This window comes from Euleptes europaea, chromosome 17, assembly GCF_029931775.1.
Source record: "Euleptes europaea isolate rEulEur1 chromosome 17, rEulEur1.hap1, whole genome shotgun sequence".
Taxonomy (NCBI): Eukaryota; Metazoa; Chordata; class Lepidosauria; order Squamata; family Sphaerodactylidae; genus Euleptes; species Euleptes europaea.
Genome location: NC_079328.1, coordinates 23749643 through 23885342, shown reverse-complemented (window position 1 = coordinate 23885342; position 135700 = coordinate 23749643). Strand labels below are relative to the sequence as shown.

Sequence of the window (135700 nt, the reverse complement as noted above, 5' to 3'; positions counted from 1 at the left end):
GCATTGGAGATGAGCAGAAAGGCAAAATAAATTTAATTGGTTAATCAATCCATTATTCATTTTAGTCAACAGCCAGGAAGTTAAATGGCTAAAAGAGCCACTTACCATCAACTATTAAATGTGTGGGGCAGGAGGGGGGTGGGGGAAGGCAGGCTCCTAAGCAGAGTTATTGAAGGGCTACCTCTTAGGCTATATCTTCACAGCAGACTGAAAGCAGTTTGACACTCATCATCTGTCCTGGGAACCTTGAGAAATGTAACTCAGGCAACAAATCTCATGTGGAATTTCTCACCATCCTCATAAAACTACAATGCCCAGGATTCTTAGGCAGAAGCTATGACAAAAAAACCGGCACAAGTTTGTAGTTTGATGCATCTACACCTTTCCACTTACCTTTTGTGACGCCAGTTTCTTCTCATATCTACAGAAGAATATGATTTGCTTGTTGTCTCGGCAGCGCCGCTGAGTTTTATGACTAAAGCAACCACCAGATGTTCAATCCATTGCTGTGATAGCCAGGCACTTAAAAGAGTGCTGGGATGCAAATGGAAGTCTCTTCTATTTAGAGAAGAGTTCCATCAATGGAAATTTGTCAGAATTCCTCACAATGTGCCTGCAAGTTACAATCCCTGTTTTGCATCCAAAATCCCCTTTGATCAGGTTTGTAGGTTGTATTTTTCCTGTTTGCATTTTGAAAGCACACCTAGGGAAGCAGCCAAATGTGTGAGAGAGCAGACAAATGAGGCTCCTATCATGGACAGTCCCCAGGATATCTTCTGCTGTTCCCATGTCTTGCACTCATACATAACTGCTTTATAGCATTATGGGTCACTCCACTCTAACAGAGTCAACTCAGCCTGTTACCATTTATGATCAGGGAGACACACATGTACGGGTACACAGGAAGTATGCGTTCATTGTGCCAGGGTCCTTCTCTTTGGGTTCATCATGAATTTTCCAATCTAGCCTTAGTGCCCCAGAAGCTGAAATACATGCTGGCTAAGTGTCTGCCCAACCTATTCTTCAGCCAACGTACCTCCCTTTATTTCTGTAAATATTAGGTTTGCCATTTGCCCTCTGCCCCAATCCCCTGCCCTTGAGAAACTGAGGAGCAGGAGAAAAAATGACCAGAAAATTGCCTCCACACACGCTCTAGAAATTTCACCGACTCTATGGGCTTTGCCATTAGGGTTGCCAGGTCCCTCTTTACCACCGGCGGGAGGTTTTTGGGGCAGAGCCTGAGGAGGGCAGGGTTTGGGGAGGGACTTCAATGCCATAGAGTCCAACTGCCAAAGTGGCCATTTTCTCCAGATGAACGGATCTCTATTGGCTGGAGATCAGTGGTAATAGCAGGAGATCTCCAGCTAGTACTTGAAGGTTGGCAACCCTAGGAGAACCAGAATGGAGGTCCTCTGAAGATAGCTGAGGGTGTGGCTGTTCACAGCAACCAGTACCAGGGACAGCAAGAGTCAGAGAACCAGCAACCATGGAGGCCAGAAGCCCATCCAAGGAAGAGGCAAGAGAAACCAGGCAACAGGGGATACAGGCATTTGAACTCACGGATGATGGAACCACTGCTCAAACTACACCCCAGGCCAGTGTTTCTGTCCTGGCCTGGTCATTAGAAGTTGATGGCCTGTCTTTGACTATGCAGAATCATGCAAGCATTCTCCATGCTTCTTCCTCCAATAAACTACTCTCTATTAGAAGTACCATCACAGAGATCCACAGGCTGCTACTGCAAAGCCTAGTAGATCCTGACTCAAGCATTTTAAAAAAAAACTCAGATGGTTCTTGCGGGTCATCAGACATTCCCTTCTGAAGCCAGAGATAGGACATAGCCTGAATCTCTGCCTGGACTGTTCAGATACCTGCTGTCAGAGAACCAGCAACCATGGAGGACAGTAAGGCTTCTGAAATATCCTCCAGCTACTAGTTCTCCACCCTGGCACTGTGTCGTTGAGATGTTTGGCTCCACAGTGTGTGGCTTGGCTCACTTCCTTGGGTCGTCTAAAGGTATCTGCGGGACAGGCACATCTCTAGGGTGCTGTTTAAAATGCACAGGTTCATCAAACACAAACCTTTTGACTGCTGTGCTGCTTCACTCCAAGCAAGGTGTAAAAGAGGGTGAAGCAGATCTCACCTGAGGTGAGAGGTGTATCCTCTAGAGTCCCAGCCCCTCTGCTTTGCACACTGTTAAAATGCAAGGGATGGAGAACTGCAAGAGATTCACACTTTGGAATGTGTGTATTAGATATGCCAGTTCCTAATTTCCGCTGCTTAATTGTGCTGGGTTACTCATGCGGTTTGTTTTTCTGTCCTCTGGCTGGGAGTGAGCCCAGGAGAGTCAGCATGGTGTGGTGGTTAAGAGCGGTGGACTCTACTCTGGGTTTGATTCCCTGCTCCTCCACATGAAGCCTGCTGGGTGACCTTGGGCCAGTCACAGTTCTCTCTGACCTCTCTCAGCCCCACCTACCTCACAAGGTGCCTGTTGTGGAAAGAGGGAGTGTGGCTGTATGCTGCTTTGAGACTCCTTGAGGTAGAGAAAAGGGGAGTATAAAAACCTACTCTTCTTCTTCTTCAGGACAACTGAGACAGAGACCAAGCAAAACATATTTGGCCATTCAGCAGAAGTACCAAGCAATAGTCTCTTTGGCCTCTGATGCAGGATGTATTCTGGTCACAAATGAAGAATGTATGCCCCAGAATTAAAATATGATAGGCATTTTGATTGTGTACATATGCTGATGCCAGCAGCCAGGGCTCAGTTATCAAGGGGTTGTTACTCAGTAGTAGAGCATTTGCTTGGCATGCTGAAAGTCCCAGGTTCAATCCCCAGTGCCTCCAGGTGAAAGGATCATGTGGTAGGTGGTGTGAAGGACCTGAGACCTCCCTGAATACCCCGTCAAGCTGCTGCTGGTCAGATTAGACAATACTGACCCCAATGGACCAAGGGCAGTTTCATGTGTTCATGTGTGTGCATGGCCGGAACCATGTTGTGTCTGCAAACTGTCCCAAGCTCAGTCCATGACATGTGAAAGGATCTCAAGTAGCAAGCCTTGAAAGAATCACTGCTTGAGATCCACTGCCAGTTGGACTAAATGCTGTCATTAATTTTTACAGCATCATCTGTGTCCATGGTGTTTATCTGAGTTTCACAGACAACAGCAGAGACCACTCTGTTGGGAGCATCAAAGGTAGTACTTGAGATTAGGTCCCGTCATTTACTGGCATCCATCTTTTGACCCTCCTTGCTGAACCTGGTGCATCAGACACTCCGAATCTCTACACTGGATTCCCTACATGGCCAAATGGTAAAAGAAGTGATATAGCTCCATGTGCGCAATACCTCAAATACCCCCAGTCACATAATGTTGATGCCCTAGGTAAAGCCTGCTCTAGGATGAAGGTCAATTACATAGACATTGGCCAGCCTCTGATGTTTACTAGTATTTCTGAGCACAATAAACATATGAAGCTGAATTATACTAAGTCAGACTTTTGGTGTGTTAAGGTCAGTCTTATCTACTCTGACTGGCAGCGGCTCTCCGGGGTCCCAGTTAGAAGTCTTTCATATCATCTACAACGGGACCCTTTTAACAGAAGATGCTGGAGAATTGAACCTGGGAACTTCTGCATGTAGAAGCTCTACCACTGATCCATGGCCCTTTAGCGAAGCTATCTTATACCAGTCTGATAATTAGTCTAGGGCCATTTACCTGTTTTATCTGGCATACTAGCCACGATTAAAATGTATTTATTATAGTCTAGTGCCTTTTATGCAGGGATGTTTCCCCACGGTCACCCCGCCGACTGCTTCGGGGCTTCCTTTTGATTATACATGCCTTTTCTGCCCGTCAGAGGCCGTCTTGCTCTCCCCGCATGTTTTGCCCACATTTTCCAGATTCAGGCTAAAACAGCATCCAGAAAACACAGGCAAAACACACGGGGAGAGTGAGCTGACCTCTGACTGTCAGAAAAGGCAAGCCTCATCAAAAGGAAGCCCCAAAGCAGTCGGCGGGGGTGACCACGGGGAAACGTCCCTGCATAAAAGGCCTACTAAGGTCAGTCTTACGTCTTAAGGTCAGAGCCCTGGCAGCAGCTCTCCAAGGGCCTCATGTTGAGGTCTTTCACATCACCTACAACCTGATCCTTTTGACTGGAAATGCTGTGGAATGGGGATTGAACCTGGCATCTACTGCATGCTAAGCAGATGGTCTACCACTGAGCTATGGCACCCAGCCTGTAAAAATTTACTGACCAGACTAATAGAAATAACCTGATCCCCACAGGTCCCGGGGCAAGGAAGAAGTAGCATTAGTGGGACTCTGGTCTCACGCATAAGAACATAAGAAAAGCCATGTTGAATCAGACCAAGGCCCATCAAGTCCAGCAGTCTGTATACACACTGGCCAACTAGGTGCTTCAAGGAAGCCTGCAAACAAGACGACTGCAGCAGCATTATCCTGCTTGTATTCCACAGCACCTAATATAATAGGCATGCTCCTCTGATACTGGAGAGTTGACTCCTTTGCAAGAAGACACAAGCACAGAACTGGGCCACAAAGTAGAGATCAGAAGATGCTATTGTTTGCTGAAGATGCTTTCCTCAATTAGAGGACGGCTGTATTTGTAGCTTCAAAAAGGGGGCAGACCAATTCATGGAGGAGGCAGCTAGGGATGCCCTGAATTTTGCATTACCCTTGTTAGACTGGCAAATGCACCTTGTTTAACAGTGATCAGATGGGAGCCAATCGCTGGGTCTCTTTGGTTCAGTCCAAATTACTCGATTGCCTGCTGAACAGGCTCGCATCAGGTTTTTTCCAAAGCTGTGCTTGCACCAAAATGCTGCCAAGCCAGATTGGCAGCCATTAATGTTGCCAAGGACTACTTAGACAAACACTAAATGGTAGGATTTTTTAAAAACGTGTTTATTTATGATGGATTTATATGATGTGTGGCTGATTTGTTTATGGCTGCTCCCACACTGTGTAGTTCCATGTAAAGGCATTTGGGGGCGATTGTGGTGTACTGGTTAGAAAGTCGGTCTAGGAGCTGGGAGACCCAGGTTCAAATCCCCACTCTGCTATGGTAGCTTGTGGGGTGACCTTGGGCCAACACACAGTCTCGGTGTAACCTACCTCACAGGGCTGTGATGAGGATAAAATAGCTGCATGAGAATGCACATCCTCAGAAAGCTGATTGTGTTACACCGCTCAATGAGGAATACAGTAGAGCAATCTGTCGAACAGAAATGGGTCAGAGAACAAACCTTATGCCAAAAAAAGATAAATGACTCCCTGTTCATGACTAGTCAACAGGCAGTGAGCCAAACCAGCAGGTGTTCCAACATCCCTACTATCAACAGCTATTGGCCATGATCCACCCCTGCATACCAGATGCTGGAGACAATAACTAGGGTAGGCCATCATCCCATATTTCCATAGGCATTGTCTGATCAGTTGGCAACAGAAATCTGCTCTGATTACTACTAGAAACAGAAATCCATTGGTCTGATCCGGCAGGGTGTTTCTTATGTTCCAAAACCAAATCCAAATTGCTCTGAACCCACCGAGTGAATGCAAGCATAATGCACTGTGGGGTACAATCTATTGGGATCATCTCTGCCACCGCCCCCAGCTTATGGCATTTCTACTTATGGGGTTTGAGTTTTCTAAGTACTTTAAGGATCACGTCCTGCATATCTCTTCAATCAGAGTTTTCTGTGCAGAATAGCACAGAACACAGATTAAAGACAACTGTAAGAAATTCCTCATCAGCGACTAATATTTCATCCTCAAAGCAATCCAGCTCCGCCACAGATGTAAAATACACAGCGTAGTGTGGGTCTGTTTGCAATTAAATATCTCCAGCAAGAAATCTTAAGGATATGTTGATTGGAAAAGGGTGAAACATCATAGTAATTTTTTCCCTTTTGATATTGCTGTTTAATTCTTATTTGTCATCTTGCTTGTTTAGCAGTAAATTTTAAAGAACAAAATCCATGCTAAATCACATCCTATCCTAACATTTTTAATAGTGAGATTCTGTTTATAAGATCACAAGTTTTATGTCATGAATTTGGATGTATTTTATAAAGGCCACAATAGTTTCTACTTGGAAGACATGCCTCCTTTTAAAATGGTTTCTTTTCTTTTTTTCTTGGATGCGGCGCGATATTTAATATTTTCCTTTGTACAGTTTTTTAAATAGTTGAGCTTTAAATACAATTCTGGGGGAGGGGAGGCCACAGCATTGGTGAAAGATTTTTATTTTTCAGGGTCACAAGTACCACAGCGCGATTTCTTTCTTAAAACAATGACACTTTAGTATCTCTGTAGTTCTATGAATACTTTTGAAGTGTCATATTAAAACCAATCTTTTGGCCTTCAGGCAAAGAGAAGCAATTAGTCTTAGAGTTGTGAATAAATAAAACTCCATTTATACACCCGTCCTTGACATGTACCTTGCAAATCTTAGAAACTTCATCTAGTGGGAAAAGAAATGTTAGATTGAAAACACCAATACTTAATCACATTGCAATGTTACTTCCAGATACTATTTAGTTTGGATTACATCTTTGAAAGATTAATTCATATGTATGTATTCATTCGCAGCCACAAAAGAGGCTCCAATACAACGAAGAAGAAAGAGAACATAAAACAGGACTTTGTGCACATCTAGATTTTTGAGATAGCCATTGGATCCTCCAAACCTAGTACAGAACAGATCTGCTTAATTTTTTTTCCAGCACTAGCTATTTCAAAACATTATTTGGTTCTTTTTGAAAAAGTCATATAAACCCATTGTTTTATATCTTACCATGCTTTTTAGCCATGCTCGAAGCCTTCTTCTGGGCCTTCCTTAGATGGAAGAGGTTCATAACAATCTCTTCCATCAGAGGAAGGCTCAGTAGCCCAGAGCAAGGATTCAAACTAGAACAGCCTCTACCATTGGAAGAGAGCTCTTGAGCCTAGAGCCTCTTCCACTGAAGGAAGGCACCTTAGGCTAGAGGAAATCTATGAACTTGAAGAGCATCTTCCATTGGAGGAAAGCTTCTTAGGCCAGAAGGAAGCTACAGAGTAGAAGAGCTTCTTCCATTGGAGGATTGCTTCTTAGGCCAGAAGGAAGCTACAGATTAAAAGAGCCTCTTCTATTGGAGGTAGGCACCTTAGCCCAGAGGAAATCTATGAACTTGAAGAGCTTCTTCCGTTGGAGGAAGGCTTCTTAGATCAGAAGAAATCTATGCACTTGAAGAGTTTCTTCCATTGAGGGAAGGCTTCTTAGGAAGCTACGGAGTAGAAGAGGAAGGCTTCTTAGCCCCTTACATGGGAGGAAGCCTCCATAGGCCAGAGAAAGGCTTTCTACCAGAAGAGCCTCTTCAGTTGGAGGAAGGCACCTTAGGCCAGAGAAAGGCTTCAGACTTGGCTGAGTGGAATGTTAGGGGTACAATCCAGGGTCTCTTTTACCAGTTGAAGGCACCACAAATATCTGAGCAAAATAGTAGGATACGATCCAACATGTTAGCTCCACAATTTAAATCATGGTTAACTAAACAGATGATTTAGTATGAATATCCATTTGAGTACCACTGTACAGATAAAGGAAAGCTACTTACACCATACCCAAACCTATTGCAGACCCAATTGTTTTTAATCACCACCCTCTATTAGCCATGGAGTTCCAGCATTAAGATTTTGCAGAGAATCACTATTTCTTCCCATTTGATTGCCCACCAGGGAAAGAAAAGATGCATTGCCCAGTTGTAGATAGTCACCGGTCTATCGACTCTGATCTGGAGAACCGGGTTAGATTCCCTACTCCTCCACATGAGTGGCGGAGGCTAATCTGGTGAACTGGGTTGGTTTCGCCACTCCTCCACATGAAGCCAGCTGAGTGGCCTTGGGCTGGTCACAGCTCTCTTAGAGCTCTCTCAGTCCCACCTACCTCACAGGGTGTCTGTTGGGAGGTGAAGGAAAGGTGATTGTAAGCCGTTTTGATTCTTCCTTAAGTGGAAGAGAAAGTCGGCATATAAAACCAACTCTTCTTCTTCATAACGAGGAAAGGATGGACCCTGCCCATGAATTCTACATGCCCCCCTCTAAAATATGCAAGTTAAAAGGGTGGGGGAGCCTGCTAAAATGGGAAGCGTGTTCAGCTCCCAATCCCATGGAAGAAGCTGTTTGCAAACAGGGCCCTGTTTTAGATGTTAAGAGTTTCCCATCCACTCCTTCTTTCCAGAACTGGTGAGCGAGAGACTCCAGTATCGGCTTCCCAGTTCCACAGCTAGGCAGTGCTGGGGAGGTGGGCCAGACAAACCAATCCAGCAGTCTAGAGCTGGATGCAAATCTCTCCATTGACCTAGTTCTCTTTTTCTTTTCTTCTCCCCCCCCCCATTTTAGAAGCTGAGCTAAAAAATCCATAAATTAAGGAAATTAACTGATGGAGCCTCCGGCATCTTTGTAAGCTATTTAAATCTTTAAATTTACAACATCTTCTGCATATATCAAGTAATTGAACTAACTGCAGGGATGTTACTTTAATGAGAAAATTTCCCTCTTCTCCTGTAGTTTGTACTTGGGAAATAAATAAATAAATAAACCTTCCCCTTAGGAAAAAAAGTTTCTGTTTATCCCTGTTACGGAAGATAACTTTTTTTTTAAAAAAAAGCTCTGTTTTTTTTTAAAAGGGGGCTTTCCCGTCCTTTTCTCTGTGCTCCTCAGAAGCGGAATCAGGGACCGCAGGACAGCCAGCCCTTCCTGTTCCTTCCCACCCCGCAAGGTGTCAGGAAAATCAAGGGGAGGAAATCTTCATTTATTCTTTCATCTTCCTCGCTCAAATTTTCTTTTCTTTTTGGCAGAAGAGGACTCTAACAAAGGCGGGGGCTTCTCGTCCTTTGGCCCCTGAACGTGGCTTGACCTTTTGCAGCCAAAATGTGGGTTTTTTTTTAATTACATAACTTTTCTGCAGTTGCACCACTTTGCAGCTAGCAGGCGCTGAAGATGTACACTTCGTTTCATTCTCACATACTTAGTGATTTACAAGAATTTGAAGGATTTGATTGAAGGGGTTGATGCTATGATCCTGAAGCTGGAGAGGAGGAGCCACATTCTCGGGATCAATACCCCACAGAAGACCTGCTGCTGAACTTGTATACAAAGATGTGTGAAAGCACAGGGCAGCAACCGAGGGGAGATATCAAGTAGCCCGCAGAGTCAAACCTGCGTGGGAAAAGCAGAGAGGATGTGATGCCAGGCATCCGTGAGTAGTGTTTCATTAATTGGATGAACTCCTTAACAAGAGATATACATTCTGGCTCTGCTTTTTGAAAGGGAAATGTGTTGAGCTAAAGATCCCCCCCTTCTCCAGGCACACGCACATTCGTCCCTCCGGATTCGAATTGCAATAGTTAGTTCGGTGGTTCCCAACCTGGCGTGCACGTACCCCTACGGGTACGAACCAGGACATTTAGGGGTACACGAAAAACAATTGAATAATGGCAGGGAAAGGCAACTATAGTAATTACAACTATTTTGGTAATGTAAGGGGTACAATTTATGGAAATGGGCTGCCAAGGGTTTCGCAAGTGACAGGGCCGGTGCCAGTCTTTTTTGTGCCCTAGGTGAGGCTAACAACTTGTGCCCCCCCACAATTGCTAACCAATTTTCAAAAACAGACGTCTTGTAGGAAAAAAATAAAAGCCTGATGCATTCCTACAGAACTTTTTAAAGACATTATAATTAATTATATTCCACAGCATTGTTGTGGTACTTATCTTAAAATAAAAAAATATATAAATTGTCAGTTGCATTTTTTCAAGAAACTAATCTGTTTAAAGCTGTGCCCCTCAGGCCAGTTCTGCGCCCCTCTGAGGTGTGCGCCCTAGGCGACCGCCTAGTTCGCCTAATGGTAGCACCGGCCCTGGCAAGTGAAAAAAGGTTGGCAACCATTGAGTTCAGTGAATGGTTAAGGAGCATCCCAGTTACCTGAGTCAAATTCCTGATATACATTATAACTTTGCCAATAAGGAATGCATGAATAATGCCCCATGTTTATTCCAGATCCACATTTGCACATTTATTGTATTTTAATGCGCATATTGTAGATTTATAAATTTAAACGTTTATTCTGGAGACTGGAGTAATAAAACAGAGACACGGAGCTAGTAATCTTAAGAGGGGAATCCACATCTTCACAGAAGATCAGCCTGGCCTAACTTCACATCTGGAATTGATTTCAAGCTGTATTGCCAGGAAAAGAGAAGGTGAGGCCTGGTAGGCGATACTTGTGGGGACACACTGCTCCAGTTTTTAACTGAAGACTCTTCCCTGGGGTGATATGCCTCTCTTAACACTATTGCAATTTATCAGAGGGGAGTGTGTGTGTGTGTGTGTGTGTGTGGGCGGTAGAGATCTACTAACTTCGGAAGAGAAAGAAAAGGGTTATCTATATGGAAAGAAAGAAAGAAAGAAAGAAAGAAAGAAAGAAAGAAAGAAAGAAAGAAAGAAAGAAAGAAAGAAAGAAAAGGAAGGGAAGAGAGAGAGAGAGGAAGGAAGGAAGGAAGGAAGGAAGGAAGGAAGGAAGGAAGGAAGGAAGGAAGGGAAAGAAGAGAGAGAGAGAAAGAGAGAGAAAGAAAAAAGGAAGGAAGGAAGGAAGGAAGGAAGAGAAAGAAGAGAGAAAGAGAGAAAGAGAGAAAGAGAGAAAGAAGGAAGGAAGACAAGGAAAGGAGAGAGAAAGAAAGAAAGAAAGAAAGAAAGAAAGAAAGAAAGAAAGAAAGAAAGAAAGAAAAGGAAGGGAAGGAAGAGAAGAGAGAAAGAGAGAGAGAGAGAGAGAGAGAGAGAGAGAGAGAGAGAGAGAGAGAGAGAGAGAGAGAGAAAGAAAGAGAGAGAGAGAGAGAGAGAGAGAGAGAGAGAGACGCTCCAGTGGGTCGCAGCCCGCCTGCTCCTCTTTTCCGAGAGCAGCCCGGGGGCCGGCTGCGGGCGGGCCCGGGGGGGGGGGGAAGAGAGCTCTGCAGAACCGCCTGGCCCCCACTCGAGCTGCTTTTGTTCAAAGTTTATGGAGAGGGCTGGAGGCGCAGGGCGGAGGGGCGGGGAGAGGCTCCAAGGAGGGGGGGGGGAGGGAAGGCTGGTCTCGCCTGCCGCTCCTGCCGGGCCGGCGGAGGGAGGGAGCTCCCGCCCGCACTCCCTCCCTCCCTCCCGCCCGCCTCTTCGGCCGAGCGCGGCGGCGGCGGCGGCGGCGGCCCTCTCCATCTCGCCGCGCGCCATCAATTGCAATGGCGCATTTGGCCGCCGGCGGCCTGCCAGGGCCCTTTCACCACTCGCACAATGCAAGTCCGGGGACGTCATTTGCGCTCAAGGGCCTGCAGGAAATGTGGCGTTTGCAAGGCGAGACATTGGCGAAGGGGGTAAAAAACAAAGGGGGGGGGGGACACGACGCACACAGGCACGGGGAGGGGGCAGCCAGGAGAGGGAGGGGGGAGAAATCAGGGCATCTTCCGCCCCCTCTCCGTCGCCACGTTTCTCTTGCCCCCCCCCCCCGCTCTGCATCCTGACGGCTGTGCAACATTTATTTATTTATTTTGCAATAAAAAAAAAAATCCCCAAACTTGTTTTAGTTTCTCAACAAGTGCAGCTCGGGGTGCGACCCCAATGTACTCGGGGAGGAGGGCTCCAGCGATGTGCGAAACGTGCCCCGCGTTACTTCTTAGGAAGCTGGCGATTGATGCCTAGTTGCAAAACGCCCCGGGAAGTATTACATCAGCCCAAATGACAGCGATTAAAATCAGCTTTTCCCTCTCTCTCGCTCTCCCCCTGCCTCCTTTACCATCAAGTCTACGTAAGGACGTGACTTCGGCCCTGCTACTTCGGCGGCGTTAAACCGTTATCCCCCCAGCCAAGAGGGGAAAAAGGAGAGCCGGGCAATTCAGGACCGTTGGGGTGGAAGAAAGGGGGGGGATTTCTGCACGCAGCCGAGACGGGGAGCTTGGAGAGGGGGGGGGATCAGCGTCGCAGGAAGGGAAAAGTCGCTAGAGGTTCCGGGGAGGGGGGGAGAGAAAGGTGAGATTGCAACCTGAATTTTAAAAAAAACAAAACAGGCAAAGAAATTCCTGCTGGAGAAAGAGTTAATTTTTTTTGCAAAAGCAGCCACAGGAAATCTGAGGGGGGGGAGAGGCTCGAGACCCCCATTGGCCTCGCAAAACCAGCCCAGGCGAGAGCAGAAAGGGGCCGCGCTCATTGCAACCCAGCGCCGCGCCCGGGAGGCGTTTGCAGAGCCCGGGGCGAGAATCCGGGCTCCCCCCCCCCCCACCGCGCGCGCCTTCCCCTCTCCCTCCCCACGTTATTTAGAGGAGATTACAGCCTTTCTTCTCGCCGCCGCCTCGGCCGTTTCGTTGCAAGGGCTCTTCTTCCCTTCCCCCCCCCGGCTCCTTTTTCCTTCCCCCCAACACAGACAAAAACAACCCGAAAGGCGCGCGGCGGGGCGGGGGAGCCGGGAGCAAGAGACGGACCCCGACCTCTCCATGCACGAGCCCGGGGAAGGAGTGGGGGCAGGGGGAGGCTTGCAAAACCTCTAATAGTCCATCGCGGCGGCGGCAGGAGGAGGAGGAGGAGGCGGCAGCAGCCGGCGAGCTGCAAAGGGACCCCGCGGCCCCAGCTCGCTCCGAAAGGGCAGCAGGCGGCGGTGCGCGGAGCCCGGAGCGCCCAGGGGGGGCTCCGCACGTCTTCTGGGGCGCGCAAGGTAAGGGCGAGCTTGCTGGCTTTTAGGCTGGCTTGCAGACTGGCTTTAAGGAGGTCGCCTCCCTCCCCGGCCCTTCGCACAAGCCCTTTGCACCGAGCCCTTTGCACGGCGCTGCCTGCCCTCGCGTTGCATGGGGATTGCAATTGTATTTTTTTAATTTTTGGGAAAGTGCTTCTTGCAACTTGGGGCTTGACGGTGTGGGGCGAGGCTGGGCTGTTTTTTTTGTTTTTTTCCCCCCTTCTTTTAAAGCGACAGCCGCCCTCCCTTCCCTTCCCCTTCCCTCCGCGGTGGGGCTGGCGCGCCTCCGACGCGGTGCGCTCCGGCGGCGGCTGCCTCCTTCCCGCCCCCCCCAAAAACGAGGCCAAACGGCAGCATGGAGGGCTCGACCCCGGTGCCCGGCTGGCTCCTGCTGCCCTCCTAGCGCCGATCCGCCCCCCACCCCACCCCCCGGTTGGCGAGGAGGGGAGGAACCGAGGGGCGCGTCTGGGGTCGTCCCGGCTGCGCGTGGAGGGTACGGAGCGGGAGCGCACGGAATCGGGCGGGGTGGGGGGCAAGAAGGGCTTGCTGCTGGGTGGGTGGGTGGGTGGGGGAAGGCCTGGAGGTGGGGGTTAAAGGAGGACTGGGGGGGGGGTCCGTGCCTTAGGGTTCCCCCCCAACCCAGGCCGGCACAAAAGGCCAGAGAGATGGAGAGAGATGCTGACAATGGGGAGGCGCTTTGGGTGCTTTTTTGGGTGCTTTTTTTTTTCCCCTTTGGTTTTCCCTAAGGGAAGAGGGGAGGGGGGGGAACACACACAGTGAATGAAACTCTGGCGCCAGGCTGGGGGCAGGGGGGGCAAACCCCCCCCCCCGGCCCGCCAGCCAGCCAGCCGGCTTCGCTTGGAGACTTTGCCCAGCACTGTAGGCGATGCTTAGGATGTGTGTTGGTACACGCAGGCGGTGGCACCACGCTGCTGCCTCCCTGGTTCAGGTGCTTGGCCTGGCCCGGTGGTGCTCCACCGTTGGCTGCATCTGGGCTAGAGGAAAGAGCGAGAGTCCAGGAGCACCTTGAAGGCTAGCAAAAATGTTTTCTGGCAGGGTGCGAGCTTTCGGGAGCCACAGCTCACTTCTTCAGATACAGCTAGAATGTGAATCCACAGATGTCTTTTAGGGGCTGCTGGGCTCTTGCTCTTTTCTACTACTGCAGGCAGACTAACACGGCGACCCACTGTGAATTATCTGAAGAAGTGAGCTGTGGCTCACGAAAGCTCATTCCCTACCAGAAAGTATTTTTATTAGTCTTTAAGGTGCTACTGGACTCTTGCTCTTTTCTACTACTGCAGGCGGACTGACACGGCGACCCGCTGTGAATTATCTTTGCTGGAAAGAGAGAGAGGTCCTCTCTCTCCCCCCTCCCAAATCCATCCCTCCTTTTAATCTACCTTACCTTGCTTGCGGGGTGGGAGAATTAGTAAAGGCGCCATGTTGTGATTGTAATTTAATTTTTATTTTATTATTTTTTTGGCTCTCCCCGAGCGTGGCTGGCTTCTTCTGCCCCAAGAAGGTTGGGGGTGTGTGTGTGTGTTAAGCGAAAAGTTTTGGTTTGGGGTTCAGAACGGGCAGCCAGAGACTTGAGAGGAAACTTCCTGTGGAAGCGTCTGCCCTTTGCTTGGTAGGAAGTCCCCTGGACTCTGGCCAGCCCGGGGCCCCGTGGGGATGTGTGTGTACATGCACAGAAGATGGGCAGGAGAAGGCGAGCGCCTTGCCTAACGGGTCCTATGGATGGGTCGCTGGAAAGCTTCCAGGCCGCTCTGGCGGGAGTCTTCCGGGGGTTTGTCAAAACACACAGAGGTTTTTGCCTTGCACCTCAAACACAATTGGAAAAAACCTTCCAAGGGCCCTGGGCATCTGTGGGTTATTGTGGAGGCGTCTGGCGCCTGGATCGTTGGGTTTCCAAAGGTGGTGGGTGCTGAAGAGCTGAGCATCCTTTGCACTGGAGGAGGGGATGGGTCCGCCGGAGCTTTGCCTCGGGCGTGTTTCTAGGGAGGACCGCACAGGCAAGGTCCTCGGCAGCTGTGTGTTCTTCAGAGTTGCTTGAGGAGGTACAAGAAGAGGCCGGGGTCCTTCCTATCCAAGTCATCTGCAGCAGAGCTCCCTACGTGACCTGCCCCTGGGGTTTTGGAAAGGGCCTGGGTGAGATCCAACAGGTAGATCTCTGGCACAACCCAGCCCCCCCCTTCAAGAAAGGGGAGCTGTGTGGTTTCAGTGGCGCTTGAGCGGGAGAACTCCTTGTTGGACTGGCATGTCCACCAGTCCATTGGGGTCGACCTGGATGCCCAGGAGGGAGAGTTTAGGGGGCAGGCTGTGGGCATCCCTTGGCTGGAAGGATGCCTCTTTTGGCTGGGCAGAGGCAGCTTTGCCTGGATCGACCCGTGCGCAGCTTCAAACCCACCCACCCCCGCCTGGAAAACCTGCCGTTTCCATTCCACGTCTTAAATAGGCATGAAGGAATTAAAACGGCACCGAGTGAATAACAGCATTAGTTTCAATTAATTCTCTCCTCTCTCTTTTTTTTTTAATTCCTGGCAACAATAAAACTTCGGCAACAAAAGCCGTTTTACATTCGTAATTAGCTGTGCTTCCCATCTGTGGGCTTTTATTTAATTCCCCCCCTTCTTTAAGTGCCTGTGTGCCTCGCTTTTAAACTTTGCCCCTCCTTGGGAGATGCTGCCTTTCCCCTCCTCCTCCTTCATGTTTTGAATCGTCCCTTGCAGATGGATGCCTTGTTTCTTTGGGGCGACCTTTCACCTCCCTGGGCCCTGGCCTGCTTGGAGAGCCTCCATCTCTGCAGCCCCCCCCCATCATCAGCGGTATAGGATACTGCGGCCCCCAAGCTGTTTGCACAGGAGGGAAAGCATCATCCACCCCAAACTTCTCTTGCACTTTTGAAGTCTTTTCTTTCTTTCTTTTTTTTTGATAGCAGAATTGCATATTGTATCATCTGGAGAGGGTGTATTAAATGAAGGATTTTCCTGTAGGCTGAACAGAGAGAAGGGAGAGAGAGAGGAAGGGAGGCGGGCAGGCAGCCCTGGAAAATTCTGCAGTGTTTCAGCATTCTCTGCCCTAGGGCGATCCGCCGTGGGCCTGCGGTTGAATTGGAGCTCTTACAAATGCCTTCTGTTTACCTTTTATGGTTAAAATAACAGCTTAGCAAAGAAGCAGCTTCGTGGAGGGGGAGGGAAAAGGGTGGGGGGAGAACCATTCGGTGAAATAATCTCAAGCTGTAGCAGCCTAGCTAGTTTAATCACCCCTAGAGTGCTGAACAACTGTGTGCTCAATGGGACACAAAATCATTTTGTGTGTAAATGAGCATGGGAGGGTGATTATTTCACTTTCCATGGGCAAATAGTTTTTACAAGCAGCGCGCTCGGAGGAGGGAAGGCGGGGAGAGGCGAGCCGCCTGTGCAGAGGTCCTGGGGAGGGATGCTTTGGAAGCGGGTACATGCCACCGAGAGGGAGACAGTTTTGGGATGGGCTGTCTCTCGGCTTGGGGTGCCACGCCGGTTTGCGTAGCCATCCCTGCCTTCTCCGCCTTCTGCGGTGGCTGGAGTCGCGGGGAAGTTCTCCTTTGTCAACCCCACTGAAAGCAATCTGTGCTCTTGCTCCCCATTGTAGTGGGGCTGGCTCAGGGGACTTCCAGTGGACTGTGCCCTCCTGCCCTCCGCACTGTGCCCTCCTGCCCTCTGCAAAGAGTCATGACAGGCTCTTGTCTTAGGCAAACTACGAAGATCTGAAGTGTGTATTACACTTGTTGGGGCGATATTTATTTATTTTTAATTGAATCTTGATGACCCATGTCGGCTTTATCAGGACTGTAAAAAGGCCTTAACTGGAGTGTACCTTGTATGATTTTGAAAGCCATAAGTAGACAAGGAGTCTAACCCCCACCTTCCCAAAAGACATTCTTTTAGTGAGTGTTGTATAGGGAAATTAATACCAAAAATTTTTTATTTAGGCAGGGTGAGAATTTTCTTTGTAGTGTATAGGTCACGCTTGACCAAAAAAATTACCTTTGTGATTGACCTAGAATGAAGTTGTGGGCTGCATGTTCAGAGCATAGCATCCCTCTTCTTGGACAGAACCATAAACCTGGTGGGTTCCTCAGGGGATTTTGTTTGTTTGTTTGGAATCTCTGCACCCATTCAGACCAGATTTAGATTGAGATCTGCTCAACTTCCATTCTGGTCTGCAGAGTCTGAGACGTCTGCATCCGGTGTGTGAGAGAGGAGATGTCAAAAAATGCACCAGGGTGGATTGAGAAATCCCACATGGGTATGAATTGCTTTGCGATTAACCTCTTGAATAGGAACCTGGGCTGCCATCCTGATTAGAAGTACTTAAAAACTAGTCTCTTTGGAAGTGAGGAGGCTTACTTCTATTGTAAACGTGCTTGGGGTTGGGCTGTGAAGCTGCATTTCTATTCAGACGGGACCGGAAGTAAGCTCCCTACTGTGGGACATCCTTCCAGATAAATGGACTTGGGCAGAGACGTGCGATAGGCTTTGCAGAGGAAGGAATGCGTTGGTGGGTAAACGTGAGACAAATCTGTAGGCATCGCGAGTGTGCGCAAATCGATCCCGGACTCCAGGGCTGTAATCCTGCTCCATTACGATCAGCAGGAGTCCAGCTGCTTACTTTAGTAAGGGAAGAGTGGCACCTCTGCTCTTCACCTGGCTGTAGTGATTTCTAGCCCCGGAAACTGTAAGATTGTAGGGGGGTGGGATGTTTTGGAGGTTCCCTGAATGTTACGATATCAAGGCAAATGAGCAAGAATTTGCAAGGGAGCTTCCTCTGTAGCAAAAATAATAATAAAATACTGCCTGAAATTATAGGGATTTCTAAGAGAGCTCCTAAAACTCTGAAAACAGCCTGTACCTTCATTAGGGATAATAAGCTACCCAGGGCAAGAACAAAGATGAAGCATCATGCTCCTGGCTAGAGACCCTGAGACCGAAGTCCAGGAAGCCAGCCGGACAAAGAACTGATAATGTTGGCACTGGATCAGTACGTAGTTTCATGTGCACCCACACAAGTCTAAACAGAAGAGGACAGGGGTTAAAGTGTATAATTATTTATTTTGTAAAAAAAGGGGGGGGGAAAGCAGAAATTGTGATAGGTCGCTGCTTGCAAGTCCTGCTAGGGACGGGAGAAAGCAGGACTCCTCCCGCGCGCATTCAAAGCCTTCCTCCTTGCCCCTTGAAGGTGGTGCTATTGTCAAAATGCTGATTGCCTGTCAAGTGGCTAAAGTTTTGGGACAGCGCGCAGGGTAGATGTCTGTTCTGCGTGTCCAGAGAAATCGAAAAAGCATGTGGATTCATAATTGGGTGATGTATTGCCGGAGCTGCAAGAGAGCTGCTCCTTTTCTTACCACGATGTCCAAAAATGATATCCTTGTTCCTTTGCTGGGTATTTCGGAAGTGGAGAGGGGGAAGGAAGCGCTTTCTAAGGAATTTTGTCCGTTGCACGGCAGAATGGTTTTGCTTGGGCTAGTGGCGGCAATCTGATGCTGTTTAAAACCGGGGGGGAGGGGGTATTCTAAGAAACATGGTCCATGTAGTCGAAATTACAGTTTGCTGTGGAATATGGTATAGGAAGAGTCTGAGATTTACCAGAGCGTAGCTGCTTTGTGAACCTACCACAAACCAAAATACCAAGAAAATTAAATTACCGTCAGTAACGTTGAATGGCTATGATGTTTGGCACATTTTCCTTCACCGTGCGAGAAGTGTGATGGGTTTGCTTTGCCAATTCCAAGATCGGGCAGGATTATCAGCTTGGTTACCTGTCTCTGCTACAGAATTGTCTTTTTCCAGTTTAGAGAGGTGTGCTGTTTGTCGGCACTTAAAAATTGATGCTCACCAGTCTCTGGGCGCCAGAGGGTATGCCAAAGTGTTTTCGTTATTGCATTTATCAGAGCCCTGTAATGTTTTCAAATCAATGAGGATGTTGGTGCATACCTTTCTTTCCAGTGTCTTTGAGTTTAAACTGGCCTTGAAAAAGTATTCCAATATAACTAGGATCGTCATGGAAATATATGTGTTTCTGGTGTCATAAGAGATTACACGGTAATTTGAGATGGCATATGGGGTGGTCACTTATTTTAAAAAAACTTGGTCGGACTCTGGTGCTTCTATTCCGTTGGAAATATTATTGTGTAGATAACGACTGGGTGTCACTTTGTTGGGCAAGTTTTTATTTATTTTTTAAGAAAAATTATTCCAAAGAAAATAGTTTTTTAAGTTTAATGTGAATTTTACTACATGTCTAAATGAAATGCCTTAGGTACTGAGGAAGTCACTAATTTAGAGGTGTCTCGTTACTGAGGCAAACTTGCAAAAACCCCTGAATCCCAATTCACAAATTGGTTATTCGTTTGTCAGGGGATATTTCACATCTAACACATAAGCCCGCGACCTTTAATTAGAATTTTGCAGTTTGTTTTATGCCCCTTGAGGCTGACACCTTGAAAAAGATTTTTTCCCCTTGATTTCTTATTGCTAATAAGCATCTTTTTCTTTGCCTCTGGTCCTTTGAAGAGTATGATGCAAATACACTTAATTACGGAGGTGGCAATAATTTGTTAGCTGAATATGTGATCAGGCAGATGCAAAAATGATCTTATTAGATCTGTGATCACGCTATGGAATCAAGGTAATGCACAGCTGCATTTAAGAGAGAAAAACCTGTTCTTTTTTTTCCCCTTTCTCTAGGAGGAAGGAAGAGCTATGTCCCGGCTGTCTTTAACACGGTCTCCAGTTTCTCCCCTGGCTGCCCAAGGAATTCCTCTCCCAGCTCAGCTGACCAAATCTAATGCTCCTGTGCACATTGATGTAGGCGGACACATGTATACCAGCAGCTTGGCAACATTGACAAAGTACCCAGATTCCAGGTAAGGCTGCTACGTTTTCTGCCAATGTCTTTTCATTGCATGAGAATAGACTTGATACCTGAAGGGCAGTTGGGTAATCATAATTCAGTTTTTGGGATTATGGGGGTGGGGGAACAACAAAGCATCTCTGGGATTTTCACAGCAGCTCTATTTTTCCCCCTTTCCTTTTATTTAAACAATGCTATCTTGGAAGCACCTTCTGAAGACGTTTTTTCCTCTCTAATAGATACCTCTGTGTGAAAGCTAAAGATATATTTTTTTTGAAAACTGGTTTTTAACTTGGGCATGTCAGCAACTCCCAAGAGACCTCTCACAGGACTGGCCGTTCCTTTTTTTTTTTTAGCAGAGTTGTCCTGTGGGAATCACTCCTTGTTGCCTCGGTCACCTTTATTATGAAATCTTATTTATTTCCATGGAGCTTGCTTCCGAGACAGGTTTGTTTGCGGTAATACTAACCTCGGAGGTAAAATCAGCTGGAGGGAGAAAATAGTATTCATACTCAAAGAAACATGCTTAGGATTGACATGTCTATTGTGAACTCTCCACTGCAACGTTCGTCTAGTCCTGATCCTTGTGAGCTTATGTGTGTTGCCGCGGGCCAGAATCTTTGACCCAGCATACCATGAATGGAAATGTCCCAGAATGAGTCAGTTTTCCAAGCGAATATGTTGCACCAGGAAGCGTCCACGAATGTGTTAGCACCTGTCTGGATATGTGTCCATTAAATCCTCTATTGGGTTATTCTTTACCATCCCTATTGAGTCTGGGTTTGGGAGCTTGTGAGCTAATGAAAATTGCAGTTGTATGTAGCATTTGGGATGTTTATTTTGCACGATGCTGCATTCTTTTGCAATAGGGTCTTTTCAGGTGGTGCTTAGGTTGGGTTTTGGGATGGTTGAGAGGGGTTTTACAGTGGGCGTATCAGAGAATGGTATTGTCAGATGTGTCAGGCTGGGGAGAATGGTACCTGAGTACTGCATAGTCCCACTTCGGCATGAGTCAAAGGCTCATAGGTCCATGACAGCCTAATCCTGACCAAAGTTGCACCCTTCTGATCCCATCGTAACTCGGCTTAGGGTTGCCCTGTGAAGCTCTGTATGCAAGACTTGCAAAGGGAGACCTGGTAGATCTCAAATGAGGGCATCCAGTCGGCAAGTTTAGGGCAAGATCCCACTGGGGAATTCTCTTGCACAGATCCTAATGAAAGGAAGGGATGTTGTGCCACTGAAGAAAATCCCACGGATTTTAACTGGCTGCACTCTGCAGAAACGCGGCAGTGGATTTCAGGTCTGTTGAGCAAACGCCCTCCAAGATTTCACTTCACACGTTGCAGTTCCAAAGCCTACAGCTAAGACTTTTCAAGTGTGTACCTAAACATTCCATGTGTGAATGAGACAAATGTATATTTGCAAACACATCAACTGTATAGGTGTACTCAGGAGAGATCCGGGATTGGTTGCAGCTCTGGTTCTTGTCTAACATATGAAATGGCCCCCAGTGACTGAAGCTTTGGGTTTGGCTGTGGGATTCTTAGCCTGCAGTCAGTCAGTTGCAAACATGATTGCTGTGGGAATGCTCAAAGTACATGAGTGTTTCCCACAGCAGCCTTATAACATGTGCAAGTCATCTTTGAACTCTCAGCTATACATGTCTGGGAAATGCAGTTGGGCCGGGGTTTCCATGGGTATTTACATGAGGGTTTAAAGGTGTGTGTACAGCATTCTCCTGTTACAGGTTGATGCAGGGAACCTGCTCGTATGATAATAGCTGCTGCAGTCAGTGCAGGGGCTTTGGGTACGAAAGATGCTGTCTTTCAGCCTAGCCTTCCTCACAGGGTTGTTGTGAGGCTAATAGGTCTTGAGGAAGGTTGGGATGGAAGTGGGCGAAACACAATGAGCCACCATTCATTCTGCAGTAAGGAGAAATGATTTTCCACCCACCTCTCCCCCAAAGTGCAAAAGATCTGCATAAATTCAGTAGTTTTGTTTGGAAGAAAGTCCGTATTTCTGTACCAGCAGGACTCCAGACTGCCCGAAATGGTTTGTTTGTTTGTTCATTTTCTATCGTTATACCCCACTTTTCTCCTCAAAAGGGGCCCAGAGCCTCTTACAACATAATTTTCTTCTCTCCTCAGTTTTATTCTCATCACAACAACCCTGTGAGGTATGATACGCTGACAGTGACAGGCCCAAAGTCATCCAGTGAGCTTTCCAGGCAGAACGGGGATTTGTACCTGGGTTTCCCAGATCCTCTTCCAACACTCTTAAACACAACATTAGGCTAGCTTTTGACCTCATAATGCAGACTGCTGTGATTTAGCTCCCTCAGGCTCCTATGGACCTGGACCAGGGGAGAGTGCAGGAGACAAATGTATAAATCAGTGAACAAGTTGAATGATTTTGTTTCAAGGACAGGTTGAACTCTGCAGTCATAGCTTGGCCATTTACACTATGAAGTTAGTGAAGATGGGGTTAGAGTTTCACCCAAATTGGACATTTTATACTTCATACTTTTAGGATGCTGTCAACTACACATTGGATTGGAGAGCCACTTACTTACACTTAACAACCGCTTGCCGATTACAGTTTTCATTCTCTAATTAAAAAAAAGCAACCGGGATACAAAAGAAACGCAGAAATCTACTTACAGTATTTACTCAAATGCAAGACTAGGTTTTCTCACAGGTATGCTATCAAAAATAGAGGTAGTTGTCCTGCGTTTGTGTACAAGTAGCACTTCTGTCAAATAATAATTGTGTGTGTGTGGGATCATCTTTAAAGGGGGGGTCATTGTACATTCAGGGTTGTCTTCTTTTGGACTATAAATGGTATTTTGCATTTGAGGTGCTTTTATACCTCCGCTCGTCAGTTGTATTCGGGGTAAAAAGTACCCCATGAGGTTTCCCTCCAGAAAACACTGCTCCAGTGAAGTTTTTTGAAGTCCTTTGGCGAGAAATAGCCACTCCTGATAGCCTCACCACCGATCGATGTGTTCCTGTGGTACAAAAATACACATAAAATTGGCGATTATTAGTGTTATCATTAATGCAGTTCCCCCCCACCCACCCCATGACAAAGTGTGTTTTCAGCCTTTGCTGTTTCGGTATTGTGAAATGCAGTGTCTTCACCACCACAAAGCACTGTAGGACATTTTCTATCTCAAGATACTTTCAAATTTGGCTTGGGATATGAATATATCCCAAGATAATGCAACGTGTGAAAGTTTTTTCAGAGAATGGTGGCGGGATTAAACCCGCCGCCACCCCAAAAATGCCTATTTTGGTGGTGTTAACTTAGGGCTTTTTGGAAAGGGGTACATTTAGTGCACAAAAGCTTTCTAAAGTGGCAATCGTGTTTTACCTCAGTGGTGTTCAAGCTGTGTTCTGAGGGAACCCGTTGGACCCTTCCCAGGGCGGACAAAGGTCTCAGAAAAACAGTGTGAGCCATGTCCTCTGCACCTCCTCTTCCCCTCCAATGCGCCGCCACATGTGGGAGTGTTGAGTGCAATCTGGGGCACACTTTCATGGCCTCAGAGGGGTCAGCAGAAGAGCTGGAACAGCTGCTGACCCCTCTGAGTCACTCGCAGGTAAGGCCATGACACACACTTTCAATTCACACAGGGCAATGGCAGGGCCCCAGCGGCCTGACCAGCACTCTGCTGGAGCTAAGTGTGCGCTGGGAACATTTCCCAGAAGCCTTTGCAGCACGCAGGAAAGCAAAGCGGAGGAAAGGTAGCTGGTTTCAAGGCAGCTACGGAGACCGAGCTGCCGTTCCAAACATCTGTTTTACGACTCAAAGAACAACAAAAAGAATTCACAACTGGTGGTATTGAAAGTATTCCCCCATCCTGGAGTTATTTAAAAAAAAAAAAAAGCACAGCAAGTCTGAAATGGAGAAGACAGAATTCCTCAGTTTAATTTGGGGGCAGCTCAGTCAAAGAATTGAGTACAAAGAGAGCCCCATGAAAGAGGATGGCGTAAGAGAAACACGAACATTCAGAGAATCAGCAGACCAAATCGATCAAGGAATTTGTGACGAGGGGTTGTCACGGCAGAGTTACATCTGATTCCCAGTCCTGTATTTGCCCCATAAAACGAATACAGGGGAGAATTGTCAAGCCAGGGCTCACGACCCTTTCCTCTCTGTATTCTCCCCGGAAACCCCTCCCTTCACTGTGTTTGCATTTTCTTGGCTCTGCAACCAATATATGGTTTATTTAAAACGTTTGTAAAGCTGCCTTTTTCTCCCCAACCAGTTGGGACCCGAGGTGGGGGAAAAACAGAAATAAAGTGGTAATGCACAGATACCTGCATTTGTAAACCTGTCTGCCCATAAAATCCTCATCCCTTTAACTGCCCCCCCCCAAAAAAAAACCATTCTGTCTTACAGAACAACCTCTTGGGAAGGCAGCGACAAAAAAAGTTAATGCGATCTTGGGGTGCATCAACAAAGGCATAACATCCAAATTGCAAGATGTCATAGTTCCGCTGTGTACAGCCTTGGTCAGGCCGCACCTGGAGTATTGTGTGCAGTTCTGGAGGCCCACCTTCAAAAAAGGATGTGGTCGGAATGGAGCGGGTGCACAGGAGAGCGATGAGGATGATCAGGGGCCTGGAGACCAATCCCTATGAAGAAAGGCTGAGGGAGTTGGGAAAGTGTAGCCTGGAGAAGAGGACGTTGAGGGGGGACATTATTGCTCTCTAAGTATTTGAAGGGCTGTCACTTAGAGGAGGGCAGGGAGCTGTTCCTGTTGGCAGCAGAGGATAGGTCTCGCAATAATGGGTTTAAATTGCAGAAGGAAAGGTTATTAGGGGGAAAATGTTTACAGTAAGACTTGTTCGGCAGTGGAATCAGCTACCTGGGGAGGTGGTGAGCTCCCCCTCACTGGCAGTCTGTAAGCAGAGGCTGGAGAAGCACTTGTCAGGGATGCTCTAGGCTGATCTGGCATTAAGCAGGGGGTTGGACTAGATGGCCTGTATGGCCCCTTCCAACTTGATGATTCTTTAATGCTAAAGTAGGAACTTTCCTTTGTCCCTTCCTGGAGACTCTTCTGAGTGTCCACTACTAAAACCCAAGGTTCGAATCATAGAATCATACAGTTGGAAGGGACCACCAGGGTCATCTAGTCCAACGCCCTGCACAATGCAGGAAATTCACAACTACCTCCACCCACACACATACCCAGTGACCCCTACTCCATGCCCAGAAGATGGCCAAGATGCCCTCCTTCTCATCATCTGCTTAAGATGATAGAATCAACCTTGCTGACAGATGGCCATCTAGCCTCTTAAAAACCTCCAGGGAAGGAGAGCTTACCACCTCCCAAGGAAGCCTTTTCCACTGCAGAACCGCTCTAACTGTTAGAAAATTCTTCCTAATGTCTAGACGGAAACTCTTTTGACATTAGGAAAAAAATTCTATCGGTTAGAGCGTTTCCTCGGTGGTTCCTTAGGTTGTGGCTTTGCACCCTCTTCTGATGGACTCATCTTGGCACTCCGGCCCACGACGGTAACACCCACAAGCCAGGTGGCAAACATCTCAAGTAGAAATGGTTCTCAATAAAATTTTGTGGGGGAAAAAGGAATGGGGATGTAGTTGCTATAACTGCTCACGGGTGGGGGAAGGTAGGCAGATTCTTCAAGCTATTGAAATTTTAACACCAGTTCGTTAGGAAGTGCGTGGAAAACAACTTGCCTTCTTTCAAGCTGGACTCAATCCTCGGATTTCCCTCCCCTTCTAACTATCCTACATGTTTCTTACGCTCTTTCCATCGTTGCGGTCTTCATCGCCGTGACTTCTGCCTAGTCTCACTGAGTTCAGTGGCACTTACTCCTTAGTAAATATGCCTCTGACTGCCGCCCAGGGCTGCAATTGTGTGCACACTGTCTGGTGCATCCCATTGAAGACAGCAGGGCTTATGCCGGTGATATAGTGTGGTGTTTAGGGTCTCAGGCGAGGACCCAGGGACTGTGGGTTCAAATCCCTGTTTTTCAACTCATTTGGTGACCTTGGCGCCAGTCACTCTTTCAGCCTAAGCTACCTCCCAGGTTGGCACACAGTACCTATGAGGAAAGATTGCAGAGGTTGTGACTTAGTCTAGAAAAAGATGTCTAGTGGAGACATGAGAAGAGGTTTATCAGATTATGCATAGAGTGAAGAAAGTTGATTTTTTTTCTTTTTCCATCAAGTCACATCTGACTTATGGTAAGCCCTGGTGGGGGTTTCAAGGCAAGAGAAGTTCAGAGGTGGTTTGCCATTCCCTGCCTCCACGTCACACCCCTGGTATTCCTTGGAGGTCTCCCATCCAAATACTAGCCAGGGTTGACCCTGCATAGCTTCTGAGATCTGGTGAGATCAGGCTAGCCTGGGCTATCAAGGTCAGGGCAGAAGATAGTGGATAGAGGGAGCTTTTCCTCCCTCTCCCATAATAGTGAATCTCAGGGGCCACCGAACGAAATCGGTGGGCAGTAGGTTCAGGACGGACAAAAGGAAGTAGTGCTTCATTCAATGAGTAATTAAATTGTGCAATTCACTAACAGCGGATGCAGTTATGGCCACGAGCATAGCAAAGCTAGCTTTAAAAGGGGGTTAGAGGGATTCAACTGAGCCCCGTGGCGCAGAGTAGTAAGCTGCAGTACTGCAGTCCAAGCTCTGCTCACGACCGGAGTTCGATCCTGACGGAAGACGGTTTCAGGTAGCCGTCACAAGGTTGACTCAGCCTTCCATCCTTCCAAGGTCGGCAAAATGAGTACCCAGCTTGCTGGGGGTAAAAGGAAGATGACTGGGGAAGGCACTGGCAAACCACCCCATAAACAAAGTCTGCCTCGTAAACGTCGGGATGTGACGTCACCCAATGGGTCAGGACTGACCCGGTGCTTGCACAGGGGACCTTTACCTTTTAGAGGGATTCATGGAGGAGAGTCCATCAATGTCTACTATCTACGGTGAGTGAAGGGAGCATCCATCTACAGAGGCAGCAAACATATGAATGCCAAAGCTGGGAAGCAGAAGCAGGGGAGGGCCTTGGCCTCTCAGCCCTGTTCATTGACCATGCAGGGCAACTGGTTGGCCACTGTGTGAAACAGCATGCTGGACTAGTGGTCTGATCCAACAGGCTCTACTTGTGTTCTTATGGTTTTAGGCATTTTATAAAGTGGAGGGGAGGAGAACCTTGTATACCTCTGTAATCTGGGAGGAAGGATGGGATAAAACACAGAGAGGAATGCATGGAATTGATCTTTCCAGGGGTTTTGCCAGTATTTTTTTCTGCCTTTAAAAGACTGAAATTTGACATTATACCGTATATACTCGCATATAAGCCGAGTTTTTCAGCCCCCAAAAAGGGCTGAAAAAGCCGAACTCGGCTTATACGTGGGTCAATACGGGAGGGGGGAGGAGGGAACTTACTGCTGCCACCGCTGGGCCCGCGCCGCTTCCTGCTGCCGAGAGTGGCCTGGGGCGGCGTCCTGCAGCTGCCCTGGCGCCTGGCTGTGCCGTCGCCGCCGCCAGGCCCGCGCCGCTTGCTGCCGGGAGCCCAGGTAAGCCTGGGGGGGGGGGGGGGGTTATAAGCCGACCCTCAGCTTATACACGGTGCCTAATTTTTCCCCATTTTTGGGGAGAAATTAGGCACCTCAACTTATACACGGGTATATACGGTAGGTTTAAAAGGTAAAGGTAGTTCCCTGTGCAAGAACCGGGTCATTACTGACCCATGGGGTGACATCAAATCACGAGGTTTACTAGGCAGACTATGTTTACAGGGTGGTTTGCCATTGCCTTCCCCAGTCATCTACACTACCCCCAGCAAGCTGGGTACTCATTTTATCCCCCTAGGAAGGATGGAAGGCCGAGTCAACCTTGAGTCTTGAGCTGGCTACCTGAAACCAACTTCTGTCAGGATCGAACTCAGGTCCTGAGAAGAGCTTTGATTGCAGCTTTTTAAAATGAAAGATGGATAATTCCTAGTGTCAAAAGTATGATACCCAATCGCTTTATACAGTTGAGCTGGTATATAACATCTATGATGCGCTGTTTTAAGAGCGTTTCCCTTAAAATGGGCTACTGTTTACATACCGTATTTTTCGCTCCATAAGACGCACCTGACCATAAGACGCCCCCCCCCCCCAGCTGGCTGTCGGATTGGGGAATGCCGGCTTGCCCCGTCCCGATGCGCCCAGCGGGCTCTGTGCGGGCCCGCCCGCCTCCCAGTTGGCCGACGGGGCGGGGAATGCCGGCTCGCGCCCTCCCGACGCGCCCAGCTTTGTGCACCCTTCCCGCCTCCCAGCTGGCCGTCGGGGCGGGAAACGCCGGCTTGCGATGTTCCAGCGCACCCAGCCGGCTCTGTGCGCCCCGCCCGCCTCCCAGCTGGCCGTTGGGGCGGGGAACGCCGGCTCGCATCATTCCGGCGCGCCCAGCCGGCTGGCGAGAGGGGAGGGGGTCCCTCCGCCCGGCTCTGGGAGTCCCCGATGGACCGGGCTAGTGTCCATAAGACGCACATTCACTCCATAAGACGCACAGACAGTTCCCCTCACTTTTGAGGAGGAAAAAAGTGCGTCTTATGGAGCGAAAAATACGGTATACCATCCGTTACAAATGTTTTCATCACGTTTGCCTCTCACTTCTAGCTTGGTCTGTTTTGTGAATCTTCCCCCTTGCTAATAATCTTCTCAACCTCAGGCAACTGCCCTCTTCTGCTTTATTGATCCTCTTATAATTCCTTCAAAGGTGGTTAGTCTCATAATCTCTGAAGTTTGAATGAACTGAAGAGCATGGAAGGTTGTTTCCTTTTCCACTTCTCCCCCCACCCCCGATATTTCAAATGGGTTGAATCCAAAGCTCCTGTTGCTCAGCTGTTTTCCACCAGTGGAAGGCACCTTCCCCTGATAGAGAAAACCGCCTCTGCTGCAGGAATGGTTCTGTAAGGTCCAACCCCCACTAGAAGACAGTAGCAGACTTGTCACTCCCTTTGTTAAGCACTTCTGAAGACCATGGCTGGCTCCAGAGCATAGCCCCTGTGAACAGAGCCGATAGATCCTCTGAGCAAAGGATCCTCATGGACTCTGCTAGTCTTATATAGTCTTCTTGCTGCCTTTAATTGAAAGAAACAGATACCAGATTAGTATGCAAAAACTTCTTGATCAGTCTGGTATTTTGCATGTGGTTTGGCTTGCTTGCTCAAAGGACTCTGGCGTGGTCCCTCGGTTTACCCATCCGGCTCAACAGCAGAGAGTGGTTGAAGGATGAAGGAGTCCATTGGAATCCTGCCCAAGACCAAGGAAACCTTTTCATCCAGCGTGCAGCATGTTTGTGAGAGGAGCATTGTGTTGTGGTTCAATCAGGAGTTGCTCTTTTAAAATCGCTTTTACAGGCTGTTTCTAAGCCTGAGAACTGTTTCACAAGACTCATTTTATTCTGTTTTTACTCTTGCTGGGTTTGGTTTTTAATGCTGGCTTCTGGGGCTTTAATTGTTAATAACGTTCATGGCTTATGTTTTCATTGTGTTCTACTTTCTCTGGAAAGGTGGCATAGAAATTCTTGAAATAAATACATGTCATAGGGGACAAACCCCGATTTCCTGTCGATTTCTGTATGCAAACTCCCCGATGTTCTTGCGGTGCGGGCATCAGTTGCCTCTTGCACAAGTCAGGTGGGACTGGTCTGGGCAGCCTCGGCCATCACAACACCTTTGTGACACCTACCGATCAAGTTGATTTATTTATTTGCCTTGTTATCGGTGATTCTTCACTTTGAATCCGCTACCGGCCCACCAAGCATGCCACATAAAACAGTCTGATGGCTCCTTAAAGGCAAACAACATTTATTCATCCTGAGCTTTCATGAGCCAGAGCTCACTTCCTTAGACACATCACTACAATGCATCTGATGAAATGAGCTATTTATTTATTTAGAACATTTCTGTGCCACCTCCTTAGAGTCCTGCTCAAGGTGGCTTACAATAAAGAACATATTTTTTTAAAGCCATTTAAAACACACACACACACACAAGCCATGATTCAGGAAAGTTTATGCAAAAATAAATTTTGTTAGTCTTCAGGTATGCGGCAGTATCACTGAATGCCCCCTCCCCAAGCTATGAGTTTTAAAAAATTAGGATATAGAAACAATACCCCACCACAGTTTGGCCACTGTGTGAACAGACTGCTAAATCTGATGGGCCTTGGTCTGATCCAACATGGCCTTTCTTATGTTGGGTCCTGAATTGCAAGTCAGGAGAAAGGGAAGCATATAAAATCTGGAAATGAATTAAATAGATGGATGCTGATAATATAGGTATATAATTCCCATTGCCCTGTTCACACAAAATGGTGACCGTGGGTACTGAGCTTGCCTAAAGGCCCAGGCAGAAGTACCAAAATTGTAAGGTTGAAAAGGACTCAGTGACATATCTGGCGATGGCAGAGAGACCTCCCTGAAGTTCAGAGAAATTAGAAGTCCACTTTCCAGGCTGGTTATGAGGATTATGGAGACACTCAACACAGCTAGGTAAATGCTTAACTGTTCCAGTTATTACTGTGAAATTTCAGTGTCTTTGTTTAGTGCCTGTCAGATCTTCAGGGACTCTTCTGTACTGATTTATCTATTGAAGAAGCCTCCATCTCTCACAGAATTTTAGCACATCGCACAGGATTCTGGGCTATGTTTTAGGGCCTAGGTAAAGGTCCCCTGTGCAAGCACCAGGTCATTCCTGACCCATGGGATGATGTCACATCCCAACCTTTACTAGGCAGACTTTGTTTACGGGGTGGTTTGCCAGTGCCTTCCCCAGTCATCTTCCCTTTACCTCCAGCAAGCTGGGTACTCATTTTACTGACCTCGGAAGGATGGAAGGCTGAGTCAACCTTGAGCCGGCTCCCTGAAACTGACTTCCGTTGGGATCGAACTCAGGTCGTGAGCAGAGCTTGGACTGCAGTACTGCAGCTTACCACTCTGCTCCAGAAAAAAAAAAAATCTAAAAGTGTATACTTGAGTAAACCTAAAGTTGCATGGCTGGGTATGCCTTTCCTAATAAAAGTCCTCCTTAGAGCATCTGTGTTTTGGAGCAGACTCCTCGTCGTTCATGTTTTCACCTTTGCTACTAAAGAGGCCAAATTTACACATTGACATCTGGGTGGAGATTGACACGACAGGTTGAGATTGATGTGCAAAAAAAAGAGGTGAAGACTCATAACATCAAAGGTGACATTTTAAAAAAGCTACCTACTACACACCTACATATGTCCAGTTGTTTCCGTAGGTAACTTATTCACCGGGGCAGTGACTGAATAATTAAAGCTACACAAGTAGTTGTTGTTAGTTAGTTAGTTAGTTCCTGAAGCTTGTTTGGACAGCCCACAGCCTGACCAGGGGATGCGACACAGTTCGAATGACAGAAAATTATCTACCAAACGGGTAGTCATGCAGTTTAAATCCCAGCCTCCATTGCCTACTCACTGGGTGACCACAGGCAACCTGCTGCCCCTCAGCCTCACCTGTCCTGCCCTCCCTGTAATAGCAATACAGGTTTACCCCACAGGGTTCTTTTAAGGATTAGGGATGCTTGCACACCCTCCAGTTCAGCTCACATCCTCTTCCAGTCGCAAACTGGGGGACAATTTTTCAGTGGGCTCTTTGTTTGCTGGCCTGTTTGCGGCTTTTCCCAAAAGTGGTTTTATCATATTCTTTCCAAAGGGAGCAGCACAGCACAGTCAGCACGAATGTATTGAGTTCCGTAGCCCCTGTCCTTCCTTCTCCACTGCTCTGCTTGGCAGGCAGTAGTTAATTTTTTACAAAATTGGTCTGATTCATCAGCTCTGGCATTTACAGTGCCATCCTAAGCAGAATCCATTGGGCTTAGAAGGGGATAACTTTGCTTAGGATGAACACGTGAACACAAAAAGCTGCTGTATACTGAATCAGACCCTTGGTCCATCAAAGTCAGTATTGTCTTCTCAGACCAGCAGCAGCTCTCCTGGGTCTCAGGCAGAGGTCTTTCACATCACCTATTTGCCTGGTTCCTTTAACTGGAGATGCTGGGGATTGAACCTGGGACCATCAAGCAGATGCTCTACAACTGAGCCACAGCCCCTCCTCTCAGTGTCTGATGAGGTCAAAAATGCAGGCCAGTGACAAAAGCTCACCCTGCTCCATGCACAGTTAAAGCATAAATATAATTCAAATGCCAAAATGCAAGGGGAATGTGGAACCAAGCAGTTCCGGGGGGGGGGGGGGGGAGGCCTTGCAACATGAGCTGGTCAACGGGAATCACAGCCTGTACCAAGATGAGACAAACTCCCCAAGGGGTAGGTGTGTCCGTCTCTTGCAATCAAAAGTAAGCAAGCATCTCCTGGCCTGAATTTGCTATAGAAAAGCTTTCACGAGCCTCTTGGACTCCTGCTCACAAAGGTTTCTGCTACACAAACCTGCCACTCTTCAAAGTGCCACACGACTCTTCGTGACAAAATTCAGAGGATTCTAGTTCAGCCATCACAGCAAACATGTAATTGTTGTTAGTTTTAGACACATATGTTGGAGGAGGGGGGAGCGAGTCACATCCCCCATGTATTATGTGGGTTGTGGTTTGGCTGAACAAAGGTCAGACACGGGTAACGGAGAGGGAGTTCAAATATATATTCTCCTAGAATCAGATCACACCCTTGCCAGATGCCAAGCCCTTCCCTCGGCAATTGTGGATGCGAGAAACAGAAAGGTTCCCCTGGAGGATAGGGTATGTCCCTGTGCTCTAAAGGAAATTGAAACATCGGAGCAAGTTCTACTGCGCTGTCCACTATATCAAGAGGTTCGTTCTAAGTTTATCTCCCCCTGGCTTAGTCAGCATTCCAGCCATACAGGTCAGGAGTACACTAAAAAGCTGTTTATAGACTCAAATCCACAGGTTACAGTAGGAACGGCTAAGTTTTGTGCAGCGACCTGTAGAATCCGTCAGACGCTGCTGAGAACATAGGTCAGTAATTTTAAAGGGTAGTATATATAGTTTGCAAAGAGTGCAAACAACTTTTTTTAGTATTTGTATAAACTTGTGGGAAGAGCTTAATACTAAGGGTTTTAGTGGTAAATTGTGAAGAGCTGTGCTGGTCTCTTGATTGTTTTTTAACAAAGATTAAGAATCAGATCACACTGTGTCACCTCCCCTTCTCTGTAGGCCTAGTTTTTTGAATTGCAAATGTCCAGTTAATGTCCTGCCTATGAGTGTGTAACGGTGAGTGTCTGTGATAGTTTCCTGCTCACCTCAAAGCGGAGTTTTGCCGTCATGTCAGAGTGCGACCCACGGGGATGGCAGGCTTGTGAATCAGCTCCACGTACACGATGCGGCTTCTTTGTCGACCATTGCCCACAGCACACTACATTTGGCGGATTGCACTCTGGGAATGGGGAAGCCCGAAAGATTGCAACCGAATGTGCCTGTATCTTCTCAGGGATTTCATGCGTCAAGCGCGGAATCCCCCTGTTGTGAAGTAGGAATGTAAAACAATAAGGATTTGTTTACTGTTTATATGTCACGGTAAGACATCTTCCAAGAGTTGGAAGCCAGGCAAAGCAGTTACCTGTGCATTCCAGGATCGTCCGTGCCTGCAGCACATGATTTCTAGTGCTGGATTTACCGTTAATTATCTGTGCATGAGATTGACTCCAGAACCACATTAGCATGGATAAGGATACTTAACAAAAAATCAGTAGCAGAGCTGATACTATGTCAGGGTTTGTATATGGTCTAGATCAGGCTTGTCCAAACTGCGGCCCCCGGGCCGCATGCGGCCCAGGAGGGCTATGAATGCGGCCCAACTCAAAATCGTAAACTTCTCTAAAACATTAGGAATCAGCTGTCGTTAGTGTATTTTATGTGTGGCCCAAGACAGTTCTTCTTTTTCCAATGTGGCCCAGGGAAGCTAAAAGATTAGACACCCCTAATCTAGATAGACTTTAAGTTTTTTGCGTAAAAACCTTTAGTAGGGGGAGTAGTTTAAAATGCCTATTAGGTGCTGTGGAACACAGGCAGGACAGTGTTGCTACAGTCATCTTGTTTGTGGGCTTCCTAGAGGCACCCGGTTGGCCACTGTACGGACAGACTGCTGGACTTGATGGACCTTGGTCTGATGTTGCTTTATTAGTAAAAATTTGCATCCATACTTTTGGCATCAGCGTTCTGTGGAAGCCCTTGGCACACCACTGCACCGCCTGTAACAGTGGTACACAATCAGTGGCACTGGATCCATGGAAGCACTGTGGCTCTTCTGAGCACTGTTCTACAATGTGGCACCCAACTAGAGTTGCCAGGCCAACTAGAAGGAGAGTGAGGGGGTGGGGACAAAGGGGGGCAGTATTGCCTGCACGAGAATGTCACTCCCAGAGAATACCCAGAAGCGATGGCCATAGCTGTAGGAATAGGGAACCTAAGGGTTGAGCTGAGAACTAAAAAAACCTTTAAAAGTAATATATTTATTAGGTGTACACAATTAAATAGGAGCCCTGTGGCGCAGAGTGGTAAGCTGTAGTAATGCAGTCCAAAGCTTTGCTCACGACCTGAGTTCGATCCCGATGGAAGTGGGTTTCAGGTAGCCAGCTCAAAGTTGACTCAGCCTTCCATCCTTCCGAGGTCGGTAAAATGAGTTGCCAACTTGCTGGGAGTAAAGGGAAGATGACTGGGGAAGGCACTGGCAAACCACCCCGTAAACAAAGTCTGCCTAGAATATGTCGGGATGTGACATCACCCCATGGGTCAAGAATGACCTGGTGCTTGCACAGGGGACCTTTACCTTTTTTACACAATTAAATGGATAAAACGCTGGGCCTGGACTGCAGGCTACATATAAAACCACAAGTATAAACCATTACAAAAATAACACCGTTGATATGTAAAATATAAATATAAATGACCAATAAACCATTCGCATTTCGGCCTCTTGGGTATTCCTCAGTGGTCAAATTATACAAATTATACAAAACATAATTATTCAAAAACACATCTGGAAATGCAGTTTGCAAAGTTTTTTATCTGAAATTTGTAAACCTAATATCCTTGGTGTGAGTTAATAACACCAATCATAGGTCTTTCAGCGCAGTAATTTGCTCGCACAAGAATCTGGTGCAAAAAAAATTTATGTCTCCAGATATGTTAATAACATCAACAGGTGACAAAATCCATTAGCCTGCTGTAGGAGTAGCCAGAAACTTTATGGTTTTACCATAGGTTTTGGACAGTTCCTACAGCCACCACCATCATTTTCAGGTATTCCTTGGAAGTGACGTCCTCATCAGAGTGTAACTGGTGAGCCTTTTTTAAAAAAATTAATTTTTTGTTTATTATAATTTTTCATTTTTCCTCCTCCGTTGCTCCAAGCAGCAGCGAGGAACAGGAAATGAGCTCAAGGGATTTTCCGCCCCGACTGGGGACTTGCCAGCCCTACACCCAACCCATGTCCCAGGAAAGTGAGCAAAACTATTGCCCAGTAGGACTTGTGGTTGGCAGGTGGTTCCCACCTTGAAACAGTATTTGGTCTGTAATGGTCGATTTCTGCTCCAAACAAAAACAACAGAATATTTCTCCTGTATTGATTTTTCTGTTTTAATTCCTACACTGACTTCCTCCTAGAGGCAGTGTCAGCCGATGAAAATGAGTTGTACTTCAGTGGGAATCCTGTCCCAGGGTTACTGTAGAAGTGTGGGAGACGAGGTCTTGACTCTAGATCGCTGGGCTTCGCATGCATTTCGCTGTGTGTGTGTGTGGGGGGGGGTCTCCGCAAATCCTGTTTTGTTGTGCACGGATCCCTTCCCAAGCATACGCTGTGAAGCACTGAGGGGACATACAAGGATGCTTAGAGGGAAAGTGGCCGGGTAATATTACTGTGCTGTGTGTTAGAAATTAAGCATCTGCCTTCCATTGGCAGTCATTCAGGAGTTTCTGGGAAGTGCCCAAATATTTCTGAAAACTGTGTGTGTGTCCCATTCCTTCAAGAACCTCGGGTTATGAGAGGAATTCCTGGTTCTCCCCCCAATCCATTTAGAGCAGGGGTGTCAAACATACGGCCCGCGGGCTGCATCTGGCCCCTCGAGAGCTCTTATCCGGCCTGCAAGCCAGCCGAGGCAGCCACCCCCACCAGTCTTGATCTGGGCTGGCAAGCCCATTGCTGGCTCGCCAGCCGAGGCAACCCCCCGCTCCCAATCTGGGCTGGCTGTGCATGGCCCATCCCAACCAAGTGACATGTCATATCCAGTCCTCATAACAAATGAGTTAGAAACCCCTGATTTAGAGATCCTGTATGATGTAGTGGATAGCATGTCAGACTAGGAACTGGGAGACTTGGGTTCAAGGTTTGAATCCCCATTTAGTTGTGGAAGCTCGCCAGGTAACCTTGGGCCAGTCTCTCTCACTCATACTCGCACTCGCTATCTCTCACACTCACAGAGTCAGTCTCACCTGCCTCGCTGGGTTGTTGTGAGAGGAGGCAAGGCCAATATACTGGGAAGGGCTGTGACTCAGTGGCAGACCATCTGCTTGGTTGGCAGAAGGTCCCTGGTTCAATCCTTGGCATCTCCAATGAAAGGGACTAGGCAGTAGGTGATGTGAAATAACTCTACTTCCGATGCTGGAGAAGTGCTGCCAGTCTCAGTAGACAATATTGACCTTGATCTGATTTAGTGTAAGGCAGCTTCATTTGTGTTTGCCGCTCTGAGCTCCCTGGAAGAAGAGCAGGATGAAATGTATACAATAAATGGATCATTACAACAAGCTTGTGAGGTAGGTTTGGCTGAGAGCAGAGATTTAAACTTGGGTCTCTCAGGTCCTCATCCAACATGCTCGCCTCTCACCTGAGTCTGAAACCCATGATGGGGATGAGCTCAGCTTCCCCCAGGTTATTTGTATCCAGCTTCTGGTATTGGGACGTATTCCACCTCTGAACAAGGTGCCGAAAATTATCTCATAGAAATAATTACCCCTCATGTACACACACAAAGAGCCCCGTGGTGCAGAGTGATAAGCTGCAGTCCAAGTTCTGCTCACGACTGGAGTTCGATCCCAACGGAAGTCGTTTTCAGGTAGCCAGCTCAAGGTTGACTCAGCCTTCCATCCTTCCAACGTCGGTAAAATGAGTACCCAGCTTGCTGGGGGTACAGGGAAGATGACTGGGGAAGGCACTGGCAAACCACCCCGTAAACAAAGTCTGCCTAGTAAACTTCGGGATGTAACCCGGTGCTTGCACAGGGGACCTTTACCCACACAACAGTACTTTAGGAGGGAGAGAATGATATTAATCCAATTTGTGTAGGTGTAGTCATAGAGTTCGTAGGTAAATAGAAGAAAATACACCAATGTGGCACATGGGATCTCTTGGTCCAAAGAGCAGAGGGGATCATCTCTTATGCAACAGTAATGGGCCTAGAAGCAGGCAGGAACATTGCATCTGAGTTATAGTTTCCAAGCACATGAGCAATGACCAAATCCACCCAGGGGCTGAGCGCCATCAAGTTCTTTCGTGTTGGAACCGAGACCCCCTGCACCATCAGCCTCCAGAGTTGGACCCGTAGGGAAGCGAAGTAACACAGAGATACTCATTGGGGGAATTTGTTGTCTAGGAAGAGTTTTTGCTCCGACTTCGGAATTTACATCCCGAATTTGTGTTACTGAAACATAAAAGAGCGCAGGGACCCAGCTGGAGCAGCAGCCACAGTGCGGTTATGAAACAGGATGCTTTATACATATTGTCATATATGTATTTTTAAAAAGCTTTTCCTGCTGGTAAGATGCCTCAGTAGAACTGAATGAATTCCCAGTGAAATGAAGCTTTTCTCTCTCACACACACACACCCCGGTTTCATTGGCATTTGTTTAAGTGAAGCCTCTGCCTCACAACCTGTTGGGACAGACTTGTCTCAGCCAAGATGATTGGTAACCACAACCTATTAGGATGTGGAGAGAACCTGGAGTATTCGACACACATCCTTGGAAGAGATTTAGCAATATGGCCACAGTAGTGACATCTCAAGACTACTTGCAAAGTTCTTATGGTCGTGTGGGATGAAAACTGAGTAAAGACAGAAGTATCAGGTTACAGAAGACAGTGTGACCAGGGGACTGTGTGACCAAGAGACTTTGGCTTTTCTCATTGAATCCCAGGTTGCATGTTGGGGTTAATAGTGGATCCCTTCTAGTTGGTTCCCATCTCTCTCAAAAGGAAGAAAGTGAAGTGGAAGAAACTGTCTCTCATGTTTTTCTCCTGCCCCTTCTCTAAGGCGTCCAGGAGGGCATACCTGGTTATCCTTACAATAAGAAGAGTTGTTTTTTATATGCCGACTTTCTCTACTACTTAAGGAAGACTCAAGCCGGCTTACAATCACCTTCCCCTCCCCACAACAGACACTCTGTGAGGTAGGTGGGGCTGAGAGAGCTCCAAGAGAGCTGTGACTGGCCCAAGGTCACCCAGAAGACTGCATGTGTAGGAGTGGGGAAACCAACCCAGTTCGCCAGATTAGAGTCAGCCACTCATGTGGAGGAATGGGGAATCAAACCTGGTTATCCAGATTAGAGTCCACTGCTCTTAATCACTACACCATGTGGGGTATATAATATACATCCTTGAGTCAGCTGCTTTGTTCTTGCCTAGTGAGCTGGATTCTTTCTGAAAATAAAATTGTCTTTAGTTGATTCAAGTAACAAATGGATAATTCGTTTTGTTGAATAGTGTTGGTTTCCAAACATTTTATTGTTGGGCGGGGACGCTGGTGCTTTGTAGAACAGATGAAGCCGCCTTATACTCTTTTTTTTTAAAAAAAAGATGTGTTATTAATATTTTCAGAAAAATATAACAAACAAACATATACATATACTTCCGTCCACACAGTTTACACTTACTTCTGGGGTCAACATGTATCTTAAACATTATATGATTATTATTATGACATTCTCTTAATATTCTCAATCTATGATAATTAATCAGTATTCTACTTCAAATTAACAGTTGTTGCTTTTATCTATGTTTATATTCTAAGTTTATCTTAATCGATATCTTATTCCAAACATTGTATTCTGTCTGAAATAAATCAGTTAGCATATTCAAAATAATTTCCCCATTTCTTCTGTATATCTTCAAACAGTCTTCCTTTCAACATATTAGCCGCCTTATACTCTTGTACTCACTTTGGCCATTGGTTGACCTTGCTAGTTAATTTCTTCTTTCTCGCTTTTTAAACAAGACAGCCCGGTTTCTGAATAACAAAAATTAACTTGTGTTCACTGTTCTGTTGCTCATTGTTGTATCTAATACTGAACAGGCTAACCCCTTTGCCAAAAATGTCAAAACTGGGTCACCCGCAGACAAGATAGAAAGACTCTCTCTCTAAGGTCAAGCATGCAAAAAATATGATTTTGTAAATTAATGAAAGGGAAAAAATCCAGACAACCTGGGCGTATTCCAAGTGGTGTGGAATGCTGAAATTGTCCTCAACTCCCCAGTGCTTCCTTGTGACGCTCCAGTTATAATAATGACAATTATGGAAAGGGATTCTTTTGCTTACTCCCCCTCCCCCATAAGTTAATATAGTTAGGAAAATATCCCTACTTATCTACTTATCAACCAAAATCTGCAATTCCAAGAATGGAGAACATTTTGAGGTGGCACCCAACATACATCTGTATAATCCAAAATTGTAATCCTCTTTGTGTGGATGTATTGAAGTATTTGGTGCTTTGAAGTATTTGGTGCATCAGGTTTAGGGGCTAGTTGCAGCATCCCTTGGCTTAGGCGGTAAGTCCTCTCGTGGCACCTGTTCACCAACACTTGCTGTCTCAGAGGAGTAAAAGTTGACCCTCATATTTTTGACTTGTTTACAAATCATAGTTTTTAGCCTTCAAACCCCAACTGGGGTTCGTTTTAAGTCAGGGTTCACCAGGTCCCAGGAACTGTTTAATACAAGGATGGGGGGGGGGCTGACCCCCGCAAGATATAAAATATTAATAAACTTTGCTGCTAAGTATGCGTACTTGCCAGCTCTCTGTTGAGAACCTCGTCACGCATTACAGAGTATGCTGGTTGGGTGTGGGGCCCCACCCTGTGTCAGAAGTAACACAATCACACATGAATTGTGAGTTCTCCACAGTTCCTTAGCATGCCATTCCCAGTTAGAATCATTTATCCTATGGAGAAGAAGCTTCAGCCTTCTTCCCCTCAGTGCCATTTTCCCAGCCTGAAACATTTGGGGTGGGGGCACTGTCTGGCCTGCTACGGAAATCCACTTGCATCCCAGGGAACACGTGGGTTGCCCCAAATAGCCCCTCCCAGGATTGTTTCAGGTTGGGATAATAGTGTAATGGAGGAGGCTGGATTCCCTTCTTCACATGCGCCATGGTCCTGATCCTCATCGGGCTCCACATATGCAGAACATGTAGAGAACCCACCACTCACATGAAGCTCCCTTATACTGAATCAGACCCTCGATCCATCAAAGTCAGTTATGTCTACTCAGACCGGCAGCGGCTCTCCAGGGTCTCAGACAGAGGTCTTTCACATCTCCTACTTGTCCAGTCCCTTTAACTGGAGATGCCAGGGATTGAACCTGGGACCTTCTGCATGCCAAGCAGAAGCTCTACCACAAAGCCACGGCCCCACCCCATATGGTTGTTACATCTAACACACGGTGAGGATTGTGACCTGACCTCAGTGCTCTGAAAATGTAGGAAGAGGGTCATCTTCTGGTCAGAGAATAGTTTCTATGAAGGCTCGGATCCTGGCACCTCTTATTGTACACACCAAGCCTTCTTCTTCAGTGGTGGCCCACTGAATATTTTGCCTTCAGTGTTTTCCTCTTCTCGAAAGTGGCCAATTGCAAATGATTTACCATGGTCAGGTGTCCGAGTCTTCTGGTGGAACAGTGCCCCCATTTTGCTGGTGTTCGTGTTGTTGAACCCGCTGCTCAGATTGACTTGATAAGTGACCAGCCTTTGATCAAGCTCTCCTGTTTGATATATGTTTCATCAGCATCGGTGGCAAATGGAAAGTCCTAATTGGATTCATTATTCAAATTCAGAAGCGTTACAACACGGAATTCTCAATTCCCTTTCATCCCCTCATCCTCTGTTAAAGTTTTATATATATCCATCTCAAACTTTCAAAATTTATTTCCTAGCAGCCACTTTGGTACACTGACTTTTAAAAAATAGATATTGATGGCACATACCCCGGCTCCCTTCTATGGCAAAAATAGATATTCTCATCTGCACAGCAAAATATTAAAGTATTAAATCGAGGTGGTAGTAATAGATCCAGCAGTTCCTCCGGGTGCTTAATAGTTAGTGGATGTAATATCCTTCAAAAGCATTGAAGAAGTAGCATATGGTTGTGGAAAGAAAGCTCCTTGTGGCATTCTAGCATCAAAGTCAAAAGGTAGGAACACAGTGCTATTACAGAAATTAGAGATGGAGAAACCTATTACCTCACGGGACCCGACAGAAATGTGCGGCATGTTAGAACACAGATACTTGTATTCTGGGCTCAGTGGACTTGTGGGGAGGAGGTGCCAGGCTTTACTGGCTATCACCGGGCCTTCCTGGCTGTATGTTGCCCCTAGACTTGTGGAAGGACAGAGACAAGGCCCTAGACAGCGCATTCCTGAGCCGCGCCGGCGGCCGTGCTGAAAACCCTTAGGAGGCCGACAAAGGCCTCCTCCGGCGCAGGGGCCCACAACGCCAGCGCCCAGAAGGCGCATGCCAGCGTGAGTGGCGCCAGCGTGCAGGCCCGGATGCTGGTCCTTGCCCGCCGCTGGGGCAGCGCTGGGCCCGGATGCCGGCACAGGCCATGGCGGCAACCCGGGAGGCGTTCCAGCGGGGGGGGGGGGGGGGACATCAGCCTCCTGAACTGTTTCGGCTCAGGAGCACCCCCTTTTTTTTTTTGGTTGAGATACTCCACCTTTTAGGTGCCGGGTAGAGGTTGAGATACTCCTCCTTTTTGCACCGGGTAGAGGTTTCGGCACCGCCTTAGGAGGCAACGCTGCTAGTTTGGCGCAGGCATTCCTCTCAGGAATGCGCTGAGAGAATGTTCAAAGGCTGTTATCCTAAGAATGCTTTCCTAGGAGTAGACCCTATGAAAATAATTGGGGCTTAAATCCAAGTAGAGCTGCTCAGGGTTGCCAGCGTGGAACCACGGCGAGCCCCCAAACATCTGAGACGAAGGGGATCACTTCCAGGGGCAAAGGCTGTTACTTCCAAGTAGCACCTCATTTTAGAGGTTTATGAACTTTTGCTTGAGTTGATCACACCAAAAGCAGGAGTGAGATGGCAGTGAATATGGTCACACCATTCCTTGGTGGGGCCTTGAACCTTTTCAGGGGCCCAGCATCTGCCCGACTTTGCCCGCTATCCCCACAGTGGCCGGCCCAGCCTTAGGCTGTTGCTTCAGCAGCCATTGTGTAGCCCCCCCCCCCCACTTCCAGGGAAGTGATATGCAATTTATTCAGTGGCGGAAAACTGTCGAGAGCAGAGTTGAAGGATAAGGTTGCGATAGTTGGGAAAGCAAGGAAATGCAAATTGGAGCCATTCCTGCCCTCCAGGGCCAGCACGAGAACCCTTCACCTCGCACACTGGCATGAGGTAGTCCGAGAAACTCTTTCTCTTATAGCCTGTCTCATAAACCGGTCTCTAATTGAACGCTGCAGTTAAAGTTGTGAATGGATTAAAGGGCCTCAGAGTTGGAAGTGGGCAGTTGCTTTCTGACTGAGCGCCGTGTTGCATTTGGAGCATTGGATTAGCATCTGGGAGAACCTCGTTCAAATTCTTGTGCTATTCTCTTGGCATTACTTAACTCACATGGTGGTGGTTGTGAGGATACAGTGGAGGAAGGCAGAGTGATAAAATGAGCTGCTTTGGGTCCCATTGAGGAGAAAAATGGGGTATAAATAATTTTCAGAGTTTTTAAACCCCTCCATTTTCCCCAGGGATATCCTTGGGTTGGACAAATATGCATGTTCTGAAGTTCCATTCTTTCCAGGCATGTGTGGACCTGATTCAAATCAGGGCCACGGCACACAGAAGGGGCTTCGGCTATCATCCCCTAGTTCCCATCCTAAAATGGCTAGGGGCGGGGGAGACAGTAGAAGCCATGTTGTAGAGACCTAACTAATCAGTACATACATACATTTGTTTATTACGGTCAAAGTCCAGCTTGCACAAAAAGAAATACCATAAGTAATTAAAAACAAAATGTCTGAAATTTGCTCAATAAAACGTAAATTTAGTTACATCAACTCTTGGTAAGATAGTATGTTTAACATGAAAAGTCATTATAACAGCTTCTTCTGCCTTATAGCGCATGCCTTGGCACAGAATCTCGCAACCTGATAGGTAATATCTTTAACAGGATCATCTAATAATAAAGTAGTATAGCTAACTCTGTCTCTATCTGGGAAGCTAGACAAAATTGGATCAATGAGCGCTTTATGTATGTCTTGATAAAATGGGCAGTGTAATAGAACATGTTCAACTGTTTCCACCATTCCAGATTGACATGGACAGAGGAGGAATGCGTAAGGTAGAGGGGCATATCTCCCATCAAGAAGAGCAGATGGAAGGGCATTAAAACGGGCTAAAGCGAAGGCTGTCCGATATTTAGGGTGATCTAAGGCATAAAGATAATTTGGGGGAACCAAAAATTTAATACGGTTCTCCTCTACTGAACTAATCAGTACACATGCAGCCCCTAATGGGACAAAGAATGCCTCCTGGGGCCATTTCAGTCTGGAAAAAAGTGAGGAGGGGAGGTCTAAGCCCCCTCTCTCCATGTACCATGGTCTCGATCCAGTCAAGCCTGGAAAGTGTGGAACTTCAGAACACACCTCTCCAACCAACCCAGGGATTCTCCCCGGGAAAACTGTCCCCAAAAGCTAAAATTACTAAACTGAGGCTATTGTACTTTGGTCACATTTTGAGAAGACAAGAGGCACTGGAAAAGACAATAATGCTGGGAAAAGTTGAAGGCAGCAGGAAAAGAGGAAGACCCAATGTGAGATGCAGTGACCTCTATAAAGGAAGGAAGCCACAGCCCTCATTTTGCAAGACATAACTAAGGCTGTTAAGTATAAGACGTTTTGGAGGTCATTGCTTCATAGTGTCACCATAGGTGTGCGGTTTTGTTGTTGTTGTAATGTGCCTCAAACAGGACTCAAATAAGGCAGCAAAGAAATATTACAAATTAATAATAATAAATAAATAAGGTGGGACTTGAACTAGACGTTTTCTGCGACCTCTTCCCGCTCAAGAATTCTGTGATTCTACAAGGCAGCGGGTGCTTTTGATACGAAGGCAGCCGTGAGAGTCGAAAACCACGCTTCGTGCGAGTCTGAGCTCGGCAAGGCTGCGGCTCCTTCCTTCGCAGGATCCCCGAGGCGACTCTGCCTCTGGTCGGTCCTGAAACTGCTAAGGCAGATTTTTTTTTTCCCGAGCACCCAGATGCTCCAGAGATACAAGCAGTGGGGGTTGGTGAGAGAGATGACATTCTGCTCACTGTGCATCTCTGATCCCTTCTCATCGTCGCTTGGCAGGGGCAGATTTCACTGTTCAGAAATTTGGAATTGATGCACCGCATTTCAGTAAACGGGCTTCACACGATGGCCCAGCAATTTCCAAATCAGCCCTTAAGTGGCATTCCTTGACCACAATACTGGTGGGGTATGATAAGACAGTTACCGGTGGCACGTTTTAGAGTGTTTCTAATGGCCACATGAGGACGGTTGGATGGTGTCCCCTTCCTTCCAATGGTGCAGATACGTCTTACACGTCTTACATTTTGAGGGAGACAGATCAGGTAGTCTGGAAATTTATTTTTCATTGATTGGTTTTATTTCATTGATTTTATTTCATTGAGAGCCAGCGTGGTGTAGTGGTTAAGAGCGGTGGATTGGAGCGGTGGACTCTGATCTGGAGAACTGGGTTTGATTCCCCACTCCTCCCCATGAGCGGCGGAGGCTAATCTGGTGAACCGGGTTGGTTTCCCCACTCCTCCATTCAAACCCAGCTGGGTGACCTTGGACTAGTCACACTCTCTCAGCCTCACCTACCTCACAGGGTGTCTGTTGTGGGGAGGGGGAGGGAAGGTGATGGTAAGCCGGTTTGCTTCTTCATTAAGTGGTAGAGAAAGTCGGCATATAAAAACCAACTCTTCTTCTTCTTATAACTCGCCTGTCTGTCAATGGAGATCCAAAGCAGATTACATCGTTATTATCCTCTATTTTTTACTAACAACAACTCTGTGAGTTAGGCTAGGCTGAGAGGGAGAATGGGTGACCCAAGATCACCCAACGAGCTTTTGTGGCAGAGTGGGGATTCGATACTGGGCCTCCCAGATCGTAGTCCGTCACTCTAACCACTACAACATCCTGCTTCTTGAAATGGGCTCCCTGGTGGTTTGGCTCCGTTTTACCAAACCAGAAGGTGATTCCCAGAAGCGATTGAGTTGGAAGCCAGGATCAGACAGCTGTAGGAGGGGCATTTTCATTGGAACCTGGTGTGGGATTTGGGGAGGCTGAGGGGTGAAGTGTACAAATTGGCCGTCCTCGTTCCACCTGTGTTTATTCTGCCAGCAAGGGTTAAATCGCTGCATGGGATTAGAGAATGGGAAGATACCCTTTCGGCCATTTTATGAGAGCCAGACTGTTGGGTGAGGAGCGGAATTCAGCCCCCCACCCCTTCCACTCCGAAATCCATTTATTTCTTTATTTAAAACTTTTATAAGCCTGCCTTTCTCCCAGCAAACTGGGACCTAAAGCACATACCAAAACTGAGGCCAATATTTAACTAACTTCATTTATACCACATTTTTCTCCCCAGTGGAGACCCTAAGCGGCTTACAATATTCTCCCCTCCCAGCAAGGTGTAGTGGTTAAGAGCGGTAGTTTGGAGCAGCAGACGCTAATCTGGTGAACCGGGTTGGTTTCCCCACTCCTACACATGAAGCCAGCTGGGTGACCTTGGGCTAGTCACAGTTCTCTTAGAGCTCTCTCAGCCCCACCTACCTCACAGGGTGTCTGTTGTGGGGAGGGGAAGAGAAGGTGATTGTAAGCCGGTTTGATTCTTCCTTAAGTGGTAGAGAAAGTTGGCATATAAAAACAAACTCTTCTTCGTTATCCTTAAAATGACAGCCCTGTGAGGTAGGTTAGGCAGAGAGTGTGTGACTGGCCTGAGGTCGCCCAGGCTGCTTCGATGATAGCGTAGGGGTTCAGTCCTGGGTCCCCAGGATCCTAGACCATCACTTCCCCACTGTACCCTTTTGGTTCTGATATTATTAAAAACCAAGAAATAACCATTAATCCCGCAATAATACATTTTTTTAAAAAGCCTAAGCATTTCCCCTTCAAAGGCAGAATGTTGACTGATCAAACGAACCAAAAGCCCATCTGAAAAAGTCAGCCTTATATTTACCCCAAAGCTGCCGATGTGGCTTAATGTCCTCTGGAAGACTATTCTATAGCATTGAATAGGCTACCAAGAAATGGCTATCAACATGAAGCCCGCTAGGTGATCTTGGGCCAATCCTTTTCTCTCAGCCTAACTTACCTCACAGGGTTGTTGTGAGAATAACAAGGGTACTGGAGAACCTTATATAGGAGAAAGGGCAGAGTAAAATACCCTAGGTAGCTGCTATTCCTACCCCACCCAAGCCATTACCCCATACGGCATTGCAAGCACACCTCCATCCAGCTTCCTTGCCACTCCTAAAATTGGTCCCCCCCCCAAGCAACTGATTGGCTTGTGGGTGCAGTTGCCTGGCTCTGCGTGCCCCCTCCCCAATTCCTCAGTTCCCTGATGGCATCTTCTCCGTAGCTCTTCTTCCCGGCTCGGTGACGTCCCGATTTCCCACCTCGGCTGTTTGAGCTGGGCGTCTGAGCCAGAGAGCAAAACGTAATTGACAGACTCCATATCAAGCGCCAAGAAGGCCTCAGAGATCTTGTCAGCTCCGCTTTGCCCTTCGTGTTGCATCTGGGATAAAACAGCTGGAGTGGGGGGGGAGCGGCGTGGAGCAGGCGATCGGCAGGAGAAAGTGGAGCAGTGGAGCAGCGCATGAGCCATGCGCTCGGGGCGCCCAGACAAATAGAAATCCAAAAGGACACCTTTCCGGGCTTATTTTCCATAAATGCGCAATTACAAACCAATTTGACACGGGGCAAGAGGAGCCGTCGACAGCATCCATTTTTAATGAGGGTAAACAGATAAATTATAAATAGCGCAAATATTGCCAAACAGTTAAATATTAATCGCGTAATTGCTTAAATTAACGTTCTCTCGGCCCTCTTTGCAATGGAGGCTTCCGTGGCGATAGCGGAACGCCTTGGAGCGGGTGACCCTGGGCTGGGTGGAAGGGCTGCGAGTCAGAAAGGAAAGGGGGGTGTACTGCTTTGCCCCATCACTGCAGGGCAGGATGCAAACTTCGTGGGCACCTGAGCCCCTCCCTACGGGACGCTGGAACTTGGGATTGGGGAACTCGTTTTCCCGCAGTTTGTACCATGCATTGCAGCGAGATGGAAGAAGCGCCTTAAGCTGGAGGAAGACTTGCAGCTTGATATAAAAAATTACACCAGGAGTCCAGCGGCATCATAAAGATTAACACCGTTTATTCCAGTGGACGTTTTTGTGAGCTGCGCCTTGGAGAAGTGTTTTAGGGTTTTGCTCAACAACCAGCACACATGGTTTCTGAGAGGCTGTGGCTCAGTGGTAGAGCATCTGCTTGGCATGCAGAAGGTCCCAGGTTCAATTTCCGGCATCTCCAGTTAAAGGGACTAGGCAAGCAGGGGATGGGAAAGACCTCTACCTGAATCTCAGGTGTTTTAAGAGATCTCACATGAACACCTGAAGCTGCCTTATACTGAATCAGACCCTCGGTCCATCAAAGTCAGTTATGTCTACTCAGACCGGCAGCGGCTCTCCAGGGTCTCAGGCAGAGGTCTTTCATATCACCTACTTGCCTAGTCTCTTTAACTGGAGATGCCAGGGATTGAAGCCGCAATCCCTGCAAGCCAAGCAGATGCTCTACCACTGAGCCACAGCCACTTCCCAAGGAAGGAAGTGAGGAAGTGATCTTTGGCCCTGGAAAGCTTCTGCTGGAATAAATGTCATTCAGGCACCCCGGGGCTCCTGTTCGGTTGTGCTGCAGCAGACTCCCTCGATGACCCTCCTCTGGTGTCACTGACGACTGGCAGAAGCAGTGATCCGATCAGATGGGGTTTGCTTTCCAGTGGCTGGGGAGCTTGATGCGCTGGGAGGAGTTCCCGGAACGTTTCAGGGGGCGGAGCCGCCTTTAACCCCATTTGTGCTGGAAACGCCCCCTAACGCAACACTGTTGCTGCCCCACCATTTTTGGTGGCGCGACATCGCTGTTTGTAATGGGGCCTTTCCCCCCATTTTAGAGGGGTTTTTATTTGGGGGGGGTATTTAAACCCCCTTTCCCCCCCGGCCGCTGCAGTTCCCAGGATTGCTATGATAGATGCTTAAAAGACTTAATACACTTTGGGCATGCTCCTGTGGAATTGCCACAAATGCAGAATCCACAATCACCCTTCAAGAATCCTAACCCTAAGTCCTAATAAGTATAAGAACATAAACTGGACTGAAGAAATGCTTCTCTTTTTGTCCCCAAACCCTAAATTGCTAGTTGTAGTGCTTGGTATGTGGGCATCAAAGCTGTAATTCGTTCCACGTGTGGCTTCTTCTCCTTCATGGAAGAGAAAACATGGTGTGTATATAGCACCCACTAGCTTTTTCTGAAGTTGTGGTCATTTTTAAAAGGGTATTGTTTATGTGCATTACATAACCTTGCATGCAATAGGGTAGAATAGGCTACAGATGGTTTATTTATTGTGTTGTTCTACACCCAAAATATTGCATGGTTCTATACCCAAAATTAATAACGCGCTTGACTAAGTAGAAACTAAATATATGCCCTAAATAATGAAATCCATTCTTAACTGAACACTGAATTGGTCCCTCAGATTCTGTCTCTCTTTCCAGTATCAGACAAAACTGGCATCTTCACACATTAATATTTCCCTCAGTACATCCTTGTGTGGTGTAGTGGTTAGAGTGTCAGACTAGGTTCTGGGAGAGCCAGGTTCAAATCCCCACTGTGCCATGGAAGCTTGCTGGATGACCCTGGGCCAGTCGCACACTCTCTGTGTGACCTCCCTCACAGGATTCTTGTGAGGATAAAATGAAGGCAAGGATAGCAATAGAAGAAGAAGAGTTGCTTTTTATATGCCGATTTTCTCTACCTTTTTAAGGAGAATCAAACCGGCTTAAATTGCCTTCCCTTCCCCCCCAAACAGGCACCTTGTGAGGTAGGTGGGGCTGAGAGAACCGTGACGGGCCCAAGGTCACCCAGCTGGCTTCATGTGGTAGAGCGGAGAAACCAACCCGGCTCCCCAGATTAGAGTCTACCTACCGCTCTTAACCACTACACCATGCTGGCTCACGCTAAGCCACTTTGGGTCTCCGCTGAGGAGAAAGGTGGCATATAAATGAAATAAATAATAATAATATTCCAATAGGTCATAGATGAGTTCCAGTTTTCATAAGATTTGCTGATATGTGGCCTTTTCTGACATCCACCAGATGTTACCAAATGTGACCATTTACCCATATATGGGGTATATAGGGTTGCCAACTCCAGGTTGGGAAATTCCTGTGGAAAGAGCCCGGGGTGGGCGGGATGTAGGGAGGGAGCTCTGTGCAGTATAATATGGGGTTGCCAACTCCAGGTTTGGAAATTCTTGGAGGTTTGGGGGCAGAACCTAGGTGAGGTGCTCGGCAGGGATGTGACGCCATGGAGGCTACTGTCCGAAGCTGCCATTTTCTCCAGGAGAACTAAGCTCTGTCATCTGGAGATGAGTTGTAATTCCAGGAGATCACTTGTCATTCCAGAGGCCCCAACTGGAGGTTGGCAAGCCTAGTGTAATGCCACCCTCCAAAGCAGCCATTTTCTCAGGGAACTGATTATATGGATGTAGAAAAGGGCACGAGTCCAGTAGCACCTTAAAGACTAACAAAAATATTTTCTGGTAGGGTATGAGCTTTCGTGAGCCACAGCTCACTTCTTCAGATACAGCTAGAATGTGAATCCATCTGTCTTTAAGTAGAGGAGAGTGAATTCAGACAAGCATTGGTATGTAAATGTGAACAGTATGTAAATGTGAATGGCAGGCGTGATGGGATTAGGTGTGGTATGCAGAAGAGTCCGTGATGTCCAGGGGAGAGATGGGTGTGGAGAAATCAGCATTGGTCATGAGCCATGAATGCAAGGTCTTTATTCAGCCCAGGTAAATGCATTGACTTTAGTTTGAATATCAACTGTAATTCAGCAGTTTCTCTGCTTATATGAATATCAGTTGTGATTCTAGATCTCCAGACCCTGCCTGAAGGTTGGCAACCCTAGGGGTATTATCAGCCAGCTGAATGTGTGTGTGTGGGGGGGAGGGCTTCAGCTTTGTTCTAATTTATGAGCTAATTAATTTCTGGCTGTAATCGATACATTGCCGACGGTTCCTTGATGCGCTGCGTGACCGAACGTGAGTTTTACTGGCCACCTAAGTCATAAGTAAGAAAAGCGTCTGTCAAATAGACTGTGCCGTTTCTGCAGCCGTTTTATTTTGTCATGGAAACAGCGATTGCTGACGACGGTTCGATAGGCTCTGAGTTTTCCCAGCCTGAGGAACCAAGGTGAGCCAAGAGCAGATCTAGGCAGCTTCGACTATTCGGTGTGGCATGACGGTCAGAGATAGACGGAGAGCAACTGAAGGTTCGTGAATGAGAGGAAAGGTTTACTTGAAATCGCAGGAAGATAATAGGCGTTGGGAAGGTGAAACCCCTTGAAAGCACAGTTTGGCACTGGAAGGAGGCTGGCTAAAGGAAGCTGCAAATTTTTTCAGGGAAGCAATTGGAGAGATTTCTTTGTTGGCCATCTTGCTTCAGGGAAAAGCGTTGGACCAGAAAGTAGTACTTTAAGATCTGATCTGAGGACTCTGAGAAAACATGAATGCATGAACACATGAAGCTGCCTTATACTGAATCAGACCCTTGGTCCATCAAAGTCCGTAATGTCTACTCAGACCAGCAGCGGCCCTCCAGGGTATCAGGGTATTTCACATCACCTACTTGCCTAGTCCCTTTAACTGGAGACGCCGGGGATTGAATCTGGGACCTTCTGCATGCCAAGCAGATGCTCTACCAATGAGCCACAGCCCCTCGGGGGAATGTCTCTTCTGGACCTGTCCTCAGGCAGTGTTTCGCTTCTGCCAATTCATAGGTTAGCTCTGCTCTCACAGAGGTGGTCAACTTGGGTCTGAACTGTACATAGGCTTAGTGGCGACATTAAGAAGTTTTAGCCTGACACCTAAAGGGAAGTAAGGTAGTTGCCAGGCAAGCCTCAAGGGAGAGGGCACTGCACAGGTGAGGTGCCACCACTGAAAATGCCCGGACTCTTGTCGCTCACCTTGTGGCTCAGTGGTAGAGCATCTGCTTGGCATCCAGAAGGTCCCAGGTTCAATCCCCGGCATCTCCAGTTAAAAGGACTAGGCAAGTGAGTGATGTGAAAAACCTCTGCCTGAGACCCTGGAGAGCCGCTGCTGGTCTGAGTAGAAAGTACTGACTTTGATGGACCGAGGGTCTGATTCAGTATAAGGCAGCTTCATGTGTTCATGTGTTCACCTTACCTCTGCTAGCAGCACCAGCTGTGAACTGGATAGAACAGGAGGGAGATGGTCCGTTAGAGTATCCAGTGAACCCTGCTGTACCTTTTTATCCCATCCTTTCTTCAAGGAGCTCAAGGTGACATACATGATTTCTGCCATCATTTGCCTCACAACAACCCTGTGAGGTAGGTTAGACTGAGAGAGAGAGTATGACTGGCAGTAGCAAATGTACTGGGTTGGATCCAGCCACCTTTTTCACTCAGTCTGGCCCAATCCCCTCCTTACAAGAGCCCCTATCTCACACAACATTTGTCCATGCAGGTCCTGTGATCTTTTGAGGCAGTCAGAGGGGATCCCCTCTTTCTTTTTTGGCCAGCCAAAAAACTGGTTGGATCCTACCTGCAGTGCGGAAACAGTATTTAGGATAGAGGTGCCAGGCAATGCGCTGGCAAGTGGTGTGAGGGTTGTGGGCAGGGATGGGGGGTAGCTCTACGAATTATGGACACTCCATGGTTTTGCCCTAGAGATCCTAGCGATTCTTAGAGCTACCCTATGTTCTGGTGGGTTTATTTTTTTACCAGAAGTGATGTCTCCTCGCGCAATACTGTTGGACCAGGGGGCACAGATCCCCCACCCCCATCAGGAGAATGGGACCCCTGATTCAGGATGACCACACTCCAGGCCGAAATCTCACATTGGCCCTATTTACAGTTCACCATGCAGGGCCAAACTGGGAAACTTGGAGCTGTTGGCCCTTGAGTGGTCATACTGAGGGATCCTGGGTTGATTTTAATACAAAAGGGCATGAAGCAGGCAAACACCTGAAGAGGAATGGGGGAAAGTTTGCAGGAAAGGACCGGCCCAAAAGACATCGCCCCTCATTCGGCATGAAAGGCAGCGACTTTCTGGGAGTTCCGGCAAACATCTAATCTGCTCCCATCGCCGCTGTGGATGTTCTCAAAGCTGCAGCATTGCTAAGTTAATTCAGTACAAGATTGAGCGCAGGCCTTATCTGTGTATCCCCCACTAATTGATTCCAGTTCTAACCAAGAGGAGCAAAGATTCGGTTGAATTCCAGCTTCAATCATGCACATAATGTCGAGAAGAAGTTAACTCTTAAGACGGCTAGAGGCCGTTACGCCACAGAGATTTTCCACCTCCTTCGAGGGTGTGGATCCAACAATCCTTGGATTTTACCAAGAAAGACTTTGTCGATTGCAGCTTGAAATACCTTTGGGTTAGCAGACATCAGAAACAGCATAAGGGGCAACATAGGGGGCTGCCGTGGAAGAGGGGAAGTTCTCGTCCAAAATTGCATGGTTGCATCTATGTGTGGTTGCATCATGTCATGTCATGTCATTTCTGACTGCAGAGAGAGGAAAGTGCTTGGTAGAATTTATTTATTTATCTACAAAATGTATCTGCCGCCTCTCCAGAGAACCACTCAAGGCAGTTCATAAACAAAACAATAAAATCAGGGGGGGAAACAGCAATGTATGAATTATCTATATTAAAACAAGCCGTAAACAAGCAAGCCTGGGGCATAAAAACAGCATTAAACAACATTCAGCAGCCTCAAGCGATATCTGTAAAACGTGAACGTTTCTCAGTGTTTTAATTTAATGGGAAACTATTTAAACCTGCAGCCCCCTGCCTGCATTCTGAAATGGTACAATCCATGAGGGACTGTGGCACGCAGTTGTTCTAGATGTGGTAGGCTTGTATTCCTCAGTGGACTGCTCACAGCCAACCTACGGCCACCTAGAAGTGTTTTCAAGGCAAGAGACATTTAGAGGTGGTTTGCCACTGCTGGCCTCTGTGTAGCAACCCTAGACTTCCTTGGTGGTCTCCCATCCAAGTACCAACCAGAGATGACCCTGCTTAGCTTCCAAGATCTGATAAGATCAAGCTAGCCTGGGCTATCCAGGTCAGCCAAAGATTAATAGAGATGGTCTGCCCAGCCTTCAGCTCTGTGCCATGCATTTTTTTTGTGGTTCGGGTTTAATAAATGCAAAAATTTTCAAATTTTTAGGAAAAGCTGAATCCATTATATTCAGCTTTTTGGAATTTTTTTTTTAATTTCTGGGTTTATTGAACTTGAACCTGAAAAAATACCAACAAAAGTTGCAATACTTACTATATCGAAGAAGACCATACAAGGCAAAGTCTACGTGGCAGTTACAGTTGCTGTGCATACACTTATGTTTCCTGCGAGAGGAAGTGCGTGCATATTCAAAGATGCAGCATGCCAGCTATACTTTATGCGTGTGTGCACTGTGAGAAATGTGCTGTTGTGCAAAGCGCAGAGCTTGGTGTATCCAGAGTGTTGTGGTGTCAGCAGCAGGAGATGCTGCCCAAGCCCTGTAAAAATAAATATTTCCAAGCAAGTAGCTTTAAAAAAAAAATCCATCATTTTTGGTTGGTTGGGGGCAGGATGAGGCAGAAAATATTAGGGGTTTGTTACGAATACTGGATATTTCCCTAATTTGTTAGGTCCCAAACAATTTAATGTGCATTGCCTGCAGAGAAGGTTGGTTGGCAGATCGTAAACATGGGAGGGAGTGACCAGCCACAAACTGTATCCCGGCGAGGGCGCGGAAACTTCCCCTGGCGTTCGGCAGGGAATTATTTGAGCTCCAGCGATATTAAATATCTCTGTAATTAATCCAAAAGAGAGTTGATGGCACACTAATGAAATCTGAAGACGATTACTAAATTAGAAGAAACTGGAAACACCAGATTTAGGAGTGATAACTGGAAAGAAAATTATGCATGAAGTGGGAGAACAATGCGACATCAAAAAGAGCCTTCTCAATCTGGGCCATGCGGGAGGGAGGCACCCAGCCCGTCCCCAAACTACCCACATACAAAATTGCATCCCAAACTGCGGCAGTTCTAGTGGGACCTCTTTGCTTCCTGAGAGTTGAAAGCCAAATTAGGAAGGAAAGACGAAGAGGCTGGAGGGATTCCATTTGCAGGAAAAGACGGAGAAGTCTTAAGAGATGTTTGAAGTTTGAGGAACTGAGATAGTTTCAAGGCAGATGTGTGCAAAAGGAAATCCTTGCGGACCTACTAGGTCTCTTATTTATTTATTTTATTTGTGGACCTGTTCTCTTCCCCCATGATAAATTTGTCCCCAGGAGAAGGTCAGTGATCTAGTTCTCTGTCAAAATTTATTCCTCGCCCCAATGTGTATTCCCCAAGCATATCCTAACCTGACCAGAAACCATTTGAGAAGTTCTCTAGGAAAAGGCAGGTACTTTTCCTCTAGGACACACCCACACTCCAGGCAGTATGGGATTTCTTTGGTCCCACACTGACCATGGTCAGCCATGCGCATTAGTGATAGCTTAATTTCTCCAGCTGTCTGGATTGCTCTCCTAATCTTCTTTTTGTGTTAGGTGGCCGCTTCTGCCTAGAGTACTATAATCTTTTAATCTTGTGTAGAGAGCCATCTAGGAGCCTCCTGGCGCAGAGGGGTAAGCTGCAATACTGCAGTCAAAAGCTCTGCTCACGAGTTCGATCCTGACGGAAGTCGGTTTCAAATAGCCGGCTCAAGGTTGACTCAGCCTTCCATCCTTCCGAGGTTGGTAAAATGAGTACCCAGCTTGTTGGGGGTAAAGGGAAGATGACTGGGGAAGGCAATGGCAAACCACCCCATAAACATAGTCTGCTTACTAAACATCGGGATGCAACATCACCCCATGGGTCAGTAATAACCCAGTGCTTGCACCATTTAATGGGGGGTAGGGATTGCAGTGGGCAGTGCATGAAGGAGAAAATTCTGCAGACTCCTCCCTTTGATCTTCCCAAACTTCTGTGACGGGTTCTTTCTGCCGCACTTCTGTTTGATTCAGTGACATTTGCGAGATCTACTTCTGCTCCTTCTGCCCACCCTTGTCTTTTTTTCCCTCCCTCCCAGAATAAGCCGTCTGTTTAATGGCACGGAACCTATTGTCTTGGACAGTTTAAAACAACACTATTTCATTGATCGGGACGGTGAAATTTTCAGATACATACTAAGCTTCTTAAGAACGTCGAAACTGCTGCTCCCAGAAGACTTTAAGGTAAGACAGGCCAGGAACCTGAAATCGTCTTATCCATTCATTTATTTCAAAGTGTATTCTTTTATATGCAGTGACCTAACATCCCCCCCCCCCACCCACTAAGACCAGTGCAGACAAGATGCTTTCCCTGAAGAGGAGATGGGGATTTCTTGGCAGGCTCCGTCTTCGTGCCCTTCCTTCCTCTTTCGGCACCAACTACCATTCTGTGTCCTCTACTTTTAGGTTAGCTGCAAAACAGTTTGCAGCCATTTGGTTAGCTTTGGGAAAGGAAGGGAAATGGGATTTGTGTGTGAGAGAGGGGGGAAAGAGCACAAACCCACAGGGAACTCCCAAATCTCCTAAAGACAGTTAGCAGACCAAGTAGTGTTTTGACTGCATTTGGGCCTGGATGTTTCTGCTTTTGGCCAAAGGTCCGGCAAGATCTAGTTCTGGGGAACATCCATTCTCTTTATTGGAAGCCTTACAGATTTCATTGCCTTTCGTTGATTTTCAGTTGCTGTCCATCTTGGAAGTTCCCTGGACTGAAAGGATATAAATATTTCAGCCCAAGGCAGAATCAGTTGTTCTAAACTTATTTTGCTTTTTCACATTTAGCTTACTTATCAGGAAGTAACAGTAATTAGCAAGCGGAAACTAACCCCCTGCAATCACTTAATGTTCAGGAAATGTTTTTGCACATGGTAGCTGTTAGAATTCAACTCATAAAGGACACAGCTCCCCTGGTTGTTCTCCAGCCTGTTGGCCTGAGTGGCAGAGCCTATTTATTTCAGTAGGGTAATGGGTAGGAGAACTTTTTTTTGGGGGGGGGGTCTGCTCATTTTTTACACATCCCACCTTTTCCCTCTTCCAAAACACTGACTTGAGATCACACATGTTTACCCCAAGAAATTGGTCCGTCTGCATTTTATCTTGGATTAAGTGAGCAAAATTTTGTTGATAGATGTTGAATACTTATTTAACATAATTGGGATAAATGTGTTTCTTAAGACTTTGAAAAAACGGCACTGTTACAAAATGCAGAAAATGACCAAAGACCTCAGTGCAAATCATGTGAAATGGCCTTCAGGAACTGTGGCGTGCCAAGGCTGCATTCATGGCCCCCTCCGAACTCATCAAACCTTAATCCTGGCTGGTTTTGCCCATGCATCTGACATTCCTAGAAGGTTTGGAGAAGGGCCGTAGCTCAGTGGTGGAGCATCTACTTGGCATGCAGAAGGTCCCAACTTCAATCCCCGGCATCTCCAATTAAAGGGACTAGGCGAGTAGGTGATGTAAAAGACCTCTTCCTGAGACCCTGGAGAGCCACTGCCGGCCTGAGTAGACAATACTGACTTTGATGGACCAAGGGTCTGATTCAGTATAAGGCAGCTTCATGTGTTTTAAGAGAAACCATGTGTGCTGGTTGTAGAGCGAAACCCTTAAACGTTTCTCCAAGAAAGTACATTGGGTTGGATCCAGCCAGCTTTTTTCACTCAGCCTCACTCAATTCTCACTACAGCTCCCTGCCCCCCATCCCTCATTGCTTTTGCCCATTCAGGTCTCATGATTCCCAGCAGAGTCTTGACCGGGGGGGGGGGGGGGGCTCTTTCTCTTTTCACCAGCAGGTGAAAGGTTGGATCCAGTTAGTATTGTTGAGAGAAACTCTCTTAATTCCTCTTTGCCCAGTTTCTTCCTGAAATCCAACGATCCATATCACTTCCTCGTTTAAGGAATTTGGAATCTGTTTCAGATCAATTGAGTTTTAATCAAAAGAGAAAGTCCTGGTGGGGGGAGAGAAAGGGAGGTTCTGCAGGATGCCAGTATTTCTCTCTGCAGATTCTCTTGCTACAGCGTCCTGTGGTACTTAACATTTAAAAAGTCCTGCAAGGGCTGAATTTCCAAAATGCTGCATAGAAGAAGAAGAAAAAAAAGAGTTGGTTTTTATATGCCAACTTTCTCTACAACTTAAAGGAGACTCAAACCGGCTTACAATCACCTTCCTTTCCCCTCCCTACAAAAGACACCCTGTGAGGTAGGTGGGGCTGAGAGAGCTCTAAGAGAGCTGAGACTAGCCCAAGGTCACCTCGCAGCCTTCATGGGTAGGAGTGAGGAAACAAATCCAGTTCACCAGATTAGCCTCCGTCACTCATGTGGAGGAGTGGGGAATCAAACCCAGTTCTCCAAATCAAACTCCACCGCTACAAATCACTGCTCTTAACCACTATGCCATGCTGGCTCTCAGCGTAACATAGAAGTGTGACAAAGCAGCAAAGAGAAAGAAAAGAGAATAAGAGGAATCAATGGCCATATCTTTAAAAAGTTAATTTCACAAAAAAGAAATCCCCATAATAATACTCCCCATAATAATACTAGCATGGCTAAGGGACTCTGTCCTTTGAGACATCTATGCCCCATTCAAATGAATGGAGGTTGCTGAAGCAAGAGCATCCCCATTTATTTCAGCGGGATTTGTACTGGAGCAGTGAATTTTGCCCCTTTCGATGTAGCACTTTGGATAAATACGACTTCATGCAATCTTTTAAAGCTAATGGCATGATTAATTTCATATCAGACGACACTCGAGGGCTGGAGGATAAATGATTTGGCATTTCTAAATGCAAAACAAGAGTAGAAGTGTGTTTTTTTTAAAAAAAATCTGACATACTCAGTGCTGAAAGTAGCATTATGTGTTGCCATTTTGGAGGTGGGTGAATGTTTTCCCCACCCTCCTGCAATTCGTGGAGAAGATAAAGAGCTGCAGATATGTTGCTTTTGAAGTGTATCGGTCAACCCAATGGCTTTGAACATAAGAGCATAAGAAAGGCCATGCTGGATCAGACCAAGGTCCATCAAGCCCAGCAGTCTGTTCACACAGTGGCCAACCAGGTGCCTCTAGGAAGCCACAAACAAGACGACTGCAGCAGCACCATCCTGTCTTGTCTTCCACAGCACCTAATATAATAGGCATGCTCCTCTGATACTAGAGAGAATAGGTATGCAGCATGACTAGTATCCATTCTAATAGCCATGAATACCCCTTTCCTCCATGAATATGTCTACTCCCTTCTTAAAGCCTTCCAAGTTGGCAGCCATCACCACATCCTGGGGCAGGGAGTTCCACAATTTAACTATGTTTCGTGTGAAGAAATACTTCCTTTTATCTGTTTTGAATCTCTCACCCTCCAGCTTCAGCAGATGACCTTGTGTTCTGGTATTATGAGAGGGAGAAAAGCTACTCCCTGTCCCCTCTCTCCATACCTGAAAAATCCTGCAGGATTGTTCTGTTGAAACCAAACGGTGTCTAGAGTATGCCATTTCCTTTCTCTTCCTCCTCCTCAGCGCTTAATTGTGCCGGGGATAAGTTGAACAACAGTGGCAAAGATGAAGGGGGAAGGCTGGGCTTGATGAAGGAGTACCCTGACCTGGGAGAAGCAGGGAGAAATGGTCACTGAGTGAGGCTGTGAGATGTGGTGGTAGCGGTGTGATTTAAAGGAGGCTAGGTTAGGCGCACCAGATCATATGCTTCTCTCGGCTGTGGATCCTCTCCATGAGTGGAGGTACGCCACGTGGATAAGCTAATGTCTGACATGAGGGTTATACTCACAGGCCGTGCATACGAAGTGTCGCCTCACAGGACACTTCCCCCGTACCTTTTACTTTGGAGAGGAGAGAATTGTATGAGGCCATCACCCGTGAGGCCCTGTACGTGGACCCTCATGTCAAACCTTTATGTGCACAGCGGGCAACCATGGACAGAGGATCACAGTCCAGGTAAGCAGATGAACCAGACGACATGTCGAGTGGAAAAATGGAGTGGGAAATTCAAAATCGCCTCATGCTTCGACTGTCTGCCTGTGGTGACTTGGTGGCCCCTTCCCAGAACTGGGCCAGGCCCTAAAAATATGCTAACGGTCATGTTTTAGGGCCATAGTCCTGCACATGTTGGCATCAGCTTGCAACCAGATATCCACAGGCACATTCAAGGCACACAGTGATCAAGGTGAGCGTTCCTGTTCATGCACCACATAGTTTTGGGAATCTGCTCATCAGGAGTAGCAGGGGAGAGATGAGGCATCCAAGACAGCTGATAGCGGGGGATGGCATTTAGGCCTCTGTGTTCCCTGTGAGACAGGAAAAACACCCCTCAAGCCCACAATGAATTGGCCATTCCTCATACACCTGGATTTGGTGGGACCCCTTCATAATAAATACTTCAATAATTTTTTCTTTGGGCTGCAGTTTTGTTTTCAGTGAGCCCCGGAGACAGCCACGCATGTGTTCCTAGCTGGAGAGTCTTTATTATCGCATCTGACTGGTGTGTTTACGGTGAATATTAACTACCATTTCAGCTGCTAATAAGAGGAGACTTGAAAGTGTTCTGCCTTTGACAGGCCCCCCTCTCGAGAGCTCCTTCTCCTAATAGTTAATACAGTTTTCATGTGCTTGTGAATTCTAAATACGGCTGTAATTACCGGCTGGGAGCCTTTCCTGTTGCTTGGTGTTCTGGGGAGTCAGATGGATGCGAGCGTGCCCTACATAGCAAAGGCAAGCTGTGCGGGTGAACTTTGGGGTCGACATGCATCCCCAGCACATGCGCAGAGCATTCTGTGCTAACAGGGCCTAGGCTGCGGTCATTCGTTTTTGAGAGGGCAGAGTGTACCTCGCCCCTGTGCAAACTCTGTTACAAAAAAAATGGGGTTGGACAGATTGCACGGCCGTGTTTGCGCACAATGTGTAGAAATAGGTCTGTGCATACAGAGTGGCCAGTATGTTGTGATCATGTGGGACTGGAGCCTGGGAGACCCTGGTTCCAAAGCCACAACAGCAAAATTTTATTATACGGTCAACAGACGTTACAATAATGCAGATGGTTCAAATCCCCACTTGGACATATCCCTGGGTGACTTAGGGCCAGTCAATCTGTCACCGCCTAATTTCACATCCAGGATTATTGAAGAAGAAGGTTGGTTTTTATATGCCAATTTCCTCTACCTTTCAAGGAGAATCAAACCAGCTTACAAGCATCTTTGCTTCCCCTCCCCACAACAGACACCTTGTGAGGTAGGTGGAGCTGAGAGAGTTCAGAGAGAACGGTGACTGGCCCAAGGTCACCCAGCAGGCTTCATGTGCCAGATTAGAGTCTGCCGCTCATGTGGAGGAGTGGAGAATCAAACCTGGTTCTCCAGATTAGAGTCCAATGCTCCTAACCACTAGCACATGCTGGTGAGGATAAAATGGGGAAGGAAGAGCCACATACACTACCTTGAGCTCCTTGGGGGAACAACAGGATAAAAAGGGTGCTAGAAAGAGAGGAGACACGTTACCTCTTGAGAAGAATTCAGATGAGGTACAGTCCATCAACAAGCTCTCCTTCATAAGGTCCACTGGAATGAACATGAGGTCCCTAAGAACACTACCATGATGGACCATGTTTGTTTCAATGGGGTTTGCTTCTAGGTTTGAACCTCAAGGCCAGGTACCATATATGGTGGGAGACCTCCCGTTGTTAACCTGCATTGCCCACCACCACTCCAAGCAGTAGCAGGAGATTTTAAAAAAAATGATGGTGCATGCTCCGTAACGTCACTTCTGGAGAAAACCCAAAAAGTGACTATGGGTATCTCTAGGAATTGCTAGAAACTCTATAGCAAAACCATAGAGTTTATGGTGATTCCTAGAGCTACCACCATCACTTCCAGGGTTTTCCCAGAAGTGATGTCACAGAGCATGCAACACACCCTTTTCCCACCAGTTGCTAGAGCATGGCCTGGCAACCCTAGCACCATCTGAAAGGCCAGGTTTATCACAGCTGGGCGTTCACTGGATCAGACAGCTGCACCCCAGTCCCGCCAGCAGCTTGTAGCACCAGGAGCCCAACTCATGAACACATGAAGCTGCCTTCTACTGAATTAGACCCTTGGTCCATCCAAGTCAGTATTGTCTACTCAGACCAGCAGCAGCTCTCCAGGGTCTCAGGGGGAGGTCTTTCACATCACCTACTTACCTAGTCCCTTTTACTGGAGATGCCAGGGATTGAACCTGGGACCTTCTGCATGACAAGCAGATGCTCTACAAACTAAGTCCTCCCGTACCCCCATTCTATGAAGTGGTGGTAGCAGGAATCTAAAGATTACTTAAGGCAGCGGTTCCCAAACTGTGCTCCACAGAGCATTTGGTGCTCTGCGAAACATTTCCTAGTGCTCCATGAAGAAATCGGAAAGAAAAATACTACTGTCATTCGGTTTAGCACATAGATGCTAGGTGAAAATTAGTGCTCCGTGATGAATTTCTCTCCTGAAAAGTGCTCCGTTACTCAAAAAGTTTTTTTAATTACTTATGATATTTCTTTTTGTGCAAGCTGGTCTTTGACTGTAATAAACAAATGATGATGATGACTCAAAAGGTTTGGGAACCACTGACTTAAGACAACTATGAGACCAGTAGTGGGAAGGCAAGAAGTAGCCAGGTACCCCTTCATTGCACCTGGATCCAGCTGCAGCTGATGACCCCTTCCTCCAGTTTCCAGTTACCATTGCAGAGGCTATCAGAAGGGAGGCACGTAGCAGACAACTAACAATCCCCTCCCCTACAAAACCTTGTCATTGAATTTTAGCAGTCATCTGTGTTGTCTTTTTATTTTATTGTTATTATTTACTTTATTTATATCCCGCCTTTCTCCCCAGTGGGGACCCAGACTAGCTTACATCATTCTTCTCCATTTTATCCTCACAACAACCCCGTGAGGTAGGTTAGACTGAGTGTGTGTGACTGGCCCAAGGTCACCCAGTAAGCTTCCATGGCAGAGTGGGCATTTGAACCAAGGTTTCCCAGATCCTAGTTACATACTCTAACCACTACACCACACTGGCAGTTATCTTTTGATAACTGCAGGCTTTTGGGGGGAGCTTTTTTTTGGCTGAAAAGCTGGCTGGCTGGATAGATCTAAATTTGGGGAGGAGTCTCAGCTCAATGGTAGAACACTTGTATTGCATGCAGAAGGTCCCAGATTTAATTTCCATCTCCAGTTAAAAGTATCAGGTAGGAGGTGTTGAGAAAGACATCCACTTGAGACCAGGAAGAACCACTGCCAGAAAGGGTGTACAGTGCCTACAATCTTGAAAGACCAATGGTGTGACTTGGTATAAGGAAGTTTCATATAGGGTGCCTGAAGCTGCCTTATACTGAATCAGACCCTTGGTCCATCAAAGTCAGTATTGTCTACTCAGACCAGCAGCGGCTCTCCAGGGTCTCAGGTAGAGAGGTCTTTCACATCACCCTTTGCCTGGAGATGCTGGGGATTGAACCTGGGCCCTTCTGCATGCCAAGCAGAGGCTCTCCCACTGAGCCGCAGCCCCCTCCCCAGTCTGTGTGAACGCAACATCTGCAGAACAATCTCCTTTTTAAAATTTAAAAGACTGCCCATTGGGCTTTTCCTTCATGCCTGAAATATTTTTCTCTCTCTCCCCTGTGTTTTTTTTTTTTTTTTTTTTTTTGGAAGGGCGGATTGAACATCTAGTCTGAAGAAGAATTCTGCAAAACTCAAAAGCTTCCTCGCTATTTTATTTATTTATTTAGAGGTCTTTCACATCACCTACTCGCCTAGTCCCTTTAACTGGAGATGCCGGGGATTGAACCTAGGACCTTCTGCATGCCAAGCAGATGCTGAACAAACTGAGCCAAAGCAGATCTATGAGCATTATATAAGTCAACTAGCCAGGAGGATTCCGGGCTGTTGTAACAATGTGGACGGGCAGCAATAACTGATTCTCTGGGTTCTTGGTTCAAGCCCACGAAGCCTGAGCAGGGATAGCAGTATTGGTACAGCTAAGCGGGCTGAAGGGGTTGCCTGTAGCAGCTGCCATAGCCGTAGTACGCAAACCTCTGTGTGAAGTAGCTTTTAGAGCAGTGGTTCTCAGCCTTTTTTGCTCCATTCCCCCCTTTCACCATTGTTCAGAATATAATTCCCCCTTCCCAACATAGTCATAAACTTTATTGAATATCACAGATTAAATTAAAAACAAACTACAATTTTACAGATTGTACATAATCTACAGGACATCACACTTTGCTGAATCGTGGTCCCATTCCCCCCCCCCCACCCCCGGAACACTAAAATCCCTCCCCAGGGGGGTGGAAATTCCCCCCTTGTTGAGAACCCATGTTTTAGAGCAGGGGTGGGGAACCTTTGTTTCGCCAAGGGCCATTTGGATATTTATAACATCATTCGTGGGCCATACAAAATTATCAATTTAAAAATTAGCCAACCAAGCCCCAAGCAGACAGTTGCCCCAGATGACCCCCCCCCCATGTGCGGGCAAGCAGGCAGGCATCCAACCAGTGGCACACTCACCCACCTGGTGGCACAGGATGGTCTGTTGCACCAGCCGGGCATAGCCGTCCAGCCGCACGCCAAAATTGTTCCTGCTTCGCATGGTCGGGCCTGGATTCTACAGCTGGCTCCTCCTACTTCCATGTGCAGGGGTGAAATGAGGACACTCTGGCTAAGAACTTGGGGGGGGCACGCATTCTGGCCCTGCCTCCTTTAACCCTTCCATTGTCGCCACTTCTGCCCCCAGCCCTCTTTCTTTCTTTTTTTTTGCCCCCAGCCCTCGTATAGTACAGAGGGAATACGTTTCTCCATGGCCTGGGAGGGAAAGGGTTAACACAGTTTCTTGGGCAGTCCTAGCAGCTCCATAGCTAACAACTCTTCTGCAAGGGGGGGGGGAAGGTTCCTTTTTTTGGCAAAACAAACTCACATGTGCCTTGAATAGAGGCTACTCCTGTCCACAGGAGAGGGCGGATCACCAGTCTTATATCCTTCTGAGCTAGAGATCTGCCAGGACCCACGAAGGGCCAGACCAAATGAGTTCACGGACCTTAAACGGCCCCTGGGCCTGATGTTCCCCACCCCTGTTTTAGAGGGAAATGCTGTAAAACCTCGTGGGGCTTCCAGATTCTTTGCATTCACTGTTTCCCCAGTGCTGGGACTTGGATTCCTCTTGCTGTGTCTTTAAATGTCTGTCATCAGCACTCTTTGGGCTGGATTCTCAGCCGCTTTCCTCCCTGACTCATCAGTGCAAAGTGGGTGTCAAGCACACCCATATCAGATGAGCAGTATCAGATTGGCAGAGGCGGATTGCAGCAGAGCCGGGAAACGAATTCCAGAGTCTGCCTTTGATGCCTCGGTTGGATGTTACGTTGTTGACAGTGACACAACAGCCCCTGGCCAACAGGAAAGAGTGTGTGTATGGGGGGGGGATTGGTAATAGTCAAGTGGCAGGTTAGTTTGCTGAGGTCCTAGGGAGGGGCCATAGCTCAGTGGCAGAGCATCTGCTTGGCATGCAGAAGGTCCCAGGTTCAATCCCTGGCATCTCCAGTTGAAGGGACTAAGGAAGTAGGTGATGTGAAAGACCTCTGCCTAAGACCCTGGAGGGCCACTGCCAGTCTGATCAGGCAATACTGACTTTGATGGACCAAGGGTCTCATTCAGTATAAAGCAGCTTCATGTGTTCCTGTGTTCAATTCCTGCAACAGGGCTAGGAAAGTCCCAGGAGAGCCACTTCCAGTGAGAATAAACAGTAGTCCCGTGTTCTGAGTCTGTAGGAGTCAGCTTTGTATCTCCTTTGTTGCTTGCATTTTTAGGTCCAAGAAATGGTGGTGGGGACCATCAGTAAGCCCGCTTCATCAGTAAGCCCCCTTCCCCACTTCTTGCTGTGTAAAACAAAGGAGCTTTGAACTGAGTGGTCTAGACCAGTGGTCGGCAAACGGCGGCTCGCGAGCCGCATGCGGCTCTTTGGCCCGTTGAGTGCGGCTCTCCGCATCCCCACGCACAGCCAGGCAGAGGTGCCGTGCTCCCGCCGCGCTCCAGGCGGGAGGAGCCAGCAGGCGAGCAGGAGGCGCCGCCCCCCTCCTCTCTCTCTCTCTCTGTCTCTCTCTCTCTCTCTCCCTCTGGCAGGGAGGGATCAGAGGTGGCGGGGAGAGGCGGCAGCCGGCCGCCCAGGCTGCTGCTGCAAGGGGGGGGAGAGGCAGGCTCCGCCTCGCGCTGGGCCAGAGCGGGCTGTGCGCCCCGTGCGCTCCCGCCGCCGCCGCCTCACCCAGCAGGCCCGGGAAGGAGGGGAAGGCAGCGGCAGTGGGGCGCGGGGCAGGGGGGAATCCCTCCCGGAGTGCAATTGGGGGGGGTCCCTGAATCTCTCCTCTCATTGGACCTTTCAAGCCGACCGCCTGCCAATGCCCAGCGCCGGAAGGGGGGGCAGAGAGGAGCCCCCTTCCTGGGGGGCAGCAGCGGGAGGGCCTCCGAGGGTTGGGCAGCCAGCCTTGGTTGCCGTTTTATTTGGGGGGGGCTTGGGAACCAGGAGGGGGGGAAGTCTGCACTTGCACTGTTTGGGAGGGGCTGTGGGTCAGTGGTAGAGCATCTGCTTGGCATGCAGAAGGTCCTAGGTTCAATCCACGGCATCTCCAGTTAGGCGGCTCTCAAAAGAAATCTCAATCGTTGTACTGTTGATATTTGGCTCTGTTGACTAATGAGTTTGCCGACCACAGGTCTAGACCCAGGAAATTGGCCTCTCCTGGAAATTTTACACTCCAGAGAGGGGATGCAACCACTACACCATTCAGCTTGGTCCTCCACCAACCCCTTTAACCCAGACCTTTGAACTGGGTGGGTGAATTTACACTGTATTGGGTGGCAGTGAGAGAGGTTTGATGGTAAATATATGCACAAGAAATGCCTAGTGCATCATCCTCAGGCTACTAGATGGATTATCCCAAAGGAGTATAGAAAAAAAGATTAAAACGAGGACCTCCTCCCTTCCTCTCGGGCAGCATCGTAAAAGAGGGAGCGTCTTAAGAGCATCCCGGTCCTCAGGGATCTCATTCAGTCATACAAGATGCAAAACCAACACAAGTCGCCAGAAATAACTTTGAGTATATTTCATAACTCTGCAAAAAGTAAGGAAAGCCTCTGTAAGACCTACCTGTCTGGCCATCCTCTGGTACAGAGGAAGGTCTCTTCAAGGCCCAGGGAGACCCTCAGTTGGGGAAGTTGCGATTTACCTTCATTGTGGCGCTAACTGCAACGGGATTTCTTTTGTTCTGCAGAGGTGGCTCAATCCATCGCAGTTCTTGTTGGGCTGGCTGTGAAATGCTTTAGGAAAAATTGCTGAATTCTTGGCTTAAACTGTTCTGTGGTAGGAAATTCCACAGGCTGCCTTCTTGGCAGGCTGCCTGTGAATTGGGTTTCCATGAACAGCTGAGAGGATTCTTGTAGTAGTGTAGTGGTTAAGAGCGGTGGTTTGGAGTGGTGGACTCTAATGTAGAGGACCAGGTTGGTTTCCCCACTCCTACACATGAAGCCAGCTGGGTGACCTTGGGCAAGTCACACTCTCTCAGCCCCACCTACCTCACAGGGTGCCTGTTGAAGGGAGGGGAAGGGAAGGTGATTGTAAGCCGGTTTGATTCTCCCTTAAGTGGTAGAGAAAGCTGGCATATAAAAACAAACTCTTCTTCTTGTCCTTGAGACTAAGAACTGTGGCTCAGGGATTTGGCTATGAACCAAGATGTTGCCTGTTCACGTTTCATCTCTGGCCCGGAGACACACGGCGGCCTGAGGCAAGTCACTTCCTCCAGCTTCTGTCCCCATCTGCAGCGTGGAGGTAATAATAGTGGGTCTAATTTATAGGGTTGCTGTGGGGATAACTGAGATAATCTATCTTGTCTCGTATCGTGCCCTTGGCGACGAAGCCTCTAACGCCGATGGGATGACCTGCTGGGGTCCCGTGAGCAGTGCTCAGTTTCGGGGTGGGGGGTGCTGAACCATTTGCCGATCAGCTCCTGAGTTTTGAGATGAAAGCCTCACAAAGGAGCAGGATGAGGCCTGGGGAAGAATCCTGAGACACAAGGAAGCACAAGGATAGGGTACACAGACCCCAGCTAGAAGAGACGCCGGGAGATCCATAAATTGATTTCCTGAGTATTTTTTATTGGAATGTAGCAGTTCCCAGTGATGGAGGAGTAGAATCAGGGCTCCGGAGGCAAAAGTGTTCACCTCTTCCCTTTGTGCTGTGTGCCCCCAGAGTAGTTGTTTGCCCCTTGGGAGGAAATGTGCAGGTACTGTAAGAGCTACATAGATATTTGCCCCCAACAGGTAAAATAGCTTTGAAGGGGGTGTTTGCGGTTGGTAAAGCAATACACAAAGAAAGATCAACAGAAACCATCCTGGTGCCCCTGGCCTCTATCCGGATTGTTTCCCCCACCCCACCTGCTCTTTTACAGTAAAAAGCGTTGGGGAGATTAATTCACAGATCCATCATCCCATCTGCTTTTGCCCCAAGGAGCCAAGGAGGCCAATGCAAAGGTCCAGAGCAAAGAAGAGACCACGGGTCAGAGTCCCCAAGAAGAAGAGTTGGTTTTTATATGCCAGCTTTCTCTACCACTTAAGGAAGAATCAAACCGACTTACAATCATCTTCCCCTCCCCTCCCCACAGCAGACACCCTGTGAGGTAGGTGGGGCTGAGAGAGCTCTAAGAGAGCTGTGACTAGCCCAGTGTCACCCAGCTGGCTTCATGTGGAGAAGTGGGGAAACCAATCCACCAGATTAGCCTCCACCGCTCATGTGGAGGAGTGGGGAATCAAACCTGGTTCTCCAGATGAGTCCACTGCTCCAAACCACTGCTCTTAACTACTACACCGCGCTGGCTCTCACAAAGAAAGTGCAATCCTATGCAAAGTTACACCTTTCTAGGCCACTGGGTTTAGAAGGGTATAACTATGCTTCGGATTGCAGTGTTGGTGTGCTATTTGGCTCTTGAAAGCAGAATTGAGTCTGTGTTGCCATGATGTGGAAGAAGGGGGGATTTAACTCTTTGTTGATCCTTTTTGATGGGGGGGGGGGAGACAGATACTCCTGTTGTGCTAGATCCCCCTCCCCCCGGCCTTAAAATAACCCGTGGGGTCATTTCTGGTTTGGAAAAGAGTGCAGGAGAACTCAGAAACACACATCCTTATCTTATTAGTTTGTGCGTGTATTATTACTCATTCAGTTGAAGCTGGTGAGCGAATGGCTCAGTGGTGGAACGTCTGCTTTGCAGGCTGAAGGTCCTGAATCCAATCTCCAGTTAAAAAGGCTCCGCTTGTAGGTGATGTGAAAGATTTCCACCTGAGACCCTGCAGAGTCGCTGCCCAATCAGAGTAGACAGTACCGACTTTGATCGATAGGACTCAGTAGAAGGCATCGTAAAGAAGGGGTTGTGGCTCAGTGGTAGAGCCTCTGCTCTGTATGTAGAAGGTTGCAGGTTCAATCCCCAGCATGCTCAGTTCAAATGGACTGGGTGATGTGGAAAACCTGAGATGCTGGAGATCCACCGCCAGTCAGAGTAGACAGTACTGACTTTGAGACACCAAGGGTCTGAATGGGCACAAGGCAGCTTCGGTGCTCAGTGAGGTTGCTAGATGCCATACAGCACGTGGCTCCTGTCTTTTTAATAGTTGTGCCAAAGAAGGAAAGGCTCTCACGGCGACAGGACAAGTACCTCTTGCACTCATTCCCTCTTTGCGGACGTCCCGCATTTTGTCATCTTCATTTCTGGCACCTGCCAGGACGTGTGACTGTAGCACCACTTCTTCCATCGCCCGGTTCTGTTTATGTGGCACCATTTTTGCTTTTATACCTGGCTAGTCCAGGCTAGCCCCATCTCGTCAGATCTCGGAAGCCAAGTGGTATTTTGATGGGAGATAGGGTTGCCAATCTCCAGGTACTACCTGGAGATCTCCTCCTATTTCAACCGATCTCCAGCCGATAGAGATCAGTTCCCCTGGAGAAAATGGCCCCTTTGGCAAATTGGACTCTATGGCATTGAAATCCCTCCCCTCCCCAAATCCACCCTCCTCAGGCTCTACCCCCAAAATCCCCATCTATTTCCCAACCCTGATCGAGGCCAGCCGGACACTCTTTGGGCCAGGGACCACCAGCTGGTTGTTATTAGATTAACATAATGTTCTTTGGGGGGCGTACCAGGAGAGGCGGTCCCACAGATATGAAGGTCCCAGACCATGTAAGGCTCTAAAGGTCAAAACCAACACTTGAATCTGATCCAGTACTCCAGCTAGAGACAGTGCAGTTGGCGGAGGACTGGCTTAATATGTACCACCCAGGTCTGCTAGAGCAAAATTACCAGCATGATAAGGCTTGGCAAACTGAGAGGGACTGAAGCACATTTGACTCTTTGGGGTTTAGGTACTTGTTGCCTCGTGCCGTATGTAGGTCAGCAAGAATGACAGATATCTGACAGAGGCCCAGAAGCATTGCTAAGCCGTTTCTCTTTCTCGCTTTTTTTTAATTTTTTTATGGAAGGACTTTAATCTTTTATATGAAGAAGCCAAGTACTACCAGCTGCAGCCGATGATCAAGGAGCTGGAACGGTGGAAACAAGAGAAGGAACAAAGGAAGCATTTTCAGCCGTGTGACTGCTTGGTTGTAAGGGTGACGCCGGATCTCGGGGAGAGGATTGCGTTGAGTGGGGAGAAAGCTCTCATCGAAGAGATCTTCCCAGAGACAGGAGACGTGATGTGCAATTCCGTCAACGCTGGCTGGAACCAGGACCCCACCCACGTCATTAGGTTTCCTTTGAATGGATACTGCCGGTTGAATTCTGTGCAGGTAATGGGGCGCTTTTTTATTATTATTATTATTCCCAAGCATTTACGACTTGCTTTTTATTTCACGTTCAGTTGTATGCAAATGAGTCCCTTCTGCCCAATTACCTCTGTCTGGTGCTTAAACTGCAAGGAGACATTTTCTGCCTAGTGAAATGGCGGCATTGGGGGGTTATTTTTCCCTTCACTCTAAGCTGGGGGGGGAAAGACGTTCGGATTTTGTGTATGTTAGCGCCATGCTGATCTCATAATGTTGTAAGGCTGACAAATGCTAATTTTTTTCATCAACGCCATACCCCGCAGCTCTTTGTTCCCTCCAAATTGCCCCTAGGAAGAAAAAGAGCAGAAAAACTACAGAAAAAAGCACCCTTCTCTATGCCACTTTATAGAAAATGCAACAATGTGTAAATGCATAATTTATGTCCCACTCATAATTAAATGATAGAGCCTGCGGGTTGGACTTAAAAAAAAAATGATCTCTGCACTTTTTTTTTCTCCAAGAGGATGTTCTATAAAAATTGCCCAGAGTATTTTAAACAAAAATGTGTTCCACTTTATACTCAAAGGGGTTTTACGGGGGTTGGCAGGGTTTGGTTTGGGCTTTAAAAAAAAAAAAAAAAGCTTTAACATTAAACATATGAAACGGAGAAAGATAACCAGGCAGAGATGAGATGTGGGAAGGAGCAAGAGATGCCTGTTTGCCCTTTGGGGAAAAGCCTGCTCCAAACGAGTTTTCCCACAGGAGAGAGAGCCCTGGAGGGTTGGCCCCACAGAAGGCCTTGCTGCTGAGCTTTCTCGGCTGCCAGTCGCTAATTAACGGGCCAGAGCGACCTGGATTTTTGTCACGTGGGAAGTGTAGCTGTAAGCGTGGTTGCAAGGGTTTTGCCCATCTTGGGAGAGCCAGCGTGGTGTAGTGGTTAAGAGGGGTGGTTTGGAGCGGTGGACTCTGATCTGGAGAACCAGGTTCGATTCCCCACTCCTCCACATGAGCGGTGGATGCTAACCTGGTGAACCAGGTTGGTTTCCCCACTCACACACACAAAGCCCGCTGGGTGACCTTGGGCTAGTCACAGTTCTATTAAGAGCTCTCTCAGCCCCACCTACCTCATAGGGTGTCTGTTGTGGGGAGGGGGAGAGTTAAGGTGATTGTAAGCCAGTTTGATTCTGCCTTAAGTGGTAGAGAAAGTCGGCATATAAAAACCAACTCTTCTTCTGTCGTATGACAGACAGCTGGAAGCTTTCACCTCTCAGTAAGGAGGAGATTGAAAATCTTTGCTAGGATGACTGTTGGAGTCATGAGTTAGCAGGCCAGAGTTAGAAATTAAAGGGGAGTGGGTAGCAAAAGAAGCAAATGAAGCTATTTGGAGGGGGGGTGTCTACTTTGCAGTTCTCTGTAATGCAAGAAGCTCACATCCAACATATTTAGGAAGATGGTTGGATCAGTTGGCTGAATCAGAAGTCTATCACTGTATATCAGGGGTCTCTAACATGGCATCCATGGGTGCCGTGGTACCCATTGATACCTTTCCTGGCACCCGTCAAAAATTTTTAGAAAGTGGGCAGGGCCAGGTGGGGCTTTTGGCCCGCAGGCTTCTGATTGGCCATTGGAGATCTCACTGCGTGCGCAGATTAAAAAAACCACTGCTTTTGGCAGCAGCTGCCATCACAGCGCAGTTATCTTCGCTGTATGACTGAAAGGTGTATGCAAGAAATAGTTTTTTAACAATTGGTTCATTTTAGAAGGCATCCTGCCTCAACAGAGCTTCTGCCTAATTGAAGAGTTACTAGTAGAGTTACGCGTGACCTCACTACCTGAGGTGTTGCAATTGACCAACTCTCGTGGCAGCCGTTTTGCGGCTGGGCCCACCATCCAGTGTCAGAATTCCAAAGGGACCCAGACTCAAAAATGTCAGGACCCCTGCTCTTCATCAAGAGTCCTTTTCAGATGTTACAATTATTCATGACCAAGAGTCTCGTAACTAACTGCACCTAATGGGAGCGGAGCGTGCGCTGCCTGCAAGCCTCCTGATACATGTGATCACCATGTTGTATGAACAGGAGCAGTGTGCCGATTAACCATCCGTGGGAAGCTTTGGGGCATGTGGGCTGACCACTTCTTCCTCTCCTGAATCTGCTGCCAACCAGTGTGACCCCAGTTCTAATAAACGCACTTCCTGATCATACGTCATGACTGAACTCCGTCTGTCTCCCGCTCTGCTGCCCCTAATGGATTTCCCAAATCTGCCACCTGAGCCTGTGTGGTGGATCGAGCACCTATTGGCTGCCACTACCTGTCCTGAAATCTTTGACAATCCTGGCCGTTCTAGGTGGGCTGAAAGTCTGCTCTCACACCTGTGGAAGTTTAGAGAACAACCTCTAGGGAACAGAACATAGAGTGTAAAACTTGTATGTATCATAGCCGAAGTTAAGTACTTCCCAGTCATATGCTGAGTCTCCATCGAAGTGAACAGAGTTTCTAAAACCCACCCCCAGAGTTCCCTGAGATGAGCAAGTGTGTTGGGTAAGCTTTTTGCCATAGGGACTGGTTGGGATGTTTCCGGCTTCTGAATTACCCGTTGTTTCTGTCGGGTCTGGGTGGAACTACCGTAGAAGGACAAGGAATGTCAGCATAGGTGTTGAGGAAAGCATCCCCCCTTCCAAAAAAGAATTATTTGCTCTCAGAGGGCTGTGGTTGGACTTCACAGTCCGTTCCAACACTGGATGCGCTTTACACCAGCCGCAGACACCTTCCTCTGATGCAAGAGCCTCTTGTGTCAGGGAAGACTTCTTTCACCAGAGCAAAACACCTGAGCTAGTGGAATGTCTGCCGGATCTGAACAGGTCATGAAGAGTTGAACTCAGAGACCTGGGTTGAAATTCCTTCTCTTCAACTGTGATGCTCATTAGCCGTCTATTTTTCAGCAAGGTTACACCCTTCTAAGCCCCTGGACTTCTCTGAGCTTAGAAGGGCACGGCTCTGCTTAGGATGGCACTGTTGGTGACTCCATGAGATATGTGAACTGTTATCTCTCGAGGTAATCTACCCCACGGGCTGCTCAACAGCATAAAATGGGACAATCCCACGGACGTTGCCCAGAGCCTCTTGAAAGGCAACTTACAGAAGCAGCCGGGGCGGGGGACCCTTAATATTTTCTGGCCTTTTCCTATACCTGTTCCCAGGACCTAACGCTAAGAAAAAGCTGTGAAATTTTGCACAGCTCGAATCGTTTCGTTAAGACCGTGCTTGTGAATTGCTCTGAATGTAAATGAAATTCATCCCAGGTAAAATGTCGTATTCCTGGCTGGAGGACTTGCCCTGCCGATTAACTAACCAGTGCTTTTGTGCAGTGTCCAAAGGGAATTGCAAGGTGCTCCAAAGTTGCACAGTTCAATATCGGTCAGGGAATCTTTTGCAAAGCATGTGTGCTCTTTGCCGTGCTCAAATTCCATCCACGCAGCTGCCTACGGAAGCAGACGGGACCAAATTTGAATGCGTCTTTTGTTCCTCTGTCTCCAGCAAGGTGCATGCAAACAAACCTGCACGGATCTTCCCCGTTGCACAGACTCATTCTAGCCAACATGGACGAAGGCTGCCTTCTCCCCTCCCAACTGGAGCGAACGTTATGCTTGTGGTTGCCATGAGAGCAGGGCAGAGTAATGGACAGCTCCGCTCAGGTCGCTTTGTGGAAGAGCCGGTTTCTGACAGTTTAGTAGTAGAGAGCACCCAGGGCATGACAACACTCTTCTGGATTGGGAGGGCTGGGCCGCAGGCAGCCCAGGGCCTGGGAACCAAAGCATAAGTCACAGCAGAAGAGCTGGGTAGGGGATTGTGCAGCGTTGAGGGAGCGCTAAGAGAGAGGCGGAAGAGAGGCCAAATGTGGAAACGGGTAGGCGATCCAGGAGGAGTCAAATACAATCTCAAGTTAGTCCAGATATAACAGGCCTGTTTCAGCCTGTTTCAGGAGACAGGTTGTCCAGCAGAGGTGCAGGAGGTAGGAAGCCCGGGAGCACAGGTAAGATAAGCCTTTGAGCTCAAGACTGGGTGGACCTGCTCAGGCAAAGACCCAGCCCCAATCCAGAAGTCTTTATAGGCAGGCCGAGAGGAACCCCTTCTTAGGAAGGGACTCTTGCTCAGGTCGCTGCACAGCTTCATCACCAGTAGCACCAAAGCTGTCGGAGGTTCCCCAATCAAAGCCTGATACTCCACAGGTAGAACAAGGAGGAAGGCAGAAACAATGTAAATGGCCGCCGGCTACACTTTCCTATCCTCCTTGGGGGTGGTGATTTTACAGTTACAGGGAGGGGCTGTGGCTCAGTGGTAGAGCATCTGCTAAGCATGCAGAAGGTCCCAGGTTCAATCCCCGGCATCTCCAGTTAAAGGGACTAGACAAGTAAGTGATGTGAAAGTCCTTTCTCTGCCTGAGACCCTGGAGAGCCGCTGCCAGTCTGAGTAAACGATACTGACTTTGATGAACCAAGGGTCTGATTCAGTATAAGGCAGCTTCATGTGTTCATCCCAGTTACTGGTAGGGATGCTACAAATTTTGCACCAAACATGTTCAACAAACAAAGTAAGAAGAAGATGAGTTGGTTTTTATACGCCAACTTTCTCTACCTTTTAAGGAGAATCAAACCCACTTACAATCGCCTTCCCTTCCTCTTTCCACAACAGACACCTTGTGAGGTAGGTGGGGCTGAGAGAGTTTAGAGAGAACAGTGACCGGCCCAAGGTCACCCAGCTGGCTTCATGTGTTGGAGTGGGGAAACCAACCCGGTTCATCAGGTTAGAGTCCGCCTCTCATATGGACTAGTGAAGAATAAAACCTAGTTCTCCAGATTAGAGTCCACCGCTCTTAACCACTACACCACGCTGGCTCTGACTGTGTAATACAGTCAGAAGTGATGATCAAAAGTGATCATTGGATCTTTCAGGTTTGGCACTTAAAATGCTTGCCAGTCAGTGTTACATTGAATTTTTGTGAAACTGCACATGCACAATAAGACTGTCGATCCAAACCGGTTAGCACCTATTAGTGTTGCTAAGGACTACTCAGATGTACACCAACTGTCAGGATTTTCTTTAAAAATGTAGCATTTGTGTATCTAATTTGAAACTGATTTGAAACTGAATGGGGGGTGTAAAAATAGGGCTGTGTGAGAATGCGCATGCGTGAAAAAGTGATTACATTGTACTGTGATGTTAGGAAGGAATACAGTGAAACAATCTCCCAAACAGTCAGTGTCGAAAAATCAGCTCTGTTTTTGCAACTGGCAAACAGGACACAAGTCAAACCAGTGGATACTCAACCATTCGTTGTTACGGGACTAATCTGGGTGCCCAGAGCAACCAATGGGAAGTTAGCTGCTGCCATGAGCCACTCCCCCACACACACACACACACACTGAATATCTGCCAGATGCGCATGCTTCTGTTGCAGTAGCACATCGAGGGCACTGAGCAAAGTAGAAAAACCAGGCAAAAACATTTCTTCCCCATCCATGGCCAACAGCAGGGCGATTAATTAAGGATCAGGAGGGTGGGGAAGGTGAAACAGCGGCCCTTCCCAAGGCTCTGTCCCTGAATAGGAGAGACCAGAGAGGAATAGCTTCCTCTGCTGGACGTTCCAATTCCAATCATAGAATCATAGAGTTGGAAGGGACCACCAGGGTCATCTAGTCCAACCCCCTGCACAATGCAGGAAATTCACAACTACCTCCCCCACACACACACCCAGTGACCCTTGCTCCATGCCCAGAAGATGGCCAAGGTGCCCTCCCTCATATCAGTGCAAAAAGAGCGCCTGTATGCAAATGAGCATTTAGGCATAAGTTGATTATAACTTTTGGCATATCTACAAAGCGGCTGTTAAGTAGTAAACTACTGATATAGTTACAGCCTTATCATTTGCTGGACATTCAGCTCTACCCCGCCCCCCAAGACCCAGTGTGATGTCCACCGTTAAGGGGAGGAGCATCCTGCTGTGATTGGCACGGCTGGCGCTGAGCAGCCATGCCCATTGGCAGACCTTGCTCCAGGTCTCAACTTCCTGTCCCTTTTCCAGTGTAAACACAAACTTCTTCCCACGCTAGGCTTGGCTGCCTTCTTCCTTGCTACCCAATCCCAGTGCCAGCTGGGCAGGGCGCCGCTTCAGGATTGATTCAGCCTTGGAAAAATTGATGAGTCCTGGTTTCCTTTTTGCCTTTTTTTTTCCCCCTTCGCGGTCGGAGACAGCCCGCAGCCAATTCCTCCGAGCGCATTTGTAGCTCAATGAAGTGCTTTGTTCTGCATGCCAGGCTTTAAAAAGATCCTGTCTGCCCGGCTTGTGTGTTTTTATATTGCTGGCTCGGTTAGAGAAAAAGGCCCCGACGTGAACGGCGGCCTCCTTCTCTTTGCTCGTGGACTCGGCTCGGTGCTCGCCTCCTGCCTTCTCGGGAGACCGGTGCCCGCTTGAAATGCTGGAATTGCCCAGCGTTCGGCGGCGAGAGAAGCCTGAAGTCACCCCAGAGCAGTTCTGTTGATGGGATGGCGCGTTTTAAATACCTGAAAGGCTGGAAGAGAACAAAGATGCACCCTCTGCTGCTCCAGAGGGCAGACCAGGGGCCAAACTACACATTTGGTTTTTTAACAACTTGGGCCCAGGTTCTCTGGACCCGGCTTGTGTTCCCTGCAGCCACACAACAGCTGTGAGAAATGGCTTCTAAAAATAAATTGGCTTGGAATACTGCCTCGGGGCGAGGAAGGATCCCACCCCACCCGCGGCCCCGGAGTTGTTTTTCTGCCGGCGTGGTGTAGTGGTTAAGAGCGGTGGTTTGGAGCGGTGGACTCTGATCTGGAGAACCGGGTTCGATTCCCCACTCCTCCACATGAGCGGCGGAGGCTAATCTGGTGAACTGGGTTGGTTTCCCCAACGTGAAGCCTACTGGGTGACCTTGGGCTAGTCACAGCTCTCTCAGCCCCACCTGCCTCACAGGGTGTCTGTTGTGGGGAGGGCAAGGGAAGGTGATTGTAAGCCAGTTTGATTCTTTGTTAAGTGGTAGAGAAAGTCGGCATATAAAAACCAACTCTTCTTCTTCTTCAAAACAGTGCTAGGGGTAAATTATGTCCCTGTTTTTGCTGCGGCACATGCACAGAATACTCCGTGTGGAGCAGCAAAAACAGGGAAATGACTTACCCCAGCGCTGTTTTGGCACAGGAAAACAGTTGGTGGCATAGCAAGTATGGTGGTATAGCAAGTCCATTTGGACCCTCCTTTATTTTTTACAGCCATCCCCGCCTGTGCTGTGCGGTTGCGGGGAACAAACGTGTAGCTTGGCTTTAGATGTAACAAGTTTAAATCCCAGGAGGCTAGATCCAAAGCTCGTGAGCACCAGGAAAAACTTGCTAAAAGTAACAGTGGTTGGAAAATGGACTCCATTACTGGTGCCGGGGTTGGGGGGTGGCTCTCCCTCGCTGGAAATCTCCCAGCAGAGGCTGGACGCCTCTCTCTTGGGAATGTGGATTTCCGTCCCTGAGCTGGGAGTTGGGCTGGATGGCTTGAAAGGCCCCGTCCAAGTCTCGGACTCCGAAGGGCTCCGTTCCTTCTGCACTCCTGTGCAGTTGTACTGTGAACACACACTCTGGAAGACGAAGCACCAGGAGGCAGGCGTCACTGGCAGTGTGCTTTGCTGCACCGTTTCTTCTATGACATTTGCAGGGAGAAAGGGGCTGCAGGCCTTTCCTCAGGGCCATTTCGGCACAAAAGCCTGAGAGTGACATCTGTGACGGCTGCTGTTTGGGGCAGCCGCCCCATAGAAGCCTCGCATGCAAACCACGTGCAGGCAGGGCCGGCTCAAACATAAGGCAACGTATAGCGGCCCCTTCGGTGCATCAGTAGGAGGTGGCAGCAGATTGCTGGCTGTTTAATTTATTGCTATATCTTTGTTGCCTGGGTAAGGTTTCGATTTGGATTTTCCCCCTGAGATGCTGAGTTATTGTCAGCCATCTCTGCCCACCAGGCAGTCAGAACGTACGAGCTGGTTCAAAAGGAAGCCCTTCTTTTGCACATCGCGTAAGGAAACATTCAGAATTCGCATCCTCCGTATGTGGGGAAGCTCACAGGCTTAGGACCAAACCAGAAATGCACAAGGAGTTCCATATTCAGAGTTCCCAGCAATTTTGTAAATTAATTCCCAGACTCACAGGGGCCAGATTCAAATAAAGTCCTCAGGGAGAGGGGCCTTAAGCTCCCCACACACACACACACACCAGGTACCATTTTCCATCTTGAAACAGCCCCAGGGAGCTGTTTTTCCCCCTCCCAGGGAAATTTCCATGTATCGATAGGTGTAAATGTAAGGGCAACTAATGGCTCCCTGAGGCCATTTCTCGCCAAGAAAACGGTATCGTGTAAAGGTTTAAGGACCCCCCCTTCCCCATGAACTGCAGTGCTGATCTGAATCGGGGCCCTAGAAACTCCAAACACAGAACTCCTGGCAAACGTCTCGCTGTCAGTCTGGCATGGCCAGCGTGGTGTAGTGGTTAGAGTGCCGAGCTAGGATCTGGGAGACCCAGGTTCGAATCCCCACTCGTGCCATGGAAGCTCACTGGGTGACCTGGGTCAAACACTCTTAGCCCAACCTACCTCACAGGGTTGATGCAAGGAAAATGGAAGAGAGGAGAACAATGTAAGCTGCTTCGGGTCCCCGTTGGGGAGAAAGGTGGGGTATAAATGAAGGAAATAAATAAATACATTTCTACACTGGTCCTGAGACGAATTAAAGGGGGAATTGCAAGAGAATTCAGCCAACAGCCATGATAACTAAATGGAGCAACCGCAGTATTCGTTTATTTATGTATTTATTTTTCATGTTTGTAGTCCGTCCTCTGCAGCAAGCCAGCTCAGGATGGATAACACAATTTTAAAACCTCACAAACAAATACTAACAATAAAACCATCAATAAAATCAAACCTTAAAACGGTAATCCAAGATGGCATGTAAATTTTGCTCTACTGGAAGAGCCCAGACAAACGGCTGCCCCTCGACCAGACCATTTCAGACACATGAAAGGGGAGGCCAGTCCAGATGGTGTTCGTGGCTGCCCTCAATTGTAGGCATGGTGGGAAAGTTCTGTCTTACAGGCCATGTGGAACTCCATAGGTCCCGCAGGGCCCTGATGTTCCTTGGCAGAGCATCCCATCAGGCCGGAGCCAGGGCTGAGAAAGCTCTTGTCAAGGACAGACGCACACTCTTTGGGCCAAGGGAACACCAGCAAGTTCTCATCGGACGACCTTAATGTCCTTTGGGGGGGTATACCAGAGTATACCTCTGACTCCCAAGGGCTCGGAGGCCGAGCAGTCATGGGGAGGGTTGGACCTCATGTCCTACCTGCGAGGCATCGGGCTGGCTATCCTCAAGAATAAAGGCTTTTCTTACCTCCTCTGTCTTGGCAGCAGCCTGACGCTCAGCCACGGCAAGTTAGTGACTCCCAAATCATGACCGCACCTGCCAGCTACACAGAGACATGTTAACTTTTCTGTCCCCCGTTTCTCCCAGCACGATAGAGAAGCTACATTCTAGTCTAGGAGCAGCCAGTGTGGGGTAGTGGCTAGAGTGTTGGACTAGCATCTGGGAGTCCTGGGTTCCAATCCCCACTTGTGCCATGGAAGCTCTCTGGGTGACCTGGGGCTAGTCACCCACCCTCTCTGCCTAAGCTCCCTCACAGGGTTGGTGCAAGGATAAAAGAGAAGAGAGGAGGACAATGTAAGCCGTTTTGGGTCCCCACTGGTGCAGATGGAGGGGTATAAATGAATAAAGCATTGAGTTGGGAAGCTTTTCCTGCAGGCTCGCACTCAGAGGAGCAAATGGTCAAATCATAGAGTTGGAAGGGACCACCTAGTCCAACCCCCTGCACAACTCAGGAAACTCACAACTACCTCCCCCCACCACACCCCCAGTGACACACACACACTCCACGCCCAGAAGATGGCCAAGATGCCCTCCCTCTCGTGATCTGCCTAAGGTCATAGAATCAGCATTGCTGACAGATGGCCATCTGGCCTCTGTTTAAAAACGTCCAGGGAAGGAGCGCTTAGCACCTCCCGAGGAAGCAGTGGTAACCACTGCTGCAAAGAACTGGCAAGCCATAATAGAGACATCAATACAGCTGTGTTATAAGGATCCTTGGGAAGGAGGCAGCAGCCTTCTCCTTGATTTCTCTGGCTTTCCACGCTTGTAGAAAAATGGAACCTTGTGCGGTGGTCCTTCAAGCCTCCTGTTTGCACACAAGAGGCTCTGATACGTCTTCTGAGAGCCAGCCTGGTGTAGTGGTTAAGAACAGTGAGAGCCAGCATGATGTAGTGGTTAAGAGCGGTGGTTTGGAGCAGTGGACTCTGATCTGGAGAACCAGCTTTGTTCCCCTCTCCTCTACATGAAGCCAGCCAGGTGGCCTTGGGCTAGTCACAGCTCTCTTACAGCTCTCTCAGCCTCACCTACCTCACAGGGTGTCTGTTGCGGGGAGGGGAAGGGAAGCTGATTGTAAGCTGGTTTGATTTTTCCTTAAGTGGTAGAGAAAGTCAGCGTATAAAAACCTACTCTTCTTCTGACACCAGTCTTTTGCTCCGAAAAGGAGCTAAATGCCATAACCAAAAATAGATGATGGTTGGGATTTTCCCCAGCTTGGTTTATGTCTCCTTCTTCCTCTTCCCTTTCTGTATTTCACTTCCTCTGGTTCTAACACTTGCATGCAGAAACGATACCAACCTGGGGCAGAAGCCAGGGGAGGCTTGGCAGATCCTTGCTTCTTCGAGCGGCCAGTTGCCGTGACCCAAGGCCAGCCGGCGCTTGCAGGGCTGAAACACGCTGCCGGAGCAGATGAAAACTTGGCTCTGCCTTGCTCGTCTTGGGAGCAAAAGGCGGCTCGTGGAAGGCCTGGATCGCTTGCCAAAAACGTGAGCAGATAGTAGAACCGAAAACAGACAAGGCTTGGGATTGGAGGCGGAGGAGAGAAAAAGGGGAGTTCATGGAAAGGTTTAAAATCTCCTCGGGCAAAACATATACTTTCTGCCATACGAGATGATGCTGTCGGTCCAGGGGGCCAGAACTGCAGCTTCTGGAGAAAGTCAAGAGGATAGTAAAAAATGTGCCAAAGCCAACACTGTATTTTAGTGTCTGGGGAAGGGAGGGCGGGGGAGCTTGTGCGGAAGGGCTTTTCTCTCTTTCCCACCCACAGGAGCATATGTCGTGCAAATCCCATCCATGCCCAAAATTGGGCTTCTCCATAAGGTCTGTCAAAGTGATGTGAGAAATAAGGTGCACTCACACACAGAGAAACAGGGAGTCTTAATCCACCAAGTGACGCTTTGGACAATGCAGGCAAATAGCACAAAGATGTCAGCTGAAGTCTTGTCTTCGAAGGTTTTTTTAGTTCTGCAATTGTACCCTTTTCTCCCTCATAATACCAAAACGTGGGGTCATCTGCTGAAGCTGGAGGGTGAGAGATGCAAAACAGATAAAAGGAAGTATTTCTTCACACAACGCATAGTTAAACTGGAGCTCCCTGCTCCAGGATGTGGTGATGGCTGCCAACGTGGAAGGCTTTAAGAGGGGAGTGGACATGTTCATGGAGGAGAAGGCTGTTCATGGCTACTAGTCAAAATGGATACTAGTCATGATGCACACCTGTTCTCTCCAGAATCAGAGGAGCATGCCTGTTAGGTGCTGTGGAACACAGGCAGGATTGTGCTGCTGCAGTCATCTTGTTTAGGGGTTTCCTAGAGGCACCTGGGTTGGCCACTGTGTGAACAGACTGCAGGACTTGATGGGCCTTGGTCTGATCCAGCAGGGCCTTTCTTATGTTCTTACGTACCCAATTTTTGTGAACTGGTGGTTGGGAGAGCAGATTGGCTCATCTGGTGAGGAAGTCCTTAATTTGTTCCTTGAGTAGAGGTATCAAAAGGAACCCCAACCATCATCTACGGGAAAGTTTTGGGTAAGGTAGCCATGTTAGTCTGTAGTAGCAGAACAAAATTGGAGTTCAGTGGCACCTGAAAGATCGACAAAATTTTCCAGGATATCAGTTTTCGTAAGTCAAAGCTCACTTGGTCAGATTCCGTTAAGTGTTTTCAGTGTCAAACAAATCGGTGCTTGACTTGTTCTGGAAGAGAATTCTAATCTTATTTTGGGGAAATCTGTAAGCGGTTGAGCACTCTTATGGTGCCGGCCAGGGAAGGACTGGGTACAGGGAACCCATTCCCATTCATTCAATTTTTGAGCTGCCTTTCTCCAGCAGAGTTCCAAGGCGGTACCAAGACCAATCAGAAACCAATTCAGACAGTAAAACCAGCATAAAATCGAGCTATCAGCACAGTTCAAAAGCAATTGTGCACAGCTCCAAAATGCTTTCTGAAAGGGGGAAAAACACCTTCAGCTTATTGATTGCCTTTAAGTTTGAGTGGAGCTAAACCATTATTTGCTATGAAGGTAGAAATCCAAAGCCCAATTCTATCAAGACATCACTTTCCTGCTTCTGCCTCCTCTTTCAGATTTGGGGAAATAGTTTAGGACAGTGATCCCCATTGTAGTGCCTGTGGGCATTCGGTACCCTCCATGTGCTTCAGAAAAGTAGGAAAAACCATTGTAAAGGCAGAACCAGTGACTGGCTGCCCTCATGCCCCTCCTTGGTCATCTTCTCTCTGTCTTTTGACCTCCCTTTCCTTATTACTTGTCTTCTTCTGTGTGCATGTTAGCCCTCCCTTGGGCTTCTTCCATATTTTATATTCCCCATGTCTCTTCCACTTGTGTGTGTCTGTATGCTTGGCTCCGCCTTCTACGGTAGCCATTTTGTGTCCACAGGCTCAAAAAGGTGTGGGGGGTAGGGAAATCCACAGTTGGTCAAAACCTTCCTGCGAGGCTCTCCTGAAAAGAATGTTTTTAGTGGCAACAGCTCACATCTTATCTGCGTGACACAGAAGGAAGTGGGACTACAGGGGTAGCCCTGCTGTTGAACACATGAAGCTGCCTTATACTGAATCAGACCCTTGGTCCATCAAAGTCAGGATTGTCTACTCAGACCAGCAGCGGCTCTCCGGGGTCTCAGGCAGAGGTCTTTCACATCACCTGCTTGCCTAGTCCCTTTAACTGGAGATTTCAGGGTTTGAACCTGAGACCTTCTGCCTAGAAAGATGCTCTACCACTGAGCCACAGCCCCTCCCCAAGGTAGCCCTGCTGTTCTCTGACCTTATATTTGGTTAATAATCAGCAGTCTAATATAGGAAAATTTTTGTGTCTAGTCTTCAAAGATTTAAGTAATTGTCATAATGCACACTGTCATCATAATAATTTTGGCCGGGTTCCAAAAGCCAGCCTCAATTCGTGGACCCTGACTAAAGGGGTGGTAGATTCAGAGGAATGGAGGGGGGTGGGAAGTCTAGCAAATGCTGGTCGTTGCAGGGGACAAACCCAAGTCAATTGTGTGGGACGACCTTAGAAACGGGAGTAAATGCCCCCAATGGCAAGGAGCTGGTAGACTTTTTCCTCTTCCCTTCTGATGTGGCAGATTAATAATGAGTTATGGCCTCATTTTATTATGACTGAAGCCCCAGTGTTGCTTTTCCTTAAGAGGTAGCATCAATATCTCTACCAGCCAGTATTTTACTCAGTAATGTACTGAACTGCCCTGCAGAGTGCTTGTTTGTTTGATTAATATTTGGTTTTTCTACAGAGGTTTGCTGTAAGCAAGACTTTAATCACACTGTAGTCATTTAGGAATAAGTTATAGAATTATCGCTGCATAATATTCTGGGAGATCCTGAAAGACCACAATGCATCGCACGAATTTCTAGCAAGCTCTTGTGGGTCTTTTTTAAACACCTTTGGACCTTGGGGATCACAAATTTTGGAGAGTCACTCGCCAAGGGAGGAGCTTAGATCATTGGTCTAAAATAAGGTGCAGGGAGCATAAAGAAAACTTCGGTTTACCTATGCAGTGGAATAAGACGGAAGAATTCTGAGATGGCAGAATGAGCTTTACCACTTGGGTCTGCAGTGTGTGTGGGGGGGGTCACATTTGTAATGCTATGTAAGAACTCTGCAAATAAAAAGTTAACACATCAGGGGGGCATCTTGCAGGCGGTGCTTGTTTTCTGGGTGGGGGACGATGATTAATCTGGGGAAACCACCACAGCATGTCGCTGGTGCATTCTGCTGCAGGCATACATCAAGGCCCTACAAGGTTTGGGTTCAGTCTCCATTCAGCTGTGCCCAAAAAGGACTGCATCTGATAAGTAAACTCCTTTCAGCAGCTCCCATCCCTACAGGGTTTGTCTGGGCTGAAGAGGGAAGCAGAAGCACTTTTGCAAATACTGCTTTCCCTCACCAGCTCAATTGCTGGAGTTGCCAGGCCAGGTTAGACTAGGACTAGAGCCAGCGTGGTTGGGAACGGTGGACTCTAATCTGGGGAATTGGGTTTGATCCCCCACTCCTCCACATGAGCGGAAGATGCTAATCTGGTGAACCAGGTTGGTTTCCCCACTGCTACACATGAAGCCAGCTGGGTGACCTTGGGCTCATCACAGTTCTCTTAGAGCTCTCTCAGCCCTACTTACCCCACAAGATGCCTGTTGAGGGGAGAGGAAGGGAAGGAGATAGTAAGCTGGTTTGGTTTTCCTTTTTTAAAAAAGTTGAGAAAATTGGCATATAAAAACCAACTCTTCTTCTTCTAAGAGACTGTTCAGATCCTCGCTCTTTCATGAAATTCAACGGACGACCTTTCTCAGCTTAACATTTTTCGCAGAATTGTTGTAAGCATTTTTAAAAAGCATGGGAGAACATGTACACTGCCCTGCAGGCCTTGGGGAAGGGTGGGATAGAATGAGGCCAGTATCCTGTTCTGACTAGCAGCAAGCCTTCAGGGAGAGGCAGCGTCTCCGATTCTGCCATCTGCAGCCTTTTTTTATCCTATGAGCTTTTGGCATGCAGGGCATATGCACTACCACCAATCTGTGTGCTGTCCCCACAGCAGTCACTTGAGGAGGTTGTATTGAGAGGTGTTGGGATAATCCACCAGCATCCTGCAAGTATCTTTGGCCAAGGCTAGTGTCTTGGCTTGACAAGTTTGTTTCCCTAAATATAATCTTCAGACCAGCAGGAAAGTACCATGCCACTTAACCAAGTTTGAAGAAGAGTTGGTTTTTATATGCCAACTTTCTCTACCACTTAAGGGAGAATCGAACCGGCTTACAATCACCTTCCCCTTCCCACAACAGACACATTGTGAGGTAGGTGGGGCTGAGAGTGTGACTAGCCCAAGGTCACCCAGCTGGCTTAATGTGTAGGAGTGGGGAAACTAGTTCACCAGATTAGCGTCCGTCGCTCATGTGGAGGAGTGGGGAATCAAACCCGTTTCTCCAGATCAGAGTCCACCACTCCAAACCACCGCTCCTAACCGCTACACCATGCTGGTTTCCTCCAGCCTAGAGTGCCTTCTTCAGATGGGCTGTCCAAATCTCTTCCACTGGAGGAAGGCTCCTTATTCTGGTGGAAAGCTTCACACTCATCTGAGCAGAATGATAGGCTACCATTCAAAAATAATACAACTCTCAACGTGACACCTGTGGGAATCCTGACACCCATCAGTGTGTTTCCTGGTACCCACTTCCTTATTCCCCAAAGCAAAGAGCCGGTCCTGCCTTTAATCCACTTCATTGGAGCAGGAGGAACTTTAAAGAATACAGGAGGCATCACCTTTGTGTTTCTGCACAGAGCCCCCATTCAGAAACAGCTGTTTCCATCAGAGGAGAATGCTTTGTAATTGGCTCTAGTCTTCCGAGGTAGCCATCTTTTGATTGGCCTCAGTACCCATGGCAGCCATTGTTGCACTCACCCCCTGTTCACGAAATCCCAAATGTGCCTACAGGCCTAAAAAGACACAAAAGACATTCCTGAGGGGAACTGGGGCGGGGCCGTGTCTCAGTGGTAGAGCATCTGCTTGGCATGCAGAAGGTCTCAGGTTCAATCCCCGGCATCTCCAGTTAAAGGGACTAGGCAAGTAGGTGAGGTGAAAGTCCTCTGCCTGAGACCCTGGAGAGCTGCTGCCGGTCTGAGTAGACAGTCCTGACTTTGATGGACCAAGGGTCTGATACAGTGTAAGGCAGCTTCATGTGTTCTTACATGCAGTGGTACCCTCTGTTAACCATTGGTGTGTTGTTGTTTTTCAAATGCAGGTTCTTGAGCGGTTATTCCAGAAGGGGTTTAACGTGGCAGCATCTTGTGGCGGCGGTGTGGATTCCTCTCAGTTCAGCGAATATGTGCTATGTCGCGAGGACAGGAGACCACAGCCCAACACCACAATCAGGATAAAGCAAGAACCCCTGGACTAAGGACCCGATCCCTTCTCCTCCTTTGTAAAAGTAGACGTGTCAAATAGTCCCTCGTGTGGAAAAACAAAAAAACACTCAAGGATTTGCAAAACAGTATTATGCAGGTGACTTCGGTGTTGCCAATTAGTGGTATTTCGGAAACTACCTGTCACATCGCCAGCCATGAACTGCATTTGAAAACGAAGACACAGACGCACACACAAGCAAAAAATCAGTTTCTTTTATGAATAAGTCACTAAGCATCCACCATACTCAGAACTGTTTGTGGGAAAGAACTCCTGGCAGAATGGCTGCGCCGTGGACAAGAGGTGGATGCTTCAGTGAAGAACAGACGTTGGCTGGATTTGTGCAGAAAGACCAGTTAGTGTCATTTGAATATGTCTGTTGAAGGAATACATCTGCCAGCTCTCTGGAGGACAGGCCCCCTTCTCCCTTGGTGGCATTAAAGACATGGTTGCCACCCCAAGGAAGACGGTGCTGTGTTGAGTGTCTTCCCCCCCTCCCCATGGAATGCCACGCCTTCATCTGATAAGATATGCTTTTACACCTCCATTGCATTACCCCTTCTTCTGTGGTTTCATTTGCTCATTGTATCAAATGGCTTATTTTTCTATACCACTCACTCATTATTTGTGTGCAGAAGCTACCCTGATCAGGGCCCAGTTCTCCGATCTTCCTGGTGCTGAATTATTTCCTTTTGAGATCAGTGGAGATTGTGCTGCTGTTATAGCGTTCCATGTGTTGCTCTCACAATCGGAAGAAGTTCGTTACTGCTTTTGCAGACTAGGGAGACTCAGCCAACGCTGGAATAAGACTGTAAGATTAAACAGGCCCTGTCATGTTATCGTCATAATGTTTTTAAACTCATCTCCGGGTTTTAAGGTTTTTGGTCATTGAAAAAGGCCTTTTATGCATGGGCTGTTACTGTGGCTATTAACCCCAACTACTTCGAGGCTTCGTTTTTGTTATGCACGTCTTTCCCGACCTTTAGAAGTCACTTTGCTCTCCCCCCTCATTTCCCCCATGGTTTCTGGATGCTGTTTCTGGCAGCATCCAGAAAAAGCGGGGGAAACGGGAGGAGAGAGCGAAGTGACTTCTAAAGGTCGGAAAAGACGTGCATAACGAAAACGAAGCCCTGAAGTAGTCGGCGGGGGTGATCGCCACAGAAACAATCTGTGCATAAAAGGCCAAAGTTAGACATAGAAAAGGAAGGGCTAGCGCTCCTGGAACACACCAAACTTCATCCAGTGTAGCATCCGGTTCCTCACAGTGGCCAGTCAGGTACCCCTGAAAGGCCTACCAGCAGAGCATGGAAGCCGTATCTTCCCTCTGCTGTTACTCTTCAGAACTAGTATTCAAAGTATTACTTAGCTTACGAAGTGTCAGAACCGGTATTCAGAGTATTACTACAGGGGAAGGCTATGGCGTTATGCTTAATAGCTATCAGTGGACCCGGTCCTCCATTAATTAGAACATAAGAACAGCCCTGCTGGATCAGACCAAGGCCCATCAAGTCCAGCAGTCGGTTCACACCGTGGCCAACCAGGTGCCTCTAGGAAGCCCCCAAACAAGACGACTGCAGCAGTGCCATCCTGCCTGTGTTCCACAGCACCCAAGATATGCTCCTCTGATCCTGGAGAGAATAGGCATGCATCATGACCAGTATCCATTTTAACTAGTAGCCATGAATACCCCTTTCCTCCATGAACATGTCCACTCCCCTCTTAAAACCTTCCAAGTTGGCAGCCATTACCACATTTTGGGGCAGGGAGTTCCTTTTATGCGTTGTGTGAAAAAATACTTCCTTTTATCTGTTTTGAATCTCTCACCCTCCAGCTTCCGCAGATGGGAGTATTATGGGAGAGGGAGAAAAACTCCCTGTCCACTCTCTCCAAACCATGCATCATTTTATAGACCTCTATCATGTCTCCCCTCAGCTGCCTTCATTCCAAGCTAAACAACCCTAACCCTAATTAGTTCAGTCCCTTTCTAAAGCCATTAACCTAGCGACCATCGCTACATCCCATGGTAAGCGAATTCCGTAGGTTAATGGTACATCATGTGACATCCTTTTCTCTCCTGAATCTCCTGCCCTTCCATAGGTCGGCCATGATAGTTCCATGATTACCTTCCATCTTCGTTTAACCCCAACGTGTTCACATTGCTTTGAAGTGATCCGAACAGTTGTTGGTTTGCAAGTTTGTGTTTCAGGGCAATATATCACAGAATCAAAGCAGTTTGTTAGAGGCTGTCCATATAAGGTAGCCTGTTTTGGGGGCTCTTGGTATTCCTTGAGCTTCCCATTTCAGGAGAAATCCCATTTCAGTTTACAGGTGCAGTGACATAAAAGGGCAGGTCATAAAATAATTCTGAGTGTTTTCCTTGTGAGTACATTGGAGGAGCCCCGTTATCAGGACACAAACGTGCGGCTGCTTCTGTAATGCGCAGACAGATCAGGGTTGTGAAAATCATATGAGCCTCTACAAACACTTGGGGCAAACACTTGGGGTTACTAATTCATGGACCTTTAACAGAAAGTGGATCTTTGAATGGGACCTACCAGGAATCTAGTCTCCTGTTAAGTGATCCTGCTGGGAACAGTTTCCAGGTGTTAGCAGTCAACAGGATCGCTTTGAAACCCAGTCTTTGAGCTCCAGACATCTCATCGGAAGCTCCCCTCTGAAAGTGGTCTTTCGTAAACGGTGAACAAAATGTACATCTCTTCTGCATCGATTTCTTTGTCATGGTCTTTGCTCCCCTCCCTCCCACCCTGTTCCAGACAGAGTCCTGGGAATTGTGGTTTGCTGAGGGCACTGGACATTCTGTGTGAAATGTCCCTACCTGTCCACACGCAGAGAGAACGTTCCCCAGGATTGCCTGGGGAGCAGGAACGACTATTACACCAGCTTAAATACGAGCTGCTGATTCAAACCATTCTGAAGAAAAGCCAAACCAAACGTGGCCCTGAATGTGAAACAATTCATTTTCAATCATTTGCAAATAAGGCGCAAGATAAATGACAGTGGTAATAGTTCCCCTGTTCAAATCAACAAACTGTCCTCCTTCCATCCTTGGGAGTTCAAAGATGGCATCCAGTCAAGTAGGTTTGATGCTCAGAGTTGAATGGCTTTTTTCCTGGCTTTTTTACATCGTTCAGCAGAGCTTGCGGAATTTGTAAAGCTTTGTAGCAGGGAGATTTCCGGGCCTTTGTGAAATGTTGGCTGTAGGGTTGCCTGCTTGTAAACCAGTCCCTGTAGCTGTGTGTCTCACAAATTAGCAGATGACCTTGGGTATCTTCATGCTACAAAAAAGAATTCCCCAGTGATTTTTATCAAGTCCCAGTGGCTGCTAAAGACATAGGTTCGGGTTGGGGAACGATCTGGTCAGTTGGTAACCCTGGCTGGGCATTCAAACCCTGGGCCTTACTGATACAGCTGAATTTGAGACTTCAGCCCCCATTGGTCCCTGTCAACAACAAATCTTCCCCAGTGCTACCAGCCCTACGTTACCAATGCAGAAACACGGCTGCGCCAGCAGATAAATCTGCCACCTTCAAATACGATCATTTAACATCTTTTCCACTTTTATGGCACTCTAAATAAAATGACTCAGTCCTGAGGACATCACTTTTGTATGTAAGATACCTGTTGAATTGTATTGTACTGTATATGTTTAAGATTGTACCTTCCTCTGCCTCAGCGTCACAAAACCCAATATCATCCATATGTGTTTATGGACATTTCACTCCCTTGTTTCATCCCGCAGGCATTCTTGTAACAGCAAAAGTCATTTATGTGGGAATCATCTGTTACTTAGCGCATTCCTCAGGAATGTTTGGGGATTCAGCTTGGTTGTCCTTTGGGGCCCAGTTTGCCAGGAATTCCTCCTGCAGAGACAGAGGAAAGGGGACTACTTCGGAGCTGTGTCTTTGAAAACATCTGCTTTGATTAGCCTGGTTCCCCCAGAATATTTAATATATTCATTTTATTACGGTCATCAGCCAATTGAAGCAACCCTAGTTGGTTCACTGTACAGTTTTGGTTCAATAACTAATTGACCATTAATCTTCACAGGAAAAAGGAACCTACTCGTTAAAGAATATATATCAGATCTCAAAGCAGGGTGGTCACTGGTTAGTACTTGGATGGGAGACCACCAAGGAAGCCCCAGGGTTGCTATGCAGAGGCAGGCAATGGCAGACCACCTCTGTTTGTTTCTGTCCTTGAAACCCCTATGGGCTCTCCATAAGTCGGCTGCGACTTGACGTCACTTTCCACCACCACCACTCATCGTGTGCCAGATGTCATCTTAGAAGAGGTATTCCCACCTCTCCGGAGAGAATACCTCCTAAGATTGTGGTTGCTGTCTGCAGCTTTACTTTTTTTAAAAAAGGTATGTGCTGCTTGACTGATTCAGGGGCAGCTTTTTAGTGGATCAGACGATTTGAATCAGTTAGGGTCAGTTAATTTACTAAAGGTTGTAGCCCTAATAATTATAATCAGATTCTTCCGTTTCAGTTCTCCCAGCACAGTCTGCCCAGCATTTGTCCTGTGACAGTCTTTTTCAGAGGTGCAGGACTGGTCCGGGAGATATTTCTGCTGAGCTGTGACCCTTAGGGAGTATGGAGGGACATTGAACTCTTCTGATTGCAGATCAGAAAAACTAAAAAGCGATAGAAGCCGCACAGTCATATCCTTTCCCACATATGAACTTTCTAGTGTTCTGCATTCAGCTTTATAAAAAAAATATATACTCAAAGGTGTCATTCTCTTTAATAATGTTCTATAGCAATGTAAGGACTCTGGTCTCAAAACGTTCATAGGCCCCAGTTAGAGCCAAGATGGATTTTTTTTAGTTTTCCATTTGAGTATCAAAATTAGACTGGGCAATGTAGTTTTTGGTTGAACAGGTTTGCAAAATGATATGAAGAATCACTATTTATCATTCCAGTCCTGAACACAGAAGTCCTGTTTAAGGGGGCTGTAGAAAAAGGGCAGCAGGAAAAGAGGAAGACCCAACAAGAGATGAATTGACTCAATAAAGGAAGCCACAGCCCTCAATTTGCAAGATCTGAGAAAGGCTATCACAGATAGAACATTTTTGGAGGACATTGATTCATAGGGTCACTATGAGTCAGAAGTGACTTGACAGCACTTCATTCACAGAAAAAACAATGAGAAAGGAAAGGTGTTTTGGATTATATCTGGTATAGATACCTTCAGTTTAGCCCAAAGCATGGGTTCATAGGGCAGAACTAAGATCTGAGAGATAGTGACCTGTCCAAAACTCAGCTGGATTTGCAATGCAAACTGAAAGAGTCACACCCTTCTAAACCTACTGACTTTAAGCCCTGTTTACAAGTTGCAGTGACTGCACATGCAGTCTGTGCACAGTGTACACTTGATCTTTATACGTCCGTTGAGTCAATCTCATGTTATATTCAACACTGGTAATTGAAACCCCACATTTGTCCAGGTTTCGTTTGTAAAGTGAACACACACTGGCTCTTACAAACAGGTGTAGGCACGTATTTGCCAGTTGTATAAACATTCAGTGTAATGTGAACAGGAGAATGGACTTAGAAGGGTATAACTTTGCTTAGATCGCCCAGACCCAAACGGATTGTTAAATGGATTTTTATGCAAGCACAATATTGGATGAAATAATTCAGACTCGTTACTCAGGTTCTTCTGGAACGTGAGCACGTGTTTCTCCAAAATGTTTTAAACTCCAATCCTAAGAACACTTAACTGGGAGTAAGCCCCGCTGAATCAAGAGGGATGTCCTGAGTAAACATACATGGGATTGCACTGTTGGGTACGTGGACATCTGGAACCAAACCTCTGTGCACATGACCATAGTCAAAAGATCTATTTTGCTATGTTTACGTGCACTGGGAACCTGCAGCCGATTATGGTACCCAGCATGATTAATAGACACGCTGATAATTGTTACATGATTCTTCCCACATGCACGCATACACATTCGGGTGAAATGTGATGTAAAAAGTGGCCAAAAGTCTTCCCAGTTTTCTCAGCCCTTTTAAAGGGTTGAGGCTTGTTCAGCTTCGGGGGGGCCCCACCACCACCTTTCAGTTCGAGGTTCCCAATTGTTTCTAAGATTTCCATAAATGAGTTTCAGGACTTATTCCGCAGTTTGACGAAGGTGGCACCATAAAAGGTTCCAGGCTACACCAAAGCGGATGGAAACTTTGAGCCATAACATCACAAAGCAGCAGGGAAACGGGCAGGACATGTGGAAACAATCACTTCCCGAGGAGGAGAGATCGGCCTCCTTAAAGGAAAACGTATGTGAGGCCGTGTTCTTTCCCTTCGAGCTTTCGGAGCACCTAAAGTGAGGCTTTGACCATTTTGTACTTTAAAAAATATATATGCTCCTATCTCAGAACAGCCATATCAGCGTCAGCCGTTTCAGTTCTTTTACATCCCTCTTCCCTAAATTGTGTGAAGCAAAACACAAGGAAAAGGCAACCATTTCTCACCAAGCTGGTGCTCGAACACTGAATGTGGCTAGTTGGACAGTAAACCAAGTTTAATTAGTGTTTGACTGAATCAAGTGGATTGGTGAGAAGCTGTGGCTTAATGGTAGACCATCAGAGGTCCCAGGTTCAATCCTCAGCAACTCCAGTTAAAAGAATATAGAATCATAGAGTTGGAAGGAACCACCAGGGTCATCTAGTCCAACCCCCTGCACAATGCAGGTAGTAGGTAATATCAAAGCAGGTAGTAGGTAATATCAAAAACCTCTGTGTGAGACTGAAGAGCAGCCACTGCAAGTCTGAGTAGACAGTACTGACTTTGATGGGCCAAGGGTCTGATTCAGTTTAAGGCAGCTGCATGCGGTGCTCATTTGGCTGAGCGATCCAACCCATAGTTGGAAATATTGTTCATTTCCTGTGCATTTCTGCATATCTCTATGTCACTCAGATGGTTTCTGCTGATAGCAGTGTTTTTAGGAGTGTCCATGATGTATCATGTGCGGTGCAAAGGACCCTGGGATGCATCTTTGCCCATACAGAGCCATACTGCCACTCTCTACCATTATGTTCTTTTAAGGCAAAGAAAATAAAGGGAAGGGGAATTATTTGGAGGGCGGGGCTTCTTGGACAAATCTCTTCTTCGGCCAGAAATGCTGAGCAGTTATTGGTTGTATAAACCACATCCAAGTTTGTTGACAGCTTTACAACACGTTTGGCAAAAAGAGCGCTGGCACAACAGCCGAAAAGATTTCGAGTTATTAATATATCTTTGTGGGCTATTCTGTTAATATTTCAACACGACATGTTTGTTGATCATTGCTTAAGACTACACCACAATGTGAAGCGAAAGTCATGTTTGATAAATTATTTGTCACTCAAATGTGTTATTCCCCGTAAACGTTTTATAATTTCTTTGCAAAACATGTACAAATAAGGAATTACGTTTTGCACAAACTGAGTTATCCCCAATTATGTAAAGAAATCATCCAAACGATTAATAAACAGAAGGACTTTATAAACGCAGCGTCCAAACGGGCCATAGATTTCAAACGGAATTTTGTATTGCCTGGTCTTGTTAACGCTCTCGGATGGCAAGCGAAGGTTTCTTTTCCTTTTTTCTTTGTTGTTGTTCGGCATCTCTTTGTTTCCAGTTATTAAAAAATCAAAGCAAAAATGCTACTTTCCCCACAGCTGTTAAAGCAGTTGTTTCCAACATGGTGCCTGTTGGGTTTTTCCCGGGTGCCCCATTTCTTCATCGATTTTCCTCCGCCTCATTAGAGCAGACGGTGCTTCAGAAGAGGCCAGGAGAAGAAGAAGAGTTGGTTTTTATAGGCCGATTTTCTCTACCACTTAAGGGAGACCGGCTTACAGTCACCTTCTCCTCCCAACAGACACCCCCTGAGGTGGGTGGGTGGGGCTGAGAGAGTGTGACTAGCCCAAGGTCACCCAACTGGCTTCGTCTGTAGGAGTGGGGAAACAAATCCACTTTGCCAGATTAGCCTCCGCCTCTCATGTGGAGAAGAGGAGACTCAAACCCAGTTCTCCAGATCAGACTCCACCACTCCAAACCACCGCTCTTAACCACCACACCACGCTGGCTCACCTTTGTGTCCGCAAGGTGCAGGGACCGATTGAGAAACAGCTGCCTCCTATGCACCCAATCAGAAAAAACTGCTTCCACTGTAGAACGATACTTGGCTTGGAACCGTCCAACATTTTTTTGGCACCTGCCAGTGTTTTGTGATTGTCTCATCTGCCAGCTGGGTGACCTTGGGCTAGTCACAGCTCTCTTAGAGCTCTCTCAGCCCCACCTACCTCACAGGGTGTCTGTTATGGGGAAGGGAAGGTGATTGCCTACCTTAAGTGGTAGAGAAAGTCAGCATATAAAAACCAACTCTTCTTCTTCATAGGCTGTTAAAGTTAGGACATTTTGGAGGACACTGATTCATAGGGTTGCCATGAGTCGGAAGCGACTTGACAGCACTTAACATACAATGTTTTGTGATTGGCCCCAACCCCTGTGGCAGCCATTCTGTGATGTGCACGGTACCTGTTCTCACAATTCCAAAACTGCCCACAAGTTGAACAAGATTGGGGACTGTTTTTCAAAAGATTTATCAGAATATTTCACTTCAAATTATGTATTCGGTAAATTGATGTATTTATTTATTTTAAACGTTTTTATCTCCCTTTCCACCCAATTAGAGACATAAAGAGGAAGGAGGATCAGTAAAGGAACGGGCATGTTTCAGCACGGATATAACTAGAATAATTTTTAAATGTTTATTTTACACTATTTATACTCCACCTTTCTCACTGTGACTCAAAACGGATTGCATGGTGTAAGTCAAATACAATCAACAGGACGGGGTATCTAGTAAACAGTGCAATAGAGTTTGGACTGCAGAAATCTGAAAGCAAGCTGAAATCTGAAACACTTGAAACAAACTGAAAACAAAGCATAAGCATTTCAACATGACATGTTAAACAATGCAAAAAATTATATAGTAGGAAGCATACTTGCAGCCAATGGCAGTATCCTTCCCTGGCTAGAGACACTGATATGATCATCATGTTTTATTCGTTTATTTATTTACTTAATTCATTTATACACAGCCTTTCTCCCCAGCGGGGACCCAAAACAGCTTCCATTGTCCCCCTTTCTTCCATTTTATCATTACAACAACCTTGTGAGGTAGGGGAGGCTGCAAGTGTGTGATTGGCCCATGGTCATCTAGCAAGCTTCCATGTTGTGGGATTAACAGCTGCTTCTCCCTCCTTGGTATGGCCTCATGGCAAATCTCACCACCACCACTTTGCAGTTTAAGTTCAACACTTCCCTGAGGTCAAAGTGCACCTTCCAGAGCAGGGGGCTCCTTGGAAGCATTGTGGCTAGGCTCAGCTGGAAACTGGATATGGGGTAGGGTTGCCAACCTCCAGGTAATAGCTAGACATCTCCTGCTATTACAACTGATCTCCAGCCGCTAGAGATCAGTTCACCTGGAGAAAATGGCCGCTTTGGCAATTGGACTCCATGGCATTAAAGTCCCTCTCCTCTCCAAACCCCGCTCTCCTCAGGCTCCAGCCACAAAATCTCCAGGTATTTCCCAACCCAGAGCTGGCAACCCTAATATGGGGTCTGATTCAGTAGGGCTCTCACAATCTTAGTGATCATACCACCACCAGGTGTGGGGGGCCTTCAATCCACCACTGTGAGGGCATGGGGAAATTGGCAACCTTATAGTGAGAGTCGGATTCTGATCCAAAAGCAATTGTCAGCACAGCGTAATTTAATTAGACACTGAGATCTAGCCAGATGTCATGCCCTGCCCTCGGCTGTCCTAGAAGGAGAATACAAGAAGACGCCAAGATCAGAAAGGCTAAGCCCTTGCAGGTCAGGAGACATCGAAACCACCGAACATGTATTGTTCAGTTGTTCATTCTATCATGAGGCCCGGATCAAATTCATTGCTCCCCTGGTCGGTGAATTCCCCGATAAGCCAGTAGAATTCCTGACTAAGAGGCTCCTGATGGGTGATACTCCACACTTTTCGCTCCCAGCCGCCAAATTCTGTGCCATCGCAATCAAAACTCGCAAAAATAGAATGGAAAAAAGTACTTAGCTTTGCTATATTTTTAGAAATATTAAGATGCTAAGTTAATTCTTGTGATTTGTTTTAAAATCTTACACTTTAATAGCATTAGACTTTTATCTAATTTTGTAATTTATATTAGTTTTGCGGTTTTATTAAGTCAAATAATTTTATGTATAACTTTTGGCTGGTCAGACAGAACGTTATCAATAAACTAAACTAGGAGACTAGACATTGAGATTTCAGCAGGTATTGTCCGCATTCATAAGCATGTCTTTACAGCCTGAAGGGCTAGAAACGTGGTCCTATTTTCAGAAAGAAAGCTGAGCGTATCAGAAGGCTATATTCTGCGACCAAGAGCACAAAGCTAATTGGCTGACTATGACCTTTAAAGCTCTTTACGGCCTAGGATCAACATAGGGGAGGGGCTGTGGTTCAGTGGTAGAGCATCTCCTTGGCGTACTGAAGGTCCCAGGTTTAATCCCTGGCATCTCCAGTTAAAGGGACCGGGCAGCAGTTACCCACTCAAACTGGAAAGCTGCTGACATTCAGAGGAGATAAGACTGACCTTGACAGACCAAGGGTTTGACACGTGTGTGTGTGTGTGTGTGTAAAGTGCTGTCAAGTCACAGCCAATTTATGGCAACCCAGTAGGGGATTTCAAGGCAAGAGACAGAGGTGGTTTGCCATTGCCTTCCTCTGCATGGCAGCCCTGGACTTCCTTGGTGGTCCCCCATAAGTCGGCTGCGACTTGACGGCACTTTACACACACGCTGTATATTGTATGTTTTAAACATGAAACTACGCCGCCTTTGGCCATAGGGATAAGTAGGGCACAATTTGTTAAATTCATAAATACATTCCATGAGCATTCTGCAGCTGGTACATATCCTTGCCCACCCGCAGCCCTAGATTTTAGGGGATTTCCCCCCTAGGTTTGCCCCACTGACACATTAAAAGGAAATCCAGTTCACCTATAAGGGTACTCAGTTTTCTGCCTATTTAATCCTGAGAGCCTCTTGCTTCTTACGGGAGTGACCTATGAGTGTTTCATCTCTTTAGTTTTCATGATGATCTCAACATTTCAGCTGGAAATACTCTGAAATTCTGATTTCATTCTGTTGCCTTTTTTCTCCTGATTGAGTCATACAGTTCCCAATAAATATCACCACAATATATTGCACACGGGGGGTGGGGAGGCTATTAATGTGACAAACCAGCTGCTCCAACTTTGAAATGGCCTGAGCAGTTTTGTAGAACAACTGGATGTGAGTCAAGGTAAGTCAGCTGGGACCCGAACACACAGATGTCCTGTGCTTAGGATTTCATCCGGCAAATGAGCACCAAGCTGTGCTGTCGAAGCAAAAGTCCTTCGAGGACTGAAGTCTGCTTGTGGGATTTCTTCTTCTGTGTGTGTGTATGTGCAGTCAAGTCACAGCTGACTTATGGCGACCCCGTAGGGCTTTCACGGCAAGAGATGTTCGGAGTTGGTTTGCCATCGTCTGCCTCCGCATGGGCTGAAAGAGTTCTGAGAGAACTGCAACTGGCCCGAGGTCACCCAGCATGCTTCATGTGAAGGAGTGGGGAATCGAACCAGGTTCTCCAGATTAGAGTCTACTGCTCTTAACCGCTACATGATGCTGGCTCTCATCCACTCTGGGGGGGAAATACAGCAGTGATGACTTGCTGAGAGTAACAGCTGCTATATGACAGAAGGCCTCACTCTGGCTATGGATGACTAGTATACATACATTGAAGGGAAACAGAAAAGCAAACTCTCAAATTCAAGTTTATAACATTCTCAATCAATCACCATTGCAAACTATTTCTTGGCGTATGCTTTTTTTTTTCCTCCAAGAGGCTCAAGTTGGAAAACATGGGGAAACACTATCTTCCTAACTTTGTGATGTTGTCTGTGAGACAATTAGGCTGTGGCATGAGGATATCCCCTGAGTTTCATACACATGAAGCCACCTTCTACTGTCCAACCATTGGTCTATCAGGGTCAGCTGTGTCCACTCTGACTGGCAGCCTTTCTCCAACTTCTCCAGGATGGAGGTCTTCTACATCATCTGCCACCTGATCCTTTTAACTTCTATATACACACTTATACAAGACTCAGAAAGAAAGGGAAACTACAAATGAGGTAAATAAAATAAAAAGAAATAACTGGAGGTTGAACCCAGGACCTTCTTCATGGAAAGCTGATGCTCTAACATTGAATCAGCTCCCTCGTAGCTGCCTTATACTGAGTCAGACCATTGGTCTATCAAGGTCAGTACTGTCTACTCCATGGTCTTTCCCATCACCTTCTAGTAGGATTGCCAAACTGCAGGTACTAGCTGGAGATCTCCTTCTATTACAACTGATCTCCAGCCAATAGAGATCAGTTCACCTGGAAAAAATGGCCACTTTGGCAATTGGACTCTATGGCATTGAAGTCCCTCCCCTCCCCAAACCCCACCCTCCTCAGGCGCTGCCCAAAAAACCTCCCGCCAGTGGCGAAGAGGGACCTGGCAACCCTACCTACTAGTTCATCCTTTCAACTAGATATACCAGGGATTGAACCTGGAACCTTCTGAGTGTGAAGCAGATGCTCTGCCATTGAGCCACAACCCCTCTCCTCCTTGGCTAAGTAGGGACTTGGCTCCCAAGAACAAAGGGATGACCTGTGGTCCGATCCAGTTGAGGCCACCACTGTTGACTTAGAAGATCCCTGTGGGATTAGATCAGTCATCCCTCTAATCCAGCATCCTGTTCCACACAGTGGTCAACCAGTTGTCCCGGAAGGCCAACAAACAAGACAGAGATGGTCTTCACCCAAGGACTGCAGAGCTGTAGGCTGGGGGGGGGGTTGCTATGGAGAAATGGTAGGTGGTGATGGAAAGCTTAAAATAGTTCATGGCCACCCTACTCAGCATTCTCCTCTCCTTCATCTGCTTGGCATGCAGAAGGTCCCAGGTTCAGTCCCCAGCATCTCCAGTTGAAGGGACTAGGCAAGAAGGTGATGTGAAATATCTGAGACCCTGAAATATCTCTGAGAAATATATTTCTGAGACCCTGAGAGAGCTGCTGCCAGTCTGAGTAGACAATACTGACTTTGATGGACCAAGGGTCTGATTCAGTATAAGGCAGCTTCATGTGTTTATGAAGCCTTTCTCGTTCACCAGTCAGCCTTGCAGATACAAGTTTAGATCACCACAGGAGGAAAGGCTGAGGTATGGAGCTTTTATTTGTTTAAACATTTTTTATGCCGCCTTTCCACCCGATCAGGGTCCTCAAGGTGGCGAACATGAAAACATTCAAACATCTGAATAATTAAAAACAACCTTTAAACTGATAAAATATTTCAATTAAAAACACATAAACATACAGCACCAGAACCAGGGAGTAGGCCAATAACTGTTATTGGGGGTATGCCATACAAAACAAAAAAGTCTTCACCCCGTGGCAGAAGACACTGGTCAAGGGAGACAGACGGATGTCCCTGCAGAGGGAGTTCCAAAGTTTTGGTGCCACAACCGAGAAAGCCCTTTCTCAGGTCACCACCCATCTAGTCTCAGATGGTAGGGGCAACCGAAACAGGGCCTCTGGAAATGATCAGAGTGAACAGGTATGTTCATATAGCAGGCAGCAGTCCTTCAGGTTTAGGGTTGCCAACCTTTAAGTGGTGCCAGGAGATCTCCTGCTATTACAACTGATCTCTAGCTGATAGAGATCAGTTCCCCTGGAGAAAATGGCCACTTTGGCGATTGGACTCTATGGCATTGAAGTCCCTCCCGTCCCCACACCCCACCCTCCTCAGGCTCTGCCCCAAAAATCTCCAGGTATTTTCTAACCCGGAGGTGGGAACCCTATTCAGGTTGGAGAAAAGGTCAGTTGAATAAGGGTGAAAGCAGCCCATGTGCCTACAACTAGGGTTGTCAACTCCATGTTGGGAAATTCCAGGAGATTTGGGGGTGGAGCCTGTGGAAGGTGGGGTTGGGGAGGCGAGGGACATCAGTGGGTTATAATGCACTAGAGTCCAGGGGTGGATCTACTATGAAACTAATGAAGTTTAAGCTTCAGGGCTCCTAATCCTGGAGGGGCAATTTTTTTAAAAAAAAATGAGTGAATTTTTCAACAAAATCGATGGAGTTTTTTTAAAGTGTTTATTAAAATATGGCTATTTTAGTGTTAGAATCATAAACCAAGGGGGTGAAGTACTGAATGCTGACCTTAGAATATGCTCTAATGCCCATTTCATATGGCCTCAAAATGTCCCTGTAATTGGTCAAATTTCAAAATGTTCTCGAGGACCTGCAGTGCTGGGACCCCCAGCTGCATGGGCTGATTGAGCTCGCCAGAATCTATTCATAGCCTACATTTTGGCACCTGTATCCTCAAATCCTTCGTTGGTGCACGGCTTAATAGTTCTATAGCTCAGCCCTTAGGCTAGAGCCAATCGGAACCATAAAAAGACATCTGAATTCTCAATTCAGGCTGCACTCGTCTCGCTTGTGCATTTTAACACCAAAAATCAGATTTTCACCTCTTTATCCTAACGAGCCCCCTCTGATGACCTTCTGCCTCTCTATTAGAAAATGAACTAATACATCTGCCATAGAACAACCCCACTGAAGATGATAACAGCGGTTACCCAGACCTCGTTGCTGGTGGGAAGGGGCTCACTGTATGACCCATTTTCGAGGATTCTACCCCACCACCCTGTTCTCCGCCATTTGTGCGTCGAGGTCCTTGAAGGGCAGCAAGGCTCTTGTTGGATGTTGCCCTATTGCTGCTGGTTGCGAGGGGGGGGGCCCATAACAGTTCAAGCTTCAGGGTCCCAAAAATGTAGGTCTGCCACTGCTAGAGTCCCCCCCCTCAAATCAGCCATTTTCTCCATGGGAACAGATTAGGGTTCCCAACTGCCTGGTTATGGTGGGCAATCTACCGCTCCTTGCTGCTGTTGCCCGCCGACTCTCAGCTGGTTGATGGGCAGAAGTATGCGGCCGATAGAGATGAGTTCACCTGGAGAAAATGACTGTTTTGGCAATTGGACTCTATGGCATTGAAGTCCCTTCCCTCCCCAAACCCCGCCCTCCTTAGGCTCCACCCCAAAAAACTCCCGCCGGTGGTGAAGAGGGACATGGAAACCCTAGAGGGATCTCAGCAGGGCATAATGCCATAGTACACACCCTTCCAAGTAGCCATTTTCTCCAGAGGACTTGATCTCTGTTGTCGGCAGATCAGTCACAATTCCAGGAGATCTCCAAACCCCACCTGGAGCAGGCCTTGATTCTTTCCCTTTATGTGAGCAAAGATAACTGGGGCATGCGCGGAGTGACATCCGATGCCTCCTCTGGCATCCTGTTTCGCGTTAAACTCTGAAAGGAGACCTTGATGGGTTTAGTTCAGCGACAGTGCCGTAGAGGATTACAGCACAATCCGAATTCTGATTTTGCAGTCTAGTGTGTGTGTGTGTGTGTGTGTGTGTGTGTGTGTGTGTGTGTGGTGGGTGGGGAGACGGCACTGAAAGGAAGGGGGGGTTGACTGCGGTTGTGGTAATAGCTTGGCTGGCTGGGTTTATGAGTCCAGAAAAAGCCCGGCTCTGCCCTCCGGCCGGCAGAGACAAAAGCCAAACGTGGAGCCAGATTAAAGCAATCTAGCTGGAGGGCACCTCGCAATCCACAGCTGGTAGACGGACAGAATATAAAAAGAGAAAGAGATCTGGAATGGGAGGCATCAGCCCCTGCTAAGCTGCTCCAAAACTGGCTGGAGCAAAGCAAGGCTTCCGTGCAAACCAGCCCGGTCTCCTTTGAGGACAAGGAATTTCAGGTCCTAACCCAGTGCCATTCAGCCCGTGCGAGGCCTGAGATTCAGGCTCTTCTTTGAGAGGATTTAAAGTGATCTGGGAGAAGTTTGGGGCAGCACACAGGCTCTTTCCGTTGGTCGCCTCTGGTCAAACCCAATCTTTCAGGTTTCGCAAGAACGCAAAGCCCTGCCAAAGCCGTTTACCAGAGGCAGGAACGGGGCAAGGGTACCCCGTGGGGAGCAAACGGCTGTCAAACTGCTTTCAGCTCTCGGAAAAAATAAGCTCCTCTGTCTTGATTTGGAAGGGGGGAAGGCAGCGCCCTCTGATCCTGCCCCGCCAAGACTACAATTTCAAGACTCAAAGGGTTCAACCATATGAGAAACATTCTGCTCCCAAGATGAAAAGCTCAAAAGTGGCAAGGCCTTCCAAGAGTTTCTCCCTAGGGAACTTTGGGTCGCTTCTTTTTTGCATCGCCTACCTCACAGAGCTGTTGTGAAGACAGACCAGAGATGGGGAGAACCACATAAGCCACCCTGAGTTTCGTGTGGGAAATGAAATGGAAAGAGAACCCCAGAGTCCACTATTGCCAATATAGAATGACTGAAAGAAAAGCTGAGCTCAGGTTCACCTGTGAAAACCTAATAAATAGGGTTTCCAACCTCCAGGTACTAGCCAGAGATCTCCTGCTATTACAACTGATCTCCAGCCGGTAGAGATCAGTTCACCTGGAGAAAATGGCCACTTTGGCAATTGGACTCTATGGCATTGAAGTCTCTCCCCTCCCCAAACCCCACCCTCCGCCCCAAATACTTCCCACCAGTGGCGAAGAGGGACCTGGCAACCCTACTAATAAATGATGCGAGTGTAAAAGTGTGTGTGTGTGTGTTTTCAAGCAAGAATTCATTACCTGCATGAAAGGAAGTGGCCCCTCTAGGGTTGCCCGGTCCCTTTTTGGCACCAGCGGGAGGTTTTTGGGGCGGAGCCTGGGGAGGGGGGGTTTGGGGAGGGGAGGGACTCCAATGCCATAGAGTCCAATTGCCAAAGCGGCCATTTTCTCCAGGCAGTTGTAATAGCAGGAGATCTCCAGCTACCACCTGGAGGTTGAGCAAACCCAAACCAGCAACGTGTTGCAAAAACAATGAATAATTCAAAATTAAATACTTGTAATAGTGTTATTCAAACTATCATATACACTATATACAATGAACTTGGTTTACAAACTGAACTGTATATACCAAAGAACACAAAATTAAACTACAGAACATAGGTACAATGTCCATTTTTTGCAGTCCTTTTAGCTGTATAGAACGTCTTGTCATTCAAGAGGTAAGAGGACTGCAAAAGGACTGCAAAAAATGGACATTGTACCTATGTTCTGTAGTTTAATTTTGTGTTCTTTGGTATATACAGTTCAGTTTGTAAACCAAGTTCATTGTATATAGTGTATATGATAGTTTGAATAACACTATTACAAGTATTTAATTTTGAATTATTCATTGTTTTTGCAACACGTTGCTGGTTTGGGTTTGCTCAAGTAACTATACAGCACGCTAACGTTTGTTTGCTACTACCACCTGGAGGTTGGCAACCCCAGGCCCTCAGATGCAAAGCAAGGGCAGGTACTCTCCAATTATTAGCAAAGATAATTATGGGGAGAAGAGACTTTGGTCTTTTATGCATGGTCGTTTCACGCGCCGTCACCCCTCCGACAACTTTGGGTCTTTGTTTCGATTATACATGCCGTTTTTGACCGTCAGTGGTCGCCTCGCTCTCCCCTTGCGTTTCCCTGCATTTTGCCCACCATTTTCAAATTTGAAAATGAAAATGAAAATCAAAACAATGTCTCTGAAAACGTGGGCAAAACGCGGGGAAAGGCAGAATAAAGAAAACAGTTTTAAAATTCTCAAGGGTAGCAAGTTCAAGTAATAAAATTAAGGCAAATAAATAACTAAATTGAGGGCTTTTATCAATACCAGCATGTTTTTCATCAACTTCAAGAACACCTTGTGTTTCCTGTAACCATAGCAACTAATAATGGCATTTCAAGATTAAAGCTTGAGCAAAACAAACAAACAAATGACTGGGGATTATTTGCATCCCATAATGTGATGTCCCACCTTGCCCGGACTGCTATAGAATCAGAAACGAGAGAAATATACCCATCCGAGCCATTTTTAGAAAACTCTGCAGAACTTGGATAGAGGCTCGGATTCTCACAGGGCAGACTCCCTCTCGCCCCCGTCTCTTGTCCGTCTTCTTTTCATTTCAGTGGATTTCGCTCCGCAGAACTCCCTCGCAGATTGTGCCCCCCGGAAAAAAAAAACAGCACAACTTCTCCAAACCGGCGAGTAGAACATTCTCCGGAGAGGTAGCCTGACGCCAAGGTTGGCGAGAAATTATCAAGGCACAATCAAAAATTCATAGGTGTTAGCGCAGCGCCCCGCATCTCCGCCAGAGCAGAGCATGAGAAAGATTTGTTGCATTCTCAGTGGCAAGCGCAACCCTTAACCCCAAACTTAACCTTAATAATGGATCCAAGGTATTGCGACTTTTGGGAAGCCCAATTATCCAACCGTTGCACAATCAAGGCATATTTTAAGTCAACAGCTTCCAAAGTCCGTAAGAAAGATGCCTTTGTTTTCTTTTCCAAATTGGAGGGGAGGGGGAGGGAAAATCTACAGTTTTAAAACCACAGAATTAAGGGGCTTTGGAAGTGTGCGGCGAGATGCTTTTTTGAGCAATACAAAGACGAGGGCAAACGCAAGGCTGCGGTTAATATTTTATCCATCCCTCCTTTACCAGAAAGAAAGTCAGACTTGACATCTCTCCTTTGAACACGGTTTTGAGCTGAGGCTATTGCTTCTCTGTTACCCAGAGAGGCAAGGCAATCAGGATAAAACAGACCTGCTTGTTTTCTTCCCAGGCTACGTGGCCCATTCTCATGGCTGATGCACCACGGGCAGCGCGAACCCAAAAGTAACAAGCCCGGAAAAAAAAGATTCAGAGATACCTCTTTGCATCCTGGAGGGGGTTGATGTTGTCATGGAAGGGAAGCATCAAAGTAGGGTTGCCAGCTCTGGGTTGGGAAATACCTGGAGATTTGGGGGGTGGAGCCTGGGGATGGCAGGGTTTGGGGAAGGGGAGTGACCTCAGCAGGGAATAATGCAATAGAGTCCACCCTCTCAAGCAGCCATTTTCTCCAGTGTAACTGATCTCGGTCATCTGGAGATCAATTGTAAAAGAAGATCTCCGGGTGCTACCTGGAGGTTGGCAACCCTACATCAGAAGAGAATGGTTAAAGTTCAGGCCTGGCATCCTGAGGAGCAGAGGGACCCAATTCCTCTTCCATGTGCAGCTAAATAACAAGGCCCATGCACAGATGGAAAATGGGACCGGGAACAAAATCCTTTGAAGCCAAAATAGATATTGTCGAAGGCTTTCACGGTCAGAGTTCATTGGTTCTTGTAGGTTATCCGGGCTGTGTAACCGTGGTCTTGGAATTTTCTTTCCTGACGTTTCGCCAGCAACTGTGGCAGGCATCTTCAGAGTAGTAACACTGAAGGAGAGACACTGTCCTTCAGTGTTACTACTCTGAAGATGCCTGCCACAGTTGTTGGCGAAACGTCAGGAAAGAAAATTCCAAGACCACGGTTACACAGCCCGGATAACCTACAAGAACCAAAATAGATATTGTTCTGAAGTGGCTCTAGGTGAAGGGGAAAGGGGGAACACACGAACACACGAAGCTGCCTTATACCGAATCAGACCCTTGGTCCATCAAAGTCAGTATTGTCCACTCAGACCGGCAGCGGCTCTCCAGGGTCTCAGGTAGAGAGGTCTTTCACATCACCCTTTGCCTGGAGATGCTGGGGATTGAACCTGGGACCTTTTGCATGCCAAGCAGAGGCTCTCCCACTGAGCCACAGCCCCCTCCCCAGTCTGCGTGAACGCAACATCTGCAGAGCAATCTCCGTTTTAAAATTTAAAAGACTGCCCATTGGACTTTTCCTTCATGCCTGAAATATTTTTCTCTCTTTCCCCTGTGTTTTTTTTTTGGGGGGGGGGAGGGAGGTTGAACATCTAGTCTGAAGAAGAGTTCTGCAAAACTCAAAAACTTCCTCGCTATTTTATTTATTTATTTATTTGGATTTTTGTCCCTCCCTGTCCCTACCGGAGTAGGGCTCAGGGCAGCTTGCATCCAACATACAAGCACATAAGCCAATTAGATCTGCGTCGTAACAATACAGAACAATCTAAAATAATTAAAAAGCTATTTTGTGACCGTTTAGTTGACCATGTTACACTATTGTAGCTTTTAAGTTTGTGTGAGTGTAATGAAACAGAGTGGATGCAAATCTCCAGTTTTGTACCAGATTTCCTGATTTGAAGATATCTTGGTTCTAGGGTTGCCAGGTCCCTCTTCGCCACCGGCGGGAGGTTTTTGGGGCAGAGCCTGAGGAGGGCGGGGTTTGGGGAAGGAAGGGACTTCAATGCCATAGAGTCCAATTGCCAAAGCGGCTATTTTCTCCAGGTGAACTGATCTCTGTCGGCTGGAGATCACTTGTAATAGCAGGAGCTCTCCAGCTAGTACCTGACGCCACTTGAGTCCTTACCTGGAGTGGAAGGAACTCAGCATCTTACCCCTTTTGGGGAAGCATAATGCACTTTAATCCAGAAAAGGTTATTCGTTGAAACCAGATATTATGGATGGTGATATATAACTGCATGCATTGTATTCTTGAAGAACTGAGGAAGAATTGGGCTTCATGCTCCGAAACAATCGTTTTCTCCTTCAATGCTCATCTTGCTGCTGTATGAGAAAAAAGCATCCTAAAAGAATATTTTTAGTGAACTTTGCTTCAATACTTACCTGATAGAGGAATTTGTTGAGACTTACCTGTTTGGATATTTCACAATAATGTAAAAATATACATCTCTTTATTGTGGTGTATATATGTGTTGAGGGTGGTATCATTGCCACATACTGTGAAAAATATAGCTACAATATATTTGGCATTGTTAATAGCTATATTCCTGTACTGATTTTCTCATCCTCTTGATAAGTGTACAGATGTGTCTGTTGTTTCTTTCAGTACCTGGCAGTTGGCAAGTTAACCCTACTTGGTTCTTTAGCTCTTCCCTCCACCTTCCCTTCTGAGAGCAGGTTTTGTCAAAGAGAGATCTATATACTGTGATGAGAACTGTTTGGTAAGTTTACGCCGTCTGGCACCTTCAAAAAGCGGCTGTTCACTGCGAAAGCAGAGAGTCTATATGTCTGTAAACGCCGATGTACATGTCGGTAACAAGACCTGAAACATATCTGTCTATCGCATTGCTTTATTTAGTTAAAAGGACATGCATGCCAGTTTTCTATTGTCTCCTGATCGGGCACCATTGCTTTGCTGGAATGATTTGGCCCCTTAACACAAAAACTGCTGGCGACCTGTCCATTCCTCAGACAGGCCTATTCACAAAATGTTCCTCTTATGGGGGGGTGGGGGAATCCAGGCTAGAGTAGATTAATTCGCAGGCCCCCCAGGCACCTGAGAGGATTCCAGATATATTTTGATGACATTTTCCTTTGAAAGGAAAAAATGTAAATCTAAATGAGCGCTGTATTTGTGTATAACCGTAGTAAGTCAGCCAGGCCGTGCTGTGCAGTTCTATCCCTGCCTGCCGCTTTCTCTAATGACTCCGTTCTGGCACCCGTTTGCTTGCTGCACCCTCTTGGATGCAAATGCACCTCACTTCCTCTGGGCATCGAAACACACCCATTGCCCCGCAGTGAAATGTCAGGGGGGAAAACTGATTTGCAAGAGTATTTACAAGCGCCTGAAATACCAACACAATTGCAACATTTTACAGACACCGTGCAGTCATTTTTTAATGTTATGAAATTCAGAGCAGACTAGGCATCCTGGAGCCACAAACATGGAGGGAGGGGGGAAATCCCTCATTAAATTTGTTCTCAGACACCTTTCCACTTATATCACCTGACGCGATTCCAGCGGAGTTGCTACAGCAAGAGAGAGACAGAGGCTTTTTTTCCCCCAGCAGCAGCACGTGCATGTTTGGATGTGAAAGACATTTGCAAAACAGGACCACACTGGAGACAGTGAGAGATGTTGGTTCTGGATTGCCCAAATAATCTTTGCCAGGAATGGGCTATGGGGCCAGAAACGTAGCATCCTCTGCTCATTCAAAGCAGCACTGAAGTCCCCAGCAAGCTCAGGAGAGGATCAAGCAGAACAGGAGGAACTGAGGCCTTCTTGTCTTGGAGGACTCCAGACAGCACCCCAAGTAGGGATGCCAGCCTGCAGGCAGGACCTGGGGATCCCCTGGAATTACAGCTCATCTCCAGACTACAGAAATCAGTTCCCCTGGAGAAAAGGGTTGCTTTGGAGGGTAGATTCTATGGCATTGTACCTAGTGTTGCCAGGTCCCTCTTCGCCACCGGCAGGAGGTATTGGGGGCGGAGCCTGAGGAGGGCGGGGTTTAGGGAGGGGAGGGAGTTCAATGTCATAGAGTCCAATGGCCAAAGCAGCCATCTTCCCCAGGTGAACTGATCTCTATCGGCTGTAGATCAGTGGTAATAGCAGGAGATCTCCAGCTAGTACCTGGAGGTTGGCAACCCTAATTGTACCGCATTGAGGTCCTTGTCCTCCCCAGGCTCCATCTCCAAATCTCCAGGAGTTTCCCAACCTGGATCTGGCAACCCTAGACCCCCATCCCCCATCAGTGGCCAGGGGGACCTGGCCGCCCTGACCACAAGCGTGTAGACTGAGCTAGGAAGGATGAATATCTGGTGGTCTTCACTGACCCCACCCAGAACTCTGTGACTGACAAGCCCAAAGAGGACTCTAAGAGCAGAGCAGGAGGCCAGGCAAGACGAAATGCAAACAAAGCAACCCACCACCTACAAATCCAATTGCTCTCCAATTTTGCTAAGAAGGACTACCCTGCGTCTCTCTGCCACACACATCCTCTGGGGAAATTTGAGATCTGATTTCCACCCGTCACCATGTCATCCACCTCCTGGTCTTCGTTTTTAAGACATTTAAGAAATGGTAAACAGATGTTGGGCTTTCCCAGCGTGCCCTAAATATCTCCCCTCCCCCTTTTTGCGCTGAACATCCCACCTGATTTGATTATTTATTTACTTATTCCCCGCTTTTCCTCCAAACGGGGACCCAAAATGGCTTACGACATCATTCTCCCCTCTTCCATTTCATGAGAGAGAAAGAGACTGTTTGTCCCAAGGTCAACCAGTAAGCTTCCATGGCAGAGCAGGGATTCAAACCTGTATGTCTTAGATCCTAGTCTGACACAAACCACTACATGCTGGCTGATGTAGAGTTCTGGGTAACTCAAGAGCTTCCATTCCTGGTTGTGTGATCATTTGGTTGGACATAAAGGCATTACATTACTGTTGGTTTTAGATTTTATGTTTGTTTATTTTTTTTCTGCCCCTTAGATCAACAGAGCTTCTTCTTTTTTTGATGTCAAGTCTCAGCCCACGGCAACCCCCCTAGGGGTTTTTAAGAGACCTTCAGAGGTGGTTTGCCATTGCCTCTGCATACCAACCCTCAACTTCCCTGATTTCCCATCCAAATTCTGACCAGGGCCAACCCTGCTTAGCTTCTGAGTTCTGACAAGATCTGACAAGAATAAATAGTTTATTCTAGGTCAGGAAATGCAAACAGAAATGCTAAAACACCTAGAAATGCAAATTAAGCGACCAATGCCCACTGACCATCACTGTCGAAGTAGCAAAAGGGACATCAATGGCTGTTCTGTAAACCATTCATTTGTTAAGTGGTTAAACCGAATCATGGTTTTAAAGTATAATTTCTTCTGAATTGTTCCCCCACAGACTATTACAATATGGGATTCAAGTTGGCCAAAGGGCTCCCTCTGTTCTACGGACTCATTTCTAGCACATATTTAATGGTTACCATTTTGGCAAGATGGTGCTCAGAATGCATCCTTTTTTTCCTAATTCAGTAGAGTCACTGGAAAAGATAATAATGCTTTTTCCATTAATGGAATAGTTTCCCATAATGGAATCGTTTTCCAATAATGGAAAAGTTGAAGGCAGCAGGGAAAAACTCTACAAAGCAAGCCACAACCCTTAGTCTGCAAGACCTGAGCAAAACGGTTAACCATAGGAAATTCTGGAGAACATTCATTCATAGGGCTGCCATAAGTCAGAAGTGACTTGACGGCACTTAACACGCACACATCTTTTCAGAATACTTTGGTCTAATTTTCAGAGCAAGATTTCTACCGTATCTCTCAGCTGGGTACCATCTCCCTGCGCTATAAAGAGTTTGTAATGGCAGAGGTACACACATTCTCAGCAAGAAGCTGCTTGCAACTAAATAAGTACTATTATCCCAGATTGAACATATTGCACCAGGGAAAAAAAACTTTTCCCCCCTACAATTAAAAAAACAACAACCATAGACCTGCACTAATCACATTGAGTCAAAAAGTATATTGTTTTTATGAAATGTCTTGTTCCAAACAACTGCTATAAGCCATATTCTCGGTGGTGGTGGAAATCGCCATCAAGTCACAGCCAACTTACAGCAACCCTGTACGGTTTTCAAAACAAGAGACAAACAGGTGGTTTGTCATTGCCTGCCTGTGTGTAGCGTAGGGTTGCCAACCTCCAGGTGGTGGCTGGAGATCACCCGCTATTATAACCAATCTCCAGGCGACAGAGATCAGTTCCCCTGGAGAAAATGCCCGCTTTGGCAATTGGACTCTATGGCATTGAAGTCCCTCTCCAAAACCCACCCTCCTCAGGCTCCATCCCCAAAATATTTGGGTATTTCCCAAACCAGACCTGCCAACCCTAGCTGTGACTGGCCAACAAGCTTCCGTGGCAGAGAGAGATGTATTCAAACCCGGGTCTCCCAGATCCTGGTTCAACACTCTAACCACTACACCACACTGTCAGTATAAATCATGTGATGGTATACCCAACTTTGCCATCGTGCCTCCCAGACCTTCCTCTTGCAGCTCATCCAGTCCCCCTTCCTCCTACCAAGTTTCATTTATTTGCTTCATTTAAACCCTGCTGTTCACCCCTTCTGAGTTCATTTTGGAGATTTTGTTCATATTTCCACTTGCTGTGGCACCTCCAAAGGAGATGTGTCCTCGAAATTCATATGTACATATTCATTTGCACAATGTAAATCACCATCTACGCACACATATTCCACTGGCAGACTCAAGCATTTGGAAGTGTTAATTGCTCTTATTTGGAAGAGCTGATCATGCCAAAATATTTCGTATATCAACACTTCTTGAGTTGTGCTAACCCATCAGTGCTGCTTCCCTAAACACACTCTTTTTCTTGCCTACTCAGTCCATTCCAGGTACACCTATTCCCCCCCCCCCTGACAGTCCAACACAGATTTCACTGAATTTAAGAAGCCCATTTTGTAAGCACCAGTAAGGGCCAAACTGGAGGTGGTGTTTAGCATAAGTCAGGTCTGACCTGACTCATAAGAACATAAGAACATAAGTAAGGCCACGCTGGATCAGACCAAGGTCCATCAAATCCAGCAGTCTGTTCATACAGTGGCCAACCAGGTGCCTCTAGGAAGCCCACAAACAAGACAACTGCAGCAGCACCATCCTGCCTGTGTTCCACAGCACCTAAGATAATAGGCATGCTCCTCTGATACTAGAGAGAATAGGTATGCAGCATGACTAGTTTCCATTTTAACTAATAGCCATGAATACCCCTTTCCTCCATGAATATGTCCTCTCCCCTCTTAAAGCCTTCCAAGTTGGCAGCCATCACCACATCCTGGGGCAGGGAGTTCCACAATTTAACTATGCGTTGTGTGAAAAAATACTTCCTTTTATCTGTTTTGAATCTGTCACCCTCCAGCTTCAACAGATGACTTCAAGTTCGAGTATTATGGGAGAGGGAGAAAAACTTCTCCCTGTCCACTCTCTCCAAACCATGCATAATTTTATAGACCTCTATCATGTCACCCCTTTGCCACCTTCTTTCCAAGCTAAACAGCCCTAAGCATCTTAACCGCTCCCCATAAGACAGTTGCTCTAGTCCCCTAATCGTTTTGGTTGCTCTTTTCTGCACCTTCTCAAGCTCTGTAATATCCTTTTTTAGGTGTGGTGACCTATGGAGTTACACCCAAATGTTCCTATCTTTAAACAAGGTTTGCAAACATACTGGGGCCTGAAAAAATGGATACTAGTCATGATGCATACCTATTAACTCAAGGATCAGAAGAGCATGCCTATTATATTAGGTGCTGTGGAACCCAGGCAGGACAATGCTGCTGCAGTTGTCTTGTTTGTGGGCTTCCTAGAGGCACCCAGTTGGCCACTGTGTGAAAGGACTGCTGGACTTGATGGACCTTTGTCTGATCCAGCATGGCCTTTCTTATGTTCTTATGATTCAGATCAGAATCACAGTGCTAGGGGAGAGTGGGGTTCAGCCTTCCCTTCCATGCCATTTCCCACAAGCTGAAATGGCCCCATGGGGCACTGTTTGCCCCATTGTAGAGCAGCATGAAATGCACTGAATACTGCACATACAACCCCACAATGGGGCAGATAGTGCCCCCCTGGGGCCATTTTGGCTCAGGAAAATGGCACAGAGGGAAGGCTGTGCTCTCCCCCTCTTCCCTGATGGTCTCAATCCAAATCGGTCCTTGGTGCTCTTGCAAATTTGCTTTAAAGTCACTAACAGTTAGCTGTAACTTCCATATGAGTCAGGTCAGGGGGCTTCCAGATCTGACTCATGCCAAATGTCACATCTAGTTCAGCCCTGTGCTGGTGCAGGAGTTCATAGAATCATAGAGTTGGAAGGGATCACAGGGGTCATCTAGTCCAACCCCCTGCACAATGCAGGAAATTAACAACTACCTCCCCCCCCCCACATCCTCAGCGACCCCAACCCTCGTCCCGCAATGCAGGATCCCACAATCAAAGCACTCCCGACAGATGGCCATCTGCTTAAAGACCTCCAAAGATGGGGACTCCACGACCCTCAGAGGCAGTGCGTTCCACCATCGAACAGCCCTCACTGTCAGAAAGTTCTTCCTAATGTTTAGATGGAATCGCTTTTCTATTAGTTTAAATCCATTACTCCGTGTCCTAGTCTCTGGAGCAACAGAGAACAAGCTAGTTCCCGCATCAACATGACATCCCTTCAAATATTTAAACATGGCTATCATGTCTCCCCTCAACCTTCTCTTCTCCAAACTAAAGAAACCCAACTCCCTAAGTCTCTCCTCATAGGGCATGGATTCCAGACCTCTGACCATTCTGGTCGCCCTCCTCGGGACACGCTCCAATTTGTCAACATCGTTCTTAAATTGTGGAGCCCAAAACTGGACACAGTATTCCAAGTGAGGTCTGACCAATGCAGGATACAGTGGTAGTATTACTTCCCTTGATCTAGACACAATACTCCTATTGATGCAGCCCAGAATTGCATTGGCCTTCTTAGCTACCATATCACACTGTTGACTCATGTTCAGTTTGTGGTCCACTAAGACTCCCAGATCTCTTTCACATGTACTGTTGTCAAGCCAACTATCTCCCATCCTGTACCTGTGCCTTATGTTGTTTCTGCCTAGGTGAAGTACCTTACACTTCTTCCTATTGAAATCAATTTTATTACTTATGGCCCAGCTCTCCAGTCTATCAAGGTCATTCTGAACTCTGACCCTATCCTCCAGGGTATTAACTACCCCTCCTAACTTGGTGTCATCTGCAAATTTGATTAGCATGCTCTCTATTCCATCATCCAAGTCATTTATAAAAATATTAAATAGTACTGGTCCCAGGACAGACCCCTGTGGTATCCCACTAGTCACTCCTCTCCAAGATGAAGTTGTGCCATTAATGAGCACCCTTTGGGTTTGGTTGGTCAACCAATTACCAATCCACCTAACAGTAGCAGTGTCCAGCCCACATTTTACTAGCTTTGTTTCAAGAAGATCATGGGGGACTTTATCAAAGGCTTTAATGAAATCAAGGTACATTACATCTACAGCATTCCCTTCATCTACCATACTTGTCACTCTATCAAAAAAGGATATGAGATTAATTTGGCATGACCTGTTTTTGAGAAACCCATATTGACTGTGAGTGATCACGGCATTTCTTTCTAAGTGCTTACAGACTGTCTGTTTAATTATCTGCTCTAGTATTTTACCTGGTATTGATGTCAGGCTGACTGGGCGATAATTGTTTGGGATTTCTTTCCTCCCCTTTTTAAAGATGGGGACCACATTAGCCCTTCTCCAGTCTGCTGGAACCTCTCCTGTTCTCCATGAATTCTCAAAGATTATTGCCAGTGGTTCTGAAATCACTTCAGCCAGTTCTTTTAACACCCTTGGATGCAGTTCGTCCGGCCCCGGAGACTTGAATTCATCAAGAGTAGCCAGGTATTCCCGTACTATCTCAGATTCTATACTATTCTGTAATTCCCTTATTGCATCAGTGCCATCTCCACTCGTGTAATTCTCGTTGGCGTTCTCTGTCTCGAAGAACATTAGTATTTAGGGGTCTCCTTGTCTGTGCCCTCTGGTGAAACAATTCTCCCTTTCTGCAATCAAATCACTCTTTAAGTAAAGAAGTGCTTCCTTTTGACTATCTTGAATCTATCACTGTGATGAAGCACACTCTATGAGATGAACACGCAGGAGGGGATGCACTTTTTACAGTCCAATCCTACACGTGATAACGTCGAACCAAGTTCATCGGGGCTTATTTAGTGCCACCGTGACTTGCGCAAGCAAGATGTTCGTTGCTTGCTGGTCTTCAAGGGCACTCCAAATGACCATCATCTGAGAAAATGTCACCAATTATCTGAATCCCCGCTCCTGAATAAAAAGGACTGTATTGTGACTGTCGCCATAGCTAAGGTTGAGAGAAAGTGGTCTTTCCAACTGAGGGGCAGAAGGAATAACCGATCAAGGATCACGTTTGGAGGCAGGAGACACAGAGAAAGTCTCGTGAAATGAATTAGCCAAGGCAGAGAGGCATGTCTGAGACTCCCAAACGATTCTCCAGGCCTGTTGTTACCACTGGCAATAAAGATATGAGACAGAGCTGGGTCTAGGAGAATCCACTTTCTTGTGATACAACACAAGCAATATCCAATGTGAGACGACTCTAGAGCCCACAGGCTCTCCGCAACCCTCTGAATCTCAACTCCCAGCTTTCCTTTGTCTTCTTGGCTACCACTTCATATCTCTTCTCCACATCTCTGACTAGCTTAGCCCCTTGTTTGCAATACCCTCTTCGATCAACTCTTTTACAAATGGATGGGGGGGCGACAAAGAAAGGAGTGAAAAATGCACTTGATCTTTTCTTTCCTAGATTTAAACCATTTCTGACACATGGAAGCACAGAAATGTGAATGAATTATGTAAAACACACAGAAAGATTTCAGGTTTTTTGAATGTGTCAGGGATAGCCTACTTCAGAGAAGAAGAAGAAGAAGAAGAAGAAGAAGAAGAAGAAGAAGAAGAAGAAGAAGAAGAAGGAGGAGGAGGAGGAGGAGGAGGAGGAGGAGGAGGAGGAGGAGGAGGAGGAGGAGGAGGAGGAGGAGTGGTTTTTATATGCTGACTTTCTCTACCACTTAAGGGAGAATCAAATCAGCTTACAATCACATTCCCTTCCCCTCCCTACAACAGACACCCTGTGAGGTAGGTGGTGCTAAGAGAATGTGACTAGCCCAAGGACACCCAGTTGGCCTTATGTGTAGGAGTGGGGAAACCAACTCGGTTCACCAGATTAGCCTCTGCCGCTCATGTGGAGGAGTAGGGAATCAAACCCGGTTCTCCAGGTTGGAGTCCACCGCTCCAAACCACCATTCTTAACCACTACACCACACTGGTGTAGTATAGGGGGGGGCAGGCTGTTTCTTGTCCCCCTCCGAGATGTAGGATAGATTTGACCTAGCAGAAAGGGCTTTACAGGTTTGGTATGAGGCAAAAGGGAAGGAGAGAGCTAGATATAGGGGTCCAGATAGGGAAAGTGTGGAGTTTGGGGAGGGGAAGGACCCCAGTGAGATACAATGGCATGGAGTTCACCCTGCAAAGCAGCTATTTCATTCAGGGGATCTGATCTCCATAGTTGGGACATCAGTTGTAATTCCAAAAGATCTCCAGGCCCCACCTGGAGGCTGGCAACCATATGGAGAGCTGAGGATCATACGTGTTCCAAACAGTCCTCCTAAAGGTGACACGATCAAAAAGTCAGCCAGGGCATAAAACACACATTGAACAGCCTACAACGATATCAATAAAATGGCCCCTGGGCCAGAAGCAGGCTGTAAAACAACCAAGAGATGTTTTAAAAATGCTTTGTTAAAAGCCTGGGTTAAAAGGAAGGCTTTGGCCTGAAAAACAGGACATTAAGGCACCAGGTGAGCCTCATGCAGCATTGCAAAGGTGAGGTGCCACCACCGAAAAAGCCCTGTCTGTGGTTGCCAACCACCTCACCTCTGCAGGCAGAGTACAGAGAGCAGAAGAGGATCTTAACTGGCAGGCTAGACGATATGGGTAGAGAGCAGTGGTCTTCGCCTTAGCAGGATGCTTATGAGAGACCCATCGAAGAAAAGCTGTGCAAAATCCACCTGCAGCCGTTTTACTTACCCATAACTACATCAAAATTTGGTAAGGCCACTGTAGCAAGCACAAAAAAAAATGGCTTGGAAGGCCAAATCCTGCCTGTAGCTTGGCCAACTCTGATTAGGGGGATGGGGGGGGGGAACAGTGCTTCAGCCTATAAATCAGGGATTTGCAACGGATAGCTCCAGGGGCAAATGTGGCTCAGTACAGAACCCCATACGATTTTTCAAAAAAAGAAAAGAAAATATCTCTGTCCATGTATGTTGGACGGGTGGGTGGGCTGCTGAAATAACCAGAATGGCAAGAAAACATTTTGATAGGACCAAAGGGCTTCTTAGAGATCCTTTACAGAAAGGGAAACAAAAGTGATGAACGGTTGCCAGTAATACACAGATCTATGACAGTGAGCTAAAACAATTGTGCCGGGTACTTTGTGTATATTTTATTATTTATCATGAGATCTTGTGTGTGCCCCTTCCTAACAAAGGACTCACAACTGGTGTTTGGTCTTTAGAAACTGTATGGATTATTAATCAACATGTCTATTGCCCTGTTAAATTGTCTATTTCCTATGATGCAAATGAGCTTTCTCGTTGATATCATGTTGATATCATGTTCTGAATGTTGACATAGTTTGCTTTTTTAATTATCACACTTTGCAGGCCCCCTTTGCTCTAAATACTGGTTGCTACAGTACATTGATGTCCACTGAGGCTTGGGGCTGTGCTATATATTACAGCTCTTGCAGTTGACACTGGTGTTACACTCGAATTCCCCCACCCTCGTGGAAACACATGCTCACACACACATCTATGACTTCTACAGTGCAGTTATCATTCCAGAGCCAATGAGGTGATACTCTCTGCCCCCTACAGAAGACTTCAAGGTCAGATTGGCTCTCCTTGCTCATGAACACATGAACATGAACACATGAAGCTGCCTTATACTGAACCAGACCCTTGGTCCATCAAAGTCAGTATGGTCGACTCAGACTGGCAGCAGCTATCCAGGGTCTCAGGCTGAGGTCTTTCACGTCGCCTACTCGCCTAGTCCCTTTAACTGGAGATGCCGGGGATTGAACCTGGGACCTTCTGCATGCCAAGCCCTTCCACATGACAATCTCTAATAGCTCCACAGGACCCAGATATAAGAAATTTTGATTGGCTGTTCTTAAAATGTTTTTCTCTGGTTGAGAACATGGCCTTTGATGGAGAGACACAGGAAGAGGAGGGGCTGTGGCTCAGTGTTAGAGCATCTGCTTGGCATGCAGAAGGTCCCAGGTTCAATCCCCAGCATCCCCAGTTAAAGGGACTAGGCAAGCAGGTGATGGGAAAGACCTTTGCCTGAGACCCTGGAGAGCCGCTGCCAGTCTGAGTAGACAATACTGACTTTGATGGACCAAGGGTCTGATTCAGTATAAGGCAGCTTCATGTGTTCAAGAGATTGTCCTCTTAAAGAAACCGCTGTGCCATTCTTCCTACAAATAGCCTACCCCTCAAGTGTCTGAAGAAACAAGATTTAAATTTCACTAATGTGTGAAGGGAATCAGCTCATGAGCTACAATTTTAGTTTTTTTCACACATGAATTGTTCAAATATGTTATTCAGTGTTATCTTCAGGCAACAACAGAAGGCATGTAACTTCAAAAAGTCAAAAGCTGCAGCATCGAAAACCTGTTGTTCTGGTACACAACTGTTTAAGCTGCCAATGAGACCCTGGAGCTCAGGACTACCTGGACCAAGCACCAGTAGCCAAGTCCTTGTGAAATGGACTTCTAGAATTAACTTTGCACATAATATCACAGGCATTCACATATCCCAATATGATGGGATCTGCTTGCATATTTCCCTAGGCTGTAGACTCTGACCCCAAAAGATACAACAGCATCAACAATACTCCACAGTTAAAAGGATGTTTTGTTTCTAATGTTCTGCAAATCCTTCTGCCCCACCCCACCCCACAACTGCTTATAGTTGTAAATGTGGCAACTTGGAGATGAAACTTCATTCCCAAAACTAAGCATCTGATTACTGCAGCTTCATAATCCATTGCCCCCATAACTTGGTGTTGGCCATGGCCAACCCATGGTCTTATCGGACCACATTCACTGACGGAAAGGCAACTCAGACACCAAGCATCAGGCTCAAAGCCATCTGAGGGTTTTTGAGCCAAAGTTCATTATTGATCAATCGATTTAGAAAGTTGATATGCTGCCTCTCCAGAGACCTGCTCGAGACGGCTTATGACTAAAACGATAAAACAAGACCGTTAAAACGCAACCACGAGAAACAAAACAAAGTCATGCAAAGGCAGCTGAAGCTGTTCAAAAAGCCAGCCAGGGCATAAAACACACATTGAGCAGCCTACAATGACATTAATAAAACAGTCCCTGGGCCAGAAGCAGACCATAAAACAACCAAAAGATTCTAATCCCAACTCAGCCATGAAGTTCTCTGGGCATCCTTGGGTTAACTTCTCTAAGCTTAACCTGCCACACAGGGTTGTTGTGAGGTCAAAATAAGAGGAGAAGAGAATGACGTATGCTGCCCTGGGTTCATTGAAGGAAGGGTGGGGTTAAAAAAATGAGAAGGAGAGAGATGACTGAATCATGCATGTTTTGTCCTCAGCTTGGATGGCAGGCTGAGACCAGCAGGAAAGATTTTGTTTGTTTAAGTGTCAGTTGTTAGCCTTAAATGATTAAGAATATTAAACTATTCAGGAAATGTAAATGAGACGAGCCAGACTTTCCAGAGCAGAAGGCCTAACTACACCTTGCGTTCTGTTGCGTCTGGGTCTACCACAATGACTTCCTATCACATATGCTCTTCAAGTTTGTTGCTTCAAACTCATCTCCCGATACATCTGGCTGTAGGGTTGTCAGCTCCAGGTTGGGAGATACCTGGAGATTTTGTGGGAGGAGCCAAAGGAGGGTGGGATTTGGGGAGGAGAAGGACTTCAATGGGACGTAATACCATAGAGTCCACCTTCCAAAGCAGCCATTTTCTCCAGGGGAACTGATCTCTGTTACCTGGAGATCAGCTGTAATAGCAGGAGTTCTCCAGCTACCACTTGGAGGCTAGTAACAAAAAACAAAATTCTTCCAATGCTGCAAATGCAGTGCTAAATACAAAGAAGCAGCACGGAGGCTCAATATACAAATATACTATAATGTGATGCAATAAAGTAAACTATAGGCACATAATACAACACAAGAAGAAATCCTACAAATTACAATCCTAAACATATGTTGACAACCCAAGAGTCAATCAACCCCAGAGTCAATATATCTGTTACAACACTATTGAGGCAGAAATCAATGAAAAGTTCGTAACTCCAAAATTCCGGCATGTAGCAGCCAGAAAGGCACAAACATGACACAGTTGAGCAACAAACACCATCCAAGGTCAAAAACCAGCAGGGGGAAATCCCTGCAGGATCCCGCTAAGTAGGATCCGGCAAGAACACGAATTCCAGATAATTACACATTTTGTTCTTTCTTCAGCTTGCCATTATGATGGTAAGTGAATCTCCATTGGTGAGAAATATGCATTTACCATTTGGAGGTTGGCAACAATACATGGCTGCCAGGGTCACAGTACAAGTGGACACAGCATCTGAGCAAGTCTTGACTTCTGATCTCCTTGGAGAATGGGAATGGACAGTAAAGGAAGTATGTGGTGACCCAGTGGGGGGGTCAAGCATAGGAGAGATAAGGATTCAGCCTTCCCCCCCCATTTCCTATTTTCCTGACCTGACATGGCCCTGTGAAGCCACCGTTTGCGCCACTGTGGGAAACTACATGTTTTAGCATTCATAGAATCATAGAGTTGGAAGGGACCACCAGGGTCATCTAGTCCAACTCTGCACAATGCAGGAAATTTACAACTACCTCCCCCCCATACCCCCAGTGACCCCTACTCCACGCCCAGAAGATGGCCAAGATGCCCTCCTTCTCATCATCTGCTTAAGGTCATAGAATCAGCATTGCTGATAGATGGCCATCTAACCTCTTCTTAAAAACCTCCAGGGAAAGAGTGCTTTTAAAGAAGAGGTTAGATGGCCATTTTCATATGTGCAGCCCACAGCAGGGCAAAAAGTGTCTTCCATGTACCATTTCAGGTCAGAAAACATAGTGGTGGGAAAAGCACTTAAGCCCTTTCTCCCACATGTACCCCAGTTCCAATTTGAATCAGGCTCCTGCATGTTTGGGAACTATCAGCGCAATCCTGTGCAGACTTACTCCAGTTCGAAGCCCACTGAAATGAATGGGCTTAGACTGGAGTCTTACGATTCCACTGTCCCAGCAGGGAACCCACACTCCAACAACCCCCCCCCAAAAAAAAAACTCTTCATTGCCTAGCACAAATAGAACAAACTTCATTTAGAATATCAGCACTATTATCTCCCATATATTTCTTCCTGGATGTTGCGTTCTTCTTCCTCACATAGCCTTTTCAGTGATGGCCCCTGCCTTTGGAATACCTGTCCCTTCTCCCTTTACTTGGGTCTGTTGCTAACCATCTTTAGACTCCAAGCAAATACCTTTTTTAATTCCAAAAAGCTTTCATTTGGGGGGAATCACCCTTCTATTTCTGCCCCTCTGGTTAGTCTGTTCTGTTTTTTTATCTTTGTTCATAATTTTCGCAGCTCTCAGTTTTTGTAGCAGCCCATTTTAGTGTTAGTGCTGGCTTAGTTTGTTGTTTTATGGGTTTGCATTTGGTTATGTTGCGAACCTCCTCGGATGTGGACACAAAAGTATTGCACAAACTTATCATCCCCCCCAAAAAAAACACGAAAGAAGCAAAGAGGTGAAGATAACTAGGGGTACCAGATTCTGAGGGCCCAGGTTACCCTAGGGCAGGGGTGTCAAACATATGGCCCAGGGGACGAATCAGGCCCCTTGAGTGCTCTTATCCGGCCCGTGAGCCAGGTGAGGCAGCCACACACACACACCCCGTTCCTGATCTGGGCTGGCAAGCCCACCCCACCCCAGTCCCAAGGTGCCAATGATTTTTTAAAAATTAAATAAAAGAAAATACTGTAAGAGTGTTATTGTGTTAAGCATGTTTGTATTTTGAGTAAAAAAATAAAGCAAAAAATAATATCATTAACTGGCTTTGCCTGTCTTCTATAACGTTTGTATCTCTGGTACCTGCATTAAATGTTATGGTGCACATGGCCCGGCCCAACAAAGTGACATTTATGTCATATCCGGCCCTCATAACAATTGAGTTTGACACCCCTGCCCTAGGGGCTTGAGGAGCCAGGCAAGTTGGAGGATAGTAACAGCAGACCTGTTCTAATCATCTTGTGTATGCTGTTCTGAACAAAAGAGATCCCAAATGTTATATGAGGTGGGGAGAGTGTATTTTTGTCTGGGGGCCTACTGTGGCTCTTGCCAGCCCTGAGAAGATGCCCAGATGCCCCCTGCTTGTCATACACCCATATGGCATAGTCCATGCTGCAAACTATAACTGGGTGAGTTGACTAAAGTCCCTTCTAAATGTTACACCCATACATACCAGCAGCCTTCCAGCCACGTGTAGATCTCCCCAATGCATGCAGCCACTACGTTGTCTGAACAGGGGCAACATGCGTATTTGGCATGCACTTTTACACCTTAGGTATTAGAGTCGCCACCCTCCAAGTGGCACCTGGAGATCTCCCACTATTATGACAGATCTCCAAACGACCAAGATCAGTTCCCCTGGAGAAAATGGCAGGTTTGGAGGACAGACCCTGTGGCCTTATGCCTTGCTGAGCTCTCTTACTACCCCAAACCATGCCCTCCCCAGGTTCCACCCCCAAAATCTCCAGGTATTTTCCAATCCAGAGCTGGCAACCCTATTTGGTATGCATGTCATGACCACTGGATTTTATTCAGGGTTCTGATTAATGCATACAGCGGCTGTAAAAGCTTGCAAAATACACACATTTGCCCTGTTCACATAACATGGTAACCATGCATATCAGGAGCACTGCAGGCAGTGGTCACTTCCGATACACATGGCTGTAAGGTTGCCAGCCTGAGGAGGGCGGGATTTGGGGAGGAGAGGGACTTCAATGGGATATAATAGAAGGAGAAGGTGAAGGAGAGTTGGTTTTTATGTGCCGACTTTCTCTGCCACTTAAGGAAGAATCAACCAGGCTTACAATCACCTTCCCTTCCCCTCCTCGCAATAGACACCCTGTGAGGTAGGTGAGGCTGAGAGAGTGTGACTAGTCCAAGGTCACCCAGCTGGCTTCATGTGTAGGAGTGGGGAAACAAACCCAGTTCACCAGATTAGTGTCCGCCGCTCATGTGGAGGAGTGGGGAATCAAACCCGGTTCTCCAGATCCACCACTCCTAACCACCGCTCTTAACTACTACACCACGCTGGCTCCCATAGAGCCTACCATCCAAAGCATCCATTTGCTCCGGTGGAACTTATCTCTGATACCTGGAGATCAGTTGGAATAGAAGGAGTTCTCCAGCTACCACCTGGAGGTTGGAAACCCTAAGAAGCTGCCAGGGTCACAGTACAAGTGGACACGTCATCTGAACAGGTCTTGACTTCTGGTCTCCTTAGAGAATGGGAATGGACAGTAAGGAGTTATCCTCACGCAGCTAGCCGGGCCCGCACTTGTTTACCTCCAGTTATCTCTCTCCCGTTGCTCCTAATCTCACCTCCTGCTCCCCCCACTGACTGCGAGGGAAGATTAGCTGCCATAAGAAAGATAACCAGCAAGAAGCAAGAGGAGGAGACAGGCCGCCAGCAGCTCTCCTTCCCTGTGGCTTCAAGTCCCTCCAGCTTTCTTTGCCTGTCAGGAGGGAGCCTTCGTGGTACTGAAAAGGCAGGATTGGCCAGTTGTTCCCCCACACACACACAGTAAGCGTAGCATGCAGCCGTCGTGCCCAATGGCCCCTGAGGCTGCTAACACTCTCTATGCCCATATATAAGGCTTTAAAGTAAAAAATAATAATAATAATACAAACACAACATGGACAAAGCAGGCATCTAACTGGCTTCCAAAGGCTTTTTGAAATAACAAAGTTATCAAATTGTTTTCCTAGAAATACCTAATGACCGACTCTGATGGGTTTCTCATGGGAGGGCATTCCACAGTCGTATCGAGCAAGACATAGCGCCAGCGTGGTGTAGAGGTTAAGAGCGGCGGACTCTAATCTGGAGAACCGGGGTCGATTCTCCACTCCGCCACATGAAGCCTGCTGGGTGACCTTGGGCCAGTCAAAGAACTCTCCGAACTCTCTCAGCCCACGCGGAGGCAGGCAGCGGCGAACCAACTCCCAATGTTTCTTGCCTTGAAAACCCAAGGGGGCAGCTGTGACTTGAGGGCACACACATCCAACAACACTTGTATGACTCTCCAGGCAGAGTTCCCTTGCTTCTTCTGCAAATGCAGATGGACATAACACTTAGAATCATAAAGCTGGAAGGGACCACCAGGGTCATCGAGTCCAACCCCCTGCACAATGCAGGGAATCCACAACTACCTCCCCCCCCCACACCCCCAGTGACCCCTACTCCATGCCCAGAAGATGGCCAAGATGCCCTCCCTCTCATCATCTGCTTAAGGTCATAGCATTGCTGATAGATGGCCATCTAACCTCTTCTTAAAACCTCCAGGGAAAGGAGCACTTACCACCTCCTGAGGAAGCCTGTTCCACTGAGGAACTGCTCCAACTGTTAGAAAATTCTTCCTGATGTCTAGACAGAAACTCACTTGGAAGGCACATAATTCTAACGGCAGGCTGCTTCACTAGAACCCCTAAAGCTACTCCTGCTAGGTTGACTTCAGCCAATGGGGCTGGATCTGCACAGGTATCTGAAACAGGCAAGGTCCGCCAAAGGGTGATGTGTTGGAAACAGGCCCAGAGGGGAACCATGAAGGGTTCCCCACGTGGAGGGTTATTTCCTCTATTGAAAGGAGATGACTGGTTCATAAGGATGGAAGGTGCGCTCCTTAACTGCAAGGAAACTACAAGGGGATTCAAACCGTTCAAATGGTAGCGTCTCCAATGCTTATCGACGCGCCTTGGCAAATGTCAGGATCTTCTGCAATTTCCCACTCACCTCTGGAAATTTTAAGAATTGCTGGTAAATGTCCACTTGCACCATATTCAGGCATTGCACTATCGTACCTGCAAGGCTTTGGTCATCAAAGTACACATGCGCAACAAAACCTGTGGCAATCCCTGGGGTTGCCGCATGCACCACCCACCTCTTACGCTGGACAAAAGGATTGTGCATTAACATCCTTCGCCTCGAAAGGATGGCACCCGTTTTCGATTAACATGCCGATAAATTGCGAGAGCATTTGAGAACACTCGGGAGGGCCCGAATTCCTCAAAACCAGATTTCTCTTTCCTGAGCCCCGCTCCGCGGTTATTTTGTTACTCTTACAGTGCAATCCTAAACAGAGTTGGATCGTCTCAGTTCATTGCCTTCAGTGCGCTTAGAAGGGTCAACTCCATTTAGGATTGGGCTGCTGAACTACTAATTAACAACAGAAACGTTTCAAACTGAAGACTAAGAACAGGGCATTTGAAAAAGAGTTAACAGATGTCCTTCAAATCGCTCCTGGCCTAATAGCAGAGTAATTTACTCGATGTGGTGTTTATTTAGCTGCTGCAGACATAGAGGGCATCATAATCATACGCAGGCCAAGCTAGGTCCGAGGCAGGCAGGACTGATAATTGTTAAAATTGTATCATGTAAGGCATGCATTCAAGAAAATGTGCCCTAGCTTTCCTCTCCCTGTCCCTTCCCCACTGTACCAAAACCTGAGTGAATTTGAGAGACAACAGACAGAGATCTAAGTTTTTAGATAATTTTTAACATTGTATCATATCAGGAAATGTGTTCAGGAAAGCATGTGGATTGTACCGTTCTTCTTCCTCCCAAAAAAGATGTTACATAGAGAATTTGACTGACTTGGGAAAGAGACCGTTATTCGAAAGCATCTGAGTTTTGTGATAACAGTTAAAATCATATTATATCAGGAATGCATTCAGGAAATCGTAGGTACCCTATCCCCCTCCTGAACTGACCCTAGAAGCTAAAATGCCGAAACTGAGGCTATCGTATTTTGGTCACGTCATGAGATGACAAGAGTCACTGGAAAAGACCGTCATGATAGGAAAAGTTGAGGGCAGCAGGAAAAGAGGAAGACCCAACAAGAGATGGATCGACTCAATAAAGGAAGCCACAGCCTTCAATTTGCAAGATCTGAGCAAGGCTGTCAAAGATAGGACATTTTGGAGGACTTTCATTCATAGGGTCGCCATGAGTCAGAAGCGACTTGACGGCACTTAACACACACACACACACACATACACACATCCCCTCCTGAACCGTTGGGGGGGGCTGCATCACAGATAATTTCACTGAGATAGATATAGGTAAGATTGAGTTTTGTGGTAATTGTTAAAAATTGTATCATATAAGGAATGCGTTCAGGAAAGAATATGGACCTTGCTACCCCCCAGTAGAGAATATGCCTACCTAGGGGGTGGGGGGTGGAAAGAGAGATTGCAAAAGATCTAAATTCGGTGAGAAACTGGAATCCAAATCCTGGAAAAGCCCAGAAAAGCTCTGCTGCCTTTTTGTCTACACACACACACCTTGAAAAATGAAAGAATTAAATTCAAAACAAACAACTTCAATTTAACACCCAACTACAGGATAACCAATCTTAAAAAATGTCAGATCGTAATGGATCTTAATACCCACATAACACACACACACACACGCACACAAAGAAAGGAAAGGAAGAAACAGCAGCATTGTTCCTGGGTAATGTATAGCAACCTTACAGAATTGCAGTGAAGGAGAAAGCAGGGGGAAAAAACACCTTATTACTTCTAACTCCTGCGAGCCATTTTGGTCTCCAAAGGTTTGAGGCCGCCCCCGGCCATGTGTCTGCAGTGTTTCGGGAAATGACTTGCCTTCGCACGAACACGGCTCTGCTCTGAAGCACCGCTGGCCCCCGGCATCCCCGCGCCGTGCCTGCTTAACCCTTCCCTCCCCACAGCTGCCTGCCTGCCTTGGGAAGCTTGGCCTCTTTTGGGGGGGGAAATAGGCACCTTTTGGAGCACAGAGGATTTGCAAAAGCAGTGTTTCCCCCACACCCACACTGCTTCCCATTTCAGAGACCCAAACAGAGGGGGACTTTGTTCACTCAAGAAGACACCCCCCCCTGTGTCCCCTTTTTTTAAAGGAAGGGGGGGTCCTCCTTGCGGGTGCTTTGATTTACTAGCCCGAGTTTGCCTGCACTTTTGAAAGGGACAGGGAGGGGCCTTCTCATCTCAGTAAAAAAGGGCGGGTTGAGTGTTTAAATATGGGAGGGGGTGAGGAAATGACTTATTATAGGTAGGGTTGCCAACCTCCAGGTACTAGCTGGAGATCTCCCACTATTACAACTGATTTCCAGCAGATAGAGATCAGTTCACCTGGAGAAAAGGGCCGCTTTGGCCATTGGGCTCTATCGCCTTGAAGTCCCTCTCCTTCCCAAACCCCACCCTCCTCAGGCTACGCCCCAAAAATCTCCAGGTGTTTCCCAACCTGGAGCTGGCAACCCTAGGCACTTCTGTTGCATAACTCTGTAGAATTGTAATGGGGCCTACTAGGGTTGCCAGCCTCCGGGTAATAGCTGGAGATCTCTTGCTATTACAACTGATCTCCAGCTGATAGAGACCAGTTCACCTGGAGAAAATGGCCGCTTTTGCAATTGGACTCTATGTCATTGAAGTCCCTCCCCTCCCCAAACCATGCCCTCCTTAGGCTCCACCCCAAAAACCTCTGGTCAGTGCCCAGGAGGGACCTGGCACCCCTAATTATAGAGTTGCCATCCTCCTGTTGGGGCCTGGAATTACAACTGATCCCCAGACGATAGAGATCAGTTCCCCTGGAGAAAAGGGCCACTTTGGAAAGTGGACTCTATGACATTATACTTGACTGAGGTCCCCCCTCCCCAGGCTCCACCTCCAAATCTCCTGAAATTTCCCAACCTGGAGTTGACAATCCTAAATCAGGGAGCAAACCTTAGCAGGTGTACTTGGAAGCAAGCCCCCTTTTATTCCATGGGGCTTACTCCCAGGAAAATGTCATTAGCATTGCAGCTCAGCTCTGTGGAGCCCATGAGAGTAATTCCAGAGGGGTGGCCATGTTAGTCTGTGTAAAAATAAACAGGCATCTTAGTAGCACCGTAAAGACTGACATTTCATTCCAACATAAGCTTTTGCGGGCTAGACCTCGCTTCATCAAGTAACACAGCGTAGCGTTGCCAACTCCAGGTTGGGGATTTTCTGGAGATTTGGGGGTAGATCCTGGGGCGAGGGGAGGAGAGGACCTCAACAGGATATAATGCCATAGAGTCAACCCTTTAAAGCCACCATTTTATCCAGAGGAACTGATCTCTGTGGTCTGGTGATCAGTTGTACTTCTGGGAGAGCTCCAGGTCCCACCTGGAGGCTGGCAACCCTTCAAGTTAGGCAGTCATTTTATGCAGGAGGCTTCGGGGGGTGGGGACAAAGAGCAGGATGAAGGGACCATGAACTGGGAGAAGTACAGGGTGAAATGAAATTACGTGCACCAGGTCACTCGTAGATGATTTCTGCAAATTTATTTCCATGATGCTAAACTAGTTAAGATCTTGCTGTGCATTAGTTTGGTTATTGTTAAGATTCTTCATTGTGTGTATTTCAATGTCAAGATTCTTTGATGTGTATATTTTTGTGACCTGTGGTTGCATTAGCTTTTTGATAAAATAGTTGTGGTTCGTGGGAGCCTTTGTGTCAGGATTTGTCTCTGCTATTGTTGGTGCACAGAGGTGTCATACTTTTGCTAACCTCCCGCTATTACAGCTGATCTCCAGGTGACAGAAATCACTTCCCCTGGAAAAAATGGCCGCTTTGACAATTGGACTCCATGGCATTTAAGTCCCTCCCCTCTCCAAACCCCACCCTCCTCAGGCTCCACCCCTAAAATCTCCAGGTATTTCCTATCCTGGAGCCGGCAACCCTATAGTGACTGCTCCGGGTTGGGAAATTCCTGGAGATTAAGGGAGTGGAATCTGGGGCAGGTGGAGTTTGGTGAGAGACACACCCCCCCCAGAGCAAGAAATAAGTCTTACTGCACCAAGTGTTGAGAGTAGGGTTGCCAACCTCCAGGTAGTAACTGGAGATCTCCTGCTATTACAACTGATCTCCAGCCGACAGAGATCAGTTCACCTGGAGAAAATGGTTACTTTGGCAATTGGACTCCATGGAATCGAAGTCCCTCCCCTCCCCAAACCCTGCCCTCCTCAGGCTCCACCCCCAAAATCTCCAGGTATTTCCCAACCCGGAGATGGCAACCCTAGTTGAGAGTCAGGAAAGTATGGTTAGAGTGGGATCTGGGTGGCCTGGGTTCTAATCCCAACTCAGCCATGAAGTTCTCTAGGCATCCTTCGGTTAACTTCTCTAAGCTTAACCTACCACACAAGGTTGTTGTAGGGTTGCCAGGACCCTCTTCGCCACCGGTGGGAGGTTTTTGGGGCGGAGCCTGAGGAGGATGGGGTTTGGGGAGGGACTTCAATGCCATGGAGTCCAATTGCCAAAGCGGCCATTTTCCGCAGGCGAACTGATTCCTATCGGCTGGAGATCAGTTGTAATCGCAAGAGATCTCCAGCTAGTACCTGGAGGTTGGCAACCCTGGGTTGTTGTGAGGTCAAAATAAGAGAAGAGAATGGTGTATGCCACCCTGAGTTCATTAGAGGAAGGGTGGGGTTAAAAAAATGGGACGGAAAGAGAGATGATTGAATCATACACATTTTGCCCTCAGTTTGGACAGCTGCAGTAATGGGTTCCCATCACCACGTAATGGGTTCCAATCACCACGCTGTGCTGTTTTAAGAGTGGGAGGAAATGTATCTAATGGAGGAAAGAGAGGAAGGTAGCTTCCCCTTGCGTCCTTCTAAGTTGCGGACGTGGGGGGAGGCACTCAAATTGCACAAGCAGTTTAGGGGGAGGCAACAGAAAGCTGAATGCAATCTAAGAAGCACATCCCTTTGCACTGTTGCCAAGGGTGCTGGGTCACATATAGCTACAGGCAATCCCGGCGTCGTGTGCGCCTTCTCACCTTGCACAACACTACAAGGGATCCTGTGCTAACAGTTTCCCGGTCGTGCAGCAGCTTGTGGAAGTAAAAGGTCTACGGGCAGGCTTGAGCCTACCCTGCACACACACATACACATGCTTCCCCCAAATTAAAAAAAAAGGAAGAGACACAAAAACACACAGGAGAAAAAACACTGTTCTTTGTTGCATAGCTCTTGGCAGGGGGTGGGCAGGGAAACCTCTGGAAAATTCCAAGTCAAGGTCTCTGTCAATTGGAAAAAAAAGACCGACAGTGTGGGAGAGCCCGCAAAAATATTCTTCACTTCCCGGAACTGGAGCGAGCAGCTCTAGACACCAATAAAACCCAGTACTTCTGAACGAGAGAGAGAAGAGAAGAAGAGAGATGGCTGGAGCGGTTAAGTGGTTAATGCAATTCCTAAGTGTTCGGCCCTCATTGCAATTTAGTGCCGGCGCGATTATTACACAATAAACAGACCATGTTGTCTGGAAGCAAATTTTTTATGAGAATGGCTGAAGGGGCTGCAACTTATTTAGCTGCTGAAACTCCGGGGAAGAAACAGCGGATGCTAATGCTACAGATCAGAAACACCCAGGTACAGGAGAAAGGTTACTTTGGGGTCACTACTATGGTAACTAGTCCTACTAGACCTTTTTAAATTAAGTGAGTAGTTAAAAGTGCTCTTTATGTCAAGGCGGTTTTAAACAAAGAATTTTGTACGCTCCTGTAAATCTGGCAAAGTAATGGGTTTTTTCTTTTGTTATTTTATATTTTTAGAAAGAATATCCGGTACCAAATACATTCAAACCCACAAAAACAGTCAGGCACTTTTCAAGTTCTGGTTGAATTACAGCCAAATGTACCTTTCTTTTGAGAAGACTTCCAAGATGGTAAAGAATTCCTAATCATCAGAGATGGATAAAAGAGAAAGTGGAAGGATAAATAAAAGCACAAAATTGGACCATGATGTGGAATGGTGGTTGTAAGAAATGGGGGTGAGAGGAATTTGACAAAATTGTAGGTAGCCATGGTAGCCTGTTGAAAATCCTAAAACAGCCGATCGTGCCATTTTTTTCAAGACCATCCAAAATATCACAGAAAAGATGCAAGCTTTCAGGTTCCCCAGAACTCTTCTTCAGGACTGGATCAGCACAAAACATGAAAAAGGAGAGGGGAAAGACTCACTTTGCTAATTCCAGAAGGGTTTTGGTACATCTTAAAAGCTCTTTCACGCCCAGAACCATCCATTTGAATTAGGTCTGCAGCAAAGTCCTGATTCCAATTTAAGACCCAATTTGCACAATACACATTCATCCTGAGTTCTGTGCCTCCCAGGTACACAGGAGGTTTATTCCGATCATGACCACGGAGCAGATGGAGAAGGGGCTTCCGTTTCCCCTCCACCACCCATTCTCATAACCCAAAATGGCCCCAGGGCTAAGGGCTCTGGTTTGGAAACTTACGTATAGTCTGGTCGTCATTACTTGTAATTTTCCCCAGTGGAGCAAATACCAACTCCCTAGGCTGTTTCGATTCATGAAAACAGCACAGGGGGAAGACTGAAGCCCTTTCTGCACATGCATCACAGTTCTGATCAAAATACGGCCGGCCTGCATCTGGGAAGCACAGGATTCCTGGCGTACTTGTAATACAAAGTCCTCATGGAAGCCACAAGGACTTTGGATTGTGTGAGTCATCCTGAAGACCCTACAAACACCACTAGCTCCTTTGTTATCCTCAGCAGGGTAGAATGTCATAGAGTCCACCCTCCAAACCAGCCATTTTCTCCAGGAGAACTGAATTTCAGTGAAGAAGTCTGGACATTATTCTATAGTCTGGACATCAGTTGTAATTCTGGGAGATCTCCAGGCCCTACCTGGAGGCTGGCAACCCTACTTAAGGCTGACCTTTAATTGATATACTATTGGGCTGAGCGAGAAGCATACTTTGCCTGCTTCTGCTTGGAGCAGTAGTGGCAGGATATTTTTTAAAAGTCACCATTCTCAGCTGCATGACTAAACTACTCCTGGAGAAAACCCAGAAGTGGCATTGGGTAGCTCTAGGAATTGCCATTTCTGGTTTTCCCCAGAAGTGATGTAGCGTAGCACCATAGTCGATGTTTGCACCCCCATTTCCCCACCCTCAACTCTCCCACCCTCTGCCAAGCTCAGCCTGGCAAGAAGAAGGAGGAGGAAGAGGAGGGGGAGGAGTTGGTTTTTACATGCCGACTTTCTCTACCCCTTAAGGCAAACCAGTTTAAAAATCACCTTCCCTTCCCCTCCCCATAACAGACACCCTGTGAGGTAGGTGAGGCTGAGAGAGTTCTGTGACTAGCCCAAGGTCACCCAGCTGTCTTCATGTGTAGGAGTGGGGAAACAAATCCAGTTGACCAGATTAACTTCCGGCGCTCATGTGGAAGGGTGTGTAATCAAACCCGGCTCTCCAGATCAGAGTCCACCACTCCAAACCACCGCTCTTAACCACTACACCACACTGGCTCTTATGCTTAGCACTTATATACAAATATCTTTGCTGAGTAACAGGCTGTATTTCAAGACCGTTTTGCGCCATCTGCAGAGGCAAATGCTGATTTGTCGTCAGGCTTCCCAGAGCCTCCTTTCCCACCTCACCCTGTTCCACCTCCTCCCACCTGGACTCATGGCCACCTGCGAAAGATTCACAACCCATTTTGGCTCCTAACCCACAGTTTAAGGACTCCTGGTTTACAAAAACACCATGAGACAAATGGAGGGAAATTCACACAAACGCTTGGCAACCCAGGTCACAACTGGCTTGCCAGTTCCGGCACAGCTCTGGTTGTTAGGAAGGGCCGTGGCTCACTGGAAGAGCATCTGCTTGGCATGCAGAAGGTCCCAGGTTCAATCCCTGGCGTCTCCAGTTAAAGGGACTAGGCAAGTAGGTGATGGGAAAGACCTCAACCTGAGACCCTGGAGAGCCGCTGCCAGTCTGAGCTGACAATACTGACTTTGATGGACCAAAGGTCTGATTCAGTATAAGGCAGCTGCATGTGTTCATGTGTAACTGCCTGTGGTCATAAAAACGATGAGCCGTTAGAACCGATGCTAGCATTTTCATATTACCTAATAACTGCAACTATCATGCGTATACCACTCCATGTACATCAAAGAGGTGAACATTTCTTAAATCAGGGTGACATTTAAGAGATCTGGTGATTTTCTGTCAGTGCAAACCCTCCTCCCCCTCTTAAAACAAAATGAGAATCCAGTCCGTATTTCCTATTGAAGATCCCTTTTTTTAAAGGTTGGGAGAACCAAGGAACGGCTGTTCTGAAATCGAGAGTCTTGGTGCAGTAAATTTTGCTGGTTTCTCACTAATTTTTAATGAATGCAGATATCTTTCTCTATGCTGGCATTCCTGCTGCACAGGTATTCCATTTCCCCAGCACATGCAAACCACAGAGTTTTGCTGGTAGGGAAATATCAAGGGGATTTAATCCAAGAGGCACGTCTACATTTGGAGTGGAGTATGGAAGGTGATCATGTTAATGTAACTGGCATGGATTGGACAATCCTTGGAGTCACCTGAAAACAACCACCAGAAAATGGAAGGGCCCCTCAGTGGTCAGGGAATTGCTTGTCCGTATTTTATCGCTGTCTCATATCTTCATGTATTTTCCTGTCACTGGCAGGTATGGAGAAAGGAGCCCGACAAACTCACTATTGATATTAGAGGGAGCGAACAAAATGTGTCTATTGGTTTAAATTGCACACCATTCTATTCAGTAGTTTAAGAGAAAATAGCAATATATAGTAGGATCAGAACGTAAAACCACAATATTAAAGGTGAAAATGAAACAAAACAAATGTAGTCCATTAAAGCCACAGGCTTATCCACCTATCTATCATATTGCTTTGTTTGTTTATTCCCCACTAGGGTTGCCAGGTCCCTCTTTGCCACCGGCAGGAGGTTTGTGGGATGGAACCTGAGGAGGGCGGGGTTTGGGGAGGGGAAGGACTTCAATGCCATAGAGTCCAATTGCCAAAGCGGCCATTTTCTCCAGGTGAACTGATCTCTATCAGCTGGAGATCAGTTGTAATAGCAGGAGACCTCCAGCCACCACCTTGAGATTGGCAACCCTATTCCCCACGTTTCACCCCAATAGGGAACAAAAGTGGCCTAAAACTTTCGGTCTGCCCTCCTTCATTTTACCTTTGCAACAACCTTGTGAGATCTCCAAGGTCAACCAGGGTTGCCAACCTCCAAATATGGCCTGGAGATCTCCGAAAATTACAACTGATCTCCATACTACATAAACCAGTTCCCCTAGAGAAAATGCCTGCTTTGGAGGATGGAGTCTATGATATTCTATCCTGCGGAAGTCCCTCCCCTCCCCAAACCTCACCCTCCTCAGACACCCTCCCCCAAATCTCCAGGAATTTCCAAACCTGGAGTTGACAACCCTATGCAACAAGCTTTCATGGCAGAGTAGGAAATTCCACATCGGCCTCCTATTTACCTGCCTAGGTTGGGTAATTACCTGCCCCCATTCCCAATTTCCCACTCCCAAGGAATTGAGGAGCAGGAATAAAACTAGTTTCCACATCGTGATCTTCGAGAAATTTATCCTAGTCTCCATGGTAAGGATCATTAAGACTAGGGGAGGCAGCCTAGAGGTAACATTGCATCCTCTCCAAACTCCTGCCCTCAAAACCTCCTGACATTTGCCAAGGCAATGTTGGGAACCCTAATTCAAACATGAGTCTCCTACATCCTAGTCCATCCCTGTCTGACCATTGCACCACAGCAGCCTATACCTTTAGTTCCATCTGTTGAGGAAGTGGTTGGATTTTTTTAGGTAAAGGTAGTCCCCTGTGCAAACACCGGGTCATTCCTGACTCATGGGGTGATGTCACAGCCCGACGTTTCCTAGGCAAACTTTGTTTACGGGGTGGTGTGCCATTGCCTTCCCCAGTCGTCTACACTTTACCCCCAGCAAGCTGGGTACTCATTTGACCGACCTCGGAAGGATGAAAGGCTGAGTCGACCTTGAGCCGGCTACCTGAAACCGACTTCCGCCAGGATCGAACTCAGGTCGTGAGCAGAGCTTTTGACTGCAGGACTGCAGCTTACTACCCTGGGCCACGGGGCTCCTTTGGATTTTTTTTACGACCACCAAAATTTCTAAAAGAACACCCTATAGCTGGAAAAGATGCAGGGAAGGCTATAATACAGATGACCAAGAAGCTGGAGTGCTTTCTCAAAGAGGAAAGACAGACGAAAAACGATTGAGGGGGAACTGACAGAAATTTATAAAAATTATGCATGGTATAGAGAAGAGAGAGAAATGTTGGTCCTGATTGTGTAACACTGTGTGTGTGTGTGTGTTAAGAGTCGTCAAGTCGCTTCCAACTCATGGGCACCCTATGAATGAAAGTCCTCCAAAATGTCCTATCTTTGACAGCCTTGCACAGATCTTGCAAATTGAAGGCTGTGGCTTCCTTGATTGAGTCAATCCATCTCTTGTTGGGTCTTCCTCTTTTCCTGCTGCCCTCAACTTTTCCTAGCATGACTGTCTTTTCCAGTGACTCTTGTCGTCTCATGACGTGACCAAAATACGATAGCCGCAGTTTAATCATTTTAGCTTCTAGGGTCAGTTCAGGCTTGATTTGATCTATAACCCACTGATTTGGTTTTTTG

At 47.1% G+C, this 135700-nt stretch overlaps 1 protein-coding gene across 1 annotated transcript; it reads left to right on the top strand.

Moving 5' to 3' along the window:
• Positions 1-19332: 19332 nt before the first annotated feature.
• On the top strand, positions 19333-86597 carry KCTD15 (potassium channel tetramerization domain containing 15). The gene is made up of 4 exons (XM_056862635.1): positions 19333-19660; positions 55256-55400; positions 69728-70033; positions 86229-86597. Exons 1-4 carry the CDS (start codon positions 19497-19499, stop codon positions 86382-86384), a joined length of 771 nt encoding a protein of 256 aa, XP_056718613.1. The 5' UTR covers positions 19333-19496; the 3' UTR covers positions 86385-86597.
• Positions 86598-135700: the final 49103 nt, after the last annotated feature.

Bases quoted from the DNA above. Each gene is read 5' to 3' on its own strand.
- KCTD15 (XM_056862635.1), top strand. From the start codon at position 19,497: ATGTCCCGGCTGTCTTTAACACGGTCTCCAGTTTCTCCCCTGGCTGCC. The intron at 19,661-55,255 runs GTAAGGCTGCTA...CCTCCCTCCCAG, and splicing joins ACAAAGTACCCAGATTCCAG to AATAAGCCGTCTGTTTAATG. The intron at 70,034-86,228 runs GTAATGGGGCGC...TTTCAAATGCAG, and splicing joins GCCGGTTGAATTCTGTGCAG to GTTCTTGAGCGGTTATTCCA.